Source organism: Botryllus schlosseri, chromosome 14, assembly GCF_051294905.1.
Source record: "Botryllus schlosseri isolate E-star chromosome 14, Bs_hap1, whole genome shotgun sequence".
NCBI classification, from domain to species: Eukaryota; Metazoa; Chordata; class Ascidiacea; order Stolidobranchia; family Styelidae; genus Botryllus; species Botryllus schlosseri.
Window position 1 is genome coordinate 8,233,500 of NC_137249.1, and position 103,764 is coordinate 8,337,263.

Here is a 103,764-nt window from a genome sequence, read left to right on the forward strand (position 1 = left end):
AGTGTTATCTCATTAGACCTTTTCATCGCAAGCCTTATATTGTCTTCCAATATCTCTTCTGAAATTAGTTCTAAGAAGCAAAACAAATGTAATCGTGAGTAATCGTGATTACTTTTGAAATGTAATCGTAATCGTAATCGACTACTTCCTGATTTTGCTGTAATCGTAATCGTAATCGTAATCGCGGGATTCACAAGTAATCGTAATCGCAATCGATTACATTCGTGAAGTAATCACCCCATGTCTGCTACGAATACATTGTCCGGAAGGGCCTGGGTCGTTAAGGCGTAAGCATTTAATGCCATGCAAGTCCTCGTCGAAATCGTTGGCAAAGCGACGGAAGATATTGATTTATGGGATTATTATAGCATTTGATTGCTCCAGTTGATACATTTGGTGATGTTTAAAAAGTCAGCATGTACTTCAGAATAATGTGGCCTGAGTTGTCGCTAGGTATCTTGTATGTCACTTCACTGAAATGTAGGGTTGGAATTAGCAATATGGCGTCATGTGACGTCATATGGTTCACGTTCGCGTTCACACAGAACCTTTAAAAAGGTTCGTGTTCACACGAACCTAATCCCTTCAGGGGTTCACACCATCCCTACTACACCGGCTACAGCTAAAATTCGATAATATTCGGAATAAAACCGGCACAGACATTTCTAGCGAGTATCGACTAAAATTGTACATAACCTCTCAAAAGACACAGCACAACAATTCCGGTAACGGAATATTTCTACATTTCCGAGGTACTCAGTCGGGTTTCTCTTCTAGAATTGCATACTCTAATACAGTGGTTCTCAACCTTTTTTTAGACACGCCCCCCTTTTAGATGGCGCCCCCCTTATCGTCATATCACAAAATCACTCTGGGATGCTAGCAACCTCAACCGATTGTTTGGTGGTATGGAAGGTTATGAATGTTTATGAGAGAGTAAAAAATATGAAATTGGGTCTATATAGAGAGAAACATGCGTGCATTGGAGGTAAATCGCGCGAAGCGCGAAATATTATTTCAGGTGACCGCTTCTTCGCGCCCCCTTCAGATGTTTCACGCCCCCCAGGTTGAGAACCCCTGCTAATAGATTGGTTTTGTTTGTAGACATACTATACTTCAAATGCTGTTAATCCGAATCAACTTTTTGATATTATGTTTTAGTAGAATTTTATAGATCAAATGAATTTGCAGTTTCAATCACCTAATTAGGGTTGCATTTAAAACAAAAATCAATTCGAAACAAACAGGTTTAGAACAAGGCCCTTGTTTAAAACATGGTTTTCATTGTTCTTTTTTAAAGCTTTGACGTCAACATTATTCGATGGTGACGTCAGTAGTATAGGCGATCGCTCGTGATGTGCCTGGGGTTCTTATGGCGGGGTCGCATGCTAACGCGAAAACCGGGGGTGGCATGCTAACGTTTTCGTCTTATGGCGGGGGTGGCATGCTAACGTTTTCGTCTTATGGCGGGGGTGACATGCTAACGTTTTCGTCTTATGGGTGCGGTCGCATGATAACGCGAAACTCGTGGTGGCATGCTAATGTTTTTTGGTATACGTGCGGCGACATGCTAACGACGATAAATGTGTCTGTCATGTATTCTTACGGGATCTGTGGCGACTCGCCATGTATTCTTATGGGCGCGGTCGTGATTCGTACTTTCAGGCATCTCTCGCGCGTTGTTGAATATGTATCAAGTAAATAGTCATGCGAATGAATCTTTGTTAATGTGTATATCGTTATTCTTATGGATGCGGCGATGATTCGTACTTTCAGACATCTCTCGCGTGGTGTTGAATATGTACGAGTCACCAACAAGAACCGCGCGGACGGAAACGTGCTTGCAAGGGGATTAAGCAGTGCGACCTATATTTCGAATGACCTGCGCGCTGAATTATTTCTCGTCCAGCCGCGTGCTACTATCGATTATTACACTATTCCTGAATCGTAATGAAAACTCGTGGTCGCGATTCGTACTTTTCCGTGATTCGTAATGGATTCTTATGGACGCTGTCGTGATTCGTACTTTCGGGTATAGGCATCTCTCGCATGTCGTATTGGAAACTCGTGTTGGCATGCGGCTCTTATTTCTTACGGCGGGGGTCGCATGCAGCTATTGCGTCTTATGGATGCGGTCGTGATTCGTACTTTCGGTATAGACTGCGGGTGGTATGTCGTACTTTCAGCAAAAAAGGTGTGAAATAGTTTGCATAACCCCGCAATCGCTGACAAGGAATCACTTCCAAGGTAATATTTTGGTAATTAGTTTACCGCAGAGCCGGCGTAGACGGCAATTCGAATATCAACAATAACCGCGTTCACAAACTAACACTTCAAAAATGTGTGAAATAGTTTGCAAAACCCCGCGATCGCTGACAAGATAATGTCTCGGACATAACCATCTTTCGCGACTTGGTGTTACAGGCATATCGATCGCTCACGCGGTGAAATATTCGTAAGCATCACTCGCAGAATTTTATTTTGGTAATTATTTTGTCACAGAGCCGACGTAGACGGCGATTCCAACACCAACAATAACCGTGCACACAAACTAACACTTCAAAAAAGGTGTGAAATATTTGTAAAATGCTACGATCACTCACAAGATAATGTCCCAGACATAACCATCATTCGTGACTTGATGTTACATACATACCAATCGCTCACAAGGTAATATTTTGATAGTTTGGCACGGAACTTGATTTCACTCGTAAGATTTAACAAGTAACGAATAACAGACCGCCAGTGTCGATAACTTGAATAGCGACAAATTGTCACTTATTTCCGCTCTAACCCTAATCCTCTGTGAAGTGAACGCTTATTCAAAAGGGTGTGATATAATTTTAAAATCCGACGACCACTCACCGGATAATGCTAGCAATCCCTCATGCCCGCTCACAAGGTAATATTTCGGTAATTAGTTTGTCCCAGAACCGTCGCAGGCGGTGATTCGAAAACCAACAATTTGTCACTCGCCCAAGATCGCTATATGTTTCACACCTCCAGAATAGTGGCTGACTTTAGTTGCGTGATAAGATCCATGAAAATATTCAATCAATGTGTTAGTTTATCAACTTGAAATGAAACCCACTACACAAATCAAGTCGATTCGTATCTGAATGTTCTAAATCGGTACAACTCTAATCCTTTGACAAATCCCTTAACACGTTTTTGTTGAATCGAACGTAACCCGAATATTACTGACGCCGACTTTCAGCCACATCGAATTATTCGCACACCCGCGCCGCTGTTTTCACACTTATAGAATCAATACCAACTATAATTCTACAAGAATCAAGAATCACAAGTATGTGCATTACACAGTTATTGTCTTTATTAACTTGAAATCAAACACTTAACAAAAACACGCAACTAATCATTTGGCAACTCTAGCATTACCAAAAAATTCCAGTATTGTTGATTGAAAATCCTTGAGTCATTATTATCAAAAATGTTATAGTACCGCATCGGGATCCATTCGCGGGATGTACTAAAGGTAAATCCAGATAATCCAAAATGAAATATTTGGACTTTGACAAACATGACTACCAACTTTGATCCAGTCACATTTCAAGATCATACTTTGAAACAATCCCTGAAACTTACAACTCTATTCACGACTGAGTTTTCCGTTTATCAGTTTCAGTAAATACTATCGCGATATTTTAATGTGTTACTACACACAATAGAATCAATCAATGAAATAGCACATGTTGTAAATATTTCTAACTTGACAACCACTTGTGCATACCGCGATCGACTTGTGACGCGATGAGTTAAATCGTAAATCAGAATATTTCAATCTATTTGTCGAAACCTTGAACAAACTATCAGGTTATTTTTTTTTTGTTGTAATCGAGTGAACGGAAATTACCGCCGCTTGATTAATACCTAATCCATTCGCACCATTTCACATACTTTGATCATTACAAAAGTAAATTGGAATATGTTTGCTAGATGCATTCAATTCAGTTAGAAATGTCTGGTACACAACAATCGTAATATCAAGGAAGTACTTGCTACACTGTAATTCACTTAACGTGTTTTGCATTGTTGGTCATTTGTAGTATTGATTGTTTTGAACCCCCAAATAATAATTTCCGACATGAAACCAAACCGCTGAAAGTCGTTACCATCACAACGAAACAATTTGTACGATGTTTGCCAAATGTATCCTATAGTTAGATGTGCTAGAATTATTTGTCTAACACATACACCGACAATGCAATCGAAAATTTCTCCGTTGTCATTCGCTAAAGTAAATGTCATCACAATACTCTGTCACTAAAAGACGTTACTTGTATGTGATTGAATCCCTAACAATTATCTCACTAAACCGAACTCCAAAGAAATTTTACTCACTCGACGGATATGAAACAGCGTCGCTTAATCGATCTATATCGTTTTCCTAAAGGTAAATCATATCCATTCAATAGAAAACAATTTTCACTAGCTTGGTAATGAAACCGAAGTCTTCGTTCGATATTTTGTTTGTGTCAAATACTTTGCAATAAACACACTGGAGTGGTTGATCTTTACATCATCAGACTGTAATCTGTAAATCAAGCTTACATCCGATTTGTAACTGTATTGTTTACCTAACCGAGTTGTATGCACAGTTTGATATTTTTGTCATTTAGTGATTGCAGAACATACACTTCGAATCACTCCATTGATCGTAATTTCCATCATCGTGATAATCGAAGTACATTTGTTTCGAGTTCATAACAACCGGTTTTTCTATGACATGATAAATTATTGACAAGTTCTGCTTAGAAGATTGGTTGCATATCTCGAAAAATAATATACCGCTCATATTGATACTGTTACTCGATATTTTTCCCGTTGTCGATTTTCAAACGAGTAAAATTTATTACTTGAGTTTCTCCGCTTACTATATGTAAATGCAAACTCAGCCGTCTTTTAACATCACAAAGACATTGATAAAAAGTAGGCAATCAAACGCTACAAGTTTAACTTTTGTAGGTTGTGTATGATTACCCCACACAACTCATTTCTTACCAAAAGTATATGAAATATATTCATGTCACACGAAAATATTCGCTCGATATTGCCATGCTACGAACCTGTACAATGATTGGTGGTGCTTTCAAACTGTTTCGATACCTCAAGAACTTTATTGTCTGAATGGATGTTCATGTATCTTAATAACCAAATAGTTCAACACAGAACTAGTACGAACAGAAACATCAGAGTTGTTTACACAAAAGTTTGTATATGTGCACAGTATGCGAATACCATGTGTAAGTCCAGCACAATTGTGGTATCTATCCGAGTGTAGTTAACACAAATCTATTACAACGAACCACGTAAACTTTCGTGAAAGAAAAGCATACTCACGTCCCGAGGGTTCTGTCAATGTCATAGCAATAAATCAGTTACTCCAACAACAGAGTACATATGTTTCTAGTTACGGTGTTTACATATTACACACAAAACAATTTACTTTGTAACGAAAAGTGCTGAGTCATCATATGATTGTCCTCGCAACAATACAACTAAGTCATACTATCATACAAAATGGTCGTTATAGTTTGCTCACCGACGGTACATCGTAAAAGTAACAAGTTTCGAGGATCGAGTTATTGAAAAAAAAAAACGTTAAAGTGTTTCTACGCCAAATCGTTATGTTGACGAAAGTGTATATTGTAATATCATGATCGATTTGCATTCGTTGGTCACAAACTGTCACTATACTCTAAATAATTATTTTTCACTCAAACACAAAAGCATACTTGTCACCATTCGTTTTCATCAAGTATGAGTTCAAGAAACTTACTTACTACGACATGAATTGTTATTTTTATGTTGTGTAAATAGGTAATCGTTATTTTTAGTAACACTTTATCAATGTCATCGAGTTGTGCGAAAAGATTTACATGCGGTCTTGTGGTTTTAATCGAAGTACACATCATGGTCTAATGTAGAGTCGTCTCTATTGTACAACAACTCGGTAATCGAAATGCATGCATTAACATTTGAACAACGATCTTGTTTCGTCGCACCAAAAACATGTTCACTGTCACAATACTCTGCACAAGACGTGGAAATCCTTTTCACCCTCATAATAGTATACCAACGACCACCGACGACAACGTTTAACAATACCAACGACACTGGAAACACTGAACCCACGACACTTACCCGAGTAAAAACACATTTTCCTTTGGCTACATGGCGCTTACCAGAGTAAAAAATATCATTATCACCTGGAGATCGACCGTTACCCGAGCAACAAAACCATTTTCCTTTGGAGATCTATAGTTTACCCAGTGTAACAATACATTTTCACATGGCGGTACATCGTTTACCCAGAGTAACAAAACCATTTTCACTTGCAAATATATTTTTCCCTGGGTTACAAACCATTTTCACTTGCAAATATATTTTTTCCCTGGGTAACAAACCTTTTTCACTTGCAAATATATTTTTTCTCTTGGTAACAAACCTTTTTCACTTGGAAATATATTTTTTCTCTTGGTAACAAACCTTTTTCACTTGGAAATCTATTTTTCCCAGGGTAACAAACCTTTTTCACTTGCAAATATATTTTTCCCCCTGGGTAACAAACCTTTTTCACTTGGAAATATATTTTTTCCTTGAGCAACAGACCATTTTTACTTGGAAATATATTTTCCCCCCGGGTAACAAACCTTTTTCACTTGGAAATATATTTTTTCCTTGAGCAACAGACCATTTTTACTTGGAAATATATTTTTTCCCTGAGCAACAAACCATTTTCTCTCGGCGGGTCGTCGTTTACCTGAGTAAAAATATCATTTTCCTTTGGAGATCTGGCATTTACCCATTGTAACAATACATTTTCACTTGGAAATCTGTCGTTTACCTGAGTAGCAATACCGTTTTCACTTGGAAATCTATCTTTTCCCTGGGTAACAATACCATTTTCGTTTTGAAAACTGACCACCACACCGGTCAATTTGATATTTTTGTATATTGTTACAACGAACAGTGACAAAATATACACCAACAACGACTCCGATACATTTGTGTAATCGCATACTCACTTGTTCTGGTGCATCCCATCAAAATTGACGGTTAGCCACACACACACACACACACACAATAACAATGCGCTATTTCGATATGACGGCGGTGTCCGGGTTCGTGCTTTAGATTTTCCAGAATCAATCCGTCTGAAGTTGTAATCCCGCGACTTTGTTAACTGGTTGATACACGCATAACAATCTTCGGAAAATGTGGGAATGCATGCTACCCATTGTGCGCACGATTCCAGGTTACTTGTGATTAATTTCCTTGCTCACACTATACAGATTATACGTACAGTGATATGTAGCGGTAATCGGTTTGGTCAATACATATCGCCCCATTTAGTATGGAATTATAAACCCAACACAGGTCAGTCCATAACCGGATCCGGATATTCAATGCAAAGCGATAAAGCAGAACCAATGACCAAATGTAATTAAACATGTAGATTCACAACCCTTGATTTTTTTTTTCGTGAAAAATGACAATACATATCGAATATATTTTACGATTGTTCAACCCTACCAAGTATTCACGTAAATGTGGTTTATGACATTACATACAATGTGTCGGTGTACAAATGTTGGGTGTTTATGCACACATCGGTATGACCTATAGACAACATCATCATACCCTCCAGGACTTCGTTATTGCATCGCGAGTTCAATAAAATCAATTTTGTATATTCAATCGGTGGCATAGACGACGGAAGGCTTGGAGATCCAATGTAAAATTCAGACAAACAAACGGGTATATTTGTCCATCTTGGTTATGCACTCAACTACCATTGGTGCTCTCGATACAGCGAACGGTACAGTATGCAACGCATATCATTAGAGTGATATATCCACAGGTAAATATGGGGCCTGGCCACAATAATTGTATCGAGATTTAACCCAAATTACTATCCGTTCACTCATTCACTCGATGGTTTTAGCAACTTGTAACAACACAAGATAGACACGACTGGAATTACTAATATTCATAATGTTTATGATAAGTGTCGTTAATGATCGTTCACTAAGTCGATATGAATATTCGAAAAATCGGATATCACTACTCTCAACGCCAGTGATTCGGTTTAAGTTTGAAATCGATTTGATAATGTAATCCAAGGTGTGTTTCTGTGGGATCTGCTAACCTTTACGAGGGAGTGCTGTCTCTTTGACACATGAATCAATTATTATCAACCACACCTTGCGTGCATCGATTTGTCGGCGTCGTACAATTATTGTGGCCAGGCCCCATATTGTGAATCTACATGTTTAATTACATTTGGTCATTGGTTCTGCTTTATCGCTTTGCATTGAATATCCGGATCCGGTTATGGACTGACCTGTGTTGGGTTTATAATTCCATACTAAATGGGGCGATATGTATTGACCAAACCGATTACCGCTACATATCACTGTACGTATAATCTGTATAGTGTGAGCAAGGAAATTAATCACAAGTAACCTGGAATCGTGCGCACAATGGGTAGCATGCATTCCCACATTTTCCGAAGATTGTTATGCGTGTATCAACCAGTTAACAAAGTCGCGGGATTACAACTTCAGACGGATTGATTCTGGAAAATCTAAAGCACGAACCCGGACACCGCCGTCATATCGAAATAGCGCATTGTTATTGTGTGTGTGTGTGTGTGTGTGGCTAACCGTCAATTTTGATGGGATGCACCAGAACAAGTGAGTATGCGATTACACAAATGTATCGGAGTCGTTGTTGGTGTATATTTTGTCACTGTTCGTTGTAACAATATACAAAAATATCAAATTGACCGGTGTGGTGGTCAGTTTTCAAAACGAAAATGGTATTGTTACCCAGGGAAAAGATAGATTTCCAAGTGAAAACGGTATTGCTACTCAGGTAAACGACAGATTTCCAAGTGAAAATGTATTGTTACAATGGGTAAATGCCAGATCTCCAAAGGAAAATGATATTTTTACTCAGGTAAACGACGACCCGCCGAGAGAAAATGGTTTGTTGCTCAGGGAAAAAATATATTTCCAAGTAAAAATGGTCTGTTGCTCAAGGAAAAAATATATTTCCAAGTGAAAAAGGTTTGTTACCCGGGGGGAAAATATATTTCCAAGTAAAAATGGTCTGTTGCTCAAGGAAAAAATATATTTCCAAGTGAAAAAGGTTTGTTACCCAGGGGGAAAAATATATTTGCAAGTGAAAAAGGTTTGTTACCCTGGGAAAAATAGATTTCCAAGTGAAAAAGGTTTGTTACCAAGAGAAAAAATATATTTCCAAGTGAAAAAGGTTTGTTACCAAGAGAAAAAATATATTTGCAAGTGAAAAAGGTTTGTTACCCAGGGAAAAAATATATTTGCAAGTGAAAATGGTTTGTAACCCAGGGAAAAATATATTTGCAAGTGAAAATGGTTTTGTTACTCTGGGTAAACGATGTACCGCCATGTGAAAATGTATTGTTACACTGGGTAAACTATAGATCTCCAAAGGAAAATGGTTTTGTTGCTCGGGTAACGGTCGATCTCCAGGTGATAATGATATTTTTTACTCTGGTAAGCGCCATGTAGCCAAAGGAAAATGTGTTTTTACTCGGGTAAGTGTCGTGGGTTCAGTGTTTCCAGTGTCGTTGGTATTGTTAAACGTTGTCGTCGGTGGTCGTTGGTATACTATTATGAGGGTGAAAAGGATTTCCACGTCTTGTGCAGAGTATTGTGACAGTGAACATGTTTTTGGTGCGACGAAACAAGATCGTTGTTCAAATGTTAATGCATGCATTTCGATTACCGAGTTGTTGTACAATAGAGACGACTCTACATTAGACCATGATGTGTACTTCGATTAAAACCACAAGACCGCATGTAAATCTTTTCGCACAACTCGATGACATTGATAAAGTGTTACTAAAAATAACGATTACCTATTTACACAACATAAAAATAACAATTCATGTCGTAGTAAGTAAGTTTCTTGAACTCATACTTGATGAAAACGAATGGTGACAAGTATGCTTTTGTGTTTGAGTGAAAAATAATTATTTAGAGTATAGTGACAGTTTGTGACCAACGAATGCAAATCGATCATGATATTACAATATACACTTTCGTCAACATAACGATTTGGCGTAGAAACACTTTAACGTTTTTTTTTTTCAATAACTCGATCCTCGAAACTTGTTACTTTTACGATGTACCGTCGGTGAGCAAACTATAACGACCATTTTGTATGATAGTATGACTTAGTTGTATTGTTGCGAGGACAATCATATGATGACTCAGCACTTTTCGTTACAAAGTAAATTGTTTTGTGTGTAATATGTAAACACCGTAACTAGAAACATATGTACTCTGTTGTTGGAGTAACTGATTTATTGCTATGACATTGACAGAACCCTCGGGACGTGAGTATGCTTTTCTTTCACGAAAGTTTACGTGGTTCGTTGTAATAGATTTGTGTTAACTACACTCGGATAGATACCACAATTGTGCTGGACTTACACATGGTATTCGCATACTGTGCACATATACAAACTTTTGTGTAAACAACTCTGATGTTTCTGTTCGTACTAGTTCTGTGTTGAACTATTTGGTTATTAAGATACATGAACATCCATTCAGACAATAAAGTTCTTGAGGTATCGAAACAGTTTGAAAGCACCACCAATCATTGTACAGGTTCGTAGCATGGCAATATCGAGCGAATATTTTCGTGTGACATGAATATATTTCATATACTTTTGGTAAGAAATGAGTTGTGTGGGGTAATCATACACAACCTACAAAAGTTAAACTTGTAGCGTTTGATTGCCTACTTTTTATCAATGTCTTTGTGATGTTAAAAGACGGCTGAGTTTGCATTTACATATAGTAAGCGGAGAAACTCAAGTAATAAATTTTACTCGTTTGAAAATCGACAACGGGAAAAATATCGAGTAACAGTATCAATATGAGCGGTATATTATTTTTCGAGATATGCAACCAATCTTCTAAGCAGAACTTGTCAATAATTTATCATGTCATAGAAAAACCGGTTGTTATGAACTCGAAACAAATGTACTTCGATTATCACGATGATGGAAATTACGATCAATGGAGTGATTCGAAGTGTATGTTCTGCAATCACTAAATGACAAAAATATCAAACTGTGCATACAACTCGGTTAGGTAAACAATACAGTTACAAATCGGATGTAAGCTTGATTTACAGATTACAGTCTGATGATGTAAAGATCAACCACTCCAGTGTGTTTATTGCAAAGTATTTGACACAAACAAAATATCGAACGAAGACTTCGGTTTCATTACCAAGCTAGTGAAAATTGTTTTCTATTGAATGGATATGATTTACCTTTAGGAAAACGATATAGATCGATTAAGCGACGCTGTTTCATATCCGTCGAGTGAGTAAAATTTCTTTGGAGTTCGGTTTAGTGAGATAATTGTTAGGGATTCAATCACATACAAGTAACGTCTTTTAGTGACAGAGTATTGTGATGACATTTACTTTAGCGAATGACAACGGAGAAATTTTCGATTGCATTGTCGGTGTATGTGTTAGACAAATAATTCTAGCACATCTAACTATAGGATACATTTGGCAAACATCGTACAAATTGTTTCGTTGTGATGGTAACGACTTTCAGCGGTTTGGTTTCATGTCGGAAATTATTATTTGGGGGTTCAAAACAATCAATACTACAAATGACCAACAATGCAAAACACGTTAAGTGAATTACAGTGTAGCAAGTACTTCCTTGATATTACGATTGTTGTGTACCAGACATTTCTAACTGAATTGAATGCATCTAGCAAACATATTCCAATTTACTTTTGTAATGATCAAAGTATGTGAAATGGTGCGAATGGATTAGGTATTAATCAAGCGGCGGTAATTTCCGTTCACTCGATTACAACAAAAAAAAATAACCTGATAGTTTGTTCAAGGTTTCGACAAATAGATTGAAATATTCTGATTTACGATTTAACTCATCGCGTCACAAGTCGATCGCGGTATGCACAAGTGGTTGTCAAGTTAGAAATATTTACAACATGTGCTATTTCATTGATTGATTCTATTGTGTGTAGTAACACATTAAAATATCGCGATAGTATTTACTGAAACTGATAAACGGAAAACTCAGTCGTGAATAGAGTTGTAAGTTTCAGGGATTGTTTCAAAGTATGATCTTGAAATGTGACTGGATCAAAGTTGGTAGTCATGTTTGTCAAAGTCCAAATATTTCATTTTGGATTATCTGGATTTACCTTTAGTACATCCCGCGAATGGATCCCGATGCGGTACTATAACATTTTTGATAATAATGACTCAAGGATTTTCAATCAACAATACTGGAATTTTTTGGTAATGCTAGAGTTGCCAAATGATTAGTTGCGTGTTTTTGTTAAGTGTTTGATTTCAAGTTAATAAAGACAATAACTGTGTAATGCACATACTTGTGATTCTTGATTCTTGTAGAATTATAGTTGGTATTGATTCTATAAGTGTGAAAACAGCGGCGCGGGTGTGCGAATAATTCGATGTGGCTGAAAGTCGGCGTCAGTAATATTCGGGTTACGTTCGATTCAACAAAAACGTGTTAAGGGATTTGTCAAAGGATTAGAGTTGTACCGATTTAGAACATTCAGATACGAATCGACTTGATTTGTGTAGTGGGTTTCATTTCAAGTTGATAAACTAACACATTGATTGAATATTTTCATGGATCTTATCACGCAACTAAAGTCAGCCACTATTCTGGAGGTGTGAAACATATAGCGATCTTGGGCGAGTGACAAATTGTTGGTTTTCGAATCACCGCCTGCGACGGTTCTGGGACAAACTAATTACCGAAATATTACCTTGTGAGCGGGCATGAGGGATTGCTAGCATTATCCGGTGAGTGGTCGTCGGATTTTAAAATTATATCACACCCTTTTGAATAAGCGTTCACTTCACAGAGGATTAGGGTTAGAGCGGAAATAAGTGACAATTTGTCGCTATTCAAGTTATCGACACTGGCGGTCTGTTATTCGTTACTTGTTAAATCTTACGAGTGAAATCAAGTTCCGTGCCAAACTATCAAAATATTACCTTGTGAGCGATTGGTATGTATGTAACATCAAGTCACGAATGATGGTTATGTCTGGGACATTATCTTGTGAGTGATCGTAGCATTTTACAAATATTTCACACCTTTTTTGAAGTGTTAGTTTGTGTGCACGGTTATTGTTGGTGTTGGAATCGCCGTCTACGTCGGCTCTGTGACAAAATAATTACCAAAATAAAATTCTGCGAGTGATGCTTACGAATATTTCACCGCGTGAGCGATCGATATGCCTGTAACACCAAGTCGCGAAAGATGGTTATGTCCGAGACATTATCTTGTCAGCGATCGCGGGGTTTTGCAAACTATTTCACACATTTTTGAAGTGTTAGTTTGTGAACGCGGTTATTGTTGATATTCGAATTGCCGTCTACGCCGGCTCTGCGGTAAACTAATTACCAAAATATTACCTTGGAAGTGATTCCTTGTCAGCGATTGCGGGGTTATGCAAACTATTTCACACCTTTTTTGCTGAAAGTACGACATACCACCCGCAGTCTATACCGAAAGTACGAATCACGACCGCATCCATAAGACGCAATAGCTGCATGCGACCCCCGCCGTAAGAAATAAGAGCCGCATGCCAACACGAGTTTCCAATACGACATGCGAGAGATGCCTATACCCGAAAGTACGAATCACGACAGCGTCCATAAGAATCCATTACGAATCACGGAAAAGTACGAATCGCGACCACGAGTTTTCATTACGATTCAGGAATAGTGTAATAATCGATAGTAGCACGCGGCTGGACGAGAAATAATTCAGCGCGCAGGTCATTCGAAATATAGGTCGCACTGCTTAATCCCCTTGCAAGCACGTTTCCGTCCGCGCGGTTCTTGTTGGTGACTCGTACATATTCAACACCACGCGAGAGATGTCTGAAAGTACGAATCATCGCCGCATCCATAAGAATAACGATATACACATTAACAAAGATTCATTCGCATGACTATTTACTTGATACATATTCAACAACGCGCGAGAGATGCCTGAAAGTACGAATCACGACCGCGCCCATAAGAATACATGGCGAGTCGCCACAGATCCCGTAAGAATACATGACAGACACATTTATCGTCGTTAGCATGTCGCCGCACGTATACCAAAAAACATTAGCATGCCACCACGAGTTTCGCGTTATCATGCGACCGCACCCATAAGACGAAAACGTTAGCATGTCACCCCCGCCATAAGACGAAAACGTTAGCATGCCACCCCCGCCATAAGACGAAAACGTTAGCATGCCACCCCCGGTTTTCGCGTTAGCATGCGACCCCGCCATAAGAACCCCAGGCACATCACGAGCGATCGCCTATACTACTGACGTCATAGTATAGTGACATTCACAATTGAAAATATAGGGTAAATATAGTGATTGAAATATGTACGTACCATAGCTGTTGAACCCACTATATTGAGGTTTCCAACCATCCCATATCGTATACGTCGGCTACATAGGGCGGTTGTTGTCCGTAGGCTCATACAACATGTTTTTGGAAAGTATTTACATAATTATGACATAATTATACAACTGAAGAAAAAAAAACAATTTTTTTGAAGGCCTTTGCTTAAAACACTGTCCAAAATATGTTTTAGACAACGTGTTTCAAACAACCATTTGTTTTAAATGCAACCCTACACCTAATGCTAGTGATTAAAATAATCAGTATCCCCGTTCATCGATAGAGACCCTACATAACGATCAAAACTTCAAACATATTGCAGCTTGAGCTAGTAATGTTCTGCATTGTAACTCACTAATTCTGCTTGATTATAGCTCTGAGAAGAGGTTGTGGGTTAGTGTCTCTAAGTCATTGGTATCGGGGATTTCGAATTTGAAGAATTGATCTGCGTTATTCACATTTTCGGACGGCGATCTCGCATGATGTTTATTTATGGATGTCGCTGATGGTCTCATCTTCCAAAACTTGATGCGCCTAAGAAAATATAAAATATGTTGAAATATTTTAGGCCGCTCAGGAGAATTTCATTGGACTCTACTCGTCAGTGCATCACTACCAAGAATTCTCGTTTAAAGTGGGTAACTATTTGCAAACAAGTAATAAAAAAGCAGTGTTTCCATTCAATTCTGGAATCAGTTTTGCTTTGATTATAACGCGTCCACCAAACAGTACCACGCGATTTTATTGCGTTGGTGCGTCGCATCGGCATATTTATATATTGACAATTGCGTTCAGTTATGCGTTTAGATCTAAAGCTTTGTGCATCGCTGAAGTTTATTGATTGGGTCGGGTAAAATTAATGAGACATTGCTGATGAGAGCGGAAAAATCTTTTTCGTGAGAAGTCTATGGGCCCTGTCTTGAGAATTTTCAGTTGACTAGCCACTCAATTGGCTTGTTGTAAACCTAAACAAATCGCTAGATGGGTTCTTCGGGGTCATGAACATCGATATCGTCACCATGCGTAAGACAAAGATATCAGATTGGAAAACAAGCTTATCGAATCGATAGATTATCCACAATAGGTTTAACCTGCGGTCGATAGATGCATAACCTGGTAGCGGATGGTAGAGTGACTCGGTACGCCCTGTTTTGGAATATTTTTTCGCTGTAATCGCTCCAGCCCAATTACCGAGGCTCGCTATTCAAAAAGTAATCCGTGTGAAATGCGCAGTCGCCCGCTCGAACAATCGTACCATAAGCACCTAGATTACGACATAATGGAAACGGGCAGTGCGATCGGTAGTGGTGATTTCGTGGTACAAACACGCGTAAGCGTTTTTAGTCAGTTGAGGACGACAGTGTACCTAACGCAGGAGCTTCATGGAAGAAATTCAGGCTGTACCCTTCGAATATGTGATGACGAACCATCGTATCAGAATGACTTGATGTGACTTGGATTTTGCAGAACTATACTTTATTGTTCGTGAACTATACTACTTGTTGCGATAACTTACGTTAGGGATTCCGTTATCGGACGGATTTTGCTTCGGTAAGGATATAAGCTATTCAAATCTGTGATACTTGGAGGCTGAACAAAGCATGAAATTCGGAATACTGTTCTCATTTTGGATATACTACATCTTTTGCGAAGCATCGTCATGGCGTGCGTTTGCATATTTCGGGTAAGAATCTCCATATTCTCTATCAGCTGAGTTGCACGAGGTCGGTGCCAGGCTGAACCGGATTACCTTAAATTAACACGGTTCATCCGTGAGGCAATGAGCAATTGATGATGAGCAATTCATACAATTCATTTCGACACAAGTATCTGTAAATTACTTTTATTTACTTCAAGTGTATAGTCGTGATGAAAGTCATGCTCAAGGCTTATGCTATACATAGCTCTCAGAAATGGCATATTCACAAAAAGACCAAATCATTTAGGACGTCCTGACTGAGCATTGGAGACTAGCGCCCGACCGATTTATCGGTTCGTCGATGATATCGAGTCGATATCACACTTTGAAAGAAATATCGGTATCGGCCATTGGAACAAAATATTATAGGCAATTTTCGTGACGTTGAAACATAGTATTAGAGAGTCAAAGGAATATATTCTGTGTCTGCAACACTGCGAATATTGATATATTTCATATAGCTAAAATGTGTCCAGATACAGCCTTTGTCCAATGTGCCCAAACATTGCCATGACCGTTTTGTAAATACGCCCTAAGATAGATGCCATATCTCTTGGACATCGGCCGAATATATCGGTGTTACCGTATCGGTGAAGGTGTTAGTTATAGGTTTCATCCGTGTCGGCGCAAAAATCCAACATTTCCCGGGCATGGACTTCATGCAGACGTTGATAGGGACCAGAAGTTTCAATGTTGCCGGATGGTAGGCAAGTGATCCTGGAAAGGCCTTGGAACACTGCGATATGACCTTTACATATTGGGTGGTCGTCTTCAGTACCAACAGCGCTTTCATTTCCACTTTGTCTACGACTGTGGAAGAACGGGTCAAGGCGTGGTGCCAAGTCCCAAACAGTCGACCCAGTCATTTCCCGTCCGTTCCATGTAGCACATAACACATTATCAAGACTTCACGTCATATGTATACCATGCACATGTGACGATGTCGAAGGCGCATCAAACGCAAATTCTAGTGCTAATGTTTGGTACATTACATCACTGCACACAATCGCGGTGAACTTTTATGTACTGTACATGACGGAATAGTGTGGGCTGGTCTTTGTCATCTTGGGTGAACTAATTCTATTAAATGCTCGAATTTTCCGATTCAGTGGAGCCTAGCAATCCAATGTCCCTCTCACACGAGTGTGGTGGAAATAAATTGTAGAAAGTGGTATGTTTCGTCAACATGCCGACCCTTTCTTATCGGGGGAACAGAATTCCTGCGTCCGTATCCGTATAAACATCTTGACAATAGAAATAGCGATACGTTTGGGTAAGCCTGTAATTACGTTAATCAATTATATGTGTTTCCAGTTCAGTTGATCGGTGTTCTGACAGGAGAAATACATTCGTGTCGTAATTCGCATAACCAGGCTATACGTCATAAACATAATACAAAACAAGACAACACCTACTGTTACTCAGACATGCTGCGCCGGGCAGCAAAATCGAACGTTTCGCCATGAATAGTTAGTTATCTCTACGAGGCGCAATTTAAGTCGCTCTGCGATCGTTCAAATTTCCGTGAATCAAGACCTACGATGGAGAGGCAAATCTATTGGATTGTAGCATTCTTCAACTACTCGGTGTTGATGCCTTGAAGTGGATGAGCCGAACACATTATAAAACACAACATTAATGGATATTTGCACAGCATGATACAAGAGTTTCCGTACACAATGCGATGACAGTTTCAGTGCGCAAACGAGTTTATTGCTAGTTTCGCCGGTCAACAAATTTACCCAAGTAACATGTAAAGGCCATAACAACCGATACTATAATGGTAATTCTCTATGTGATGCATATTGATTTGCGATGTACTGTCGCGCAAGATCGTTCGCAGATGGATGAATGAACAAAATATAAATGTTATAATAGTGAAGAAATATACGTAAAATCTTCGATGCTTTGTTGCAGTTTATAGTGCAATATGTTTCGTCACTTACATACGTTTTATCCCGCGAGTAACGATTGCAAAAAAACGCGAGTGCGGTGTATGGACGAGGGGATATTAATCTATGATATATTTTTGGGATTCCGATATGGTTTTCAGTGATAATTCTGCTTTGCCATGCCAATCTATTCAACATCTTACCTCCTTTTATATTTTGTCATAACGTATAATCCGCATGTAATGCCGTTATCTTTGGAGATTCGTGTAAAGACTGTTAAGGATGACATATGTATTTAATACACGCCACGTGACTATCACTGACTAAAGTTTGTTATCATGCACTGAACGCAACAGCGCTAACGGACTACTAAAAGCATTGCACTTTCTTATGGTAAAATCGATCGAATATAGAATAAGATCTTAATCAATATAGCTTCAATGTTATGCTTGACCGCAAAATTCAATCTATGTTATTCGCTATTCTTAAAATTAAGTTGAACGACTTCGGATATACATCCAACAAGACTTTCCCACGGCGGGTTACAACAATTCGCATTTTTGCGATCGCCCGAATTCTACGGAAATTTGCGCAAATTTGTTGGAGTCAACAGATTATCGAGTAGTAGTGCAATCGAGTTACGCATCAGCCTTTGATCAGTTTCCAATTTTATTGGTATTCAAAAGATCCAACTTTACTTAACCAATAAGATATATCCAAGCAGTGAGAACATAGCTCACCTAACCGATCATCGAAAATTGGCGACAATAATTTATTGAGCGATACAATTTTCGTCAATTTTCAAATAGCCAGATTTCGGGTGAACGTTGTCTTTTCACGAGGTATTTTGCCGCACACGAATTTTCAATAATTTTGTGACGCGAATATCGTGGATAGGCCTACGTCATATAATTGGGTAGTTTATTGAAGCAAAAGCCATTTGGATAATCCCGTAAATTCCGATTTCATCAAGATCATGAAGCAGGGAAGTGCAACCAACTATATATTCGTGGAATGTGCATAATTACTTTATGGGTTGAAATTTGACGATGATTCTCTCCGTCAGTTTTTATTTGTAGACATGACGTAATCAACAATCAAAATTGATACATCAGGTTTTATGTATACGCACCGCTCAATTCAGTATATAAAACATTCCGACATTCTTGCCACTGGACATGTTGTGAATTGTATGTGCCAAAACGGTGGTTTTCCTGTAGTATTTTCTTGCCCTGAACGTCAGTGTGATACATTTCTGCTATACGTCCCACGAGTTGGTGTCAATTAGCATCATATGATACCAGACGTCTTCATTGGCGAGTAAATATATTTATATTTACACCGATTACGTTATGCATAGTGTGGCACTAGCTGTATCTTCAAACAAACATATAATAGTCGGTCATATGCATATCATATCATTATACAGATACACAGCAGCAATGAAATTATTTTATTTATGGTTGTCTCAATTTTGATCGCGATCCCCTTAAACTGTTACACTTTTATAAAAGTTGGGGATAACATTTGATATCGATTCATTAAATTTACGAAATCGCTGGTATTTGTTATTATGATTTCACAATTTCGCCATTTTGCCTGTAGCGAGAGAGCTACGGAGTTCATTATGTTTCAACATTAAATGTACCGATAATAATAATAATACCATGACAACATCAATACCGGAGAAGATGGTTATCGGTTTTGTTGCCTAACATGGCATGTCTTTTTACTGCGGAAATTATCAAGTGTCTTCGATGAGAATATTTAAAGAACGGACTCGTTTTATTCAAGTCAATCAGCGAGAGAATAGCAGGGGTGAAGACTTAATGGTCATTTTTTTCACAGCGCGAGCCATCCGCTCTGTGTGCAAATATAAAGTACAACGCGCGTAATTATTTAGTATCTTATATAGATGATTTATTACATTTCCATCTAGTAGAATTTAGGGCTAAATTGCCGCCGACAGACACGTAGTATTTTATGCAACGGGTACTATTGAATACCCGGGGGTATGCGTTTTCGCTTTGTACATTCTATTCTGTTCTTTCAAAGATACCCCTGGCTTACCGGATCATTTTTGTGTGTAATAGTGCATAAATTGCAACCACATCTGTGTGAACCCGAACTAGCCCAAACTATGATTTCCTACCATGTAATGGGCCTTTTATATGCCACGGAGTGAGAAATTGGTTGATTCTTGATCAATTATTTTACAGTTTATCAACGAATGGAAAATATGATTGCATGTCTTAGATATAACTAATCTCTACGTATCTGTAACAATTATTATCGCAACAATAATCACTTGCAAACTGCATTGTGAGTTATTGTATATTCATGCCATCCTGCTGTGGGATGAATATAACTGGATGTATTTTGAAAACGAAGTCTGTTCGTACGTTACCTTATGTAGGCTACCCACATTTATCAATCCATGTCTTGTTATTCAGTCTTACTGGCAAAGATCATATCACGAATCTGAAACCTCTGGATCAAGACGCAGTGTTTATGGGAGACGATAACATGCAAAATGCCTATCAGTGGAACGACAACGGCTACTACACCGCTCCCTCCAAAAGTTACGAAAGAATCGACCTGAGCCCGCAACCTGATGACCAAGAAGTTTCCCTCGGTACATCTATTTTCCAATAGTAACCCCGTCACTTTAAGGGGCTGATTTTAATTATAATATGACAAATTTCACATATCATACTATTATATTATGTCTGCCTACACCATTATTAACTTTATCAGCATATTACCGCTTGTGATCACTCACTGCTCGAACATGACACGGGAATGATGCTAATCAATGAATGCTGGGATTTTTTAATCTTTTGCGAAATATTTCGCTCTGAGGTGCGTCTGGGAGCACAAGCTCGGGATTTTGAAACGGCAACGTAGTTTTATTTCTTAATGACCACTTGGATCGAGCAATGTTGCCGAAGAAACATATTCCATCAATTAGTTATCATTCAAAGGGAATTGCTTTTACGTGCATTTTATTGAGTCGATATTATCAGTTCACATATTACACAGAGGGTGTAACCTACGTACGATGTATCCTCTCCTCCTGATGTACCAATAATGATATGTGATGATCTAGCGCAGCTAAGGCTTTGCTTTGTCTTGCGTGCTTGTTGGTTGACGTCATCAAGTCTTATCAAATGATATCGGTCCAAATCTTTGGTTGCGTTGTTTAGAACCATAACATTAACGGTTTTTGAAGTCCGATGTAGAAATAACGGAATCGTCTGAAACTAAATTTGTGTAACGGGTTGGGGATGTGACGAAATACCCCACCGGTACGCAGGATCTAATGAAATAGATATTTACACCCGAAATGATACGTTATTACCGGCTTTCATTTCTACGAAACGTATGTTCTTTGAATGGCTCGCATTGTATGCTGGATTCATTCCCGTTTGCTTGGGAGAGCAGATGCTTTGGTTTTCAAGGTCTGGAAATAATCCCCAGTATTTCGAATAGTTTTCTTTATGAACTTTGCGTTGCATGAAATCATCGATATTCATATTCATCTAGCACACTTTGCGGACCGTTTTCGTTAAACGTCTATACGTCTATGCAGTTTAATGTTTTAGGTTATGCTTTGATCCTCTTGAACCGCAACCAGCCAATATGTTCCGACAGCGAGCTTTTCTCCCAAAGTGACTTTTATGTAGCCAAACTATCGATGAAACGTCGATATGTCGGTTTGTAATGGTGCTTTCGCGATTTGCAAGAATAGATTGCTGTATATATTATATATATTGCATTTAAACTGCGGGCCACTATATGCATGGCTCTGGCAGCACAAAATATTCCACACTAACCGAGCGTGCACCTTGACAATCTCAAAAGAATTTACTTGCTCTGTTACAAAAGTTTGCTCGAATATTTCGTGACTCTATGCTGTGAGCTTGATTCGCAATCACACAACATCGAGAACGAATGTCAGCAAATGATGCTTATTCAACCAATCAATGAAATTCATATCGTAGCCTGATGTTAAAAGTCTAGCAATCGTAAGGGTCAATCTTGATTTCATATGTTTATTATATCATAAAAAACCAAATCCGTGCGATTTGGGTGTGGGCTACTTGTAAACGCGGTGATATCGGTAGCAAGTATAGAAAACGATATTACACTCTGCTCAATATCAACGTAGCAATGCTCAGACGCCGAGTGTCCGGTCTGGCCTAGACCGTTAAGGCGTAACCATATATTCCCATGCAAGTCCTCATCGGAATTGTTGGCAAAGCGACGGAAGATATTGATTTTATGGTATTATTATATCATTTGATTGCCCCAGTTGATACATTTGGCGACGTTTAAAACATCAATATGTACTTCAGCATTGTGGCATTATGTGGCCCGAGTCGTCGCTAGGTATCGTGTACATTAATATAGGCTGTCACTTCACTGAAATGTAGGGTTGGAATAAGCAATATGACGTCACTCGACGTCATGAGGTTCACGTTCGCGTTCAAACAGAACCTTTCAAAAAGGTTCGCGTTCACACGAAACTGAACCTTTTACAGGTTCACACCATCCCTAGTTGAAAGTAGTAGACACCACCACGTAACAAATACATAAAGCATTAATGACCAGTTTTTCATTCATTACGCCACAGCGTATGTATGACCTCACTTCTTTGTGTTCAAGTATTGAATGCGATCAAATTTTGGTTCCGTTGCGACGCTACATATCAGGGGTTCTCAACTTCCCTCGTATAACGGGCCGCATTTTCACACTAAAGACGCTGCGGGCCGCAGAACATTATCACCATGTATTTGCGGGCTACTATTAAATTTAGGCCTATTTATCAGTCTTATTCGGCATTTAGTACATCTTTATGCACTCTCAAAAAGCATTAATGGAGAGCGTTCGTAAGTTTGCAGTTGCTATTTTTTTTGTGAGAATATCGATCTTCAAGTGGCGCAAGTAAATCCCTTCATGGAGCATACATTCCATTCGTTGCCATGTCGGTATAGTATATACACCCTTCAAACCCTTCCACCACCAGAGAACCGAACTCTCTGTTTCAATGCGTGAGCGAGCAAGTATAAAATTACGGTGACTTTTTCGTCACTGAGGTCATTATCACTTCGAGCTCTCAGTGATATGAGAAGAGTTGAGACGTTGGGGGTCCTTTCTGAGCAAATCAATCCACTCTTCTCCTTTCCTTCCATGGCTGGAGCCCTACACCAATAGTTACAGAAGTCAGCTTTGTCAAATTGATGTCCTGGTACCCTTCCCACGTTTGCCCCGTCAGCATTTCCTCTGGAAATATGCCCATGCCCACTCTGATAAAAAGCACCTGGATAATTAGCTATGCAATGTGTGTGCACTGTGTGCATCGATGGATAGGTCCAATGCTAGGCTAAAGTGGTCTACGTGGCAACGTGTTACAGAACATGCGATAAAAGATCGACTGAGATCGCTGTTACTCTTCTGGTGACTGTTGAATCAGACAACTGTAGCTTCGAAATTTGAAAGGTGATGTAGGACTTGGTGCTAAGTTCCGGAAACAGCGAATATTCGCACAGTACGTTAAAGTTTTATTGAAGTCATACCTTCTCTAGCATATTCTTGGGTTTAGCGATATTCCCAGCAATTTTGAACAATGCGTATGTCACGTCGTCGGCAATTTTAAAAATGATTCGAAATATGGATTGCTGGTCTTGAAACCAAGCTAGCAACGTTTGATATGTATAACTCCAGATGAAACTATCGTGCTATCATTTCAAGCTTCTAGGCTTTGTTACAACAACTGTTCTTCGACAAATGTGACACATCGGTCTTCCATAACAATACGGGGACAGTAGTGATTATATTGAAAGATATCGCGGGCCGCAAAAGAATCGTCTGCGGGCCGTGGGTTGAGAACCCCTGCTATATATATTTCCTGTAGAATCTTCACATTTGTTCTCGTTTACCGAATCAATTGGATTCTGTATTTAATAAAACCTTTAAACAAGGCAAAACCAACGTTATTTTAAGCACGACCCAATTGCCCGTTGCCAGACACAAGCACGTCATTCGTGATTATTAACTAAGTACCACGTATCAAGTTTCAAACGTAAATAATTTCCAGAAACACGATCCACAAAAAATATCTGGCAAAAGAGAACGCGAAGTACCCCGGACAGGCCTCCAAGGATAAATGAGAAGGGCAGAGTTCAACAGGATTCACCGGTCCAGGTAGGCATCTACTATAGTAACAGTGTGTAACGTTTCAATATTCGCTTAATATTATTTTACAGGCAAACCCGAGCACAAGCTCCCATTCCATCCATTACAGACGGCACGCTGAGCCGTATCCAGACCAGCCGAGACGGCGATTACCCCGATATCCCCAACAGATTCGCCGCCGTCCTTACAGTAAACAAGCATACATGAGAGAACGCGCGAGTCGGCCGCGAGACGTCGCGTACACTCCCAAAAGTCCAAACGAAGACAGTTCGCGTGCTGGCCATGGAAATGATTACGCGATTTCGCGCCATCGCCAGGCTGATCACCGCGATAACGGACGGATTGCAAACAAAGGATATCATCGGTACCATGCGTCGCCGCGTAGTCGCCCCAAGAAAGATGGCACCGCCAGGAAAGTGTCAGGCCAAGAACGTTCAAATGTTGACACCGATCAATCGTCGCCGGACGAAAGCTACAAAGGCTCGCAGCCCGTGACAGACAGCTCCCTACCGCCAGAAATAAGGCCTCTCTTTGTGACGGACGATATTTCCTCGATCATGAACTATATGACAGTTGATAGCAACGGACAGATGAAGTTAAACAGTGAAAACATCCAAACGCAAAACGCATTATCGGCAGCGACCAACAGCAACGCTTCGGATATGAAGGAAAGAGAGACTAGTGTGCCGCTTGTATCGGTTGAGGATATTAACAGGAAACAAGCTAGGAAGCAATGCGACGAATTGACTCTGACACGGAAACAAAGACGGATGTGTAAGAAGGATTCTGGCCTGCCGCAAATACTCCGCGAGGCGATGGTGATGTCCGTTTCGGAATGCCAGTACCAGTTCCGTTTCGAGAGATGGAACTGCACGATCGGTCGCACGAGAGTGCATCTGCTCTCCAGAGGTGAATATATCGCGAAACCAATCTGTATCCGTTTTCCAATCCAAATATTTCCATCCAAAACAAGGCCTGAAGTGGCTACAGTATGCCGCACCATTGCTCCAAATGTCCTGTTTACAAGGTATTACGTTATTGGGCTAGCTGATTAGTGGACCGTTGAGCGGTATTCTACACCAACACCAGCGGCAGCATAGCTGGGAAGGAAGGGAATGTATGAATTATTGAGAAAAGCTCTTATTCCATTGATATATTCGCTATTACGATCAGGATATCAGAAATCTATGCGTACTTAGGCTGACCCAAACTTTCAGCTTAACATTTGTTTGAAGTCCTCGAGTTTTCGTAGGCCACGGAATTGGTAAATTTCGCCGCCATTGTCGAATGCGGTAGTCGGTGGTCTTAAGGTAGGAGTAAATCCGCCTGTAATCCTTATTATACGAAAAGGCTACCTGCGCGTTATTGCGATTCCAACGGGTGGTCCTTCGATATGATTTGAATGATAAAATAACGCGATGAATAGAAAATGAGCATTTGCGAAAATCATGAGCTCATCTACAGAGGGATGGATGAGCTTGGATGAAGATTCGGTAGAGTCCCCGCTTGCCGGGCCCTGATAATATTTTGACCAATTTCACTGATGGGTAAATGTCAGGTGTTGCAATTTCTTTCGGGTGTAGTTTATTTCTAGTGTTCAATCGTAAAGCTGGTGTACGGGATAAATTATACACAACTGCCTTCTGATCGAATAAGTTTGATCACATCATAATCTGAAAAAATGAATAGCCTACATGTTGTCCTGGTCGTGCTGCATGCGTAATGCGTAATCTTACACCAGACTAAGGCAAGTCGACAGTGAATTAGTACAATAGGAAAGCCCTTTTTCGGTTTTCTGGAACCGGATATCCAACAACACCGTTACAAAACACTCACACACTCAACCAGGCTTAACTTCACTTGTTTCCATGAAAGCAAGACCTCCTTTTGATTTTACTCGCGCCCAAACCTGCGGGGTTACGCGAACACTCCGCATCACCCGGTTGCGCAGCATCCACTGATCAGCGATGTGTAAAATTCAAATTTTGAGTATATGGGCTCTCAGATTGTAACTGTATTCAGTTTTATCGCATTCTATCGTGTCTAAAATATGAGCCTTTTCAGCTATAGGGATTACATTATCAGATGCCATTAATTAACACACCCTCTAATGATTCGATGTCGCTAATTGGTTAATCGCAAGGACTAATTTGATATCATGTACATTGTGACGGGACTATATGCGTGGCGCGTAAATGTAGATCCGTGATCTTATTTTTGTTTTCACCACGTATAAGTATGTCAATCGGCGATACTAATTGTCTAATATGCCTCACGTCTTTGCGAAATATCGAATTCCAACTCCGCTAAAAATATATGGTGAGGGCCAAAAACATTGTCGCCAATGACGTAACGGCACTATTTCAAGTGTGTGAAGGGGTAAATGTGGAAACGGACTCCATTCAGGGTATGAAACTTGCGAGGTTTGTCGCATGATATTATACTATTATGATCTTGAATGTGTGTTAGATTTATATTCTGATCGCGTATGATGGTGAGTGATGACGAACGCGTCATGTATGTTCGGTATTACGATTTTTATTTTTACTTTCTCCTCTCTATGTACCTTTGATAATGTGACATTGCTCTATACAAGAGAGAGCCAATTTACCCTTGAGCTTTGAGCTGTCTTGCGCCTATTGGCCACATCTCGTACCACAACTATCCTAAAGTCACCAACAACTCGTCTCACCATATTTCCCAATAAACAAACTCAAAAGCGGTTGAATCCACGACTCCCGCTCTACAGTAACAAACAATGAACTCGGGATAATTCACGCAGGAAACAAGGAGACGGCCTTTCTGTTCGCGATTTCCTCTGCCGGATTGGCCCACTCGGTGGCGAAAGGATGCGCGAAAGGTTATCTGGAGCTATGCTCGTGCGATGAGACGTACTCGGATTACGTAAACCAGGAGGCGTGGATGTGGGGCGGGTGAGTCTGCGGGTGTACACAATAAAGGAGAAAGTTTCGAGATCTAGCCTTTAATGCTCGCCAGGTGCGGGGACAATGTGCACGCCGCCGCGAAGTTTGTGAGGAAATTTCTCAGGCCGAAATATCGCAGCGAGGACATAAGGGCGGAAGTGGATAAACACAATAGCAATTTGGGAATCCGGGTGAGTAACGTTATCTTACGCAGGAGATAGATTTGAATTAACTTCAACTTCAGCTGATCTGACTTTACGCAACCCGTACTTATTTTTAGCCGTAGCTGCGGAATTTTCAAATCGAAACATCAAAGCGTCTCTATACGGGATGATAGAACTTCTGAGAGCTTATAGATTTCTCACCTCTCCCGGTCAAGCAGTTATCCGCGTCTATTATAGGTTTAGTGGCGTATTTTACAGTGCACTAACCAACTGACTCTGTAATCATTGACTTGCAGATGGTGCGTCGCAGCGTGTTTAGGACATGCAAATGCCATGGTGTGTCGGGATCGTGCACTACGAAGACGTGCTGGAAGAAGATAGCCCCCTTCTACAAAATAGGACATAAACTGAAGAACGCTTACAATAAATCCGTGCGAGTAAGATTGGGCGGAGTTTTTTAAAACATTTATCCATTCTATATTTGGCCGGTTTTAAATACTCAATGGTCGTATTTTCTTCTGGATAGCAAAATACCATGCCATTTACTGGGTGCGATTTGACATCACTGGATGGGAATCCTGATAGAGAAAGCTCTTACATATTTAAACCTTGTGACTATAGCACTCGGATTAGCTCCGCCGTAAGAGTGGTATTGCGCAGCACGTAAAAATTATTGAATATACTATTTTTATACTTTGATTCAACGGTTACGATTCTTTGAAAATTGTTCACAACCCACACACTCGGAGGACGTCACCATAAAACTCCATTGATATCTTTGTTTCAATAATAATTGCTTGATACATTCCTACCCTGACATGCGACAACACCGAAGCACCTGGCAGTTTTCCTGAAATCACATGGTCCCCCGCGAGCATCCAGTTCGTAGCCTAGTCCCAATAGCCTATATCTAAGGCTGATAGCGTCAATTCAAGCGGAAATGGGAGTTTCCAATCTTTGAGCAATAACTTGATCAGGACAGCACGTTTCGAATACTTGAATCCAAATCGAGTATTAAATGCAATGAGTCGAGTCGATTTTTTCAAGTACCAAAATTTGGTAGCCCTGTCAAGAATCATGTTATCAACGAGAAGTATGGCTTCGCTACTTTCTTACCAACGTGGGGGCCTTGAAACACGCCGTGAAACATTTTCGTGAAAATGTAATCTTTGTGAATTAATCGACTCGCAGCAATGTTACGGTAATGAAAAATGACATATTTTTGATGATAACGAGCTCGGATTTTTTTCCCGGGCCAACAATGTATTTTCATATTCGTGGTCTCGCATAAGAGGTACATATTCGAACTGTCTTACTGAATGTGACGTCATATTGAATGTTGATTCATAGTGATTGAATCTCGAACCGATTAATGACTTTAAAAGATTAGAATTTCAAATGGCTTTCGAAATACTTTGTTGTACGCTTGAGAGTATGGTTGGCGAAATTCATTAGTTATGCGAGCATTTTGGGGCGCCGTAATAGACCCATTCGCCGCCCCCTATGTAGATTCATAATTTGCAATAGAATAGCGATGTGGGAAATGCCACGAACCTTTCTCTCGAACAAGCACCAAGAACGGATAACTACTACTTTTGGTTTACGAGTATGCTCGAATCCCAGCTGTATACCCATTGTAATGATTCAAGTCTAGTGGTGGGAGATGATTTTTTTCAGTAATGAAATTATACACTTCTTGTCACTGAAAGAAAATTGTAGTTTTGAGAGTTTTTTCCAGCCCGGAATCTTTGAGACCTCGATTGGTCGTGTCGCCTCATACGAGCCATGTAGTACAAAGCTACGCACTTCAGTAGATATGGTAGATAACACCAAACTATCGTTAATGTGGTGTAGAACCAGGGCTATGAAGTCGGTAAACTTTACCACCGACTCCAACTCCGACTCCAGACATTGTCAGTATACCGACTCCCGAGTCTTTAAACCCACCGACTCCGACTATTTTCTCCACAGAACTCCGACTTCAACAGTACTACGAATTTACTTCGAAAATGATATGTCACAGTGATGGTTTAATGACTTTCATACAACCATTTGACATATGCAAACATATTATTCACGATGGCATGCAAAATTGGTTCATGGCGGCATAGCTCGAACTACTCACTCACTGTATACAGTGTACAATATACACGCATACAAATCCTATTTTATTTATTATTATGAGTAGTTTTAAGAAACTATTGAAAGCACTTGTTTTCATATTTAAATAGTTGCAGTCTGATCCACGAGCATTTTCACAGACTCCAAACCCGACACCAGCCAGTATTTTGTCACGACTCCAACTACACATTAAGGAAAAAATTAGCGAAACTCCGACCCCACAGCCATGTGTACATTGTACAATTGGCATAATATTTTCCGTTGAGGTATAAAAGGTCTTCTATAAACAATACACATCTTCTATGCTGTCATGACGTCATAATAAGTGATACTCGAATACTCGACGCCGAATGCTAGATTAAGAATCGAATCACTCGGGTACTCGGGTTTTGCCCAGGCCTACATATGGCTACGAATATTCACGGAACGCCGTTTCTGCCATGTAGTTATCGTGTCTCACAATGGCCACAAAAAGCTACGAAATAGTCATGGTTCGGAAATAGGAAATTATTTTAGCAATATTTTCCTCGTGGTCATAAATAACTTTTAGAGTCATTTATACTGTTATGACGTCGTAATAGACGGTACTCGTACAGTCGACTCAAAACAGAATAATCCAGCCCTATTCACGTGACGATGCTATTACTCAGCATGAAATTATATCAGGATTAGAGAACGTCCTGTTGCGCCAACCGCGCGACCAGTTTGCCCTTTCCCGATAAGTCGGAAAACACGAATCCCGTTTCGCGTTTCCGATGTGCGCGTCGCTGAACTTCTCTGACGCAAACAAACGCGATGTTGTGTCGCGCAGGTGGGGAGCGTCAACAGCGCAGGTGGCGAGACCAAGCTCGTGAAATTGAAACGGACGCGGCGCAACAGACCGGAAATAGCCACACAAAACACGCGGAGCCCTCCTCCCGCTGCCGAAGACCAAACACCAGAGAGACGCGACGGCGCGTCGCGAAATTCCACCATTCTGAGAACGCGCGACGACTTTCCCAACAACCCGCGCAACAACGAACTGGTGTATCTCGAAAATTCGCCGCAGTACTGCAAGAGAACACGGTACTCCCTCGGCACGCAAGGGAGACTGTGCGACAAGCACAAAAACTGCGATCGTATATGCTGCGGGCGCGGTTACACAACGCAGGTCCGTACGGTGCACCGTTCCTGCGAATGCGAAGTTCGATGGTGCTGCTACGTGGAATGTAAGACTTGCGTCGAGACGAAAGAGGTGCACACGTGTAAATAAATCCTTCCCGGAAGGTGAGTGAACCACACAATGCACTTCGACTGTACCGGCACGGGGGTAGCCGAGCGCTTAGCCGGCGGCAGATCTCCACAGGGGAGTCGGTCCGCGGGATGTCAAGGGTTACATGCTGCTTCCTAAACTGCGCGTCAATAAACTATATAGTATCGAATAAGACGATCGTTTTTGCTATCATGCTAGCGTGTATTTACGAAAATATTAATACGAATCAGCTCGAATAACCGTACTGGATTAGCACCACAAGAATACCCCGAGGTTAATGAGCATGTTTGTTGATCTACGACTGATTCAACCTCTATGTTGCAACCATGTTTCACAAGATCTATGTTTTATGTATACTGTATATGTTATTTGGTATGTTTCAGCATTCGGAGTATCACGATGGGTGTCATTACTAGGGCTGCATGGGCTAGCTCAGCACTAGCCGTTATTCCTCTGACACTATATACTCCATTTTATTATTTATTTAAGGAGTTCCTATGTGAAGGTAGTTTATTTTTATGATTTTGAAAGTTTATGTCAGGAAACATTTTAATACGCTGTCATTGCTGATTGGGGATTCGGTTTCACGCACGTTTGCTGCCGAGAATGAGATATCTACGGCTGTCTAGTGACTTCTATGAAGTCAGTGGTCATTTGCGTCTCCACGGCGGTATACTTCAGACATTTCGCCTGTAGAAGATTTCTAAACTTTGTTACTCTTGGTGTTTGGTGAATGTCTTGGCATGTGAAGCAACAACCCAATGATTTGATGTCTGTTTGCTTCCTACGTATGTGTGCACTGTGCATTCACGGGATAATTACATACCCGAGGTTGCGACAAAGGCTTTGAGCTGGTTCGAACAAAATGCAGTCTGTTGTTTATATTGGCTAAGCTGTCACGAAAGTCATCAGGCCGATTCCGACATTGAGTCCTAGAATGCAGCTGCCATTCTTCAGTCGCGATATTTCTATTGTCATTTGACGGAACTCCCAATATAAAACATATTCACTGGCGACATATTCCTCCGTGTCATTAATTTCCTGGAGCGTGCTTAGACAACCGTTAGCTCAAATTATTGCCAAATCAATGCATATAGAAAGCAGAGGTATGTTCCGGCAGATGTAGTCGATCCGAACGCTTGCGGTTAGACGAAACCTATCAGTAGACCAGGCAGTCGCCCGCTATGGTTCTAAGGATATTTTGAATTCAATCTCATGAGTTAATTGGTCGATTTGGTCTTTGGTCATTTACCGTCCTCCGGCATTATCTCTTCGTCACTGTAATTCCGTTCTCACGGTACAAGGAACTGAGGAGCACATCGGAGAAATGATGTCACTTCGCACGAGTCGGCTCGAAATAACTTGGTAACTGCACAATTGCACATTGGTACGTGTTTTTATTGCGCTGTTGCGAAAGGAATCTGATGAAATTCTTGGAAAATCCTATTCAATTTGAACGTGGAGCAGTTTTCCTTCACACATCGTTAGCTTCTGTCATCGTAATTTCTCCCACAAACGCATTTTTTCTGCAATGTTGCTCTCAATTCAGATTTGTATCTACCGTTGCACATTGCTTCAACTGTTATTACGGTATATCTTGAATTCATATGTAATAGCGACTTCATGCTGCTACTTTTATTGTGATTCATCGCGTCATGTCTGAGAATGACCACTTTTATATTTATTGTTTACTTTTACTTTCATAGAGTCGCAAAATTTTTACGCTTTCTTTGTGTAACCGATTTTTTATCTTCAACGAAAACGTTGAAGCTGCTTTAACGAAATAAAAGTCTTTCATACTTGGTAAATTGATTACACTCCGGCATTTACGGTGTTGGTTTTAGTCTCGTTCGTCGATGTAGGTATAATCATTATGACGCCTAGATTTATGCGCTTTCGGACTTAAATTTCGGAAACCAAAAGACAAGAGTAGCCTATATAGCGGAACAATGAAATGAACAAGACGCAAATTCCTGTTGGTTATTAATGCAGCGATTCGTAATACTTCGAAATATTTCAAACGGGTGAATATAGTAAGCCAATGGACTATGTCGAATTATCCTTATACGAACCTGTGATTGGTCGATATAACAGACCAGACCAAATCGGAAATTTGCCTCGACAGAGATCGCTTGACCGGTCGTAATCAAGGATGTCAGTGGGAATCTCATTACAGTGCATCAATTGGAGCGCAACTCTCAAGAATTATTACCAGAAACACACAAGTTGCCCTGAGGCTTGACGCTTCTCGGAGCCGCCCTCGTAGTGCGTATCTTCGCGTTCGCAAATTTCTCTTCGGGTATTTGCGCATCAGCATACGGAAGTATTAAAAATAACGACACGTGGCGACTTGATTGAAATGGGCCTTCGGGGTGCACAAATTCGGGAAATACATAGTTTACATACAGCCCCAGAGCTAATTAGCATTCATTATCCAAACATATCCTGTACAATACTTCAATAGCTCCAATACAACCATTCGTATTGCAGATCATTTTCGGGTTTAATATATTTGAACAAAACTATTTATGTGCTCTGCCACCGCATTGGTCTTGGAATTCGGAGAATAATTCCAGGTCGCCCGACACTTTGGGATACTGCAGTCGCCGAGATGGCAGTAGCATGGAGATATGTGTCGGACATAGGCTGCGGGCCTGTTAAAGTTTGAGGACCGCAGAACTTTGCTTGCGGGCGATACCTTAGGTCTCGCTTTTAAAGACGTATCATTGCAATAGTTATTATTCTACGAATCTTATTGCTTGTAGTATTACATTCTGCTCGAAACGTAAAAAAACCTCTTTCAATCACTGCTGCATTCATCACACCACTGACAAGCAAACAGTGGTCATATTATATGGTTTCTGACAGCATCATATGGTGGAAAACAGATCTATTCGGAGCGAGTCATTGTTCTCTCCAGATAATTATGTCTAGTTCTTTATCTTCCTAACACTATTGCGGTAATATACGTTACTTGACTATGATCATGTACTTCGTAGAGCGCCTTCTGCGACCTTTTTAAACAACTCGTTTTGCGCTTCGGCATCATTTCGCTTGATTCCCGGGATGCTGGAGTACATCTTATCGCGCAAGCGTTCGCCATAAACAGTCTCGGAAGCGGCTAGGTTTCTGCAAAAAGGCGAAGGTTTCTTTCGCAGTTTGGCGCCTAAAATCCATGGTTTCTTTTTGAAGGGTTGGTAAGAATCAATGCACAAGTCTTCTGCTTCTTTCTGTTTCTGCTTGAACATTTCCAAGTCGTTTGCCATCTGTTCCCGGCCGTAGTTTTCCACCTTTTTCCAAAATGTCTTATTGAAAAAATCGTAGAGTTTCGCATCGGCTCTGTTCCAATTCAGTATCTTCTTCGCGAGTTCTTCTTTCACCTGATAAGTAAATTATGTGTCACTGGCTGGTGGCTGTATATTGTATACAGTGCCGTAACTTCCGCACCCCAAACCCCCCTATTGGGGGAAGGGGGGCGAGCTCGAAAGGGGTCAAAATTATTTCGTGAATTAACATAAATTATAGAGTATTTTTTGGAAATTTATGCAACTTTTACAAAAAATTTAATATTGCCAAATATCTTGATTAGTGGTTACCCTTCCTTCAACACAAATACGTAGGATTTATGGAAACGGATACTTCGGCGTCCATTACTGCGTCACCACGAACCAAGACATATGAAGTTAATATAGGCCGTGTAACATGCGACTCCGAGAAGTGTGCCAGAACGATCAGCAGTGTGAAGACCTTGACCGAAAAGGAATGCCCTTGTGCAGACGTAAAATTTCGATATATATACAATACATATATACACTGTTTAATTGTCCATAGGCGCCTAAATGGCTGGCGCCGAATGTTCCTGTCCTGGCGATCTGAACCCCACAGGACAAATGCCATTCCGCAGGGAAAAATTATTTGCCAGTAAAGAAATACCAATTTGAAATCGGGTGCGTCTTTTAGTTGAGCAGTGAGTACGTTTAGGCGATTTCCATATCCTATGACATATCAGATATATGTCACGAAATAGCATCATGTAACGAAGTCAATATACCAACCGGTATGCCCGAAGATGTTTAATTATTATTTAGGGGCCCTATCTTTTCCAACACAACTCACTCAGCTCTGCCGGTAAATCTGATTACGTGAGCAGAGGGAGGATAAAAATTTGATAGCAATATATATGCAATTCCCGATGATATTGACCGATTCAAACGGGAATTAAATAAATTTTTCACGCTTCGCGCGGTTACCCGTTGAAATAAGGTAGCCTGTTCAACAGTACATCAAATGTAGCTGATAAGTATCAGCAGAAAGCAGACAGGCTGATGGGGGTCTGGGGGGAGAAGCCCCACAGACGTTAGGTTTACCACCCTTAGGGGGTCGAAGACCAACGTTTTGGGGGGGGGGGGCTGACGAAGTGCTGTTACAGCCCCGAGTGTATAATGTATGTCTCCCCACCGAATTCCTTTGCGGATAAAGTTCACTAATTTTTATTCCTTTTTCGAATTTATCCCGACGGGAAGCAGTTTTGGTGTATAGTTTACCTATGTAGTTGGTCGCGAGTATGTTGTAACGCAGAGGGCGCCAATATTCAGTGACGTTCTAATTAGGAATCGGGTTTTAAATATAAAAAATCCGTTTCTAACGGGTTCACGCTTAACAAAGTAACAGGCCGTAGTGTAGGATTATCTCGCGGCACCCTTGAGCATTCGAAATGACACCCCAGGTCGCCGCACTACCCGGTTGAGAACCACCGTGTTATTAGATACATTCAACAGACGAAATAGACCACGCAGTAGACATTTCCGTAGCACGAAAATCTTCCATTAATAGCTACATTGCTAATTACCTGGTCGAGCACGCATATACTACACTACATGACGAAATCTGAAGATATTCCCTAACTGCCTATAAATGCTGAACGGGATTTGGAATTTTACTTAATGCGTCCAAAGGACGGAATCTACAAACGAAATTATTCAAGCGTTAGAAGCAATTTACAGTCGAACATGATAGATCCGGTATAAAGTATACCATATACTATTTAGTTAGATCGGCTTTAGAAGTCATCTTTTTACAGGGATATCTTGATCTAAATCTAGATCTAGAGTTCCAGATATCCCTGTCTTTTTAGGTTCAGTTCATCGATAAAGTTACCCGAAGTAAATCTACAGCTGATCATACATTTTTGAAAAGACGAGGATTTGAATGAATACTGCTTGGTCGGTGAAAAAATTCAGTGACGGCCTTACAGCGACCCGAATAAAAAAAGTCACGCGAGAAAATGCGGTAAAATGAAAGATTGTGGTAGGTCCTCTTGAACATCAGGAAATATTGCCATTGAAACCACAGTTACGAGACGATGCGCTCAGTAACGAAGTATTTCTATACTTTTCGGGGAACTTCAGTAGGCTTTTCCTCCCTGCACTATATATTCGTGTGGATGTGTTTACAGACCACTTCCACTTCTACAGTTTTTACGCAGACCCACTGACTTTTTACACTTTAGATTTTCTAAAGTAGAAATTAGTTTGGGGATTGGTTTGTATTTATTTGGAAAGTGACATTATCATCTTAACTGGACGAAATAGCCACTATACTGTATATCACGGTAGCGGTATACATGTTCGATAAAATTGGTCTATTACAGTGTTTCTTAACATTTTTAGCATGCAGCACTCGTACTCATAGAGCTTTCATGAAAGCCAGCGTACTGTCGGAGCGTCCAGCTTCTTGATCGGTAGGTCATGGGTTCCATCCCAGGCCGGGTCAAACCAAAGACCTGATTAGTACAATTGGTATCCTCTGCTTCCCAGACTGGCGCTCAGCACTACCGGGATAGCATGGAGGGTGGTACAAGACTTATAACGTCTTACAAGGCTATTTCTGCACGTTCCTTGTCCAGTGGCATAGGCACATCATGCACTCATGGTATTCATACGTACATATCCTGTGTATGTATATAAGAGTGGGTGTATATGCCGCAAAACATCAAGGACAAAAATACACAACTTCCTATTCCGAGATTCTCTCTCAGGATCAGAGCAGCATTTTGTTAGGCCGCCCCAAATGCTGGTTTTGGGCACTCGTACGGGTTTTAGCACGCCTTCTGGGGGCATCGCCACCAACACTCCATATCATAAGGCCATTTCATTACTATATACACCGTTTATAAACGCGGTTGAAAACACATCTTTTCCGTAGCGGATATAGCCCCGAGGTTGCGCAGTTCACAAACGCACGACTTATTTCTTTGGTACGACGCATTCGTTGTCTTAGTCCGGGTGATCAGATTTGCCTGTAGAGCTGCTAGTAGTTTCATTTTTTATTATTAGCCTACTATTATTTCATCGGATGTGATGGGTACCAAATAATATGAAAAATAATTTTGGGACTTTTCACGGTACATCTTGTACCCCCTGCGTTGGTCCTTCGTACCCCCAATGAATCCATTGACCCATAAGAACCGCTGCTCTGTTATATGTGAACTATGTGGAGTTGTCAGTCATTTTCCGTTTCGCGAAATTATATCTTACAATTTAGAAATTTACCCCTACCCATTAGACCACTATGCATTACGTCGACCAGCCTACTTGAGTAGGCTACTTTCTTACCTTTCATTTTATTCTTTTACTCAAATTAGTTTAGGAATATCTTAGAAATAGATAGTTCTACTTGTAAATGGGTATTAAGTCTATCACGTCTACTTTTACTTGAGTAGCAATACTAACTACTTTGTACATCACTTCCTGCATGGTTACCAGACGCCTTTAACAAATCAGCCGGTGACATCCGAGAAGGTATACGGGTCCCACGTGGCATGTGTTAAATTAACGCGCCTGCCTTTATGTCAATAGGTGCTTGAGTTTCCGAGATTTGAAACGACTTTCGCAAGCATCGCCCTGAGGCTTCAATGCGGTGCCTAGCCATGTCAGCTACGAATAGTTGCTCGGCAACATGCGGTGTCAAGAACGTCGCATTCATTGCGTTAATTATTGTCACGACCACTTGCACAGTCAAAACAAGCTTATACACCTTAATTGATGCCATTACGAAGCGCCTAAAGATTATATCGGCAAATGTGCGTGCAATAAAGGGTGCCAGAAAACAGCGCCAAAACGTGTTCTTATAAATGAACTGCAGGTTCGAAAATTTGGCATCACGCAACTTTTTACCGTCACAGAGTTTCTTATCCAGGGTTCCAGGGTCAGTCTCAAGGAGTCGATAGAGGCCAAGACTCACACACACGACTCAACCAACAGAAGTCACGCTATGATTTGCAGTAAATATTCAATAATATTTCTGGTTTGTGTGAAAATTATGTATATTAATGATTTCGTTCTTTTACCACTGTTGTTGATGAACAGTTACTTTTTTACATCAGTATTTTATAGTGATGTATTAGATGTGTAATGTGAAAAAGAGCTCACCTGATCAGATCATGAACCTTTTGTATTAACGTTTTACGTCCTGACTATACATTTTTAGCATTATACGTTCTAACTCTTTAGACCCGGTTTTAAATTGACTTAAGTGTGAATACCATCAATGTTACGACACCCATATACATTGTAAAAAGACCACCCTGAAATAAACGCGATAGATTATACGATATGTGCAATGATAGAACGATGACATCGATAGTAATCATATTACTGTGCGCTCGTCAAGGTCACCGGTTTCTGCGATATGTAGGCCTACCTCAGTTTTTGCGTCGTCCACCCTCATCTTAAATTTGATGTAGATGACATCCTCCCATTCCCAGCAGAGTAAACGCTTCATCATCACAAGGGATTCATCGAAAAAGTCTGTGAGAAGGACGAGCGTGAATGTATCGTCCATCTCCGCGATCTTGGAATCAATGTAACTCTTGTCATCGATACTGACATCGTATCTAAATGATAGGCATGTTGATAGTGAATTACGCTAAACTGCAATTTTTCCAACTAGGCATTGACAAAACTCATCTGCGAATAAGTTTGAAACATATATATAACATAAAGCCAACAGTTTAATAAACACATGTTACCCAACAGAAGAAGAAAACGTGGTCTGGCAGCGGTAAATCTGACAGACTGTATAATGTTGTCAATGAATAATTCTGCGGCGGATTATAGTATGGTAAATCGAGCTAAGTAGAACCGCGCCTGGTGTCAAAGGGTATCAAGTCATATATTACCCGATAGACACGGATACTGCTTATCAAATCATCCTTAGTAGGTGATGCTCGTGCCCATTTCCGACTAGTTGGGTGGTTTGCATTAGGTCATCCATGCCAGAACGATGGTAGGGTGCGAGAGATAGGCTATCTGAATTGACAATGTTTTACGGGGACTAAATAAGCATATGGATTGGGAATTGGGATAACAGGAATAACTAAATTTTTTAAGTTATATTGTCACGGAAAGAGGAACGACACGAGATATATTGTCAGTATAGCGAGGTTATTGGCCAGTGCTGATATATGGTGCTCATTGCTCATAAACTAAGATGCTATAACGATACCCGATATCATATAGGTTATAGGAAATCTGCTAGAGTTACCTTGTAGTTTAACAACCTTTTTTAAGTGATACGTTGAATAGACACCACACTAATGCTAAGTTTCGAAAGCATTGCTGATTAAATTGGCAGGTTGTAGTTGATTATTGAGTCGGAGAAGACCATACCCATACGCAGGGCCGAAACAGTATTAGCCCCCTTCTCCCACGAAAAAACGACGGACCTTTTTACCACTACCAGAAAAGCACGTTTTCCTGTTATAGGGGATCTGTGCCTTCGTGTACGTAATTGAGCGAAGCGCGAAAAATTTTCACATTGAGCAATGAATTTTGACATTAATATTGGTAATTGCATATGCTGCTATGGATTTTTCATCCTCTCTCAGTTCATGTGATCAGATTTACTGGCAACGCTGAGGGACGTGAGTACTTAAGACAGCAAGCACAGGTCTATGTTCCGCGCCAATCGACAATTGGCATTTGCTTCTCGGAGGTACAGAACTTCAATATACAATTGGCAATATATATATTGATGGTTTCGGCCAACATGCGCTGGTCATTTTAAGCCAAGGCCGTACTCGGTAACACACTTCGCGAAGTCGCATCGTAGCAGAAACTTCAGAAGAAGTCTTGGTGTGTCATGGGGCGGTATTGGCCGGCGCTGAGATGCGTATTTTCTTTGAAATTGTCAAACGTTACCGCATAAAATCAATTCGCTTATGATTATGTAAGGGCTGATTCAGGGACCTCAGCAGTATATATTCGCAAGCCTATCTCGAGTTGCGTATATCCCCGTGTTACGCCCGATTGACGGGGCAGTGTGTACAGTTAAAGTATATACTGTACCCGATGTCGAAGAACATGTGATTCTTCGCTCTGAAATACCAGTCGGTGTCCTTGTTGTAATACTTTGAAGGGTTGTCGTAAAACATGTTGAGTCTGAGCGCGGTGTTTGCTTCAACACCTTCCAACCAATCAATGAACGGCAGCTGGTCCTGGAAGAACCAGGCCTCAGATAAATACATCGCCCAAACTACAAGCAATACGTAATGTCTATGAGTAACTGATGAAGATGGTTACCTGAAAGAATCCGAAGACTGATTCAACGTTATCAACAGGTGATCTTATAATGGTGATGTACCTTGTACTCTCTGGCATTATCTCTCGTAAATTAGCTATGTTGAACCTGGTAATAAAAACCGAAAATTCAGTTAGAGAAGTATCATGGTAACAGATGTTGTTAAGTAGTTAGTGTTGATACTTTGCTATATCGCCATGAGCTTCTAATCAATTTCAAAGAGTCATGAAAACTACTTGGAGTCGAAGTATAAAATGAAGATATCAAAAGTACTCGAATAAGCACCAAACTGTTTCTACAAAAGAAATTAGAGGAATTTTGGCTATCCGCTTCTAAATCCCATTCCACGATTGCTCAAACACGATCTAAATTATGTTAACATTTGCATATTCATCCTCGTGGCTATGTCAACGTCAACACGACTGTTGATTTGGCTGCGATCAAAAGCTGTAAGCGAGATAGAATGCTTGGAATTACTGACGAAATGCGAGTATGTTTGTCGACAAAGCAACCTCGTTTCTGTTGTGTATGTTCTGTTCAAATAAACAATTGCATCCACTTTTATCGGCCTAAGTGTGGCCTGAAGTTTTACAATTTTTCTAGTGTGCCACAATATGAAGAAAAAAGTTTGGAAACCACTGAGGTAATTGGTGATGACCACTTATGAAATTGCGGGGTGAATCGCAACGCAAAATGATCAATGACACTACAAATGAATGCGATTTTCGAGAATATATTCCGTAGGGATGGTGCAAACCTCTCAAAGGTTCTGGTTCGCGTTCACGCGAACCTTTTCGAAAGGGTTATTCTCCGTGAACACGAAGTTATGACGTCGCATGACGTCATATTGCTAACTCTGACCCTTCATTTCCGTAAAGTCATATATTAATGTACACGGTACTTACTTAGCGACGACTCAGGCCACAGTATGCCATAATGTTCAAGTACATACTGACTTTTTAAGCATCACCGAAATGTATCATCTGGTGCAATCAAATGCTACAATTACTCCATAAAATCAATATTTTTCGACTCTTTGCAAACAATTTTGCTGAGGAGTTGCAAGGGAATTAGGCTGACGCCTTTATATCAATTTCGCTAATGTCATTAAATAATTAATTGGTTGGATAAGGACAATGCGATGACTACCTACGCTACATGTACTGTTGTTGATGTTTACCGTGGTGTTCATGTTGTTTTCGACTAGATTGGTAATATTTACGCCAGACCCACAATGCTTGATTATGATTCCGTATGTGCCAACTTGTAGCGCGGCCGATTTCTTGGCGTTTTTTAAGACACGGTTATTCAAATCAGATGACCAGTAGGAACTAGGAACCTAGATGAATCGCCAACAATTGGAATGGGATCAGTCGATCTTGGGACCGCAACCTGTTGGTGTTACGGCTATGGTTCATACCACTTCGTGATCTCGACAGATGTAGTGTATTTCGTTCTTGTTGTTTTGTGATTGCAGAGAGTCACTAAAAATTCACAAACGGAAAGCTGAATATTTCGAGCAAACTTTTCTAGGAAACCAAATGAAAACTTCGAAGTTGGCTAGGTACATGATCATTTAGCGCTGAATTTCTTTGCATGCTGCCAGCGCCATGCAGAGAATGGTCCGAAGTTGAAATGCCAAGACTTTCAACAGAAGATGCTATAACGACGTGAAATATCGTAATGTATGTATGAAAAAGGTTCACATTGCAGAATTTACCAAGGTTCGTTTGCGAACGTGAACCTCAAAATTTCTGAGGTTGACACGCCGAACGCAAAAGTGAACCTTGCGTTCACGCCATCCCCAATATTCTGCGTGGTACCGGGGATCTTTGCCCCAGTTGCCATGGCATTTTCACTTATAAAAGTGATGCAATAATATCCAAAAACTATCTTCTACTTCCCGAAAGCCAAAGACTAAAGAGTAAGTACTTCTGCCTAAAACTAGAAGTGGAAGTATATTTAGTATAAAAACTGAACTAGTTAATAGTAAGTAGTAGTAGCAGTACAAGTAGCAAAACCGACTTAAGTACTCGCAAAGAGTAAATGTACTTCGTTACTGACCCCCTTTGCATAATAAATACATTGGCTGTAAATATGTACTAGGATAATATACACTACGGCTACACCACACCGAACACAGCCTTGTGCGTACGCTGGTCGTACGTCGTACCACGTTTCGGAATAGCGGCATAGCCCTGCTCGCAAGCAGAAAGCAGAATCGAGTCATCGCGCATGATTGGTGCCAAGTCATATAAAGCAGGTTATTCCCGCTTCGGCACTGCTATTTTGAGAAACTTTTTTGATCTTCCCGAATAAACGTGGCTTATAGTACCGAAGGCGCCGTCGCCAACAGTCACTGATAATTCAATTGTGCTCGACGGGCTGTTTTGCGAATCAGCAGAAACAAGATCTTACGAATAAGTTATAACGGAGACTCAAGCCATTAATATTTATTTAGAATAGATAGATGACATGATATTCGTGGCAAAAGCGTAAGAATATTTCCTGAAACCGGTTCCATCGACCGAACGCATTGCGCTATTACATTTAGCTGCTCAAATGGAATAACAGTGTAGGCCGAATACCGACCTGCTATATAGATCAGGTTTAGATGCAAGAGACGACGTATGAAGAAATATATGGTTTGATTTTAATAGACGATTGGCATCTCGGCGGTGAGAAAAGTGTTTGAGTTCAATATATTATGTACAACGAATGTAGTCCTGGTTCGATTTTAGAAGTGGAAGATTAAAGACCGCCATTAATCATATATATTATATCTTGCATTCTAACCTTTGCGAGCGCGGTACGACACAGAGAGACGAAACCATTCCTTGCATAGTTGGTGAATTTTACCAATGTCACAATTCCATATACGGTATATGACACACTAGAGATATCATTTTCGCATAGTTTGGTGTTTTTAAAAGGTAGTATGGATGCAACAGTCAACAACCATAGAGTTAAGAGCATGTACGGATCTCATCATATCAAACATACGCAAAGATCATATAGCCCCCATTTCAAATGTGTCTTCGCAAATATGATACCTAAACAATTTTTCCCAAGACGAAACCTAGAAAATGAGTCGGTACGAAAAATTATGACTTCAACGCAGAGTTGGTTTGCACACAAAGTTAAAATTACGTGACTTGAGTCGAAAGTGTAAAATTATACTGGACTTTCGACTTGCATACAACATGTCATATCTATGCCTGCAGGCACACAGCGAATTCCAACCAAATATTCACACATATATTCAGAGTGAGCTGCGAAATATACTTATTATAATTTTTATCAATTTGATTTCTGTCAAATATCGTTGATCCCATCAACAGTCATGCTAAGACGCTTCATAGTTACCTGAAATGATGTCCGATGATATTATATTTAGGTAGAGTCGGATCGATGAGTCGTTTGTCAATATATGCCGGATATCCCCCGAGCTCCCAGTGATCCTTGAGCGGTAGTGCCACAGTCAAGTTGTGCGTGTCTGCGTAAAAAAGTCGTCCATATAATTACCTGAAACTTCTTAATACCTGTTCTACACACTTCATCGGTAGCCAGGATCCTAATGCTTACAAGTGCATTATGGGGCCTATAGGCTGGGCAGAAACTGGGAGCGGCGCACAAAAGATGCCATAAATACGAACTGATGACTGATGAAATGTTGTGCTATTTTCTGCAACATCAATCTACTCTATACTGTTTGAAACAATGAAGAAGAATAAATAGGCACAGGATTTCTTAACGTTGACCCACACCAACCAGCTCCATTGGAGATCGATGGTCTATTTGACATGCGCGAATATACCTGCTGCCATGCAGACTGTCCTGTGTTATATCTAGGCTTACCATATTTTGGAAATCTAAAAAGAAGACACTTTTTCAAAAATTTGAGACTTGCAAAACCGGAGAAGAATTCTCAAAAACCGGTGAATTTTCCCCACTTTGTGATCGGTTGACTAAAAAAAAAGTCATCTTTCCGCTCAGAGCTAAAATCACCGTTTCTCACTCCGTAATACCCACCGGAGCGTCACTTATGTGCTAATTTACGGCATATCACTCGCAATTTGCTCTAAATCTGACCTAAATTTTCAAAAAAGAGGACATAATCTCAAAAAAGAGGACAAAAGGGCGTCCTCCAAGGACACTTTCAAAAAAGTCAAAAAAGAGGAAAAATCCTTTTTAAAGAGGACGTATAGTAACCCTATATCCCATCTTGCTATCAATTATAATGACAGTGCTCGCTATATTGAGGGGTCGCCAATTGCTTTAACCGTGGACGGGCATTGGCGTCCAAGTCACGCGGCCGCAAATTTCCGGTGCCAGACGCTCATATAAACACATCAAGTATAATGGATACATCAAGTACAATGGATACATCGGTGAGTAGTAAGAGGGCCGTGGGTCGTTAGAATTATATAACGTTTGTCAATATTGAGTTCATGTTCTACGCTAAAGCTGCTGAAAATATTGTGTCGACATCTTCATTAGCACTGTACAATGTACATCCACAAACTACAAGCGTCAACATATCCAAGTTATACACATGTATTATACCTGCAAATCGTAACATGATATTCGACATTGTAGAACTGCCAGTCTTATGGGTCTTCAAAAAGACTACATTAGTAGCTGCAGAAGAGCATTCGTCGGCGACTTTGTGAAATCCGGAGCTCTACATTGATGCAAGACGACATTAATTAACAGCTGCCGTACCATAAACAACAATTATTTACCTGGGGTGCCATTCCCCGCTTCCGATACTCGTCCGATTCATCTTTAGAAAAGAAATCTGCGCTCCTTACATACCTTCCCAGACTCCGAGTACTGCCTGAAATATATCAAAGTGTTTGATATCAGATTTTGAAGCATTTAAGGAGAGGTACAGATGCGTCATGGAATACATATAGTTGCTACTGTCACAGAGCCTTTTTACAGAGCACGTAGGGGCCCCTGAACAAGCCTGAAAATTCTAAGCAGGACTTACGCTGATGAGGATGATTAAATGTCCACAGTATATAAGCACACAAGACAACAAGAGTAAGTTTGAAAAATGGAGGAAGCCTTCGGCCGCTTATCATTTCAGAGCCTTTAATTCCCGTATATCTGAAAACAGTACATTAATTATCAGGGTTGGTCTTGGTTTGTATTGTAAATGTTTGCAAATATTGATCATAACATTTTCTAATTGTACAAGCAGAAGGACCCACCCGCAAAAAGGGCGGCACTTTCTCAGGCACAGAAGCCTCCAGCGACAACTTTTGACGGCACTATATGTGAGCATCATAACCCATCTTCTTTATATAAAGATTTTCTGGGGTAGCATTTCAGATAAAGCCGACTTCACACATTTTCCCTGGCTACAACAACTTGCACGAATTCGAAATAGCAAGGACATAGGTCATAAAGTATAGAAAAGCACGACAAAACGTGAAAGTATATTCACGTCAGGGCTAACGGGCCACAAGTTGTTGGAAAAACATAATAACAAACATAAAACCTACAAAGAACGGTATAGATTTTTGTTCCGTACTGACGGCGATGGCGGTGGCCTACAATGAATCCCAGTGACAGATACATTGGTTGGGAAGTTGGCGAAAACCTGACAGAACCTCGTGCTAGGCACGATTATAAGTTTCAAGGAATGGCAAATATCATTACAACTGCTTGATCATGATTACGCTATTTGCATAGTTATTTTTGCATGGCATTTATTCGCATTTGCATAGCCGATTCGCAAATTCGAATTGCATGTTAAAGTTGACGGCCGTCAACAAGTTCTTATTGAACTCTGTGTTAACGGTCGCGTAATTAATATAATTTACGGCAGCAGGTTGCACACCGATGGTACATAACGTCGGGCGGTGGATGTTGGACAATATTCGTGCTAGCAGAAGTCTTTGCTTATATTTTAACCGAGTGTCATAATCAGAATCGCGTTCATTCCGTTCGGCACATCTACTAAACACAAAGAGAGATCGTCAAGTCAGTTAAGCCGGATTGGAGATGTTTTTGCAACACGCAGCTGCTGCTGGTTCGTTCCATTATAATTTCATAATTTCAAAACACTGTAAGGTCGCGATTAGGAGTGAGCGAAATCGAGTACCTGATGATTCGATTCTGAATCACGTAAAATGCTTCGAGTCGAGTATCACTCATTATGACGTCATAACAGAATGTAAAATGTCAAAATTCACATATGTACCTTTTATGCCACCACCAAGATTATTATTCCTGTTATCCATCACTTTAAAGATTGGTATTTTTTCTACCATACGGGTTTCATTGCACTGTGTGACGATGTTGTGGGATGATCATGACTTCGGAAATACGATATTTTCAGTAAAGTTCGTAGCTTTGTAGTATATGTCTCGTATGCTGCGACACGCCCAATCGAGGTTTCAAGGCTTCCACAGGGGAAAATTGTATCGAAACTATAATTCTCGTTGATAAATTAACTTGCATGGGCAAGGAGCGTATAATTTCAGTACTCGAAAAAATCGTCATTTACTACTCGACTCGAATCATTAAAATAATTCGAGCCGAGTAGCAAAAGACGATGTTTCCGAGTACTGAAATTATACGCTCCACGCTACTGAAAGTTATTTTTATCAACGGGAATTAAGGTTCCTATACTATTTCCACTGTGGAAGCCTTGAAACGTTGATTGGCCGTATTACAAAGCTACGACCGTTACTGGAAAAAATTTCCGAAATCATGATGCTCCCACACGATTGTTACAAAGTGCAATGAAATCTGCAGGGTCGAAGAAATACCCAAGTACCTTACATGTGATGGATAGCAGGCATTATATTCTTTGTGGTCGCATGAAAGGTAAATATTTTAACTTTGACATATTATATTTTGTTGCGATGTCATAATGAGTGATACTCGAATACTCGACTCGAAGCATAATACGTGATTCAGAATCGAATCACTCAGGTACTCGATTTTGCCCAGCCCCAGTCGCGATACAATGAAAAAGCGGCAGGCATCAAAACGACTTTGAGCAGTCTTTCAATCAGACACCCACCCTGGCAAGCTGGAACACGGAAAAAAGAAGACATGCACTGCACAGTGCACACTGAATGAAAAGTAGCAAACGCTAACATAACCAGACAAGCGATGAAAATGATGTGGCGCGTGTCGGAACGGCGGTATAATGATGTTGTAAAACGGCGTCAGGAGGAAGGGAGGAAAAATACGAATACAAAGTACACCTGTTGGAGCAGGAACATAATGAATGGCTTGGCTACAAAGGCGATGCGAAATTTGCTGCAAATATCACTAAGGTAGAGCAAAATTACAACGACTTGTATCAATGTACATACCGTTATATTTCCAATATGATCACGAGCGATCAATCGAGATTTATACCATCATGCAGATATTCCACATCGATTGTATCAGTAGTTTTAGGAAACTATTCTGAAATTAGCTTTGGCTGCAAAATAGAAGCTGTATTTGATAAATGTCTTGTAAGTGACATTTCTATCTTCCCCGCCTGCCCTGCAATATCTTTTCACAGTAGTCTGTGCTGAAAGTCGTTACCAAGATATTCCGTGAGGATGATAATGGCTAATCTGCCAAGACAATCGCATATCAAATTTTTGCGCTAGTAGACTGGCTTCTGAGGTAGCATTAAACTGTCCAATCAGGCATCATATTATATGAGAGGAAACAGGCTAAATTGCTTGACACCGAATTGATACCCGCGTTAGCAACGCTGTCTGATAAGAAAATGCCCCGAGGCCGGAGGCCTACTACGTTATTGAACCGATGTAAGCTTACAGGCTGCGCGTGTGCAAAAGCAACACGATCAGCATGAGATGTAAGCTCCACGTCCAAGCTATACAGCTCATTATTATTAGTGATGGCATAGAATTGAACTGCCACAGGAATACGGGGCAAGCGTTTCTCAGAACTACCGCACCTTAGGTATATACACAACCAAACACACCTACGTGGCGAATGTTTTCATCCAAATTATTATAGCCTGCCGTATGGTTGGATGAGCTGATAGAACAGATAGAGCTCGCCCGGGACAAGTTTCACCAACTACTTTGAACTTAATTGTCGTAATCTCACAACCAAGTATGCCCGCGAGCTACCAAAGGTGTTTACATTGCAGCCTCTTAGCTTGAAACACGGTCGGTTATGAATCTGCAGACAACAAATTTCTCGGCGAGATTCATCAATGGATATGCAATTTGTGCGTTTTTCCGAAGCCGAATTATGCACTGACAACTTGATATAAACTATGTCCCCTCCCATCTCATTGCGGCATTATCCTGTCTGCGCCCTACTGTCCAGTGTCCACTGTCCAAGTGTCCAATCTGTCCATGCCCTTCGACCTACGAATTATGAAACCAGCCTCGATGGGCTTCGAGCAATCAGCAATTGCTATGACGCCAGCAATCCAAAATATTTTATTGTGATGATATAGATGTGCAATGGGCATGCTGGCTGCTGTGCTGGTGACGTAACTCGTGAGTATACAATAGAAGTAGGCTCATATGAAATCGATCGCTTCCTTCGCTTGCATGATGGACGGATGGTATTTTAGAAACGACAGTGCGAACGGTCAATGGGTATAATTGAGGGATGAGATGCATCCAGAATCCCAGTATTATATGAAATTAGGACGATGGCCCGCACTGCTTCGCGTTTGGGGCCATTGAGACCAAAAATGGAATTCTCTGACCGCATTCAGCATAGGCATATGGATTACCGTTATGCATGCAAATTGCTGACGTTATTAATGCGTATGTGCTAGGAAGCATGGTAGCCTGTGCGCTGTGCCAACACGCACCAGATGAACATCAGATTAGGAGTAGCATATTTACTACTAATACGTTGAATTTGAGGAAGCATTTTCCGTGAAAATATCCATTATTTTTAGTTTCGTCATAAATCTTCATTGTACATCGCATATCGCGTCTGAAATTACAAAACCTAATTACGACGTGAAACGCAGTCCATGTGAAGACGTTTAGAGATGAAATATACCCGGCATCGTATTAGCATTGCTACTGTCCATACACATCTGGAGCATTCCCAATATGAGAGTTCAGATTATTTTGAAAACTCAGACACTTACCCGGCTACAAAGTTCAAATAAGAAAATATCAAATGTACCTGCACTAAAGTACGAAAACGCCGATTATCCTTTTGAGATTTAACTCACATATTCGACTCAAATTCTGTCGTTGATATTTTGCTAAAACTGTGTCTCAGACATTCCGCAGTCTAACCTTTTAATGACTTTCTCAGTTGAACAATTAAAATGTCAAATTATCGCGAATTCGATCGTGCTTGCCTTGTCACGCGAAAAAGGTAATTGACAATTACGCAGAATGTGAACCGCGACTAATGTAGTTCCTTTTCCAAGACAAAGATAATTTGGCCGGGGGCGTTGCGGAATGACGCTTTCATGATCTTAGCGACGTTGAAATTCACAGATAGGCATGATGGTAATCCATATAAATATAGGGATAAGGTATAGAACGTGAGATGATATTAATAGGGGAGTGGAATATTCAGTTTTTATGTTTCTGAATTTTATACAAACAATATACGGTCTAAGCACTTCCTGTTTTTAAATGCGAACGTTTTTCCATAGCATCCGTGAAGCCAAAAAATCTTGCAGGGAATGGAGTATTTGTGACCCCTAATCGCATAAGACATAATACCTACAGAAAGTTGTATATTAAAACATTGGATCCATTTTATATGTGAATGAATAATAATCGGACGGACCTGGAGAGACCAAAGTAGGCTTTATGGGTAAGGCACCCGGCAGCCGCGGTGCCGCCGCATCCTGGATTTCGAATTGAAATTATCCTATGCGTACCGCGAAAAATTGACTTAATGCTAGACAACATATTAATATTTTGACTTCACGGTCACGGCATCTGCGTGACGACGCTAAAATTGTCAAGATGTACCGGAATTGACTCAATACTACATGGAAACATTGCTGTGACGTAATACATTGTTTTTCTAATCTGCGATTATCCGGAACATGACGATTTTGTAATACAGTGAGATTTTGCAGGGGTACTAGTGACCGATTTAGAATGACATTGACATTTTAGGGATAAAAGCACGCGAGTACCTTTGAAATAATACAGGTATGAATACATTCTCGGGTCGTCGATGTACAGCAACATGCCCCCTTTAACTTTGTCCTGGTAAGTCGTCGATGCGGCAATTTGCATAACTCGGTATGTTGCTAAATCAGTGTGTTTCCTGCACCATATGCCAATTGAACCTTACAAACATAAAAACAGTGAACAGACTATGGAAAATCAGGGTATGAATGTATCTGCGTTATTAGCGGCGTGCAGAATGTTACGACAGCCACGGACCATTTGCTGTATCAGGTCTATTCATGACAAGTTGTCGATTCAGACGCGGAACTCGACTCGTTGCTGCCCCACTGTGCATCTGCAAATTTCACTTACCGCATTACAAGGCGAGATATATCCAGTATGCGCTGCGTGTTCACTTTTGGCCGTAAAAATGTTCTAGATTAGTCATTCACAAAGACCAGTGAACAAACATTTTTATGCCTTCTATAGTATTAGTATATAACACGAAACATATCAGCACGCACTCTCCCTTACCTTCACTATTGTTGTTGTTGTTGTTGTTGTTGTTGTTGTTGTTGTTGTTGTTGTATGTTGGGTTAATGGTACTTGACTACTATGGTCTTGTGCACCAGACCGCTTCGAAAATAACATATCCTCAAAAAGTAGATTGATCGGGTGACTAATACGAATTCAATAGCAGGCTAAATTGTGTATGGACTCAATAATAGGGCCCTTACTATCATGTTGACATGGTTCCGTCTAGCCGCGCCCTTCAAATATCCTCTCTGGGAAGAATAAATTTGCTCACTAGCAAGAAGTTTTCGACCGTCTCTTCTACCTTGTACGTGTGGCACAAGCTATCTTCGTGGCACTTTGTACGATAAAGATGAGAATTCAACCCACAATGTCCCGATTTCGGGTAGATAGCGTAGTAGTGAGCGTCGGCGCCATCCAAGCAGGCGGCCCGGACTCGATTCCCCCCGTCGGAGGTTATTCTGGTCTCCTCGTCCCCCGTGTCGCTGTTCTTACGGCGACAAAAAAGTCCAGAGAAAATGACTCGAAAAAGAAAGAAAAGAGCAAGAGATAGCTCCTAAAAAGGACCGACGAAAAAAGAATAACATCTGGCACTGTAGGTCGACGTGGATGGATGCCAGTCGAAGAGACCCCAACTGGTCGGTCGTTCGGCATCCCCCTGGCTGTTCATTACATCTCATTGTGAGTCTTGTATATCGCATTGTACATTGTGTGTGCGTCTTGGGCAGATGAAAAATAAAATCTGACGATTGATTTCAACCTCAATATAATAGAGTGCCTTCGTGAAAAATTCAGCGGAGCAGGAATTTTCGTGATGGGTGCGTGGATTTCGTGATATGCCGACCCGTCATATGACGAGTAAGGCTGGACACAATGATTCGAGTACTCGAATCTGAATCGAGTATTAATTTTAATAACTCGAGTCGAGTAGTAAAAGTCGATTTTTTTGAGTACTGAAATTATACGCAACTGAAAGTTAATTTACTAACGAGAATTATAGTTTTTATACTATTTTCCACTGAGGAAGCCTTGGAACCAGGACTTGCCGTGTGGCAGCATAAGAGACATAGTACAAAGCTACATACGTTACTGGAAATAACACATTTTCGAAGCCATGATCATCCCACAACATTGCCAAGAAGTGCAATGAAATCGGCATGGTCGAAAAAATACCAAAGTATCTTTAATGTGACGGATAACAGGCATTGTGTTCTTTGTGGTGGCATAAAAGGTACACATTAGAACTTTGACATAGTACATTCTGCTGTGGCGTCATAATGAGTGATACTCGAGGCCTAATACATGATTCATCATAGAATTAACCAGGTACTAGAATTTTCCCAGCCCTAATGACGAGTTGAAGTCTTGAATCCATTTTTCGCTGCACATGGATGCTATGAGCTTTTTCACTTCTGGAACCGAGAGATCGACCGGATCTTCAATTTTGTCTGCATGATACGTATAGGTGCAGCCAATTATTTTGTCCTCTATAGCAGTGCTTCTCAACCGGTGGGTCGCTATTTCAGGTGGGTCGCGAAGACGTTTTAAATGTTGCACTTTCTTATTCAATTTTCCAAATATTCCAAACACTTTATATTCTCGAGATTAGAAGAGTAACTGCACAGTGCACAGTCGCCTCCTCCAAAACAAATTGTTTTGCGCCCATAAGCGCCACAAGCCAAGTGTCCGTGCTCACAATAATTCGTAAGCCAGATTTTCGTCACAGTCGTATTGAGTGGTGCGTGAAACCCGACAGTGCGTTATTATGTATGCGTGACATTGAAATTCATTCTTTCCTCTGAAGTCTTTGCGAACGTTGATCGGGAATCGTCGTTATAATCAGCAACAATTGGCGCATCGCAAGCTACTCCTAACGCTTTTGTGTTCGACTACGCGCTTTCTCCTCTGTTGTTGTTTGTGGTATTCATGGTGTTTTTCTACTACAATATTCACTTACACCAGGCCGACGTTCTTTATTGTGATTGTGCATCTGCCAGGGTTGTAACCAAGTCACAAGGCTCCGAGTCACAAGCCAATCTCACTTTTATAGTTTTGACTCGAGTCAAGTCAAGTCGAGTCTTTTTCAATTCACCACCAAGTCAAGTCCCAGTCCAAGTCAGCGAGCAGAGGGTCGAGTCAGAGTCATAGTATTTTGACTCGAGTCCGAGTCAAAGTCACTATGTTGACTGCTCAGTTTCCAGTTAAAGTCTTGGTAAACCCACTTTTTTAAACCCTGTTTGGTGATATCGAATGGTTCGCATTTATAATATAAAAACTTTTCTCACTTTTAGCAGTTTTTGATCGCATTTTCAAGTACCAATACCAATAGACGAGATTTCAATAGTGTGGTTATTTTTTAGTCTTCTAAATTACAATGAAATGTCGGTCTTGGCCGTCTGACTCTCGAGTCATATGATTTGGTTCGAGTCATGCGCAATACACAGATTGACTTGAGTAGCATCGAGTCATTTCCGTATTTTGAGAAAATGATTCGAGTCAAGTCGAGTCATCAGAAAATCGTGACTCGAGTCATTACAGCCCTGGCATCTGCCGACTTGGAACACGGTCCACTTTCAGACTTTTTTTAAAACATACCGCTTAAGCAGTTGGTATGGCGAGGAGCCTAGATAAGCTTTTACGTCTGTAATCATCTGTTACATGCATGGCCTTAACTGCCGTACCCCAACCCCACAATTTATGCATCGAGATCGAAGAGGGGCCAAAATTATCTCATGAATCAACATAAATGGTGGAGTATTTGTTTGGAGAATTATTGAAATTATTTTAAATTTTCTTAGCGCCACGCGCGATTTGTCATCGTCTTGATTTTAATAGGGGTATACCGGTATACCCATTTCCCTAATAAAATAATACTCATAACATATAGAAATAGGCCTTTTGGTGTTGGCTATTACCGCGCCATGTCATACCAAGACATATGAAGTTTCGCCCAGCATGCGACTCCGTGAAATGTGCTGCCAAAAATCGACAGTGAGAAACCTCTGTCGAAAAGGATAGAAACCTTTGGCGTAATTTTCCATGGACTATATAGGCGTCTTAATGGCTGTCTCCAAATATCGCTGTCACTAAAAATTCAAAGTAGTATGCAATTGCCAATATCATTGACCGAATGTCATCATGAATTCGGGAAAACATTCACGCTAGACGCGTCCAGATATCTATAACGCACTGAAAACATAAAAATTGGCGCCGACGAGCAGTGTTATAAACGTTAGTCGGGATAGGGCGTCTTGGTGGGTTGCGCAATGAAATTTGAATGGAAAGTGGCTCGCGAACTTAAAAAGCGTGAAATGCGTGAAAAGAAATTCACCACTTATCGAGCACGATTCGCGCCAAGCTCAAAAATCTTTGGTTTGCTCGAAATGTTCAGCTTTATACGTTTGTAAATATTTAGTGAGTTTCTGCCGTGAGCTTTGCCCGTAATCTCACCGCGTGCATAATCAACCAAACAATTATTGACACCAACGAAATTACTATAAAGAATGGATCGGGATCTATCATATTTTGATATTTTCATTGCGCCATAAAAACCAAATCCGTCCGATTGGTGTGTTGGCTGAAGTGAGATTTGGTTTTTAGGTAATATTTGTCACAAGTATAGAAACCGCTTTTTCACTCTGATCAATATAAATGTAGCAAATCTGACCACGCCTTAAGAAGACATTGTCCGGTCTAGCCTGAACCGAGGCGGAAGCAAGTCCCTTGCAAGCAGACTGGTCGTCTAATTTCACTAAATTAGATCGAAATGCCAGTGATCTAATTCTAATCTAATTTGTGAAATGTTCCTATTCTCTGATTCCAATTCTTATCGAACTTGTGAAATGTTCGTCTATTAACTGTCTTCATTTGTATTTCTTGTTTCTACTAATTGTATTTGTACGATTTTTAGTGATTTGATTGTTTGATTATTATTTATTTGTCTTTTCACTATTGCTATAAATTGGCCCGTTACTGTTGCCTCGCACTCCATTCCATCGAGCAACGGACGAGCGAGCACTATTGCGAAACTCTCTTGCATTAGCACCAGTGATGGGATGATTCGAGTCAACTTTTTTGTATGACTTGATTTGACTCGAGTCACTTTGGAAAAATGACTTGACTTGACTTGACTCGGAGCTTTAGAAATGTGCATTGACTCGTGACTCGGAGCAAAATTCACGAGTCAATTTCAAGTCATCAAGGAATCGGTGTCGATAAATATCATTGTATCTTGCGTATGTTCGGATTGTTCGCGAAACGCTGGTGTAACCCGTGAGAGCGACCAATTATTCAATGATCGTGCGTTTTACTGAGCCTCCATTGTTCTCTCACAAATAAATTGACCTTTTTCTTACCTTAACCAAACCTCTTGCTAATTATTGAAATAGAATTCGAATATAGTTTATATAGTTCTCAGCCAATGGTGTAAGATCGAATTGTATCATATCAATTTGTAAAGGGGTATGTATTGTATTGCATCTTATCAATTCGTTTCTCTTGTAACGTACTTTTGATCGTAGCCTAGTTACGATAGTACGTTATATTTGGCTCGATTAGAGACTTGGCTGTATCAACTTAGACTGATCGAGTAGCTTGCTAACTCGATTCCAACCCCTACCTAGTTTCTATGCGTCCTATTATTCGAGCCTACCCCTGAGACACGGTCAAAGTAATTCAAGCAATTACAGAAATAGGACCACAAATTTATCAAATGAAAGTCCACGTCAACTTCAAAGCAGCGGTTACAAATCGGTTAACAACAGTTAACTCTCTAGGCTAAACTGATAATCTAAATGAATAACAACTATTACCTCAATGATGCACCAAACGTCCAAACAATACAATAATCGAATCCCTTATACCCCTAATTTTGACTAATTTGAATCACTGACACAAAAAACTTATCACCAGCACCAAGCCTCAAACTGATTAACAAATCACGCGGGTACGGATGACCGCTAAAGTCACTATTGAGCTCCAAGGCTCACGGACACTCAACATTTCTCGTGTTACATCTCTATTCTACTTTCTCTATTTTGGCTGGCAACTTTAAACTGAGGCTATGCAATTACGTACGTACTTTAACAATTCTACGAATATGTGATCGATACAGCGCCTTCTTGCGTATATATGTAACTATATATTCGTTAATTGGTTCAGTATCAATGACCACTCAATATGTATTTCAGGCATGTAGCAAAATTTAATGATGTAGTAATCATGCCTCGTACTTTGAAAAGGCAACTTGACTTGAATTGTGACTTGACTCGTGACTGAACTTGACTTGACTTGGCTTGACTCGACTTGACTCGATTTACCTCTAAAAATTGAGTGACTTGACTTGACTCGATTCACCTTCGAAAATCGATTGACTTGACTTGACTCGAGTCAAAATTTGCAATGACTCGAATTGACTCGTGACTCGAAGGTAGTGACTTGATCCCAACACTGATTAGCACCTTAGTATTCTCAAAGCAAATCTTAACTTTATACTATGATTCGATTCGGGTTGCTTGATTGTAATTGAATACAAGACTGATACGTAAGGTTTACCTGGTCCGGAGCAGATTTAGTGCAGCAGACGGGATTCGACGCCTGGTAAATCGGCACTCACAAACATCGGAGTGTCGCGTCGAAACTGTAGTAATTGTGATGAAAAATAACCATGTTGGCATTGTAGCTTGTATGCGAGCAACTTTCTAGTCTGGCTCACAAACAGTACAGCAACGGAAGAGAGGGCAATATAGAGACAAAATAGGCCTCACAGTTGAGCATGAGCAACCACGTATTTAAAACTTTACGCTAGTACAACGCCGCGTGCTCACTAACGTGGGCGATGGGAAATGGGTATGGTTTCCCCCAAAGAAGTAATATTTTATTAAAGGAGTACAAAAACAAGAAATATCATGATCGTAAACTTCAGTACATTTTGAACTACGAGCTGCGCAAGATACCCGCCAACATTTTTGAGCGACGAATGAATCGATGTTGGGGATAGCCAGACATGTTACTAGCTAAAAGAATTTCTCATCCTAATAATTGATCTTGTGGGGAGGCCCTAGGCCGTTTTCTAAGCGTCTCGATCTTGGCAGTGTCTGTGCCTATACACGTCAAGGCAACATGCTCATTCGTATCAGCTTACTCTCCATCGAAGGAATGCTATTGCAATCGCGGAAGCCGTATCAGCTAGTGAGCAACAGTGATAATGGAAACAGGAGAAGAGCTTATTTTGAAACAACAGCAATAATTTGAAACTAAAATCAATTTGAGCATTCCGGCCGCGTTTTGGTGACTATACTGGTATTGTGAAAAACGAGCCAAGCTTGGTGTGGAGACGTTAACCATTCTCATGCTTATCGTTATGCACTGCTATTTGATATGAACTGAACTTGATGTTTGCTGTATGTATTTCTCATTCACAATTTCATTCAGTTTGCAAGTTTTTTGGAATTCAGTAGTTCTAATTATAATCTAATTCGGAAAATAGTATGTAGCTCTAATTCTAATTCTAATCTAATTTGGAAAAGCTGAAAATTTTCTAATTATCCAAGTCCGCTTACAAGTCCTTGTCGAAATTATTGGCAAAGCGATGGAAGATATTGTTTTATGGAATTAATATAGCATTTGTTCCAGTTGATACACACGAACCTGACCCATGGCCATTATGGTCCGGTCAGTAGTCGAATTGCGACTGTTATGGTGGTAAGTCGTGTGCAGTGGCGTACTCCGGGGAGGTTAGAGTTCAAAATCGAAACCCCGTTCTTCTGAAATGCCAATTCTATCTCCAATATTTATTAGGTCATCTGCAATCAAGCAATTGTTATCACGCCGTTCCGTTTCAACCGAACAATACGATGACACTTCCCAAGGTGAATGCTCACATTTGTGAACTGGTGTCTGAAAGGGAATAGCATAAGTCACACTGATATGCTTTGTACTAAATATCCATTATGTTTTCATTTTGCGTGGACATCCTATTTTAATGTTTTTTTTTTTAAATTTCACCACTCTGTTGATGCACATTGCACAGTTAATTTTATTAACGAAATCTACAGAAATCTATTGGATGCGTAGTAAGATGTGTAGGCCTATTGTGGAAGATATTTGTTTGTATGACTCGGCGAAATACTCCGTTCCCGGAGGCTTGCAGATTACGGATGACCCAGTGCTTGGGAGCCGCGAAATACTTATCCTTTTGAAAGGGTATTGCCAGATTCAAAAAGAGGAGAACCGCCGGGCTAAGGTTGGGTCGAGAATCTCCTGCCTGTGAACAACTGTCTGCGTCGGCTCTGAGCATGCTATACGGCCAACACCTCAATTCTTGTTCTACTGTTGACGTTTCCAAGTCGTAACAATTCATTTTATCAAAGTACGGCGGACAATCAAAACACTCTGTTCTGCTCTCTTCAGATGCCATTCTTCGGAAACGACACAATTCTAACTACAGCAGTTGCAGCAACGTGTGCTCACGATTTTCTGGCTTACGCCTGGAATAGACGATCCGTACGGAGCGCATGCATTTAGTGGGATTGGTGAGTTAGTGAGATTGCGTCATCGCAAGGGTCGCGGCCTATTTATGTATCTCTCGTTGAGTAGAAATAGAATACTCTCATGTAGAAACAGCTGACATTATCAATATGATGTAATAATCCATTTCCGTTACGAACAAAGCTGTGCCAAATTATACAACGACGTGTTGCCACGAAGTTGAGAGAATTCAATTGGCACCGGTCTGCGACGACTTTCTTGCCGGTCCGCCAGGTATATTACAATTGTTGAAGGCTTATCCATTGATAAAATAAATAAAAAATCTAATTTTAAACTGATTCAGAACCTCGGTAAGTAACATCAGTTCTGGAAACTTGTTCGATTTGACTTGAAGTTTAAGCCGTGTCATCTGACGACATGTGAGCGAAAAGTAGGACCTGACTCGATAATCCGCGCAGTTTGTTTGATCAAATTGTTTTCAATTCATGACAGTAGCTGCCGCACCCAACCCCCAGTTGTAGGGAGCTTTAAGAGGGCCCAAAATTATTTCGTGAATGAACATAAATTACCGAGTATTTTTTCGAAAATTCATTCAACATCTTCGAATTTCTTTCTTTTTTGCGCTATGCACGATTTGGTGTTGCTAAATGACTTGATTATCGAGTACCCTTCCCCCAAGAATTACGCATCATTTACAGAAATATGTATTTCAGCGTCGGCCCTACCGTTTCACGACACACCAACATAATGAACTTCAGGCTAATATGGGACTCTGAAAAGTGTTGGGCGATTTCAATATCTATTCATCATAACAGACACTAGGCCTAGGTCACGAAATAATGACTTGCAACGAAGTAAATATTCCAACGGGCCCGCCCAATATGTTTAATTATCAATTCTGTGCCCTAAGTTTTGCAAGACGATACCACACTCAGCTCTACCGGAAAATCTAATAATTCTCAGAGAATAAAAATTCATAGCAATCTATTTACAATCACCAATGTTATTGACTGATTCAGGCATGAATGAAGACAATTTGAGCGCTTCGCGAGATTAGGCTACACAAACCCTCTGTCTGCACCAGAGTTAGATCAATTACAATATTTTAATTTAATTACAATTACAATTACAATTATTTTCTTGCATGTTTGAATTACATTACAATTACAATTACGCAATGCTAAAAATATCAAATTACAATTACAATTACAATTACTTTTAAAGAGGTAATTGATTCAGTAAAGAGGTGTTCTTTGACAACCGTAGCGACGTAATTAGCAACAATCTCAAGCTATTCATGTTTCCTGATATGTAGAATACCCTTCAATTAAAAAAAACTCGAACGTACTCAAACTATTCCTAATCATGAGTACTGAAAACTACAAGCACAGAAAACGTTTCAAGCGACTGTTAAGAACCAAAGGTTTGAGCGACTACCAGCGAATAGGCTACAGGACAGTCAATGAAATCTAATCAAACGATTAGGCTTCTCAGAGCTGAGTGAGGATAATGAAATGTAATTGGTAAGGCGTCAGCGATAAGGAAGATACCGATAAGGTGCGTAAAATTAAAATAACTGCAAAAGGAAAAACCTCCTGATAACTAAGAATTTCAATATTTTGGTTCGCATTTACATTTTCACTTGCTCGGAAACTGTTAGATTGCATTTGATGAATATTAGGGTGCGAAAAGTTTCTGGCCCCAGTAAATTTGGCCAAGATTGGAAGTAAGATTGGGATAACATCTCTACAAATGCGTGATCAAGTTTGATGAAGCCTTGGTTGGAAACTTGAATTTGTTTTGCTATTGTTGCAACAAGCCTCGGGTATACTGGTCAGAGATTTAAAAAAACTTAGACCGTGGCGTAGGAAATGATTCAGCACAGGTTTCAGAAGAGTTTATTTGCTGTTCATCCATTCTTGAAATATTAAGATTTAGTTTAGCCCACTGGTTCTCTAACTTTTTTAGACACGCCCCCCCCCCCTTTATGACAGTGAATATTTCGTGCCCCTCTTATCGTCATAGCACACAATGAAACCAGAAAGTTGGCAATCCTTACATATAGTTTGATGGTATGGAACGTTATGACTGTTGATGAGAGAATTCTCCAATACGAAATTCAAACTATACACCGAGCAATAACCATAAAACGGAGGTGAATCGAGCCAAGCGTGGAAAAGATTTCAGTTCACTGGAGCGTCGCGCCCCGTTCAGATGCTTTCACGCCGCCCAAGGGGGCACGCCCCCAGTTTGAGAACCACTGGTTTAGCCTATATTGTAATTCACAAAGTTTTCTGTTGCTACTGAAGTATGGGAAACAGGACTGAATTATCTAGTTATAACGCAGCACGCATAGAACACAGATGTAAATAGGCTAATTATTACATGTGGTGACTGTTTTCTAAGGCCTTAAGGCCGCTCGTCGTTCTCCTCGTTCGTACCGTATTTTCACTGGTGCGACGAATAAATGATTGATTAAATGATTATTTCATGTTGTGATTGTCAGGTTTCTATGAAAATGTAATTGAGATTGTAATTGAGCAAACCTTTGATCAAATTACAATTACAATTACACAAAATAGAAATGCTTCAATTACAATTACAATTACAATTACATGAAAAAATGTAATTAATTACATTCAGCTCAATTACAAATTACAATTGATCCAACTCTGGTCTGCACTGGGTAGAATGAATGTCCTCACAAGTACTGGTGAAAGCTTTCAACGCGCTGTCGGGTCTGGGAAAACGAGGCTCCCCAGACGTTGGCTTTATCACCCTGCATCGGCCAATGACCAACGTTTTTGGGGTGTGGGCCGACGAAGTGCTTTTTCGGCCCTGATTTTGTGGATGTTCGGGTATAGCTGTGGTCAGGTGTTTCCGTGCGCCATATTGTGTTCATAGTAGTCAGAGTATTGACCGCCGTCTGCTGGTGGTAGGCAATGTGCAGGGTAGCACGATAAGGATCTTGGTTCGACTCCGAAACGCTTGTCCTGTCGATATTATAGAGTTGGGGTCCGATTAAATCCACGAAGAGACTGTAAGCGACTCTCGGCGGTAGCAGGTTTATCTGAGCAAGGCAATTTTACCTCGACTCAGCAGATTCACTGCCGTAAAATCACATTAATATCATAATGAACATATTTAATTACGGGCAAAACCCTCAAAATGCACTCTCTAGCACCATATACTTGCAAAACGCGGTTGCATTCTCTACATTTTGGGTTGGTTTCAATTTTTGAAGGTCCACCGGTCCGCCAAATATTTTTCGAAATTTTACCGGTCCGCGAGGTGAACAAGGTTGAGAAACACTGATGTAAAGCCAATTTCCCCGACTTGATCCATTTCGTACAGTTTGGCCCCCTATCGACCCCTTCTTTTTTGTCTCACTTTCTCTCAAAATCACTCACTTTGGAAATCGCTGTTCTACGCCAAGGCGAATGTCTGATGGATAGACCGCTCCATATCGTTCTGACTTCCTATCTTTTCATTTTATCGCAATCTTGTGGTGTTTCAAAATGGTCACATTAATAATAAACTGAACTGGCCCCTAAACTTAAGCCATGAGCTAAGATATGAGGAAGCTAGAAATTGCCAAGTGTATGTATCAGTTCCATTGCGGTCAATGTCCCTCAAATTTCAACGACTACTTCACCTCGGCGTCAAAAACTCACAAGTGCAACACACGCGCGTCCACGAAGAACAACTACCATATGATCAAGATGGAATACAAGACAACGCATTGCTCTATCAAATATGCCGGACCCCAATTGTGGAACAGCATCTCGCCGGCTATCCGACACGACAATCGTCGAGCATGTCTGCAATCAAGTCGAAATACAAGCTATCTTCTAAAACATGATCACGGTGGAACTGGCGGAAGATGATGACTTCGAAAATGGAGTGAACGTCATTGTACATCGTATCGTAAAGTCATGTCACGTCACACGGATAAGACTGTTTACAAGCCTAAATATACTGCACCTGCATGTAACACATTTCACTATCGTTGACTGAAGTATCTAAAACTAAATGGCCTTCATTTATTTAGGAGTAGGCTATACCATTCTCCTATAATTCCGATTACAACTAGACTTATTTTAGTAAATGATTTATTTTTGCATTTTTTGCGTGGACGGGGGTCCACATATTGAAATTAATGAATGAGACACTAAATCACGCGCAGCGCGAAGAAAAATTTCAAGTGGCATAAATCTGCCCAAAAATAATAGCGTTAAGTCGATTTACGAAAAAAATGATCCTATATTTCAAGCCTTCAAAATTCCGGACATTTCGGCATATTTTAGAATTTCATCCCGGACGCAGTTTGAACAGTGAAATTCCGGACATGTCCCGGAAATTCCGAACGTATGGCGACCCTATTCTATGTCGACCTGCCTCGAAAAGCGTAAGTGTCTTTCGCGCATCTGCAGGCATGTTTGAAAAATGGCCCCCGCAACAGTTGTTGCATAATGGATCACCAGCGATATAGAGATATTTTACAATATACCCTACCTATTCGAATATTCATAATCTAATTACTAAATATGATTTGTGTGAACCCCGGAAAGGTTCTGGCTCGTGTGAACATGAACACGAACCTCTATAAAAGGTTCACCGTGAACGCGAACGTAAACACGAACCTCTGACGTCACGTGACTTGACCATTCCAATTTCAATTCTGACATTTCCAGAATGCTAAAACTGTATACGTTTATACTGTAGCCTACGTTGTACCATACTTGATAGACGAAAAATAAATTTTTCAAAACGCAATAATAGCGGAGTCCCACTATTCGAAAATAACAAATTTGGATCGTCACGCTTGGGTTCGTCAACTCACTACATGTACAATGTACAAACGTACGTACATAACTATGTGTATTGTGTATATTTATTAGGATTGATCGATATTAGCCTGCATTCCTGAACTCGCTTGCTAAAGTTGGCATCAGTCCGGGTTAATTAGTTCTAATTCTATTTTAATCGTCATTTTCGCCGTTTGCCCAAGTTCTAAGAATAATGAAGTCCTCACATATCTGCATGTGTACAGTAGGCTACATACACAACCACAACTTTTTACGTTAGACAACGATTCATTCTCTTCATCAATTTCATTAAATAGCCAATTGATTGGTTGAGCCTGCGCAATTCGCTGACGACTCATCTCCTACATTTTGTGGTGTATAATGTTCGTAATGTGGTTTGATTGCGGTCCAAGCTATAACATCGATTTCCGTAGAGCAGTGGTTCTTGACCTTTTTTCCTCTAGCGCCCCCTTTCAAAAATTGCTTGGGTCTGGTGCCCCCCTATTTTAACGACTGTAGTAAAAAACAATGGGTAAGTGGTCTAAGTCTGCTTTCGGATTGGGATTTCAATATTTAAAATATTTCACGCTTGAATTGCACCCGGGGACCACTCGACTAATTAACGATATAATAATTGTATAAGCTATATTCGGGATCAAATCAAAGTTGTTATAATAACCACCGGGTAAGGCCTACGGGCTCATACCATTTGGTTCAAGCCCGATGTACACTTCCCGAATTCCCGCTGCGACTGGCAAAACGGGGACGTTAATTGTATTTGGTTATATTTTATTGCTTTCTATGACCAGTAAATCAACTGAGATAGTGGTAGAGATATTTGCTCACATTAAATTTAGCACTGAACCAAGCTCTCAACTTGAACATGAATGTGGGTCACGACACTAAGCAGTCTCGTCCTTCATGAAACGATGAAGAAATATTCTGACGATTAATTTTGTAGCTATCAATTATTGTGGCTCTCAAGTATATTTAGATGATCATTTTGGCTGAAAAGCTTCAAAGTATCTTTAATGTACGTTAAGGCTGTTCAAAAATAACTTTTTCCGGATTCCAGCCATTCACCGATTAAATTGCGAGCTTGCCATGACGGCGCACACCAAATGTGGCTCAATTCCAACCAGTATACGCCGCCGCAGGGCCAATTCAAATTTTTAATTCATCATCAAAAATTTAAAAAAAAATTAAAAATTTTCTGTCAACCCCATGAAATTGTTGAGATGTCTTAAAAAATGCAAAACGAATTTCACTCAATTCCAACACGCAGAAGCAGAGTTACCGCAGTTGAAAGTTCTGGATTTGCAAAAATATCTTTGACGGGGGATAATTCCAGAATTATAAATGAAAAACTCAAATCCCTTTTACATGAAATAAAATAAACCACTGCATTCATGAAAACATCGTCGGTGCATATTTCGCCCGGCGCTCGACGAAAAACGTCGTAATTTGACAGATTTTGTCGAATGTTAGTTTGCAATGAGAGCTCATGGATATATAGAACTATTGTTCCACTGTTTAATCATTTACTACACTATCTACTGTGAGGCTAGTTTTCTTCATGCCCCCCCCCATACCACCCCTGAGCCCAGCGCCCCCTGAACGTTTCCACCCCCTTCAAAATTCAAATCGCCCCCCGAGGGGGGAGGCGCCGGAGACAAGGTTGGGAACCTATGACATAGAGTTTAGTAGTAAATATACACAAACGGGAAACTGACGAAGACGGCTAATAAAATTGTCGAAATTTAAAAGGTGTAATTTAGTTTAGCGCCACAACCATACGTTGTAAATATGGCTATTTTCTTCAGAAAGCCACCCCATTTAAACTGCAGGTAAAAGATTTCCATGAGTTGTACCATTCCACGATATCTGTGTGGTAACGTCATGACGCTTTGCACATTTAATCACAGTTGCACTTTCTCGACGCGAGAGAAGGAATTCTTAACTAGGGTTCTTAAAAGGAATACTTAACTAGGGTTACCATGCGTTCTCTTTAGGAGGATATGTATTCCTTTTTCCGGTTTTTGACAATACAGGAAATTCGTGGTTCGAATGTATGTGACGACCTTTTTTTAGTCAACCAACCACAATTACGTGGTAAATTTACCATTTTTTCTAGATTTCACCCCGGTATTGTAAGTCTGAAAATTTCTATTAAGTGTCCTCCGTTCCCGATTCCAAAATATGGTAACCCTTATTTAACGGGCGGCGTATATTTGTGTTTAAAAATCCGTCCAGAGTGGTCTTTGCTCGACGCCAGTGTTTCTTAACCTGGTCTCCAGCCACCCCCCCCCCCAATGGGTGATTTGGATTTTGAAGGGGGCGGAGACGATTAGGGGCGATATTGGGTACCCTGCGATCAAGGCGTCGCAAGAGGGCGCAGTAGGGACATATGATTATATAGTAGAACTACAGTTATATATATATCCCTGAGTTCTCATTTCAAATTAACATTCGACGAAATCTGTCAAATGTCGATATTTTTCGTCGCACCTAGAAATATGTGCCAACAATCTTTGCAACATGGTTCGATGTATACAATGCAGTGGTTTATTATAATTTATGTAAAGTGAATTGCACGTACTTTTAGAATGACAATTCTCCGTTAAAATACTCCTGTCACGCTATAAGTCGGGCTATTTTCCGCAGAATGTTTCAAACTAGGTGTTTTATCATTCAGCGAACAACGTATCGAAATCGAAGAAAAAGTCACTGTACTGGACTGTGAGATTCCTTTGCATATCAAAGATACATTTTGGTCAAAATGATTAAGTAAATATATTTTTATTTGAGAGCTACAGAATTAAATCTTCAGAACATTTCTTCATCGTATCATAAAGGATTATACTGTTTAGTGTTGTGACCCGCAACCTCACATGAACGTTATATAATAGGCCCTATGGGTTGCTTTGTTTGGAATACATCCATATTAAAGTTAATAACTGGGTGCAGTACTAAATTCAGTGTGAGCAAAGATCTCTACTACTATCTCAGTTGATTTACTAGTCATAGAAACCAACAAAACAAAACCCAATTGAATTAACGTCACCGTATTGCCAGTCACAGCGGTGAATTCGGGATGTGTTCACCGAGCTCGAACCAGATGGTATGAGACCTACCCGATGGTTGTTATAACAACCTTAATTTGATCCTGAATATAGCTCCCGAATATAGCACACAATTATTATAGCGTGAATTAATCGAGTGGTTCAAGCTATTCCCAATAGTGAAGTCACAGCACGAAAAGACCGATAGACTTTGCTTGTTTTATTACCGTCCTTAAAATATGGGACGGGGGGCAAACCTAGGCAATTTTCCGAAAAGAGGCGCAGCAGGAAAAAAAGGTTAAGAAACACTGCTCCACACAGACTGACTCCAATTAATGCTTCGAAATAGTGATACATTGATATTGCAATAACTTACAATGAGAGTCTATGCTAACTATCTAAAATTCCTTCGGTTAGGAGTGGTAAGTAGGTATAGCCTAGGAAGATATGCCATGCTCATTCGTAAGCCAATCCTTCTACGTTCACTGGATAGGCCATGCTAGCCATAAGATTGACCATGATCTTTTTGACTAGCCGACTGCAGGCGCGGAATTCAGTGAGTGTGCAGCCGTAACTACCAACTTAACGATGTCTAAAACTTCGTAACGCAAGCTACAATGGTAGCAAATGGAAGAGCACATCTTGTACGAATTTTTAATTCCATAAATTACAATCTCAAAGAGTTGAGTGAAAATTAGAGCGAAATTAATTAAACTTATTATGTTGACCAACGGTATACTGAAGAAATAACAGAAAGTAAATTGTACAAGCGTTCTTTGCTGATGTTGAGAAAAGGCGATAGATTTGCTCTGGTCGATGATAAATCGATCAAACTTGCCAAACAAGATCAATTCGCTGATATCTAGTGTTACTATTTTGGGAGAAATATACCTTTTAAATACCGAGCAATGATAGAATGTATTCCAGCCTTCGTTTTTTCACTGCTACCATATATATATCAGGATATATATAAATGTCCTGATCAAACATTGTTGATTTTATCGGCGATCGATTGCGGCAACGTCAGTTGGATAACATGCATCTTACCGTCGGCATAAATTCACACTTTGTGAGATAGATAGAATTGTGGAATGGCCAAAGTATATTTTCAGTCAATACTATTACAATCGCGCCTATATTTTTGACATTCCAGAATACGAATGCAAATTTTCCCAACTATAGTAAATTCGCATTTGATACGCAGCAATTTTGAAGCAGTCATTGTGCAACAGCAGCATTATTCTGATACGAGAATGGTCCAATATTATGAAGTCACAAAATGCAAACTCTCGTCAATAGTCGGTATAAAAATAGCGCTGTGTACAGCTAATTAAATCATTGGATACTGGTAGTGTCACTTGGTTTCTTAGAGCGTACCGAAGTTATGAGCCATTCAACTAAGACATGAAAAGTATTCTAACTGGAGGACAGCCTACTCTTACTTCAACGATGTAGCCTCACTGGTTCTATTCAGCGTGCGATTATCCCGGAGCATCAAAATCATGCAGCACGAGGCGACATAACTGAGTGTGAACGACAACGCATTAATCATGGTGCTGGGGTACCGAACATGAAGTTTATTCAATAAGCTGGTTGTGTGGCTGCTAGCAAGACGCTCTTCGCGGTCGCATAAAACGCACATAATTCCACGGTTAGGTCCTCCTCTTGGTATCGAATTGGAAACCCGAATTTGCCCAACCGTAATCAAAACATATGGCATCCGCTGTGGAACGGTTTGTTGACCTATCGCTCGGTATTCATTCAGTGTATTAGTTCGTTTTCATATCTATAGCATCTCGAGTAGGCGCACTGATGTAGTACAGTGACGTAACAATATTTAATGTGATGAACCTCAGTATTTCATCAATCCCGGTTGTGGTCGACATGTTGCACTTTATTACGTATTGTATCTCCTCGCGTCACATTTGCTGGTCTTCGACAATAGGCACCGGAACGCTCTTTACGGCGGACAAGCCGTGAGGTAATCAACTCGAACAGCAACTATTCGCAGCGCGTCAGTTGCAGTAGTATACTGACTTCTGTCTCGTACAATTGTCGCAAGTCAGCTGTCGCGAAGAGCTGTGCGAAAAATCGCAGTTACAGCTGTAAGTCTCATTGATGTATCCCAATGAAGCTCCTCTTCCGCAGCATAAATATGAACAGCTTCCCGATCCGGTAGTGTGAGGTATACACCTGCGACCTTCTGTACCGAGCGTACCGTGCTTTTTGACTTTTTTGCAAAAATTCGGAGATTCTTCAGAGTATACCAACTCGTCTTCGGCGACAGCACGGCTGTTCGCTATTTTCCGTAGGTTTCTCCTCATCCTTTTCCAGCGTCTTCTCAGACTTTTGGGTTGGGATAACCTACCCGAGGTAGGATCCCACATTGCTCGCAAGTCATAGGCCGGTGGGTACTCCCTAATTGCGAGGCGCTGTCTGCGCGTCGGAAGTAACGAATTCCCGTCATTGGCCAATTGAACTTTGATTGCAGACTCGAACTTGCTTCGTAAGTGCCTCGTTACATCCTCCCATGCTGGTAATGTATCCCAGCAAGTCGTAAGTGTGCAGGAGCCGGTGACGCCGTGGCATTTGCACTTGTTACGCATTAGATTTGCGATCGCCTATAAGCACAATTGATTGTTCATATATCGACAACTTTCATTACCCGAGTCATGCAGAGATATGGCTGAATTCTCTCTCACCTTCCTTCCATATTTCAAGTTGTGCTTCTCGATTTTTCCTTTCAAATCGAAACTTTCGTGTTTGCGCCCGAAATTTTCCGTGAACAGCGTGGAGACGCGGTCTCCGTACGATAACAAATCACGACACCCACCCCAATCAAAAGTTTTCGCCGCTTGTCTTAGCTCAAGCTCACTGACCTTTAGGTGCATTTTCTTCGCTTCCTGTACCAAACAATATTATTTTCTGATGTTATACTAGTGACCACCTTGTACTCGAATGTAGTCGCACCTCTTTTAGTAGGTCATAGCTACTAATGTAGTCATCCAAGCATCCGCAATTTTCGACTTCCTCTCTTGAACAGGCCGCTGTGAATCGGTATGTAATTGAGGCCGATGTCAAAGCCGTAATGTATGCCGTTTCTCTAACATCTGTAAAATAGACGCATTCCATTGATTGGGTGAAGGTATGTGGTGTTAAATCGTCTATGATACTAAGATATGATCGTATCATTTCTCTTTCTCTTGGAAATCAGTACTACCTCATTATCATGGATTGATTCCGCGGCACAATGTTAGGTCGTGGTTCTTCGTGGTTGTTAGAACAAGCGCGCAGCAGTGCTAATGATATAACATACTTTTACTACTCATAGTACTACCTAGTAACATCACGCTCGCACACCAGAGATAGGAAAGTACCTAATACTTTTTCGCCTTTTTTAGCTTATTGCCCGTTGAAACCCGATCTACACTAACGATCGCTTAGAGATCCAAATCTGCATAGTCATTTTTAGTATGAACGTTGCATTTGTCCGACATTGGACCGTACAGATAAGTCGTGCTGTAATGTGAAAAATCCTTCACTACTTCGTCAACAGCTGTTCACTATACCAGCACCCGCTTGTACAATTGCACATGCACATGTATTGTTTGTTTGAGATTTCGGCGCGCAATTCAACGAGAAGCATCTATATACGGAAGGTTCTGCCAGAAACAGTCTATGAGCAATGTGATTTGGCAGCGGTTACCTATTTATCATGCCGTTGATAGTTGACGGGATTTCATTTAGGCAGTTGGAAGAAAAATAAACTGTACTGGCTGCGAGCCAATATAGATGGTATTAATCATCTAATACAGTGGTTCCCAACGTGGGCGATATCGCCCCCCAGGGGGCGATTTGGCGGTCTAGGGGGGCGAAAATAACGAAGGGGGCGATAGGGGGGCGAAAACGGACGAAGGGGGCGATAGGGGGCGAAAACAGCGAAGGGGGCGATAGGGGGGCGATTGTGCGTTAAAACGACTATATTGGAGTCGGGACCGTAACTACCGCACCCCAAACCCCCCAATTGAGGGTGAGGGGCCCGAAATCGAAGGAAGTCCAAAATTATTTCGTGAATTAACATGAAAGATAGAGTAAATTTTTGGAAATTCATGCCACTTTTTCAAAAAATTTTCGCGCTGCGCGCAATTTAGTATTTTCATGTATCTTAATGTTGGGGTCCCCGTCACCCAACAAAAATACGCATGAGTTATGGAAATGGGAGACTTCGTCGTCGGCCATTACTGCGCCACGATGCACCAAGACATATGAAGTTAGAGGCCATGTAACATGCGCCTCCGAGAAGTGTGCCAGAACGATCAGCAGCGAGAAGACCTTGGCCGAAAAGACATGCCCTTGTGCTGTCTGAAAACCTCGATCTATATACAATATACATATACGTTTAATTGTCCATAGGCGCCTCGATGGCTGGTGTCGAATGTTCCTGTCATGGCGACCTTAACCCTAAATGCCATCCCGCAAGGAAAAAATTATTTGCCAGTAAAGAAATACCAATATGAAATCATGTGCGTCTTTTCGTTTGGTACGTTTTGACGATTTCCATATCTTTTGACACAGCAGATATAGGAGGTCACGAAATAGCATCATGTAAAGAAGTCAATATATAACAATGATTCCGCCCGAAGATGTTTAATTATTATCTAGGGGTCCTACCTTTTCCAACATACCACATCGACCATATTGACCGATTCAAATTTGTCGCGCTTCGCGCGTTTAGGCGAAATACGGTGACTCACCAAACAGTACATGAAATAGGGTATATCTGATATGCAGCGACAAAAGCCCACTGGCTGAGGGGGTCTGGGGTTTGGTTTATCACCCTATGGGACCAACGTTTTTTTTCGAGGGGGGGGCTGACGAAGTGCTGTTTTTCGGTTCCCAATATTTCGGGGGCGATGATCGGTGTGGAGCTTCAAAAGGGGGCGATGAGTTGAAAAAGGTTGGGAACCACTGATCTAATATATTAAACTTTTAGGATAAAATACATGCTCTTCGATTCGTGAGTTACTATATATACGAATCAGTGATTTATTCGTGTGCTTCCATTATTATCTATATATTAATCATTTGAATCCCAACAACGTTATCGCCCAAGTAAGGTTACGCTTGGACATTGCGATTTCCGCATAACCACGCGCGTCGACTGCAGATATTACTTTAGATTAGCGATCCGAGTGCAAAAGTTTTGAGACCGCGAATGAGACATGTAAATAATGGATAGGTCTGAGAATGCGTGTACGACATATTGATGGCAGAAAGTGAAGAAGTTTGGCGAAGTATATTTTCGTTGTTTGCTATATTTGGAATATGCGACTACCATATTGCTATTACTCAGATATAGTCTACTAGTAAAATTCGACAACAAAACCGTTAAATGCCTACAAATCGCATGCTGAGGAGATTGTTATTAACCTAAACGTGTTAAGATTCGTATATATAGTTAGGGTGACGGGTGCGGATATACGTTTAGAGACCGCGTGAATCGAAATTACCGAAACAGGATGTCGATGCTATACTCATCAAGATGTTTTGCTTTCATGCGACATTTTTTCCCTTTATAGCTCATCCCCTTGCGTATCATTTTGAAAAAATTATCTCATTGTAGAAAATTATAATTTCACAACGGATATTATCTATCCTAGCCTTGAAATACCACCAAGTGTCGAGTCTAGACTGGAAACCAGAACACTGCGAACGTACGAAACAAATCACCATGCATTGGAGGTTTATCGTACTGTAGTTTTGGTCGCGCGAGCGCCTCGCTTTACGGGATTAGCGACTGCATTTATTTTATCTGGACAATGACTTGTAAGTCAGTGCCAGCGTAATTTGCTCATGTAATGTCAAAGTAATCCTTCTCTGACTTTGGGTTTGACTCTCGTTGTTGTGTTGACCTTTACACTACGACGAAAATAAATGGGCAATTAGACAAGTCATGTAAAGGCTACGAGTCTACCAGAATATTATCGGGGTAGATGATATAGTATATATCTATGTATACAGTTATATACAAAACGAATAGGAGCTCGTTCAAGTGCGTGATACAGTACAGAACGATTCCAAAGACCACACGCAGTGCTGGGTTTGGTGTGCAGATGAGCTCGTACCGTGCGAAATTTATAATACACCTAGATTGATTTAATACCAGATTTTCAGAAGATTTAAAACCTAAATCACCAGTTGGCACTAAATACGTAATGTTTTTCGCGCGTATGTATGAAGTCATCAAAAAGGATCTTGAAGTTTGACATTCGTCTATCGAATTAAATCTGTCCATCCAATGGCTAAAATTTTTTCATCGTTGATATTCGATGTATCTTACGCCACAAATTTACATTTTGTTGCAATTCTGCAATATCTCCGGCAGCGCTTTTTGGCAAAGCGAGAAGCATTCTGCCTCGAAGCGAAATTTGTGATTCCTCTGCCTCACCCTTTGATGCGACACACATACCAGACGAAATTAGTGATAGCAGTGATTCATAAAGTCGTCATAATTAATTGCCACAATTTGCTACCAACGTCCTTCAATACTTTTGTAGACATGAACCGGACGGAGACGTCCTATTTATGAAACGGAATACCTTCCATATCGTTGAAGATTGATACAAAAGCGTCAAATGGTTCGCGGAATATAGGAGAAATTCATTAATGACGAATACTTGTTTTCTGACATTGTAACCGTTTTATTGTATACGGTGGATGAAACCCTACGTAGTTAGTATATACATTATATATGTTTATATGCCCACCGTATTTGAGTTGCTACAGATGCTTTGACCCCTTCGAAACATTAACGGAAAGTATATTACATTGTGCATGTGCAATTTGCATATATATGTAATTTATGTGGTTAGCATGTCGGAAATGAAGATGTTGCGACATATATACTTTAATTATTGTTCTATGAGGAACTTGGAAGTTGTTTTTGCAATCATGTCTCATACAAAAATGCTATTACTGGCCAGATGACTTTTGTAATCGCCATGAAATCCACTAAATGCGTCACGAGCGCCGTATCGGCGTTGGCTTTGGTCTTTCAGCTGTGGTCATTATTTATTAAGTTTAGTGTTCTGGTCAATTTGCGAGGAGCGGGCTCCTGAGCACATCACATGGCACAGCGTTATATTGTGAAGTTGTGTAAAGGGTTCGATTTTGATGATTCATGATCAGAGGTCTCAAACACGCGGCCCGCGAGAGCATTTTGTGCGGCCCGCGACGGCATTTTGGAATTTCAAGTATTCCACAATATATTCAAGTGTCATATATCTTTTTTAGAAATAAGAACTCAAAGCTCACCCTCAAAGTATTATAAAATCACTGAAATCTCAACAACAAAGTTCACTATCACAAAACTTTCAAAAGCTTAAATGCGGTAGAAGATCAGCTATTACGTCACATTTCTAGTTCATAATGATAAAACATGACCCGTTGATGATTCGTGACTGAAAATTGTGATTTGGTTTGGTGCGAACTTCTCGTAAAATTACTCGATTTCGGATTGACTGGGTGATTAAATAAAAATGACTCGAGTTCAGTTGGGCCAAACGTTAAAATCAGGGGACTTACGACTGGGAACGGTGACTTGGTAATCCTACGGACGCAACAAGCTATGAAAGTGTCATGGGGAATAGTAATATATCAAAAGGTCGCAGCTTCCGATGCGTATGTTATATAGCTATCTAATCAGGTCAGTATGGATACCATTGGCTTTCTGTGACCCCCGTTACGTAGTCGGTTACATGCTGGGTGTTGTTTGTTCTCTTTATCCATGTTATTATCGGTGGCGAGTAGGACTATAGGGTGAATTATCATACTATGAATTATTCGCCGATTGGACATTTCTATTACAGGGGTTCTTAACCAGGGTCCGTAGACCCCATCGGGGTACGAAGCACCAAATTAGGGTGTGCGAGATGCATTGTGCGTCCTATTTGCGGAGGAATATTTTCTTGGCCAATTTATTCAACTGGAAATAGTCTTCGCGCTGCGTGCGATTTAATGTGAATAAGCTTTCTGATTTTAATATAGGCTAGGTACCATCGGAAATTGTGTTAAAATGGACAGAGGCTACGATAAATCTTATTGGAAGCACAATATGGGTACGATCGCTAAAAAGGTTAAGAAGCAATGCTATTACTATGGCCCAGGAATGATTATATTTAAGTTGTTATTGATATGTTCTTATAATAATCGAAGGCAATATCTAACGCTGATTTAATTTGACTTTGGCAATGACAGTAACAATAGCCTATACTTATCACGACTATATCAAAACCAGGATTAGGCTGCATTGCTCAAATGCTCTGATATCTGATCCATCTTCAGTAAATTTCAAAATATTCTACATAAAATTGTAGTACGTCAAAGCTCCACTAGCTGCAATATTACGACCCGACAGTTTTACGATGTCCTGATGAAGCCTCTCGTCTATAGGTCTATAACCCATTAATTAAAAAACAATTTTATTCAAATATTTGAAAATGTGATTTTTTCTCGTGTCAAACGTGAATAATACAATAGTAAATTACATTTCCACGATGTTTGTGGAATGGCTGTCTGCAAGGACCCGTCAAATAAGGCATATACTTGCAAATTATACAAAGACTATCCCTATTATTGATGCTGCGGCCCGCGACGTTATCAAAAACTAGGAAATTGGCTCGCGAGCACATTTGAGTTTGAGACCTCTGATTTAGATCAAGGGCGGGCAACTTCTCCGGTCTAGGGCCGGATATGGGAAAATGAAGTACTTGGCTGGCCGGATTACAGAATATATACGTTAATCGCGTATTTATTCACATACACATGGACTAAATCGTATTTAATGTAAACTTTAAGTTTAAAGCATATAGAGACCAAAAACAGTATTTAATAAATTTATTAACAGTAGCTGTTGAAGTCAATTACACATTTGTGGTCGGTCAAAGTTGTCAAAAAGTTATTTGAACTCTGGCTGCATGGCGTATGTAGAAACCCTTATTAAAGACTGCACGTGAACATCAATTATATTGGAACGAGGCCTTCTCTCGTTTATGTTAGTGGTCGAAAATATATGTACACCCGAAAAGAGCAAGTAGTTTCATGTCCATCTTTCTCAGGTTGGCTAGCTAGGATTCATTCTGTGACGCATAAAATTTGTCAATACTTTCCGAATAGAATTTCACTTTCAGGTCGGAAACTCTCTGCGGGCCGGATCCGGCACGTGGGCCGTGTGTTGCCCCTCCCTGATTTATATTGTGAATAACAATCAATCAATCAAACTAATTTTGTATCGTCATTAATAAGTGAATCAATGGCAAATTACAACGGGGCTGCAGTGAAGGGATACGGAATCAACGAGTTTACACTGCAGCCCGAATAACGTTGTATAGTTCATAAATGATAAATGTTATTGCTATGCGCAATTGAGCATGACTATTTGCTAGTACGTTTGCCCGCGTTACATAGGCTAAGTGTCACCATATTTCAACATTCTACGATATTAGTGTTTTATACCACAATCACCAAGGTTTTACATTATGAAAATGTAACCATGCATGTGTGTGTGTGTGTGTGTGCGTATGTGTATGTGTGTGTGTGTATGTGTATGTGTATGTGTCTCTCTGTGTGTGTGTGTGTGTGTATGTGTATGTGTGTGGAGGGGAGAGTGAGAGAGTGTTCATTTCGCAATTATCTATGCATACTGCATATTGTTATAACCAAAGTTTGGGTTCAAGTTACCAGCAGTTCTATAAATTGATGTAGGCCTAAATTTCTCCAGTGCCTTATTTTGGCACAACGGTACAAACTAGCCAAATGCAGTATAGTAAGATTCTCTTACTCAAGTAATGTATAATCTAATGCATATAAAGGTATACCTTGTTGAAGTAGTCTGCCATAATAGTTCTTTGGCGATGACGTACAGTTCCAACGGTTGAATCTAAATTCATTCTGACAACTAAACGATCCGATTATTACCGCTTGTTTTACCTGTTGAAATATATTAATCACGAATCGCCATAAAGCTTGTAAAAAATGCATATGTACTCACAATTTCTAATAATTCTGTACTGTTCCGGCATATCTCCATTTGTTTGCTGTTTAGATATCTTGGCCGCATACATAACCGACCCGGTGACAGTAATAATGAGTTTCCGAGAACTCTGAAAAGTTATGGTGAGATTGTTGGAACAAGCACAATGGAATATATATACAATTTATAATTTTACGTTAGAACAGCATATATAATTTAGGCGAGGGGTACTTCTGATTCGATTCCTAGTCGAATATTCGAGTAACACCGACCATTACGTAATAACAGTAATAATTAATTTAAAATTTAAAATGTGTATTTTTGCGGGCGCAGGAAAATGATGCAAAATAAATTCCGAATTCTGGAGCATGACTATTTCGTTGCGCTTTGTACCCATTGGGCGCGCCCGCTCAATACTCTCGGTGTTGCGACGTATATTTTCGTTACTCAAAAAACTACTCTCATTCTGTCCCAAATCATTACAATTGGCCTTCGACTCGGATTCGAGTGCTCGACTGTTTGTTCCCATTCCTTTTATCATTCGGGTGATTTATACTCGAAATTGTGGTTATTGACGGGCATTTATGTCACTTTGGCACATCTAAATCCTTTAAGATCAGAAGTGTGTCGTTATCATACACTACTGCGACAGCATATATAGACCACTTGGTAACCAAAACAAATGACGTAGAAATGACGTGACGTGTCCCACTTTATTCTCAGTCCAGACGCCTTCAAAACGCATCAAGGATTACCATTTGCTGCACGGTTTTTCGAAACTCCTATTCGATATATGTTTTCTGCGGAGCAGGTCTGATCGAGCTGATGTACCTATAGATGTTGACTACAAAAAACTTGACTTGACTTGAAATTTATTCCAGTTCACATTCACATGAACTTAGGGTTGCATTTAAACAAAAATAAATTTAAAACAAACATGTTTGAAAACCAGGCCATAATTTAAAACATGTTTTTTGTTGTTTTTTCTGTTTTTTAAAGCCGTGACGCCACAAATATTCAATTGTGACGTCATAGTCGATTGACAATTGAAAATATAGAGTAAAAAAGCTCCTTTGACGAAATATATATATGTACTATTGCTGTTGAACCGATTATATTTTGAAGGTTCCAACCATCCCGTATCGATATACGTCGGCTATATCGGGTGGTAATTGTCCGTAGGCTCCAACAACATGTTTTTGTAAAGTATTTACACAATTATGGCATAATTTTACAACTTAAAAAAAACATTTTTTTAAAAAGGCCTTTATTTGAAACACTGTTTGAAACATGTTTTAAACAAAGTGTTTTAAAACACCGTTTGATTGAAATGCAAACCTACTGAACTGCTGTGTGCATTCTCTGATGAGCATAGCAAGTAAGTATACCATATGCTTTCTATATTTAATCCTGACGCGACCGCGTATAAATGCATCTATTATTATATATACAATTTGCCTAACGGACTATTCGACTATACGATCTTATGCTGGCATCAGTAGCCCACGTACAACATGAGCATTGAGCAATCACCGTAGATACAGACAGACCCTATATATAACTTGGCCTGATTCGATTCTCGGCAGAAGTGTCGGAGGTTTATCCGGGGTTTTCCTCCCCTGCGTCACTGTTCTTACAGCGTCTTTACACTAAAGCCCAGACAAAGACCCGATAAAGCCCAATGGCAGGAGAGCGAATGAAATAGAGCAGGGGTCGGGAACCTTTTTCAACCGAAGAGCCATATCGACCCAATATCTCGAATTGTAACTTCCAAAGAGCCATACATGTCAATCAACTGTTACGTCATAATTGAAAATTCGTGACGTATTGTTAGCACTAAAATATGGGATTCGTAGTGTGCGCCATATTTTTGTGCCCACATGCGTAGGTGGAGCCAAACACGGTCACTACAGCAGTGCATACCCACTGCACGGTGTGATACGTCAGTGACATGGGGTTATGGGGAAGCAAGTGAGGCAGTATACCTCACATGTCGTCAGGTATGAGCGAGGGAAAATTGTGAAACCTTCAATGATTATTGGTATTTTTATCGATGTTTTTGAATGATTCGATTTTAAACATTTCTATTCCCAGGATCACGGAATTTTCATATTTATTGTTTGAAATAAAGCGCGAAAGGAGAGGTAAGGCACGGATGACGCACACACGGTCCTAGCCGCACCCGTGATAGCGCAACTCATTGTAAATAACTTAGAATTCATCATCACTGATATTATTCAAATGAAATTGTCGCGCTGATTCCAAAAATCTAAATATTGATCAACTTCTAAAGTATTCGTCGTCACATAACGCTACACATCTACATTTTACGGCGGTTCTAGAAAGCTACTCACGTTACCAATCCAGAACTTGGATAGCTATGACGTCGTTTTTAATTTTTATTTGTAATTGTTAATGTCACTTCCAAAGAAGTATATTTATCAGGAAGATAATGTGTATTTGAAAAATGGAAGCAAGGTATCGTGCAATCCAAGATTTCGAGACGCGCGATGTCGGGTACATCGAATTCGCCCGAGCGACAGCAATTTAAATTTGAGGACGAGCATCTAACCCGGGTTACCCCTGCTCCTTGACCTCTCAAAGACTTGCTTATGCTTCCACGGGTATAATTATTCGGGCCGTCATGAAAATTTACTTACAAGTTGCTGTAATATTGATAAATTAGGTACAAAATTAAAAATTTGTCAAAGAGCCATATCTTATACCCAAAAGAGCCATATTTGGCTCGCGAGTAATTGGTTCCCGACCACTGAAAGAGAGTAAGGTAAAGCATCTAATCGACAACCGAATATATCAAGATCGAACGCTGTTACATCGGCCATTAGGCTGAGTTGGATACTATATTACTGATACCGTACTTGGTCGTTTCAGCGGTCTCTTATCTGCTCATTGCATCGCTTTGTACATTCTATGTTTTGAGCGGATAAAAATAATTGAACCGTCGATAATACAGATTAGTATTATTAGATACAATCGATACAATATTGTAAGTATGGTATAGAGACTCTAGAGTCAGTAAGTGATTTTGGTATTGGCGACATTATGACACGTTGTCATGGAAATCGTCAGCGGGAGGGATTTGATTACACATCTTCGCGACATAACTATATTGATAAGCCACTTCAGACAAGTCGTAGCAACTCGAGACATAGGGTGTGTGTGATTGGAGTAATTTAAATCCTGGTAATTGCTTTGTCCTGGAAACAAATCTCTAAAAGTCGTATGTGTTTAGTCTCCGTTCCTGGATAGTGGTCGTGACTCGAAAGATTCTAATTTTGTTTGTTTTCTTTACATTGGTACTCACTTTGATTGCATCCTCGAGATCAGGGCGCTCTCGGCGAATTATAAGATTATGAAATCTCCGAAAATCAAAGTATACGTTGGGCCCTCGAGCAACAATACTGCTCTGCTTGATTATTTATGGTTCAACAATGGCTTCCGACAGGCATGCCAGCCAAGCAAGGAAATTTTATTCAATATGTATCATACATAGGTAGTTAGTCCGCAGTTGCTGAATTAGCAATATCTTGTTGCATCACAAAGTAATCTGAAAAAACTTATCCGTAATTCAATTACGCCCGCGATGAAAAGGGCCAACGACGTGACAAGTATCATTCAAAACTACAATAATAATGGTACTAATACCATTTTCACGGAAAATTCTTCTGTGTCTTTGCCTATAATGAATCACGCCAGAAGCAAGAAATGCATACACATATACAAACTAAGGATGCGAATGTAAAGTAACTCGAGTATGGCAGAAGGAATATTCTGCGAGAGCGTGTATATCGCCATTTCGTGGTTGAAAACGGTGGCAAGATGATCACGTAAAGCTGAGAATTCAGTGTAAATGGCTACTCATATCGCCGCAAGCTATTAAATACTTCTTACAGAAGGTGTTGACGTTCCCACATTCAGCTACAAACGATGCCGGTAGCGGAATTTCTTAAGAAGATGAAACAATCTGTCGCATAGCGCAACATTGGAAGATCTGACTCGAGAAAATTATCGTTCGGCGCATTAGTCAATCAAATCAAATCTGTATACATGACTAAAAATCATTGAAATTATACGACCCCTATACTGTATAATTATGAAATTAAATACATATCATCCATTTTGTTCGGTTTCCGTTATCATGATCATGTCATTCAATCAATCGTATTTGTCTCCTGCACATGCAGCAGTCCCTTCTAAAGAATACAGGGGTGGGACTTTATACGCGGAATTCTTGGCATAGTCCGTGTTCGGTGTTCTGAATTTTTCGCATTTCTTGATGAAAATAAACTGGAAATTATACGGACGCATTTGAAATCTAGGCTTCTGTCGCCGACAATCTTCGATATTATCTCGTTGTCGCAAGCAGGAGGCATAAAAGTTCTATAACCACGGTATGTGTAAGCACCGGAGGGACCGTGAGATGCGCAGCTTATCGTAGTTAGTTACATGAAAGAACACGCCGTCGCGTGGTCGTCAGCGTTCCACCATTTATTTACGGCGAGAAAATATCAGCAATATATGTCAAATTCATGAATTTTTGCTGCTACTTATGACATACTGGATACACGATAAGTGCCAGCGATAAGGCGAGCCAACGAATTCTAAAAATAAACTGAAATGCTCGGGAGCGATGTGAAATTCTTCTACGTCGTTTCCGAAACTGTTTGGCGGAAGGACGATGATTTTTCACAGGAAGTCGTCAGACTCGGAGATGGAGATACATCGTAATTATGTATGTCTCATCTCGTCATGCATCTCATTGCGAATCGCTTACGGGGACTCGCTCCTCATGTTGTCGAGGGTTTAGCGTTTATTGCAGTAGTGGCTTCCAAATTAGCTCCGACCTTGATGATTAATTTGACCCAACACATTTTATGAAGCAGTTTATCTCATCCTACTCATCTACGACCACTTAATGATGAAGATACCTGATGCAGAGCAAATTTATTTTCGCAGAGGCACATCTCCTAGTTTGAAGAGCTTCTTGGAGGTACAGAACTTCAATATACAATTAAATAGTATATTCATATTGAAATGAACCCGAATAGTTTCGATCCGGTTTGTACCAGACCTGCGCGATTAAATGTTATATTGATCGACTTTTCCAGAATTAATTTTCAAGCCTCTTTCTGAACCATTAGGATGTGGAAATTTCTATCTACTTTATATATAATCATGTCGGTACCATGATTAAACTAAATCGACACTGTCACGCGCCACGCTCTATAATTCTTCTCAGGGTTTGTGAATGCCTGCGATATATATCGTAGATAGCTCACGCTATCACAATCACACTCGTGTTTAGGACGTAAATAGGGGATGTTCCCGCCGGTATAATCATAACGTCTTTACTTATACTATAATAGAAACGTGTCATTTTGGAAACCGTCATACCACTTCAGGAAAACTGTGTTAAAAAACTTGAGCAAGCAATAGGCTACTCCACTGCGGATGATACATTCCCTCGGATATAGTCAGGTTATGTGTGTTCATACGATTGCCGTAAGATTATTTGTGACTTCAGAGGATTTGTTGGACAATATTGTATAACAGATGATATCAATCAGAATGAGGTCTATAGCGACACGCTAAAATATGGTGAATGGAATTAAAGTAACGTTTGCATATATAAATGATAAACACTGATCGCGCTCGAGCAAAAATCTAAATTCCATCAGTATTTATCTCCAATAGCACCAACGAAACAACACACATCGGAAGCGATTTGTTTATGAATGACAGAAGATAATTCGTGCGACGCCCACAACGCGAATACGAACCGATTTAGGATCGTCGGCGCTGCACAAGATGTCTAAATATTGTGCAACACTTTTGGGTCCACCGCTCCTTTTGGCATATTTATAAAATATATTGGTTAACATAAATATGAGAGGTACCAGGATTTTAATATATCCTTTCGGAGCATTAATATAAGCTATAAACCCGTGTCATATTTTTTCAAGATAGAAATTGCGTTTACGTGAGGACGGGTTTGATTTCCCGATACGTAGTGCTAAATAACGATGTCCCTGGAATTATAGAATTCAGTAACTGTATCTTTCCGTTGGGTAAGAAAGAATACACCTTCGCCTAAGCTTCGCGTATGGAATACAAAATCATTCTGTAAATTGTCCCTTGCTTTCCAGAATAAACACAGATCATGGAATATACAGTCCTAGTGAACCATTTTTGTATATGAGGGTTGTGATGTCTCTAAAAAGGGGTGCATAAATCTGATGTGCGATCATCGCACAGATGCACATGCTCTTGCAATACCACAAGACCGAGAGTGCATGTAGGTTTTAGCAATGATCAGATGATATTACAGATTAGAAACCGAATACTGTTGCAGAATTGAGCTTGAAAACCAGCGCCCAATCTGAATCCCAAATCCTACATTCTACATTGGATCTAGATAAGTCTTGTGCGGACCTGAATTGACTTGAACTGCGGTAGGAAATTACTCGATTACTAGAAATTCAAAAATTCAAACCCCGACCAAATCTTTAAATCTGTTCTTGCACGTCCGAGTCCAGTACCGTCCCTGGTATATATGAGAGTATATGTGTGTGATTATGTAGATGATTGTTCCATGGGATTTTTGAGATGATTTCATATCTTTGGCGAAAACTTATTACTGATCCGTTGTTAGCGGTTTTGCTGTGGAAAGCTGCGGAAATACACCGCTTGGATTGAATAAAACGCCGTGCAAGCCGTGATGTACGGTGAACGCGTGAGCCCCACCATAGGGATTTCCAGGAAATATTTGCGTATACGGCGACATTGGTAAGATTTGTTATGGTTGGGGTCACATGACATGTCAGATCTCATTACATCTGCTGATGGAGGTTGACTGTTTGCCAACTACGAACGGATTACAGCAAACATAACAAGTGGAAACTAACAATTAATGTGGCAGCATAAAAGAAACTGCTGCTTCTGAAGCTCGCCGCCGCTTTTGCCACCTCGGCATTAGAAGTTGGCTTCGTCACTTTAAAATCAATCATGCGTCAATAATAGGCCGGAAAACGACGACTTTGAATTTAATAACTGGAAAATATGATATTTATAATCGAAATACTACTCCGTGGTTCGCGTTCCGCGAATTCCTCATCTTACTTTAGAGGCATGTACTGTGGTTGACAGATTATGTCCACATTTATCTAACGAAAGCTACTTCACGGATCTCATAAATTAGTTCCGCGGCGCTCCGCCTATCGATTAGTTTACTTGCCATCATTATCGATGTGATGTGATGAGAATCGTTCGACACTATTAGAATTTGGTAAAATCAAGTTATACGAGAAAACTTTCCTTTCAGTTACATTATCATCTATTGGGATCGGACCTTACACAAATTCTTTGGAGTAATGCAGTGCGACATCAAATTGAGAATCGCTCGTTCTGTGTTTTAGCGAGACACCGCTGCCATATTCCGTACCTACCGGCTAACACCTGGAATGCGCTGCTTGCTTTTAAAAGAATTTGCGATGTACACGTGGCTACTTTGGCGTCTTGATGACGCATCGAATCAAATTGACATTCCTTAAACGAATAAATTCGTTCCGGGACTATCTAAATATGCAGCCAACGACATGCATAGAGGGCTGTCCAGGATTGTGAAAAAAAATACTCCTATAGTCACGAGTTGGTCTTGACGACTAATGCAGAACCGCTTAAATTCTAACTGAATCTTTGAAGAACTTGTTCAACATGGATGATTATGACTATTTTACTCACCGTTTGCAATCAGCGCGAATCAGTAAGAAGGTGAATAGCAGAAGAAACGCTGAATTTCTTGAAATGCTGAGACGCTTTCGTGTTGAGTTGTATTGCCTTTGTAATCGGCAGGCGTTTAGTAGGTATCCGAAATATATTACGGTCCATAAAATAATATCGCGGAAGGAACTGCTTTCCCTCGACACGTTCTCCGACGATGTCCGACCGCACGTCCGGACGTCGTTAACATTCTCATCAACCTGGACGAGATGACAAAGCGATGAAGTCCTTCTTTGAAGAGTTCCGAAGCCTTTGATTGATTCATTCAATCGCTCTCGTGGCGTTTTGGATTTTGAGAAGTCGGGAAAATTTCTCGAGTTTAGATGACTCGATTCGTCGCAAATCGGATTGTTACATTTTATCGGATCAAAATTGCGCCGACAATAATGCGACCCCTGAGCAATACTGATATTTTTTTCTCTATCATTAGTCACATATTGCCACGGACAGCAATTGTCGACACCTTCGCTATTTACAAGATCCGCGTCTGATACCAATAGTTTTTGTAAAGATGTTCGGTTGCATATTATGGCAGGATGATTTTTCCTCGCTCTTTTGCCCTGTACATGTGTTTCCACGTTAAGAAGTCCGTTCGTAGAAGCATAGAGTTTGGCTCTATTCGAGTCATGGTCTTTCAAATGCCTTGTTGAATTCACGTGTACCGCTGAATCATTCCTCTCGTGATCAAGACTTCTCAATTGTGTTCGTCGCAAATTAGTTGACTCCTTCAATCCAATCACATCTCTGGACTTGGTATAATCCATCGCATATTTTGTGCACCTACAGCTCCTCGCATGTTTCTCTGATATATTAGCCATGCAAGTACGGATATTTTCCTTCCCATAGAATTCGACCATTTGTTCTGTCTAATCCTCTTGACTCAATTTAATTATTTTTACATTCCCGTATTACGAGTTATTAATCCAGAGCACTTTTCATAAGTTACAAGTGTAACAATATGGCTTCATAACTTCTAGAAGGCAGTGAATCAAATACATTCACGTGTTCAGAAATACAGAATTCAAACCTAATATTTTAACGTAAACATAATCTTACCTCATCGTTAGAATTTTCTGTACGCAGACCACCATATAGATAAATTCACCATATCTCGCTAAAAGAGTAGTCTAATATCCTATACACGCTATCCATATGTACCCCAATATACCCACTCACTGCGCGGACTTCCATGTACGGCATGATAAACATTACGATAGAATTGTCACTAGTGAATATCAGAATTTTCCAATGCAATGATGTGTATACACGGGGGGGTACTCGTGTCCACTTGTATTCAGCTTGTGCATACAAATTCCGATGACGATGGTGGAAGAACTCGAGTCGATTTGTTGTGTCTTTAAATTAACTTGAAAGTAAAACACATCGCAGTAGAATACCGCTAAAACAGTGGATCAGCATATTGATCATCTTGTGGCATAGGTCATTTTGGATTCATAAGCACAATTTAGTAAGATTTCGTCTCGTCAGTTTTTTTTCGGCACATATAGGCATATATGGACTACCCATTCTATTTCATTGACGAACACGAAGAAACAACGGTATTTATGGATAAGGGCACTCTACAAGTCTGTAGTCTAGCAACACGTCCAACATTTAACGCAACCGACACGCGAGCGGAAACTCTTGAAGCCAATTACCCAGACTTGTGAAGACATGCGACCAGAGAGGATCGAAGAGCATATTAATCCAACCTTGCATGCACCATGAAGTAGACACGCCATATACTATTTTATAGGTAGAAAAAAAATTGAAAAAAAAAACTCTAATTAGCAAATTCGTTGAAGTTATCCGATTTAGATCCAGAATGTTTATCGCACCTATTTCTCGACCAAACTCAAAGCTGAACTCTTCCGGCAATAATCGCATTATGAGGAAGGCTGCCAGTCGCGAAAACCTGACTGGCATTTCACACATATTTCCCGGTGGCCGCCTCACCCTCTAGCTCTATTCCATTTTTATGATAGAAATATTCGACAGAAGCGCCTCTCCTGCGCCGTAGACAACAGTAGCTTCGGGGCTTCCAAATGAACTGCTTTCACTCCAGCAGTCGTTTGACGAACAGAGAACTTGCGATATTATAGGAAAAAAGAAAATAACGCTCTGCACGGATTGTGTGATCGGATAGTCTTATTCTGGGCCTTTGAAGACTGCCGTCTTGAACTCGAAATATCAAAGACATTACGGGATTAGTGCGTTTACAATATTGCCGAAGCGACAATTTTTCGTACCGGGTGTCTTTCCGTCTCCGGAAATTTTGGGAATGACTTTGTCTCTAGTGATATCCTTTACTGGTTCTAAATAGGTTTGTGGCCTCATTAGATAAAATGATTTGTTTATAGGTCCTACTAACGATTTTAACATAGTATAGGCCTATTCATGATCTTGAATAGTTGAATTAGTAGGCCCTACTCGTAAGTTCCGATACTAGATTGTCGCCGAGATTTTAAAATGTTATTAGTCCAAATCTCTACGCAAATGAATATGAAAACGATGATATGGTTTCGTTATTAATCACACAAAATTAGTAAAAAGCATTTTGATGCAGTTCGTCGTAAAATTTATTTTAATTAACCAACGGCTTATATTTATGATTTGAAATAGTGGTAGAGCTTTATATCGTCAGTTCATCATTTCCTTAGCTATAACCAAAGAGATCTTGTGATTGTGAATGGGATTGACTGATGAAAGTTTAGTCCTCTTTTTATAGGAAATTTCCTCTCGATTGACTGGGAAGTGGCATTAATATCCGTGTACAAGCCGCCGTGCAGACTGTACTGGCCATTCAAATATGATGCCATATTTCCCAAGAATGGTTTTCTTGTCACGCATTGGTCATCGAAGTCTTGCGAATCCGGTGGAGTTGGCTTTTGTCGCCATTTTATAGCGAATATATGCCGTACAACAGGAGTGCTCAGCTCACATATGTGACGGGGTGTGATCTCCTTTTCGAATCCAGACGTCAACGTAATAAAACCACCTGCTGAAGAACAATAAGGTCGACCCGAAACTCCTATATACCTAATTAGATTGGGTTGTACCTTGACCATAGTCTAGTTAATTTGTTGTCGATATTGCCTGTTGCAACCAATAAGACTTACAATTATTATTGCTGCGTATAGTCTGCCCAAAAGCCCTAGCAATCTACTGGGGATGACTTCACTCCTGCCTTACAACCAGGAATATTATAGACTGGTTTGGGATGCAAATTCCTAATTCCAATCAGGAATAATAACCCTGCGTATGAGTATTGGCAACATTGATCTCGTCTCCTAGTAAGAGATATCCGAAGCTTCACTCTGCAGCCGCATGGTGACATCTGTATAATATTCAAAGCATTGTCCTCAAATCTTGCATTATAAAATTTGTTAGTATATAAACCTCGACTAAAAATCATGACATGGCCTTTTCTACAATATATACCGTCTGACGATTGATGTATTTTGTTCCCTGTTGCTATAAATATCCAATATATTGAGTTTTCGCATGGGACTGTCGCGAAGACTGGATCTTGCCCGTAGCCTATAAGAGATTTGACTATTTAATATTTTGTCACTCTATATTGCGTCAGTTTCGGAAATAATGTTGATGCAGATTGCACAAAAAAAGTGAAAGTAATACTTCCTGAATACATCCCCGCGGCACTTAAGATGTGCGAATGGATTTTAACCCGGTAACAGTGACAGGATACAATCAGTCGAGTTTATAGTAGTCTGGTGGAATCTGTCGTAATCTAGGGTTGCCATGCGGACATATCCGGAATTTCACTGAAAAAAACTGCGTCCGGGAGGAAATTCTAAAATATGCGTAATTGTCCGGAATTTTGAAGGCCTGCAGTGGGCTCAGAAATTTTTCGTAAATCAACATAAATAATATTATTTTCAAGCAGATTTATGCTATTCTGAAATTTCTTCGCGCTGCGTGCGAGTTAATGCAACGTATTTTGGTATTGGTATGGGCACCAGGCATCGCCCTCGTCAAAAAATGCAATCAAAAATAAATATAGATAACCATAATTTACTGAAATAAGTCTACTTGTAATCGCAGGTATATTCCTAGAGTTGATTAAGGCCGATCGGATGTTTCAGTCACAGACAGTGGTTCCAAATCATGGGGTCGTTTGCCTTTATCTATGGGGATCGCGATGACGTTGGACGTAATCACTTAGGGATGGTGTGAACGGGGCCTACGATAAATATCGTAGGCCCCGGTGTGAACCTCTAAAAGGTTCAGGTTCGTGTGAACGCGAACCTTTTTGAAAGGTTCTGTGTGAACGCGAACGTGAACCTCATGACGTCACGTGACGTCATATTGGTAATTCCAACCCTACATTTCATTGAAGTGATAGCCTATATCAATGCACGTACATTGTACACTGTACACTGTACACGATACCTAGCGACTACTCGGGCCACATATTGCCGCAATGCTGAAGCACATATTGACCTTTTAAACGTCGCCAAATGTATCAACTGGGGCAATCTAATGATATAATAATCCGAGAAAATCAATATTTTCCGTCGCTTTGCCAACAATGTCGACGAGGACTTGCAAGGGAATATAAGCTTGCTCATTAACGGTCTAGGCCAGACCGGACAATGTATTCGGCGTCTGAGTTTATTTTGCTACGTTGAAGTTGAGCAGAGTATAAAACGGGTTTCTATACTCGCTACCGATATTACCCCATTAACAAGTTATCCAGCAGTAGCCATTAGCCAACACCCAAATCGCACTGATTTGGTTTTTATGAAAAAATAAACATATGTAAACAAGATTGACCCCGTACGTTTGCTAGATTTTTTTACATCGGACAACGATATCAATTTCATTGATTGGTTGAATATGCATCATTCGCTAACTACACATGTAGTGTATTTCGCTCTTGATATTGTGTGATTGCGGGTCAAGCTCACAGTAAAGAGTCACTAAATATTCACATACGGAAAACTGGATATTTCGACCAAACTTTTGTAACAAAGCAAGTAAAATTTTTGAGATGGTCAAGGTCGATGCTCGTTTAGTGTTGATTTTTTGATGCTGTCCGTGCCATGAATAGATTGGGCCGCAGTTGAAATGCAATAAATTTCAACCAAAGATGTTACAATGAAGTGAAAATCGTAATATATGAAAAAGGTTCACACTGCAGAACCTACCAAGGTTCGTTTGTGAACGTGAACCTCTAAATTTCCGAGGTTCACACACAGAACGCGAACGTGAACAACACGTTCACATCATCCCTATTAATCAGCTTCCTAGGCCGTGAGTAAGTTTTGGCTAGCTGATTTTTTTTTAGTAATCAGCATATCAAGTTTTGAGATGGGCTAAGGAACATTTTCAAGTTGGAAATGAGGTCGCGACCATAAAAGATTGGAAATCACCGGATGTGCAACCTGATGGTACATTTTATAGTAGCCTATTATATGATAGAAGCAATATTATTGACAGAATTCATTCATAATATTTAACAACCAGATGCATATAGTAATAAGTGCCCAAGAAGTTACATTGATTTCCTAATGGTGGGCCCAAGATCAATGCTTTTTTGGGGCGGAAGGCGGCTGAAAAAACGTTGTTTCGGACCTGATTAAAAACACACAACCAGATAGTCGCACCGACCTAACATTACAGCAGGGCTGTCAAACACAATCCAGATAGGCAAGAACCGGCCCGCCGGACGATTTCATCCGGCCCGTGAAGAAATCTATTGCAGTAGCAATCATCCGAGCTCGCATTCCAGATGGCCCAATTCATGACCTATATCCCACTCCATTCCTGTATACCAGGGCTGTCAAACATACGGCCCGCGGCCCGCCATACGATTTCATCGGGCCCGCGAAGCTATTCTGAGTAGATCGAAAAATAATTACATTATTCAGCACATTTCTAACAAATGTTGAGATTTTTTGCAGAGCATGCTCATAGGCCACATTACAACCACCCGACTATGGCGTTACGGTTTTACTATAGATAACTAACCTACGGAGGTTAGTTATCTGTAGTTTTACACTCTCTAATTCGAAAAGGCAAAGGTGCACAGTGCACACTGATTTCAGAGTTTTATCGAAAAATGGACTAGCAAGTAGGCCTAATAATTCACAAAAGCGAAAACGCCAATTGGGAACGGTTATATGCAGTATATATGAGAAATATTTATTGGCTAGAAAATGATAACATTGCTATGTCACTTCCCAACCAATAGTTCCTCGGACTTGAGAGAAATCCGACTTATGCGATTTAATGACAAAAATCCAAATTCCAAAGTCCTCGTTTACAGGTAAATATCTTGTATTCCACACAGCGTATACGTTGGCTACCGTCAGATTACGAATATAGCAAAGGGAGCATATAAATAGGCCAACTTGGATCGTCGTTAACGCCACGCTTTTATCGTTTCTATGCTGTATTCAACCGTTCAATCATCGTATATCTGCCAATTTCATTGTTCGCGAAGTATTATTATCTTTATATAAGCTTGATAATAAAGTATTCAAGTTAAAAAGGGAGGCACGATGTAACATTCTGATATCAGTTGACTGGTCCGACCCGCGACCGCTTTGAAGGCTTGAATCCGGCCCGCGACCTAATTTGAGTTTGACACCTCTGCTGCATACAGTCGATGGGCAATGCTAGTGGGCGCTAAAGAGTGTCTGGAATTTGCTTCACAAAAATATGGTAACCCTATCGTAATCCAGTGAATACATTAAAAGAGATGTCATTGTTCTGGGGGAATGTCACTTCAAATGAAAACTTGAAATTAAGGATATATTGATCCGTTACCACACGAATTTACGTTAATGAAAATCACATGGTATCCAAGAGTTAACGTAGTGACAGACAATGCGGTTCTGGATCGGAAGTCTTGGGTTCGAACCCGGCCGGTCACCACTCACCAACAGCAACAACAGACGACAACAACAGCGGAAAATGCTGGTACATGCCGGATAACCGGCGATTCCTTCGCACTTCCATCAAAAATAAGCAGTTCAGCAAATACCATTTCCAAAAAAAATTGTTGCACCAGTTAACTAGATATAGTCGACGTAAACGATATGGAATGGTTGGAACCCTTGAATTCGTTTTCAACAGGTTCAACAGATATATCATTGGAACAGAATTGAAGTTCTAGTTATGATGACCGCCGACCGTCAAAATGCTTCATGACGATGTAGTCCTGTTCGAATATACTTTTTGGGCCATAAGATTATAGATAACTAACCTACCGTAGACTAGTTATCTATAATAAGATCGGGGTCAGAAACCTGTTCGTCGAAGAAGTCATATTGGCCCTGTATTTTCAATTGTAAAACTTAAGGAGCCATATAACAATGTCCATACATTGCGACGTTACAATTGAAGATTCGTGACTAAAAGCAATAAAACAGCGAACAATGGGTTTGCACTCCATCCTAGGATCCTCTATAATATAGAGTCTATATTTTAATCATGGACCATGTTTTAAACATGTTTGTTTTCAATTGATTTTTGTTATATATACAACCCTATATACATAACATAGGACGTAATTTCGCGATCCACTACGCCAGTGGCTCTTGAGTTGACATTGGCGACAGCACCCCCTAGGTGGCGATCTCGATTTTGAAGGGGGCGGAACACTGAGCTATATAAAGGGGGCGGAAACAGGGTGTCTTCATACTGAGTTTCGGTAACATTCTATCCGGTAAACTTTTATCGAATTCACTCAATACGAACGTAAGCCCTCTGGTGTGAACGTAATGTTCTCCGTAAATGTTTTCGAAATATGTGCAATATGAACGGGCACTTCTTCGATGGCAGTCAGACATCGAAAAGTGGTCACCATGATCACCGATGAATGTTTTCCATGAACACGAAAAAAAAATTATAAACGTCAAAATATATTTTTTTTTGTGCCTTTCGAAAGACGAATGTTAGGGTTGGGGTGGGGGGTCTTAGGGTGGGGGAAAGGGGGATATTAGGGTTGTCGGAGGCGATATTAGTGTTAGGATTGGTGCATGGGGATATTAGGGTTGGCGGAGGGGATATTAGTGTTAGGATTGGTGGATATTAGTGTTAGGATTGGTGGATAGGGATATTAGGGTTGGGGTGGGGGAAAGGGCGATATTAGGGTTGGCGGAGGGGATATTAGTGTTAGGATTGGTGGATGGGGATATTAGGGTTGGCGGAGGGGATATTAGTGTTAGGATTGGTGGATATTAGTGTTAGGATTGGTGGATAGTAATATTAGGGTTGGGGTGGGGGGTATTAGGGTGGGGGAAAGGGGGATATTAGGGTTGGCGGAGGGGACATTAGTGTTAGGATTGGTGGATAGTAATATTAGGGTTGGGGGAGGGGGAGATAGCGTAGTCGTAACGATAAGCGCCCACCAATCTGGCGGACCCGGTTCGATTCCCGTCGGAGGTTTATGTGGGCTCCTCTTCCCTCGCCGTTGCCGCTCTTACGGAGACAAAAAAGACCAACGAAAGAAAGCACTCACAAGGAATGGAAAGAACTAGTAGAAAGGACCGCGGCTTCAATAAGATCAACATCGAAATGAACTGCGACATCGGGCACGGCTTCGATAAGATCAACATAGAAAAGAACTGCGACATCGGGCACTCTAGACCGAGGTGGAAATTAGATTAAAAGGATCGCAACTGCATGTGTGTCGTTCGACATCCTCCTATCTGCTCATTACATCGCATTTTGTCTTATCGCATGTACATTGTGTGTGACTTGTTCAGATGAAACATATAACCCAACGATTAATAATATGATATTATTACTATTAGGGTTGAGGTGGGGAATGTTAGGGTCCATTCATTACATTCAGCACCCATTACCATCCGTTCAAAAGATACATATTTTCCAATTGCCAAGACAGAAAGTATCGAATCTTTCATTCGAGCACGGGGTTAGATCGTTCTAGTTCATTACAAAACTGATTCAAATATAAGCGAGTGATTAATATGATGCCTATTGAATCAATAGGTTACGTCAATTCACGCGCAGTCATCATTACAAACGATGGAAAAACATAAGCGGGTGAATTCAAGCCTGCAGGCTCGTGCCGCTAGGATATACTTTGCGATAGGTGATGCTGGAGCAAACTGATGATAATCAGTATGTTGATATTTCATCCTTTCGAATACACGAAAAGATTGCGATTGAACGAAAAAATTGGAAGGTATTGAAACGATATTTAGTAGTCGTTGAAACCGGACATTCGGACACCACACTTCCTGTAGCCATAAGACAATGTAAAGAGGCACTTACGTCGTTGTAGCCTTGTAGGATGGGCAGTTGGACACTGAATATAAAGTAACAGAAGTGATGGGATGATAGCCTAATGAAGTGGCATGTTTCGGAATGATGGGCCGATATATCAAATTGAGATTTGAATGTTGACGTTCTTGACGACTGTCGGGATGGCCTTCGAGGCTTTTAGCGATGTCTTTCCCAAACTTATTTCCACGGCGTATTTCAATATCGAATATATTTTACATATAGATAGAAAGTCTCGAATCGAGAGGTGAAGTCAATACACGCATTCATGGTTAACACGACCATATGGAATTAGAGATAACTGACCTACCGTATGTTAGTTAATTATCTATAATGGAATCAAGATTATATAGGCTTGCATCGCTGGGATAGAGATTGACCTTAATAATGTTATAGTGGACCGGACTTTCTGCCAGCACGTGAACGACCAACTGAGGCAAGGCGATATATACCCTTCGAAGAATGATGATCTTCATCGGAATCCATTGTGACACACAGAAAACGAATGTCATCAGAAAATTGGCACTAGCCAACCCAATATTGCATAATGACATATTCAAACTTATCTATAGTATACGTCCATAATATATTTAGGTCGATAGAACGTAATTGGGCTACCGCTACGGTCAATTCTAATGTCTATTGCGTGCTACACGATAAAGGCGCGGTATGTCTTGGTGAACGGGACTTTGGAATGTTCATTGCCAACCTAATAATATGGTTGTCACTTCTGTTACTTTATATTCAGTGTCCAACTGCCCATCCTACAAGGCTACAACGACGTAAGTGCCTCTTTACACTGTCTTATGGCTACAGGAAGTGTGGTGTCCGAATGTCCGGTTTCAACGACTACTAAATATCGTTTCAATACTTTCCAATTTTTTCGTTCAATCGCAATCTTTTCGTGTATTCGAAAGGATGAAATATCAACATACTGATTATCATCAGTTTGCTCCAGCATCACTTATCGCAAAGTATGTCCTAGCGGCACGAGCCTGCAGGCTTGAATTCACCCGCTTATGTTTTTCCATCGTTTGTAATGATGACTCCGCGTGAATTGACGTAACCTATTGATTCAATAGGCATCATATTAATCACTCGCTTATATTTGAATCAGTTTTGTAATGAACTAGAACGATCTAACCCCGTGCTCGAATGAAAGATTCGATACTTTCTGTCTTGGCAATTGGAAAATATGTATCTTTTGAACGGATGGTAATGGGTGCTGAATGTAATGAATGGACCCTAACATTCCCCACCTCAACCCTAATAGTAATAATATCATATTATTAATCGTTGGGTTATATGTTTCATCTGAACAAGTCACACACAATGTACAAGTACATGCGATAAGACAAAATGCGATGTAATGAGCAGATAGGAGGATGTCGAACGACACGCATGCAGTTGCGATCCTTTTAATCTAATTTCCACCTCGGTCTAGAGTGCCCGATGTCGCAGTTCTTTTCTATGTTGATCTTATCGAAGCCGTGCCCGATGTCGCAGTTCATTTCGATGTTGATCTTATTGAAGCCGCGGTCCTTTCTACTAGTTCTTTCCATTCCTTGTGAGTGCTTTCTTTCGTTGGTCTTTTTTGTCTCCGTAAGAGCGGCAACGGCGAGGGAAGAGGAGCCCACATAAACCTCCGACGGGAATCGAACCGGGTCCGCCAGATTGGTGGGCGCTTATCGTTACGACTACGCTATCTCACCCTCCCCCAACCCTAATATTACTATCCACCAATCCTAACACTAATGTCCCCTCCGCCAACCCTAATATCCCCCTTTCCCCCACCCTAATACCCCCCACCCAACCCTAATATTACTATCCACCAATCCTAACACTAATATCCACCAATCCTAACACTAATATCCCCTCCGCCAACCCTAATATCCCCATCCACCAATCCTAACACTAATATCCCCTCCGCCAACCCTAATATCCCCCTTTCCCCCACCCTAATACCCCCCATACCCCAACCCTAATATTACTATCCACCAATCCTAACACTAATATCCCCTCCGCCAACCCTAATATCCCCATCCACCAATCCTAACACTAATATCGCCTCCGACAACCCTAATATCCCCCTTTCCCCCACCCTAATACCCCCCACCCAACCCTAATATTACTATCCACCAATCCTAACACTAATATCCACCAATCCTAACACTAATATCCCCTCCGCCAACCCTAATATCCCCATCCACCAATCCTAACACTAATATCCCCTCCGCCAACCCTAATATCCCCCTTTCCCCCACCCTAATACCCCCCATACCCCAACCCTAATATTACTATCCACCAATCCTAACACTAATATCCCCTCCGCCAACCCTAATATCCCCATCCACCAATCCTAACACTAATATCGCCTCCGACAACCCTAATATCCCCCTTTCCCCCACCCTAAGACCCCCCACCCCAACCCTAACATTCGTCTTTCGAAAGGCACAAAAAAAAATATATTTTGACGTTTATAATTTTTTTTTCGTGTTCATGGAAAACATTCATCGGTGATCATGGTGAACACTTTTCGATGTCTGACTGCCATCGAAGAAGTGCCATGAACGTAGGCGGCGCCTTACTTATTTCACCAAACTGTCAATCATTTCGTGCTTTTCGTAAACTCGGGTTCATATTGACTTACGGTATCGGTACCGGTACTGAAGTTGTGACGGTACCGGTACTGTTGCTGGTGTCTTTTAAGGACGACCGGTGATGTAAGCTGTGATGATGATGTTAGTCATAATTATTTCGGTTACTCAGGAAATTATTTTATTTATACAACAAAATGGCTAGCAATGATAATGTTCAGCAGTGGTGCATGAGATGGGGATTCAGTCGCTTTTGAGCTTCGTGATAGTTTTCAAATAATATTATACACATTCCGGGTCAAGTGTAGAATACGGCCACCTCGAGAAAGTGATCCCCATGACCATCACCGATCAGTGTTGCACATGAACGTGTCGAAATTCATAGTGCTTCACGTAGATACCGAACATGCTTCCCACAAAACCCTATAAATCAAGTCGGGGTTCCATATTATATCATATTATTGCCTCTTATAAACAACTCATCTTGAATTCACAGATACACATGCCAGTGATGAGCAAGATTACATTTTACATCGCTCGCTCGAATGCCAGATGAAGAACTTGTACAAGAAAACGTAGGAAAAGGACAAGGAAGCGACTTACTCCGATCTCTTCACCACATTATGTATTGTGTATCGCATTTTTATCGAAAATTTAAAAAATACAACGCACTTTGCGCCCACTTCACTCATGTACAGACACTCACATAATAGGGTGTGATAATAGGTGCGGGGGAGATAACGTAGTGGTAACGATAAGCGCCTACTAATTTGGCGGACCTGGTTCGATTCTCGTCGGACGTTTATCCCCCGCTGTTGCCATTCTTACCGTGACAAAAAAGCCCAGAAAATACCCTGAAAAGAACTGGACATCGGGCACTCTAGGCGGCCAAGATACTCATGTGAAGACACTCGCATAATAGGATATAATACCAAGTGTACTTTGCGGCCATGGGCACTCTAGGCGGCCAAGATACTCATGTGAAGACACTCGACCTGCAAATGGTCCTGTGACCAAAAGTAGAGGAGGTACAGTAGTTGCAATGCCGTCAGATTGCTTTTGTAAAAAAAAGAACCAAGACGTATGCTCCAAAAATTCTTGCATTTCTGTGAATGAAAAATGTCACGAAATATTAGTTTCTGGCTCCAACAACAAAATGTTTGACTTCCTACCGGACAACGCCAGGCGGTCTGATCTTTAACGTTCCTGAATTTTTCAGCGCATGGCACGCTGCATTGTGGGCAATTCTGTTGCCTTGCAAGTAGTCCATGCTGCCTGAAAAACTGTATGGCTGCAGTGTTGCTTGACAGCGCGCCCATTCCAATGAGCTCTGGTATGCCTACACCAACTAAACTCGACATGCTTAGGCTACTGATAAATGTGGGCTATGAAATGAAATGATATATTATTTAGCGATGATTTGTTTTACAAATTTTATTACGACATGAAATTATTCATAGATAGAAATCAGCCTAATCCTAAAGGCCACTGTAGTTTCTACTGCGCCTAATTTTTAATTATATTCCTGCAAGTTTGCAAGTTTCTCTTTCCTGTTCATTCATTCGTTACTTGCATTCACATCTTCACCGCCTTCTGTTGACCAAACGCTGCTGAAGTTATTGCTCGACTTACACATGGAAGAGTCGTGTTCGGAAACTCTTCCACCGTGATCAATTATTAAGTTCATTGTTAATCACAATGTTTTTTCCGGTTGATGACCATGTACCATTGTTGAAGATGATACCTTCATGTGACCAATGTGGGTTGACGTACATAAGGACGCATTCTGACTGTACAATGCCTCTCGGCGTTAGCAACCACCGATAGCAACGCATGCGACGCGAATGAAACTATGAGGGCGATATTTTACCTAAATAACTGAAGATTTTGACCTGAAATGAAATGTTGGCATTTTTCGACCTAACCCTAGCAACCAATTGATTGTTAAACTTGCAAAAACTTGGATATTGAATGAAATGACAAATGAGAAATAAATACAGCAAATATCAAATCACAGCGCATTCACATAAGCCTGAGATTGGTCTTGTATTCTCTGCATCACTTTTCTCGTTTTTCTACACTATCATAGGCACATTCAAGTCAGACTCGAGTCACCTTTTTCGTTTGACTTGACTTGACTCGAGTCACTTTGCAAAAATGACTTGACTTGACTTGACTCGGCGCCTCAGAAATGCGGATTGACTCGTGACTCGGAGCAAAATTCATGAGTCAATAGGCCTGGTTACATGTTCGACTCGACTTGGCGTTCAAGTCGTCTCCGGTGACGTCACGCCTCATCTCTGAGCTGACTCGTAAAAGGGCCCTGTTTACATGATCCTTCTGGAAGCTGTACCGTGGACGACCCGGTGTCGCTTTACCTCTTACAAATTAATATTCGTAGTAAGTCTGGTGGGGTGGGCAAAGGTACAACGACAATGTGTGTTTGGTCGTACTCTGAAACGTTTCTTATCATCGAAATTTACGAGGATGATGAGATACTCATAATATGGATATTTGTAGAGGAAAATAATCATGTTCATATCATGATTATAGAGGAAAACAACAAGTACAAGTTATCAGCTAGCTTTTTCGGTGTCAACGAAGATGGGCCGTGGAGTAGGCGGTACACTTGGTATCATGCCCAATTATGCGAGAGTACCTACATGAGTATCTTGGCCGCAAAGTACACTTGGTATCATGCCCAATTATGCGAGAGTACCTACATGAGTATCTTGGCCGCAAATTACACTTGGTAACATGCCCTATTGTGCGAGAGTGCCTACATGAGTATCTTGGCCGCAAAGTACACTTGATATCATGCCCAATTATTGGAGAGTACCTACATTAGTATCTTGGCCGCAAAGTACACTTGGTATCATGCCCAATTATGCGAGAGTACCTACATGAGTATCTTGGCCGCAAAGTACACTTGGTATCATACCCTATTATTGGAGAGTACCTACATGCAGGGTTGTAACCAAGTCACATGGTTCCGAGTCACGAGTCAATCATACTTTTGTGGTTTTGACTCGAGTCGAGTCGAGTCATTTTCAATTCATCACAGACTCGAGTCCGAGTCCAAGTCACCGTTTAAAGGGTCAAGTCCGAGTCATGGTGTTATGACTCGAGTCGAGTCCAAGTCACAGTATTGCAGTCATGTTCAACTCATGTTTTCAATCCTGCTTGGGTGATATCGAATTCCCTGTTTGCGAAACATGCTCATTTTGTCCCTATCAGAGTCTTGGCACGTGTTTATTTAGGCAGATAACGGACAGGTCTTGGCCTCATTTACCGATGCTAAAGATAACTTTACTAATCTTAGAACTTAAAATCAAATATCTCTCTTGTCAGTCTGATACATCACCAATACAAGCATTCAGTTTTTATTATGAACACATCGACGATAGCTCACGAATAGCTGATAGAGAACCAACGAATTCACGTCTACATACTATCTGATAGAGAACCAACAAATTCACGTCAAGATACTAGTTGATAGAGAATCAATAGATGCATGTTTATGTAGAGGTATTTTCAACAGGCCAGCATGCTGTAAAAGCGTGCATGCAACTATGTGCATTGTGCAGTGACAACAGAACAGATATCTTTTGATTATACTAAAGGTTTTCCCAATTGCATTACCGACTACATCGCAGTTACACCATTGGAGAAATAATTGTACAATGGGGCTGTTCAAAAACATTTTTTCAAATTTTCTGGCTACTTCTTAAAATTGCTAGATTGCCTAAAAATCAAATTTGGCTCAATTCCAACCAGTAGAAAGCAATGCTATGAAAGAAAATTATAGACTAATTACAAATAGAGATTTTCGAATTTTACCGGCTATCTCATGATATTGTTACATTGTGTAAAAATATGATTCAGAGCAAATTTGACTCAATTCCTACTAGAAAAAGTGAAGTTATTAGAGTAGAATGTTTTGGATATGAAAAAATAATCGGCTTACTACTATGTAATTATATTATATGAAAGAATTTCTCACTAAAATACTCCATTTATTTTCAAATCCAGAATATTCTCCTCTCAGATCATTGATTCCACTTTTTTCAAATTAAGCCAGATTCAGTGTTCCTTTTATGCAACATAACAATTTTATCATGTAACCACCCAGTAAAATAAAAAAGAAGTTATTTTAGAACAGCCATATTGTACAAACATCACACAACATTAGCCATTCATTATTACTCACGTGCACAATGCACATACCTAACAAAACGTCAAATGGACGAAGGGCATTGTGTGTTTTCACAGACAGCAGATCAAATCAATGAGTTACACCTCAAAAATACTAATGTGGAAAGGAGATCCTCAAATATGTTAAAGCGGCATGGCCGTAGAATGAATCCACATCTACTGACTACACGTTCCACTAGTGCACTAGATGCAGTAATTGACAAGCATTTTTGAACCACACTGAAGAGCATTGAATACTCATTCTTTCTAGTCGCCCAAAAATGCAAAGAATCATCGCCTTCAAATCTACACATGAGCTTATCAGTCTCTTCACCATCTGAGTCATTTCATTGGCTCGAATTGAACTTTGATTCAATTGTTTGCTTGTATAATTGAAAAGTCTTGAGTACTTTAATTGCGGAGGATCTATTACCTCTTCATCACTGGACGATTTTGTACAATGCATTGCTACTATGTATCATTTTCTGTTGTTTTTACGGCGGCATATATCTGATATATCAGACAAGTGCAACGAAAGCAGTGGTGACAAATAGCGATGTCGGCAGAATTCGTCGGATGCGTTGATCTAGCCATTATGATTCGCAAATTTCTTCATCTTCAAGTCATATAAAATAAGCCGAGTCAATGACTTGGGTCGAGTCATGCGTAATGACTCGAGTACAAGTCGAGTCAATCCAAATATTGACTCGAGTCGAGTCGAGTCATTTTCCCATTTCAAGAAAATGACTCGAGTCAAGTCGAGTCATGAAAAAATCGTGACTCGAGTCTGACTCGAGTCGAGTCATGACTCGAGTCATTACAACCCTGCCTACATGAGTATCTTGGCCGCAAAGTACACTTGGTATCATGCCCAATTATGCGAGAGTACCTACATGAGTATCTTGGCCGCAAAGTACACTTGGTATCATTCCCTATTATTGGAGAGTACCTACATGAGTATTTTGGCCGCAAAGTACACTTGGTATCATGCTCAATTATGCGAGAGTACCTACATGAGTATCATGGCCGCAAAGTACACTTGGTATCATGCTCAATTATGCGAGAGTACCTACATGAGTATCATGGCCGCAAAGTACACTTGGTATCATGCCCAATTATGCGAGAGTACCTACATGAGTATCTTGGCCGCAAAGTACACTTGGTATCATGCCCTATTATTGGAGAGTACCTACATGAGTATCTTGGCCGCAAAGTACACTTGGTATCATGCTCAATTATGCGAGAGTACCTACATGAGTATCATGGCCGCAAAGTACACTTGGTATTATATCCTATTATGCGAGTGTCTTCACATGAGTATCTTGGCCGCCTAGAGTGCCCATGGCCGCAAAGTACACTTGGTATTATATCCTATTATGCGAGTGTCTTCACATGAGTATCTTGGCCGCCTAGAGTGCCCGATGTCCAGTTCTTTTCAGGGTATTTTCTGGGCTTTTTTGTCACGGTAAGAATGGCAACAGCGGGGGATAAACGTCCGACGAGAATCGAACCAGGTCCGCCAAATTAGTAGGCGCTTATCGTTACCACTACGTTATCTCCCCCGCACCTATTATCACACCCTATTATGTGAGTGTCTGTACATGAGTGAAGTGGGCGCAAAGTGCGTTGTATTTTTTAAATTTTCGATAAAAATGCGATACACAATACATAATGTGGTGAAGAGATCGGAGTAAGTCGCTTCCTTGTCCTTTTCCTACGTTTTCTTGTACAAGTTCTTCATCTGGCATTCGAGCGAGCGATGTAAAATGTAATCTTGCTCATCACTGGCATGTGTATCTGTGAATTCAAGATGAGTTGTTTATAAGAGGCAATAATATGATATAATATGGAACCCCGACTTGATTTATAGGGTTTTGTGGGAAGCATGTTCGGTATCTACGTGAAGCACTATGAATTTCGACACGTTCATGTGCAACACTGATCGGTGATGGTCATGGGGATCACTTTCTCGAGGTGGCCGTATTCTACACTTGACCCCACATTCCCTCACCATTTTAAAATTACAATACGTGACAAGAAACCACTCTGCAGTATACAAGAAGCATCTATTTATAATAACCGGCGTGTGGAATCAGATCTTTACTGGTAATAGTAATGCATACACCCTACATCAAGCCATCTCTTGTTTGGGTGACATTCTCAAAGACAGACAGTTTGTTCTACCTTCATCCATACTTTCCAAAGGGCAGTATATTATATCGACTTGGCGCTATATATATGACACTACCCCGAATCGCAACCTCGTAGCTGTAACGCTCTGTAAGACCTCCAGTTGGTAGTTTCATCACACTAGGAAGACATGTTCAGTGAACATTGTTCACACTGAAGCAAATTTACGATATATTTACCGTAAGAGAGCTCATTGTGAATGAAAGTATTTCGAAAACCACTTTCAGTATGAACAAAATTGTTTTCGTAAATATTTCGGTAAATTATAGGCAGTGTGAAGTGTTAGCTACGGTAACTGTTTCGGAATCGGTTCGGAAACTCCACTGTGGGACGATATGGGTAGGACGCTGGCGGGGCGCTGAAGAAAAATGGTGTCTCAGTAGATGATGTAGTAAGTTCTCATTGCAAATTTGCTCTTCGCAAAATTGATGTAACACCAAATTTTTTCGTCACTCCATCATCGCGCGAAGTCGGTATCTGCCACTGAGCTATATTTGAATTGTTTCCAAAAATGCAGTGGTGTAATTATAGAGATACAATCTCTAAAGTGTAATGGTGGCAAAAGTTCTGATGCGGCCGGCTTCTTGATTTGATGGTCGTGATTTCGATCCCCGCCGGGTCAGACCAAAAACTGCTCTCCGCGGTCCCGCTAGAAGCGCTAAACAATCATGGATAGCATGGTGACAAAAAATGGGGATACAGGCTAGTAGATGACCAGCTATAAGGGCCGTATCGTATCTCTGTCGTCAAAGCATCTCGATGGTGCAGACGGGAAAGAATATCATCTCTCTCTCTCTCTCTGGATTAGGTTTAGGATTAGGATTTGAGACTTCGGATTTGGATTGGATTAGGACATAGAAATTTCAAATCCGCTCATTTCTGGTACTATAGAGGATGTCCTCTATACTGGTACATTGTTGTCAAATGCGAAGAAACTATGGAAGCGTCACAGTTGGGTGACTCTAGTTTGTACGTTTTTCTTTACACACGGTTACTACATACTCTGGATTTGTCGGCGACCACTGGTTCAGTTTAATTCAGTTCATTACTTCATAACGCCGAAAGATTGCAGACGGAAAAGGCATGTTAAAATACAAGTCGATTTGTCAAATACTCATCCGACAGCGAACTCAAGACGCAATCTAGTATTGATCCTATACGGTATATAGATTAGGAGTCTGAAGTCCAATATGGAATCTCGGTACGTTTCGCCTAATATAGCATGTGAGCAGCGATGATACTTCAAGTTGAAGTAATTTATGTAAAAAAATGAAGTAAGGAGCACAGGACACCTATTCCATACAGGCCGAAGGGCAATAAGCTGCGTGTGAAA

General features: G+C 40.5%; 3 protein-coding genes and 2 long non-coding RNA genes across 6 annotated transcripts; 2 read left to right on the plus strand and 3 right to left on the minus strand.

The window, feature by feature from the left end:
- Positions 1 to 15,408: 15,408 nt before the first annotated feature.
- LOC145454924 (uncharacterized) lies at positions 15,409 to 32,575 on the plus strand. Its single transcript, XM_080332856.1, has 8 exons — positions 15,409 to 16,201; positions 20,562 to 20,743; positions 24,209 to 24,315; positions 24,378 to 25,215; positions 27,089 to 27,239; positions 27,304 to 27,421; positions 27,691 to 27,831; positions 30,327 to 32,575. Exons 1-8 carry the CDS (start codon positions 16,119 to 16,121, stop codon positions 30,765 to 30,767), a joined length of 2,061 nt encoding a protein of 686 aa, XP_080188982.1. The 5' UTR covers positions 15,409 to 16,118; the 3' UTR covers positions 30,768 to 32,575.
- A 147-nt stretch (positions 32,576 to 32,722) lies between these two features.
- On the minus strand, positions 32,723 to 47,836 carry LOC145454925 (galactose-3-O-sulfotransferase 2-like). The gene is made up of 9 exons (XM_080332857.1): positions 47,687 to 47,836; positions 45,343 to 45,461; positions 45,092 to 45,186; positions 44,913 to 45,030; positions 43,713 to 43,842; positions 40,349 to 40,454; positions 40,115 to 40,263; positions 38,469 to 38,661; positions 32,723 to 34,147 (listed from the first exon to the last, which is right to left on the minus strand). Exons 2-9 carry the CDS (start codon positions 45,434 to 45,436, stop codon positions 33,752 to 33,754), a joined length of 1,281 nt encoding a protein of 426 aa, XP_080188983.1. The 5' UTR covers positions 45,437 to 45,461; positions 47,687 to 47,836; the 3' UTR covers positions 32,723 to 33,751.
- Positions 47,837 to 57,275: 9,439 nt separating this feature from the next.
- LOC145455236 (uncharacterized) lies at positions 57,276 to 77,406 on the plus strand. 2 transcript variants are annotated; one of them, XR_013920305.1, is made up of 3 exons: positions 57,276 to 57,852; positions 58,186 to 58,515; positions 77,095 to 77,406. It is a non-coding gene; the product is annotated as an uncharacterized LOC145455236 (long non-coding RNA). The 2 variants fall into 2 exon arrangements; XR_013920304.1 differs by lacking the exon at positions 77,095 to 77,406 and having other exon boundaries at positions 58,186 to 61,144.
- LOC145455235 (uncharacterized) lies at positions 66,549 to 86,185 on the minus strand. Its single transcript, XM_080333183.1, has 6 exons — positions 84,133 to 86,185; positions 76,390 to 76,501; positions 76,217 to 76,328; positions 69,312 to 69,451; positions 69,044 to 69,244; positions 66,549 to 68,962 (listed from the first exon to the last, which is right to left on the minus strand). The coding sequence occupies exons 1-6, from the start codon at positions 85,026 to 85,028 to the stop codon at positions 68,357 to 68,359; spliced, it is 2,067 nt and encodes a 688-aa protein (XP_080189309.1). The 5' UTR covers positions 85,029 to 86,185; the 3' UTR covers positions 66,549 to 68,356.
- Positions 86,186 to 92,433: 6,248 nt separating this feature from the next.
- LOC145455592 (uncharacterized) lies at positions 92,434 to 95,581 on the minus strand. The gene is made up of 3 exons (XR_013920373.1): positions 95,567 to 95,581; positions 94,795 to 95,245; positions 92,434 to 92,741 (listed from the first exon to the last, which is right to left on the minus strand). It is a non-coding gene; the product is annotated as an uncharacterized LOC145455592 (long non-coding RNA).
- Positions 95,582 to 103,764: the final 8,183 nt, after the last annotated feature.

Excerpts from the sequence above, each read along its gene's own strand:
- LOC145454925 (XM_080332857.1), bottom strand. The coding sequence starts at position 45,436 with ATGATAAGCGGCCGAAGGCTTCCTCCATTTTTCAAACTTACTCTTGTT. Across the intron at positions 43,843-44,912 it reads TATCATGTTACGATTTGCAG|ACACGCACAACTTGACTGTG; the intron begins GTATAATACATG and ends TTTTTTACGCAG. Across the intron at positions 40,264-40,348 it reads CAGTCTTCGGATTCTTTCAG|GACCAGCTGCCGTTCATTGA; the intron begins GTAACCATCTTC and ends TGGTTCTTCCAG.
- LOC145454924 (XM_080332856.1), top strand. The coding sequence starts at position 16,119 with ATGAAATTCGGAATACTGTTCTCATTTTGGATATACTACATCTTTTGC. Across the intron at positions 20,744-24,208 it reads TGACCAAGAAGTTTCCCTCG|AAACACGATCCACAAAAAAT; the intron begins GTACATCTATTT and ends AATAATTTCCAG. Across the intron at positions 24,316-24,377 it reads AACAGGATTCACCGGTCCAG|GCAAACCCGAGCACAAGCTC; the intron begins GTAGGCATCTAC and ends ATTATTTTACAG.
- LOC145455235 (XM_080333183.1), bottom strand. The coding sequence starts at position 85,028 with ATGGTCGAATTCTATGGGAAGGAAAATATCCGTACTTGCATGGCTAAT. Across the intron at positions 69,245-69,311 it reads GCTATGACCTACTAAAAGAG|GAAGCGAAGAAAATGCACCT; the intron begins GTGCGACTACAT and ends TGTTTGGTACAG. Across the intron at positions 68,963-69,043 it reads ACTTGAAATATGGAAGGAAG|GCGATCGCAAATCTAATGCG; the intron begins GTGAGAGAGAAT and ends TTGTGCTTATAG.